The following is a 121,896-nucleotide window of genomic DNA, read 5'->3' as shown; positions in this document are numbered from 1 at the left end:
TACACAGCTGATATAACAATACTATTAGACATTAAATAGTGAGTCAGTGAAGTTACCTCTATGTGTTTATTGCATTATTAGTCACTGTACGTCTGACACACAGATAATATCCTGGCACACAGCTGATATAACAATACTATTATACATTAAATAGTGAGTGAGTGAAGTTATTTCTATGTGTTTATTGCATTATTAGTCACTGTACGTCTGTGACACACAGATAATATCCCGGCACACAGCTGATATAACAATACTATTAGACATTAAATAGTGAGTGAGTGAAGTTATTTCTATGTGTTTATTGCATTATTAGTCACTGTACGTCTGACACACAGATAATATCCCGGCACACAGCTGATATAACAATACTATTAGACATTAAATAGTGAGTCAGTGAAGTTATTTCTATGTGTTTATTGCATTATTAGTCACTGTATGTCTGTGACACACAGATAATATCCCGGCACACAGCTGATATAACAATACTATTAGACAATGAAAGTATACAGTAAAGTTGTTTTCCTAGGAATAATTAGTCAGTTTATGTTACAGTCTCAACCTGTTTACTGACCCTTTAGTCAGATCTAGCTTTGTGCTGTCTTGTTGTGAATCCTTGTTTAATGAAGATAACATTGTGACAAATCTAACAAGATATTGATTATCTAGAATACAATTTTTAAATATTTTATTTTTGACATGTCAATCATTTGCATAATACTTACAATGATAGTAATCCTAGAATACAATTTTTATTAATTTCTCTGTTATTAATTAAAAGGATATGAAGGTGCAAATGATGCTCTTATATGTTAGATCAGTTTATTATTGTACCACAGATTGTATATCACTATGAATTTAAAGGGACAGTCTACACCTTAGTCATTTTAAAGTCTTACCTTAGATTAAGCTACAAATAGCCTCCTGCACTTTTTCTATATCATGTAGCAGGAACAGTAAAAAAAAATTATTGTAAAATGACAATTATCAGATGATTGTAATAGAGCATACAAAGAACACAAGATTGCTTTACTCTGTGTGAGGAATAATACACTACTGCTTACATTAAACAATCAGAAGATTATATTACATAGTAATAATCCCATTCATACTAAATCATTATTTATATGTGTTTCACTCATACATACAATGTGGCTATATTTAAAAACACTTAAACCAGGATGGTTGGACAATATACGATTATCACAAATAAATGATTAGACAGCAGCAGCAGAGAGAAAACTATCAGCTAAGCCCCTATTTAATATTACACTACAAATCTGCACTGCTGAGAGTCAATAATATAATAATTTTGTGTGGATTAAATTATCCGGTTTAGCAAGTTAAAAAGAGGGAGATACAGAGCTTCTCCTGGTTACCCCTGATGCACGTTTTACAAGAACGCTTCCTCAAAAAGGGGTTCAGCACAACTGTAGAGGGGTGCACATGTAGACAGAGGACACTGCTGAATTCCCAAAACATCAACAGGATAAAAGGAAGTCCACAGCACTCCAAAATATCTTATGGCAATTTATTAGTGAGAAAAAATATCAACATTTTGGGGTCACGTCGCTGTTTTTTCTCACTAATAAATTGCCATAAGATATTTTGGAGTACTGTGGACTTCCTTTTATCCTGATTATATACTCAACCGCAGCATTAAATGATATATGCACACAATGGTGTAAATATACCCAACACTTGTGCTCTTGATACATAGGGATTTATCAGATATATAATGTCCCCTTTAGTTATAGTAGCCATTTAAATTAAACTGATTGTGATCACGTATGTTACTGTTATTGTGTCTCATGTAGTAAAATCAGTTTCCCATCAGTAATTCCTCTGGTATATAACATGTACAATGCTAAGCATCTATTGCTATAAGAAAAGGTTTATCCATCTGATGTGCACAATAAATATATCTCCCAGATGTCAATCATTAATACATATATAATTATATAATTCTCTAACACTCTATTCATATAAAGACTCTTTATTCTGTAAATATAATTGTTTTCATTACAACATTGGCATATTAATAAACAAGGAATATACACATTTTTCCTGTACAATATTAATAAACACTTGGGTGCTTTGGTGGTGAATGGTTGTGTAAACTGGTCAGTATGAGGACAGATCTGTAAATTCCTGTTTGGTGTTTGGATTCTATCACATTTATCTAAGAGAAACTGAGGTGCACATATAAAGATGAACAAAGGACAGCAAAAGAGCTCTTCTAATCTGGGGCTTTTATAACTGGGATTAAGAAAGTATTATTTATAATAGGATCATTTTTATGCTTCTATTTAGAGAGTTTGTACTCTTTAGGATAATTGTAAAGAGGTTTGTACACTGTGTATATAAAATGTATTTGTGTGTAAATATTTGGTGTTTTGTGATACCTGACTTCAATAAAAATCTTTTTGCCACTTTCTAAACATGTGAAAGGTTTCTTCCCTTGTGAATACTTTCATGTTTTCTCAGATTACCCTTATCAGTAAAACTTTTTCCACACTCTGTACATGTGAAAGGCTTTTCTCCTGTGTGACTCCTTTCATGATATTTCAGACTATTTATTTGTGCAAAACTTTTTCCACACTCTGTGCATGTGAAAGGCTTTTCTCCTGTGTGACTTCTTTTATGAGTTTTCAGATTACTCATATATGTAAAACTTTTTCCACATTCTGTACATGTAAAAGGCTTTTTCCCTGTGTGACTCCTTTCATGATATTTCAGATTATTTATTTGTGTAAAACTTTTTCCACACTCTGTACATGTGAAAGGTTTTTCTCCTGTGTGAATCATTTCATGAGTTTTCAGATTATTTATTTGTGTAAAACTTTTTCCACACTCTGTACATGTGAACGGCTTTTCTCCTGTGTGAATCCTTTCATGAGTTTTCAGATTACTCATATATGTAAAACGTTTTCCACACTCTGTACATGTGAAAGGCTTTTTCCCTGTGTGACTCCTTTCATGATATTTCAGACTACTCTTTTGTGTAAAACATTTTCCAAACTCTGTACATGTGAAAGGCTTTTCTCCTGTGTGAATCCTTTCATGCTTTTTCAGACTACTATTTTGTGTAAAACTTTTTCCACACTCTGTACATGTGCAAGGCTTTACTCCTGTGTGAATCCTTTCATGAGTTTTCAGACTACTCTTTAGTGTAAAACTTTTTTCACACTCTGTACAGTTAAATGGTTTCTCCCCTGTGTGGGTCCTTTCATGAGCTATAAGTTTTGTCATTTGTGTAAAACCTTTTCCACACTCAGGACATGTGTTTGGCTTCTCAACTGTGTGAATTTTGTGGTGTTCTAGGAGAGAAGAGTTACATCTAAAGCTTTTCTCACACTAGGAGTTTTTAAACAAAATGCACAACCAGATTATTATGGAACAATTTAATTTAAGAGACTATAGCGACAAGTCAATCCAAAGATTTTTTCTTAAATGGGAAAAAGTAATAATAACCTTCCCTTTAGATGCACAATTGCAGTTAATAGCCCCACTAAGGGAATCTTGCTGGTTTGTTCAGCACTTGGAACTTGGCTTATTTCCATCTAATTGGAAAATATAAAAAATTTTGTTTTTTCCTTTTTTGCCTCCGCCTCTTTAAGAGATTTTGCCGTCTATGTAATTAAGGAGCTTTTTTTTTTTTTTCTTTTTTTATCTTTTTTTGCTGTTCGCCATACCGCCTTTAGTGTCCCCCCTCGTCACCCTGGGTGTCGGCTGATTGTCCACTCCAGGAGGTTCTATGGAGTTAGCCAGTAAGATTAATTTTTATTGACAACAAGATCTAAATGTCATTGTTTGTTGTGTAAAGGACCATAAGCATAAAGTGTATTGGAGTTTAAGTTAATATGCTAATGTAGAATTGGTATGTTTCCCTCATTTTGTAACTGATGTGTTAATAATTGATTTTCCTTGTCTTATTTCTGTACCCTCGAATGATATTTCAATAAAAACTTATTAAAAAATAAATAAAAAAAAATAAAAAATAAATAAAGCTTTTCTCACATTCTGTACATTTGAAAGGTTTCTCCTTTGTATGAATCATTTGGTTAGACTGTAGACTTTTCTCTTCTTTCAAATTTTTTGAAAGCTTGTTAAATGTTTGTGGTTTATCCTCTGGGATAATCATTTCACTAGATAAGGCATAAATATTGTCCTCTTGTTTGATGACTAAATTACTCTCTGTACATAATGATTGCTGCCCAGTTCCTGAGAATTCACCATCTTCTTTAAATATCTGCTGTGATTTCCCAAATATTTGTGAATAGTCATTAGTGTCTAAAAATGATGGAGTCTGTGGTATCTTTCTGATACTTCCTGTAGTGAAGGATGCAGCTGAACTTTTAACATGTTTCTCTACATAAAAAAGAAATGAAATAAAGACAAATAACAATATTCATTCTTTATAATACTGTATAATCCATCTTAATACAAAATCATATTATTCTTTTATACGCAACAAAATGTCTTCTGTTTTGTGTTCATTTTTAAATTTATTTACGTGTAAATCACAAATTAAAGAATGACGACAAAGAATGTTGCATAATTTTCTCAGCCAGGGAACAAGTACATCTGTATTCTGGGCATCCACCATCCTCATTTAACATTGCACAGGCAACTGCACATACTGCCCTGCCCGACTCATGCTCAACAAGTTGGGTGAGAATATGATGTCTTAATTATCACAGACTAATAATCAGTTTGAGATGTTTTGAGAGGGTAAGAAGCAGTGATTTTACAATACTTTTAAGCTTTCAGCTGTGGTTGTTTAATTTATATAAACAGCCAAAAACTTTATTAGTTTAATAATATTTACTGCAAATTTAAGCACACAAATCAGGGGTGGCTCTGGGGTGGGGAACACTCACTGGGAACAAGGTAGTCATTAAAGTGCAGTTATGGGTGTTCCATGAGCGAGGTCAGGGCAGGGGGAGTTGGAGTTGCAGGTGTACTGAGTACAGAAGTCTGGGGGTGAGGTTAGGCAGTTAGACATGATCTGTCTAAAAGGACAGAGGGGGAGTTATATTTTTTACCCTCCTTCTTATCCCAATGGGAGTTGCTCCTTCTTTATAACGGTCACTGACACAAATGTTCTCAAAAGATGCAGATACAAATATAATAGTTTATATTTGTTTAATGAGTGATCTATTTTATTTTTCTAGTAATTAAAGTCAGCATAATATCTATTTTACTCACCTAACACATATGAGTTCATGCTGATAACAGGCTCCAATGTCTGTGCTCAGGAAGAAGGTTCCCTTATTCACTCCAGTTACATTAATACCTGATATCTCTCAGTGCTCTGGCCGTGTCTGTAAAAAGTATATTAAATGGTTTAGACAGATAATAATAAATAATGGTTCTGATTAACTGTACGTATGGTATAATTAAAGGCACACATAACAATTCATGTGATACAGATCAGCTGTTTAGGTTATTACATATGTGCTATTGATTCAGCACACGCATTTAGTACAGTTAACACTGTGTGGGTTATAATTGCCACTTAAAGGAATATTAAAGTCCAAATTAATCTTCATGATTCAGATAGGGCATGTAATATTAAACAACTTTCTCATTTACTTTTATCATCAAATTTGCTTTGTTCTCTTGGTAATCTTAGTTGAAAGCTAATCCTAGGAGGCTCCTATGCCAATTTCTAAGCCCTAGAAGGCTGCCTCTTATCTAAATGCATTTGACATTTTTTCACTGCTAGAGGGTTTTGGTTTATGTGTTTCATATAAATAACATTGTGCTCATGCATGTGGAGTTATTTAAGAGTCAGCACTAATTGCCTGAAATGCCAGTTTGTCAAAAGATCTAAAATACGGAGGCAGTCTGCAGAAGATTAGATACAAGGTAATTACAGAGGTAAAAAGTATATTTCTATAACAGATAAGGAGCCAGCCTGCAGAAGCTTAGATACAGGGTAATTACAGAGGTAAAAAGTATATTTCTATAACAGATAAGGAGGCAGTCTGCAGAAGCTTAGATACAGGGTAATTACAGAGGTAAAAAGTATATTTCTATAAAAGTGTTGGTTATGCAAAACTGGAGAATGGTAAATAAAGTGATTATCTATCTTTTTAAATAACATTTTGGGTGTTTACTATCACTTTAAATATGAATCTTGCCAGATCTATACAACATAATGGTAGAAAAACTATTTATGAGAGGGGCCATATCATAACTTTACAAATATATTATAATCTTTATTTTCTATCGTTTATATGAAACAATATTTTATCCTGAAATAAATATTAAATATCATTTTTTAAATATAAGGACATTGGATACTGCAGTATTGGTATTGTACCCTTACTAATTCTCACTGTCAGACATTTTGTCATGTGCTCCACCCCAGTCCTTTAACTTCTCTTGGTCAATACTGAGTTGTCTTAAATCACAATGCAATGGAGTATGAGACAGATAGGCACTAAAATGTTAATTTCAAATGCTATCTTAGATATAGAAAAGAAAAGGAAGAATTTGTGTTTACATAGAGTGATAACATAATGAGATGTTTTTTCGACAAGTTCAGTCCATATAAAAGGACTATAACACATGGAATTAAAAAATTAACAGGTGCATAATAAAAATACAATGCAATAAAACTTACTATGAATTTAAAAGAGCAGTAGATTGCTTTCTGATAAATGTAGTTCTGCCTCTGTACCATGTGACAGCTATCAGCCAATAACAGACTCCTGTACCATGTGACAGCGATCAGCCAATAACAGACTCATATTTTTATATAATGTGATCTCCTGCATATGCTAAGTAGGAGCCGGAGCCTCAGGTCATTTAAAAGGCTGTGTACAATTTAATAATGAAAATAAATTACAAACAGCAAACAGTTATTTTATATAAAAATAAAGCTAAAGGAGACATTTCCCATACACTTTATACTATTTTATACACCGGTAAAACAAGTCATTAGAAACACATTAAACGGACAGCAAAGTCACAATTAAACTTTATTATTCAAATTTAAACACCTTTCCCATTTCCTTCTATTATCAAATCTGCTTTATTCCCTTGGGGACCTTTGTAACAAAGCATATAATGCCCTATGGTGCGCTAGCTGCTGATTAGTGGCACATACAAGCCTCTTGTCATTGGCTCACCTTATGTGCTCAGCTAGCTCCCAGTATCGTATTGCTGCTACTTCAATAAAGGATATCTAGAGAATGCAGCAAATATAATAAAAGTAAATTGGAAAGTTGTTGAAAATTAAATGTTCTATTTAAATAATGAAAAAAATAATTTATGTAAGAACTTACCTGATAAATTAATTTCTTTCATATTGGCAAGAGTCCATGAGCTAGTGACGTATGGGATATACATTCCTACCAGGAGGGGCAAAGTTTCCCAAACCTCAAAATGCCTATAAATACACCCCCCACCACGCCCACAATTCAGTTTAACGAATAGCCAAGAAGTGGGGTGATAAGAAGGAGCGAAAGCATCAATAAGGAATTGGAATAATTGTGCTTTATACAAAAAAATCATAACCACCACAAAAAAAAGTGTGGGCCTCATGGACTCTTGCCAATATGAAAGAAATGAATTTATCAGGTAAGTTCTTACATCAATTATGTTTTCTTTCATGTAATTGGCAAGAGTCCATGAGCTAGTGACGTATGGGATAGCAAATACCCAAGATGTGGAACTCCATGCAAGAGTCACTAGAGAGGGAGGGATAAAAATAAAGACAGCCAATTCCACTGAAAAAATAATCCACAACCCAAATCAAAAGTTTTAATCGTTATAATGAAAAAAACTGAAAATATAAGCAGAAGAATCAAACTGAAACAGCTGCCTGAAGTACTTTTCGACCAAAAACTGCTTCTGAAGAAGAAAAAACATCAAAATGGTAGAATTTAGTAAAAGTATGCAAAGAAGACCAAGTTGCTGCTTTGCAAATCTGATCAACAGAAGCTTCATTCTTAAAAGCCCAGGAAGTAGAAACTGACCTAGTAGAATGAGCCGTAATCCTCTGAGGCGGGGATTTACCCGACTCTACATAAGCATGATGAATCAAACATTTTAATCAAGAAGCCAAAGAAATAGCAGAAGCTTTCTGACCTTTCTTAGGACCAGAAAAGATAACAAATAGACTAGAAGTCTTTCTGAAATCTTTAGTAGCTTCCACATAATATTTCAAAGCTCTAACCACATCCAAAGAATGCAAAGATTTTTCCAAAGAATTCTTAGGATTAGGACACAACGAAGGGACAACAATTTCTCTACTAATGTTGTTGGAATTCACAACCTTAGGCAAAAATTCGAATGAAGTCCGCAAAACCGCCTTATCCTGATGAAAAATCAGAAAAGGAGACTCACAAGAAAGAGCAGATAATTCAGAAACTCTTCTAGCAGAAGAGATAGCCAAAAGAAACAATACTTTCCAAGAAAGTAACTTAATATCCAGAGAATGCATAGGCTCAAACGGAGGAGCCTGTAAAGCTCTCAAAACCAAATTAAGACTCCAAGGAGGAGAGATTGACTTAATGACAGGCTTGATATGAACCAAAGCCTGTACAAAACAACGAATGTCAGGAAGATTAGCAATTTTTCTGTGAAACAGAACAGAAAGAGCAGAGATTTGTCCTTTCAAGGAACTTGCAGACAAACCCTTATCCAAACCATCCTGAAGAAACTGTAAAATTCTAGGAATTCTAAAAGAATGCCAAGAGAAATTATGAGAGGAACACCATGAAATTTAAGTCTTCCAAACCCGGTAATAAATCTTTATAGACACAGATTTACGAGCCTGCAACATAGTATTGATCACTGAGTCAGAGAAACCTCTATGACTAAGCATTAAGCGTTCAATCTCCATATCTTCAAATTTAATGATTTGAGATCCTGATGGAAAAACGGACCTTGAGATAGAAGGTCTGACCTTAACGGAAGTGGCTAAGGTTGGCAACTGGACATCCGAACAAGAGCCGCATACCAAAACCTGTGTGGCCATGCTGAAGCCACCAGCAGAACAAACGAATGTTCCATTAGGATTTTGGAAATCACTCTTGGAAGAAGAACTAGAGGCGGAAAGATATAAGCAGGTTGATAATTCCAAGGAAGTGACAACGCATCCACTGCTTCTGCCTGAGGATCCCTGGATCTGGACAGATACCTGGGAAGTTTCCTGTTTAGATGAGAAGCCATCAGATCTATTTCTGGAAGCCCCCACATCTGAACAATCTGAAGAAACACATCTGGGTGAAGAGACCATTCTCCCGGATGTAAAGTCTGGCGACTGAGATAATCCGCTTCCCAATTGTCTACACCTGGGATATGAACCGCAGAGATTAGACAGGAGCTGGATTCCGCCCATGCAAGTATCCGAGATACTTCTTTCATAGCCTGAGGACTGTGAGTCCCACCTTGATGATTGACATATGCCACGGTTGTGACATTGTCTGTCTGAAAACAAATAAATGATTCTCTCTTCAGAAGAGGCCAGAACTGAAGAGCTCTGAAAATCGCACGGAGTTCCAAAATATTGATTGGTAATCTCGCCTCTTGAGATTTCCAAACCCCCTGCACTGTCAGAGATCCCCAGACAGTTCCCCAACCTGAAAGACTCGCATCTGTTGAAATCACAGTCCAGGTTGGATGAAGAAAAGAGGCCCCTTGAACTAAACGGTGGTGATTTAACCACCAAGTCAGAGATAGTCGAGTATTGGGATTTAAGGATATCAATTGTGATATCTTTGTATAATCCCTGCACCAAAGGTTCAGCATACAAAGCTGAAGAGGTCTCATGTGAAAACGAGCAAAGGGGATCGCGTCCGATGCTGCAGTCATGAGACCTAAAACTTCCATGCACATAGCTACTGAAGGGAATGATTGAGACTGAAGGTTCCGACAAGCTGAAACCAATTTCAGACGTCTTTTGTCTGTTAGATGGATACTGAATCTATTTGGAATCCCAAAAATGTTACCCTTGTCTGAGGAATCAAGGAACTTTTTGGTAAATTGATCCTCCAACCATGTTTTTGAAGAAACAACAACACAAGTTGATTCATGTGAGATTCTGCAGAATGTAAAGACTGAGCAAGTACCAAGATATCGTCAAAATAAGGAAACATCGCAATACCCCGCTCTCTGATTACAGAGAGAAGGACACCGAGAACCTTTGAGACGATCCTTGGAGCTGTTGCAAGGCCAAAAGGAAGAGCAACAAATTGGTAATGCTTGTCTAGAAAAGAGAATCTCAGGAACTGATAGTGATCTGGATGATTTGGAATATGAAGATAAGCATCCTGTAAGTCTATTGTGGACATATAATGCCCTTGCAGAACAAAAGGCAAAATAGTCCTTATAGTCACCATCTTGAACGTTGGTATTCTTACATAACGATTCAAAATGTTTAGATCCAGAACTGGTCTGAAAGAATTCTCTTTCTTTGGTACAATGAACAGATTTGAATAAAGTGTTTAAAAGTATGCAAGGAGCATACAATAGGGTGAGCTGAAAGGATGATGGTCAACTAATATAAGAAAAGCGCGTGTGCTATAATAGAAAATTGAAACTTAATCAGTGATATGAAAGTTAAAACTAGATCAGTGTGAGTGGGTAACGAAAAAATGTTCAACATAAAAATGTGTTAGAACCGGAAAGGGCTAATGGTATTGTGTAAGTGCACTAGGAGTTGCTTGTGTAGTAAACGTGAAATGTATCTGGTGAATAAAATAATTAGATTACTAGGTGTTGGCAGAAGCTGTGTCTAATCTATACAAGTGTGTGATGGTATACCAAAAAAAAAATCGTAATAGAACCAGAATGTGCAAATAATACTGTATAGATGCCCTAATATCACTGGTAATATAAAAATCAAATATATCAAGTGAATACAGTGTAAAAACCACAATGTGTTGGCTAAAAACGTATCTAGTCTGTATAAGTGTGTGATAATAAGTTCTCTCAATAAGCAACAAATTACTCAAACTACGGTAAAATAGGATTCAAATATAACCATATGGGCACAAAAAAAGAAGTTAATAAAACAAAATGGCAAATGTAATATAAAAAGCAATTCAGAAAAGTGTCTAAAAAATAAAAATAAAAATAAATGTAATATCAACAGTTCGAAAGGAAGTCTTAATGAAAATGTAAAAATTCCCTTGCACAGACCGTTCTTTTAAATAGTTGTCGGTTTGGTCAACGTTATGAAGACTGTTATCGGATAAAACTGACACTGAACCAATCCATATAAGTTAGAGGCTGCTTCTCTCCAAAACCAGTGGTGAATCGGATAATCTGGAAAGTGGAGACAGGAGAGAGCGCCTAATAGTGCAATATTGTACTAGCGAATCAGGAACAAGAACAATGACAGTAACATTGGAAAAGTACTCACAAAAGAGTTGGCACTCACAAGTAGTGCATACGGGCAGGCTGACCTTTTACAGCAGTCAGTACGCTGGGGGATCTATCCTGTACAAGATCCACCTCGGATAGGTATTGTGAATGCTGAAGTAAAAAAGGATTTCTTTGTACACAGGATGTGTGTATTGTAGGTACGTCAGCGGTCCCAATCAAAAGCTGCGGTAAAGGGAATTCCTCTGCACACAGAATGTGTGTGTTGTAGATACATCTGCAGTCCCAATTAGTCAGCTTAGCAGGTGTTGGGAATCTCCAAACACAAAGCGTGTGTTGAAGCGGTACAGTGTTTTAACAGACAGTCCGTATGACTTAGAAAAAAAACCAATGTTTGTGAAAAGAGGGGTGATAGCTTAAAAGCACTCACAGCAAAGTCAGATGTATTGGAATAAAAAATAGAACATTCATTTTAAGAGCAAACAACGCGTTTCTCGGCCGTTAAGCTCTCTGGCCGTTTCATCAGGTAATATGACAGGTATAGCCAAAAGCCAGGCTTTAAAAATACTCTAAACAAACGTGATTGGATATAACAACCACCAATGAACAACCACCAATGTTAGATGTATTGTGTTAGTTCATTGGTGGTTGTTATATCCAATCAGCCTGCCCGTATACACTACTTGTGAGTGCCAACTCTTTTGTGAGTACTTTTCCAATGTTACTGTCATTGTTCTTGTTCCTGATTCGCTAGTACAATATTGCACTATTAGGCGCTCTCTCTTTCCTGTCTCCACATTCCAGATTTGAATAAAACCCCAGACCCCGTTCCAGATATGGAACTGGCACAATTACCCCAGATGACTCCAGGTCTGAAACACATTTCAGGAAAGCCTGATACTTTACTGGGTTCACTGGAATACGTGAGAGAAAGAACCTTCTCGCAGGCGGTCTTACCTTGAAACCTATTCTGTACCCTTGAGAAACAATGTTCTGAATCCAATGATTTTGAATTTAATTGATCCAAACATCTTTGAAAAATCATAATCTGCCCCCTACCAGCTGTGCTGGAATGAGGGCTGCACCTTCATGCTGACTTGGGGGCTGGTTTTGATTTTCTAAAAGGCTTGGATTTATTCCAGACTGGAGAAGGCTTCCAATTGGAAGCCGTTCCTTTAGGGGAAGGGTCAGGCTTCTGTTCCTTATTCTGACGAAAGGAACGAAAACGGTTAGCAGCCCTAAATTTACCCTTAGATTTTTAATCCTGAGGCAAAAAATATCCCTTCCCCCCAGTGACAGTTGAAATTATAGAATCCAACTGAGAACCAAATAATTTATTACCTTGGAAAGAAAGAGATAGCAACGTTGACTTAGAAGTCATATCTGCATTCCAAGATTTAAGCCATAAAGCTCTTCTAGCTAAAATAGCTAAAGACATATACCTAACATCAATTCTAATAATATCAAAAATGGCATCACAAATGAAATTATTAGCATGCTGAAGAAGCTTAACAATGCTAAGGACCAACATAATGGGGAGCCAGTTTATTGGAAGGCACATGAAGGTTCAAGTTGCGGGAGGACAGCCAAACTCTCTCAACAACCTGGTAGGGAGGCGCAGGCAGATGCCTACGATCAGCCTGGAACTTTTGGCGCTGCATAGAACGATGAAGGCTATCCTGAATCTGCACCCACGTGGAACGGAGTTGCCAGAGATGCTCCTCCAAAGTCGGAATACCCTGAGACATGAATGAATCAGGCAACAAGGATGGTTGAAACCCATAATTCGCTATGAACCATGATAACTTGGAGGAAGCATTAATAGCACTATTACAAGCAAACTCTGCCCAAGGTAACTGTTCAGACCAATTATTGTGGTAATCTGAGACATAGCAATGGAGGAACTGTTCCAGAGCTTGATTAGACCGTTCCGCAGCCCCATTAGATTGAGGGTGATATGCAGAGAAGGAAAGCACAAAAGGAACACCAAAATCTGGAGACAAACTGGCTACCCCAGTCCGACACTATCTCCTTGGGTAACCCATGTAAACGGAAGACCTCCTGGGCAAAAACTGAAGCAAGCTCCTGAGCGGTAGGCAACCTCTTCAAGGGAATGCAATGTGACATTTTAGAAAAAACGGTCAACCACCATAAGGATAACAGTATTGCCATTGGAAACAGGGAGCTCGACAATGAAGTCCATGGAAAGATGTGTCCAAGGACACTCACCATTAGCAATAGGATGAAGAAGACCCACAGGAAGACATCGAGGAGTCTTATTCTGTGCACAAACTGAGCAGGAGGCAACATAAGCAAGAAATATCAGAATGAAGACCTGGCCACCAGAATTGTCAAGTGACAGACCAAATCATTTGGTTCTTGCCTGGGTGACCTGCGGCTTTAGGATAGTGGTAAGTGTGCAAAAGTTTAGTTCGAAGATTCTCAGGAACAAAACACTTACCACTAGGTTTCTCAGGAGATGCATTGGTTTGTGCAGCCAGGATCTCCTCCCCCAAGGGAGAAGTCAAATTAGTACGTATGGTAGCAAACATATGGTCAGGAGGTATAACTGGAGTAGGTACAGACTCCTCCTTGGACAGAGGTGAAAATTGTCGAGAGAGGGCATCAGCCCTAACATTCTTACTACCAGGCAGGTAGGAGACCACATAATTAAATCAAGGCCAAAATAGCACCCATCTGACCTGTCGGGGCGACAAACATTTCGCTTCAGATAGATCAGTTAAATTCTTGTGGTCAGTAAGAATGAGCACTGTTACGCTAGTACCCTCGAGAAGATGCCTCCATTCCTTGAGTGCCAAAATTATGGCCAGTAATTCCCTGTCACCAATTTCATAATTGCACTCTGCTGGAGACAATTTCTTAGAGAAGAAACCACACAGATGCAAGGAACAGTCAGGGGTAGGACGTTGAGACAAGAGGGCACCTACTCCAGTCTCAGACGCATCGACCTCAAGAACAAAAGGCAGGACAGGGTTAGGATGAGCCAGAACTGGAGCAGCAGCAAAGGCAGTCTTAAGACTATCAAAGGCCTTAATGGCAGCAGGTGACCAATGGAGTGGATCATTCTCTTAATGGGTCATGTGTGATAGGTTTGACCAAGGAAGAAAAGTTTTTAATAAACTTTCTATAGTAATTGGCGAACCCCAAAAAATGTTGAATAGACCGAAGACCAACTGGGCGAGGCCACTGCAAAACTGCAGATAACTTGTCAGGATCCATAGAGAACCCTGCAACAGAGATAACATAACCTAGAAAGGTTACTTGAGTCTGATGGAACTCACATTTCTCGAGTTTACAAAACAGGCCATTTTCACGTAGTCTCTGAAGAACCCATGTAACATCAAAACGATGAGCCTCAAGTGTGGGTGAGTGAATGAGGATGTCGTCTAAGTACACCACAACACACTGTTGCAACATATCTTGTAGGACATCATTAATAAATTCCTGGAAAACAGCAGAAGCATTACATAGGCCAAAGGGCATTACAAGATACTCATAATGCCCGCTCCTGGTGTTAAATGCCGTTTTCCATTCGTGGCCCTCCTTGATCCTAACAAGATTGTCCGCTCCTCTCAAATCGAGTTTAGTAAAGACCGTAGCTCCCTTGAGGCGGTCAAAGAGTTCTGTAATGAGCATAATAAGGTAAGCATTCTTAATGGTAAGAGGATTAAGACCCCTATAATTGATGCATGGTCTTAACTCGCCACCCTTTTTCTTCACAAAGAAGAAGCCAGCCCCTGCAGGAGAGAAGGATTTGCAGATGATCCCCCACGACAGAGCATCGGCAACATACTCATCCATAGCACAATTCTCCACAACAGACAGAGGGTAAACCCGGCCCTGAGGAGGAATGGCTCTGGGTTGCAGGTCTATGGCACAATCATGGCATAGTAATGACACGCACCTTGTCAAAAATTTCTAGGAGCTCTCGGTACTCCTCTGGTAATTTAGATACCGAAGAAGTGCACAAGACTTTAACTGGTTTCTGAAGACAAGTGGAAATAGATTGCGGAGACCACGACAAAATTTCTGACCTGTGCCAGTCGAGACTGGGATTGTGCTTTTGGAGTCAGGGATAACCCAGAACAACCGGAAAATGCACAGAGTTTATCACCTGGAACTGGAGGGTTTCAAATGGAAAGCCCCAACAGCCATGGATAACAGAGCAGTTTTGCGAGTAATGAGTGCAGGGCCTGCCATCAATGGCCTCAATAGCAAGTGGGACAGACCGAGGCAAAACAGGAATGGAGTTCTTTGATACAAAAGCACTGTCAATGAAATAGCCCGGAGCACCGGAGTCAACCAGAGCCTGGGTGACTATGGAGGAGTCCCTCTTTTCATATCAATCACGAAATCTTTATACAGAAATGGCATGAGATACTAACAAGGTGTTCTTTGGATTTGATGCAATTTGATGCAATTAACTAGACTATGAAAAAAGACAATACAAACAGCTAACAAAATTTGTTGAAGATGCTAAGGTACAAACAAATTTATTTTGCATAAAGAATTTGACACACTAGACCAAAAATTAAAATATCACATTGATAAACTAAAAGAAGAATTGAGTGACACTAAGAAAAGAAAGTTACAGAGAGAGACTGGTGGTCAGACCACCAAAAAGGCAGCATATACAAAATAAACTATATGAGGAGAAATCCAAGATTTGTACAAGATAAAAATGAGAAAAAAGAAAGAACTAATACCTCAGATAAGTTTTTTTACAGATACAGATACATCTGAAGAAGAACATACACAAATAGTGACAGTACCTGCAACAATGCCAGTCAATGAACTGTCCATTACTAGGATTTTTTTAGAGAAGGACCTGTTCCCTCCAAGGAGGGGAATCAGAACAAGACAGCAATACAGGGGTCGACCACCAAACAGACAGAGATACTAAATGACAGTTTACAAATAATTAATTTATCAAATATGACTTTAACAAAAGAACATCCCTCACTGTTAGAAAAGGGTTTATCTTTTATACCGACCCCCAAATATGACAATTTTGAAAGGGTAAACGATACACACTTATTCACAAGAAAATTGGCTTTACACAATTATAATAAGACAATGAATAAGAATGCACTGCCAGATATGGGTATTGTGGAAAACGATAATGAAGTGTTTAACCCAAAGATGAGTCTACTAAGTGATAATGAGGACTTGGTAGAAGACAACACAATGTACGGTGAAAAATAAAAGTACATTCATGCCAAATATATCCACATACCCTGCTATAGATACATTTGTATCTCTAGTAACTACAGAACTAGAAAATATCAACCCTGTAAGTAAGATCAAGAAAAATCTAACATTTAAGGAAAGGACTGCCTTAAATTAATTAAGAAATAATACCAACATTACGACCAAGAATGCGGATAAAGGTGGGAACACAGTCATAATGAATAATGATGAATATGTGAACATGTGTTTAAACATTCTAAATGATACAAACAACTATAGTATCATCCCATACGATCCAACTGAAAGATTCACTAAAAAACTGATTTCCCTTCTGGATGAAGGTTTCAATGAAAGACTAATTACTAAAAATGAATATCACTTTATGTGCAATAAAGTTGCAAGAGTTGCAACATTTTACATCTACCGAAAATACATAAAGACAAACTAAACCCACCGGGGAGACCAATTGTCTCAGGTAATGATTGTCTCACTGAGAAAGTGAGTATTTTTACTGATTAAAAATTAAGACACTTTGTCCACACATTAACATCTTTTGTACAGGACACTAAGGATGTACTTAAAAGTCTTGAAAATCTGACAGTAGAGAAAGAGACTTTCCTAGCCAGCATTGACGTGGAAAGCCTGTATTCAAATATACAACATGAACTTGGAACAAAAGCTATTCAATACTTCCTAAAAACTGTAAATCCAAGAGGAAGTACACAAGATGCTTTTAAAGTAGAGCTTTTGGAATTCACTCTAAAACATAACTATTTTCTCTTTAATAACAAATGTATTTACAGAAAAGGGGCACAGCTATGGACACATGCTGTGCACCAACATATGCCAACCTTTTTCTGGGATGGATAGAAAATACAAGTATTTTGAATGCAGAAGTAAACCCACTTACGAAGTACATTGATTTATATATTAGGTATATTGATGATGTACTAATCCTGTGGTCAGGGTCTAAAAAGGACTTCGGTGAGTTCATGACATTGATGAATGAGAATGAGCATGGTATGAAATATACACACGAAATAAAAGAAACAAGTATCTCTTTTCTTGATCTCCTAATTACAAAAGAAATGGATTGCAGTTTGAACACCAAACTCTTTAGAAAAAGCACGGCTACAAATAGCCTATTACAATGGAAAAACTACCATCCAAAGAATCAAATATTGGGAATTCCAACAGGCCAATATTTAAGAGCAAGAAGAAATTGCAGTACGGATGAGGCATTCGAGAAAGAGGCCAAAGAACTGCAAAATAGATTCAGAGAAAGTGGATATAAGAATAGATGTCTAAAAAGGGCCTATCAAAAGGCAAAAGAGATCAGTAGACCAACTCTACTGGAAGAAAAAAAGATCACCAAAAAAGATATTGATATGAATAATGTGGTAAGAATCATCGGCACTTTTGATGATAAACACGATCAAGTAAGACAAATTTTCCAAAAACATTGGCATGTCTTACAAAATGATCCTGACCTTAAGGATGTAATCAATATTACACCTACAATTACAAACAGAAGATCAAGAAATCTAAAAGACTTGGTAATAAACAGCCATTCAAACCCTCAACAATGTGGCTGAGAAGCACAAAAGGCTTCTTCAAATGTGGTAGATGTAAGGCTTGCAAGAATATGAGACCAACGAAGATATTTCAAAATCCAAATACAGGAAAAACATATGAAATAAAAACCTTTATGAACTGCCGCTCTGAGAAAGTAATATATGTCGCAATGTGCAGTTGTCCCAAAATTTACGTCAGAGAAAGGACAAGAGTGTTAAGAACAAGGGTCCTTGAACATATAGGATACATCAAATGGAACAGGTCAGTCCCAGTAGCCCAGCACATCAATAGTTATCATAGAGATAAGAAGTATGACATACAATTCTGTGCTATAGAACAGGTCAATCTAAGGGGACGTAAGGGTGACGTTAATAAGATACTCCTACAAAAGGAATGTCGCTGGATACATGACTTAAAGTCTGCCTCGCCAAATGGCCTGAATGAAGCAATATCCTATAAATGCTTCCTATAATTTCCTGACTTGGACAAAAAGACTGTCTACAGTTCAAAAAGGGATTCAAACTTTTGAGACAGTAACGTACAGTATAATTAAGGGACAATATTAAGTACACAAATTAACCGTGTAACAGACAAGGGTCTGTTCTTTGAATGATGCATAGTATTCTTGACCGGAGTTCACTTAGATCTATCCAGATGTCTCTCCATACAAAGAGAATGACAGGTGGTGTAATTCAGGGTCATTAGTAAATAACAATGATGTGAATTTTAAGATGCTCTTAATGCAACCATCAGTATGATAATATATCAGAATAATGCTTTTAGCTAACTCTGGGTAGAATTTTGTGTAATGTGAGATAATACTCTCCCCCTACAAAAGAACTGATCCCTAATGTTACCAAAACAGGTACATAAAATACAAATATGACACAAGAATTCAGACTAATCTACTTGAACAAAATTTATGAGATACTCGTATAAAAATAATACTAGTTAAATCTAAAGGAACTGTTTTGAAGTCCTATAAATGTTCCCTAGAATCTCCTGACTAGGACAAAAAGATGGTTTACTTTTTAAAAAAGGAATAGAAACATTTGGGATTTTGAGATAGTAACGTATAATACAATTATGGGATAAGATTGAGTATACAAATGAATCATGCAACAGACAAGGGTCTGTACTTTGAATGATATATGGTATTCTTGACCGGAGATTACAGAAATATTTCCAGATATCTCTATATGTAAAAAGAATGATAGATTGCCCAATTCATGGCTAGTATTAAATATATAAGTAACACTGACAATGATGTGAACTTTAAGATGCTCTTAACACAATCATTAGTGTATGATAATAAATCAGAGATCGTTGAGATACCCTTGACATTAATGTAGTATCGCTCGAGAGAAAATTCAAGTTCACAATTTGACATTCTCTAATGATTCACAGATTTAACCATCTTGAGAAAGATATGTGGGCATTATTTACCTAACATTGGGAATCCGCTAAAAAAATTAAACGCCATATTGGTAACACTTCCGTCACAAGACCAATAAAAGAATTGAGTTGGGCTGAGCTGCCCCTAAAGCCCTGAATAAGTCACGTTAGTGATGAAACGCGTTGGTGGGCGGGGCTAATGTGTTAACCACGAGTCTGTCTGTTTGCATGTCGAAGTGCCGTAATGCTAGATTACATTAACTAAGGATAGCGGTGTGTTGTAGGCTGGTAATTTTGTGAAAATACTTAGAAGCTTTGAAAATAGAATATCGGTCCTGTGTTTTTGTACAGGCAAGGTTACTTACTGAACTAATATACAAATACCGGCTTCGTAACCGCTTAATAATTAACTATCATTAGAGATGTTGCGAATTGTTCGCCGGCGAATAGTTCCCGACAAACATAGCATGTTCGCGTTCGCCGCGGCGGGCGAACATATGCGATGTTTGATCCGCCCCCTATTCGTCATCATTGAGTAATACTTTGACCCTGTACCTCACAGTCACCAGGCACATTCCAGCCAATCAGCAGCAGACCCTCCCTCCCAGACCCTCCTACCTCCATTTTAGATTCATTCGGAAGCTGCATTCTTAGTGAGAGGAGGGACAGTATAGTTGCTGCTGATTTAGTAGGGAAATCTATAGCTAGGCTAGTGTATTCAGTGTCCACTACAGTCCTGAAGGACTCATCTGATCTCTGCTGTAAGGACAGCACCACAAAAAGCCCTTTTTTATGGCTGCTTTTTTTTTCTGTGTAATCTAATTGCAGTTGCCTGCCTGCCAGCGTGTTTGTCAGGCTCACAGCGTATACTGTGCCCACTTGCTCAGTGCCACCACCACTCATATCTGGTGTAACAGTAGTGTAATTTAAAAAAAAAAACTTTTTTGACTGTGAAACATCAGTCTGCTTGCGTAATCTAATTGCAGTGAACTGAAAAAAACAAAGACAGCGCATCCCATCTAAGAGTAAAAGTTTATTTAAACAATGTTAGCGCTTGCTAAAAACACACTTACAAAATAGAGATGATGATCAAGCATTCAAATGTATACAACCGCTCTGAGCCGTGCTGCAAGCATATTACCAAACCGGACTAGGAGATAGATGTTAAGGCCTCAAACGAGGTAGGCGCCAAAATCACTCGTGGGCTCTCCTGTCAGGATGGAACAGTTCGTATGCATACGTGACGTGCGTGACGTCAGAGCGTTGATGACCTCAACGCGTTTCGTCCTATAACGATAGGACTTTCTCAAGAGGATGTCTAGTGGGAGTTGCTGGGGGCACGCACATATAGTTGGAGATTGCGCCTGATTGGCTACTGATGTGATTCTCTCTTTACTTCATGTTACGGTATTCTCCGCTGTATGTGAATGCGCCCGGACAAGTCCAAGTCGTACTAATATTAGACAAAGAATTGGGCACAAATATATGCACACATGTTCTCTAAGAGATCTACGTGGAATTGGTAATTGTAGTCAAAAAGCCATAATAAGTTAATAGAAGACAAATCAAATACATATATCACATGGATACGAAGGATAAAAAACATAACTAACATTCAATGTTTACAGATGTAAAGGCTAAAAAAAGAAATAAACGTATCATAGTATTGGGACTATAAAATCTAAAACACATGGAAAACAATTTACAATTCTAAATTCGGATATAAAGGAAAATATACAAAGAGTAAAATAATTTCCTAAAAATGTTTTAATACGGTTCTTAGGTGTATTTAGAAAAATATGTTTTTACTTAGATGCAATAAAAAATAGTTTTAAAATATATATAAATAGTTACTTATAAGAGATGTTTTTATATGAAAGCATTCAAATCTAGGTCTATGTTTAATCCATTAGGTGTGAGTGTGTTTAGTTCATGAATCCAGAAAGTCTCTCTTTGACGGAGAGTTCTGAGTCTATTAACATGTTTACTTGGTGGTACCCCCTCAATAATTTTTACTTTGAGGCTTTCTGGATTGGACCTGTGGTGAGTTTTAAAATGATGGGATATGCTATGTGTCTCAAGCTCATGTGTAATATTGTATTTATGTTCACTGAACCTTTTTCTCATAGTTCTTTTAGTACTCCCAATATAGATTAAATTACAGTTACAGCTAAGCATATACAATAACTTATTTCTTCTCATTATTAGAATCCTGGAAATGGTCCTGTATACAGATATGGGAACACATTCCACATCTGGCTACTCCGCATCTTCTAGTACCTTTAAAGTTGCCTAGACAATTGCTACCCATATTGTTATTTGTTGGTTTCTGGGTGATAGGTCTAAGTTTTGAAGGTGCTAGGATATTTTTAAGGTCCCTATTTTTCTTATAGGTGAAGATGGGTCTATTTGGAAGGGAAATGCCTAAAATGGGGTCAGTTTTAGGATATCCCAATGGGAATTGATTATTTTCTCTATTGCTTTACTACCTTGATTGAATGTGGTGATAAATCTAATATTATCATCCTTATTTTTGTTTCTTATTACTGGTTCAAGCATTTTCAATCTATCCATATTTTCTACTTTTATTTTGTTGCCTGCCTGCCAGTGTGCGTGTCAGGCTCACAGCGTATACTGTGCCCACTTGCTCAGTGCCACCACCACTCATATCTGGTGTAACAGTAGTGTAAATTAAAAAAACACATAATTTATGTAAGAACTTACCTGATAAATTCATTTCTTTCATATTGGCAAGAGTCCATGAGCTAGTGATATATGGGATATACATTCTTACCAGGAGGGGCAAAGTTTCCCAAACCTCAAAATGCATATAAATACACCCCCCACCACACCCACAATTCAGTTTAATGAATAGCCAAAAAGTGGGGTGATAAGAAAGGAGCGAAAGCATCAACAAGGAATTGGAATAATTGTGCTTTATACAAAAAAATCATAACCACCATAAAAAGGGTGGGCCTCATGGACTCTTGCCAATATGAAAGAAATGAATTTATCAAGTAAGTTCTTACATAAATTATGTTTTCTTTCATGTAATTAGCAAGAGTCCATGAGCTAGTGACGTATGGGATAGCAAATACCCAAGATGAGGAATTCCACGCAAGAGTCACTAGAGAGGGAGGGATAAAAATAAAGACAGCCAATTCCGCTGAAAAATTAATCCACAACCCAAATCAAAAGTTTTAATCTTATAATGAAAAAAACTGAAATTATAAGCAGAAGAATCAAACTGAAACTGCTGCCTGAAGTACTTTTCTAACAAAAACTGCTTCTGAAGAGGAGAAAACATCAAAATAGTAGAATTTAGTAAAAGTATGCAAAGAAGACCAAGTCGCTGCTTTGCAAATCTGATCAATAGAAGCTTCATTCTTAAAAGCCCAGGAAGTAGAAACTGACCTAGTAGAATGAGCCGTAATCCTTTGAGGCGGAGATTTACCCGACTCCAAATAAGCATGATGAATTAAAAGCTTTAACCAAGATGCCAAAGAAATGGCAGAAGCTTTCTGACCTTTCCTAGAACCAGAAAAGATAACAAATAGACTAGAAGTCTTTCTGAAATCTTTAGTAGCTTCAACATAAAATTTTAAAGCTCTTACCACATCCAAAGAATGTAAAGATCTCTCCAGAGAATTCTTAGGATTAGGACACAACGAAGGGACAACAATTTCTCTACTAATGTTGTTGGAATTCACAACCTTAGGTAAAAATTTAAATGAAGTCCGCAAAACTGCCTTATCCTGATAAAAAAATCAGAAAAGGAGACTCACAAGAAAGAGCAGATAATTCAGAAACTCTTCTAGCAGAAGAGATAGCCAAAAGAAACAAAACTTTCCAAGAAAGTAACTTAATATCCAGAGAATGCATAGGCTCAAACGGAGGAGCCTGTAAAGCTCTCAAAACCAAATTAAGACTCCAAGGAGGAGAGATTGACTTAATAACAGGCTTGATACGAACCAAAGCCTGAACAAAACAATGTATGTCAGGAAGATTAGAACTTGCAGACAAACCCTTATCCAAACCATCCTGAAAAAACTGTAAAATTCTAGGAATTCTAAAAGAATGCTAAGAGAACTTATGAGAGGAACACCATGAAATGTAAGTCTTCCAAACGCGGTAATAAATCTTCCTAGACACAGATTTACGAGCCTGCAACATAGTATTGATCACTGAGTCAGAGAAACCTCTATGACTAAGCACTAAGCGTTCAATCTCCATACCTTCAAATTTAATGATTTGAGATCCTGATGGAAAAACGGACCTTGAGATAGAAGGTCTGACCTTAACGGAAGTGGCCAAGGTTGGCAACTGGACATCTGAACAAGATCCGCATACCAAAACCTGTGTGGCCATGCTGGAGCCACCAGCAGTACAAATGAACGTTCCATTATGATTTTAGAAATAACTCTTGGAAGAAGAACTAGAGGTGGAAAGATATAAGCAGGTTGATAATTCCAAGGAAGTGACAACGCATCCACTGCTTCCGCCTGAGGATCCCTGGATCTGGACAGATACCTGGGACGTTTCCTGTTTAGATGAGAAGCCATCAGATCTATTTCTGGAAGCCCCCATACCTGAACAATCTGAAGAAACACATCTGGGTGAAGAGACCATTCTCCCGGATGAAAAGTCTGGTGACTGAGATAATCCGCTTCCCAATTGTCTATACCTGGGATATGAACCACAGAGATTAGACAGGAGCTGGATTCCGCCCATGCAAGTATCCGAGATACTTCTTTCATAGCCCGAGGAATGTGAGCCCCACCTTGATGATTGACATATGCTACTGTTGTGACATTGTCTGTCTTAAAACAAAGAAACGATTCTCTCTTCAGAAGAGGCCAGAACTGAAGAGCTCTGAAAATCGCACAGAGTTCCAAAATATTGATTGGTAATCTCGCTTCTTGAGATTTCCAAACCCCCTGCGCTGTCAGAGATCCCCAGACAGCTCCCCAAGCTGAAAGACTTGCATCTGTTGAGATCACAGTCCAGGTTGGACGAACAAAAGAGGCCCCTTGAACTAAACAGTGGAGATTTAACCACCAAGTCAGAGATAGTCGAGTATTGGGATTTAAGGATATCAATTGTGATATTTTTGTAAAATCCCTGCACCAAAGTTTCAGCATACAAAGCTGAAGAGGTCTCATGTGAAAATGAGCAAAGGGGATCGCGTCCGATGCTGCAGTCATGAGACCTAAAACTTCCATGCACAAAGCTACTGAAGGGAATAACTGGGACTGAAGGTTCCGACAAGCTGAAACGAATTTCAGACGTCTTTTGTCTGTTAGAGACAAAGTCATGGATACTGAATCTATTTGGAATCCTAAAAAGGTAACCCTTGTCTGAGGAATCAAGGAACTTTTTGGTAAATTGATCCTCCAACCATGTTCTTGAAGAAACAACACAAGTTGATTTGTGTGAGATTCTGCAGAATGTAAAGACTGAGCAAGTACCAAGATATTGTCCAAATAAGGAAACACCGCAATACCCCGCTCTTTGATTACAGAGAGAAGGGCACTGAGAACCTTTGAGAAGATCCTTGGAGCTGTTGCTAGGCCAAAAGGAAGAGCAACAAATTGGTAATGCTTGTCTAGAAAAGAGAATCTCAGAAACTGATGGTGATCTGGATGACTCAGAATATGAAGATAAGCATCCTGTAAGTCTATTGTGGACATATAATGCCCTTGCTGAACAAAAGGCAGAATAGCCCTTATAGTCACCATTTTGAATGTTGGTATTCTTACATAATGATTCAAAAATTTTAGATCCAGAACTGGTCTGAAAGAATTCTCCTTCTTTGGTACAATGAATAGATTTGAATAAAACCCCAGACCCCGTTCCAGATATGGAACTGGCACTATTACCCTAGATGACTCCAGGTCTGAAACACATTTCAGGAAAGCCTGAGCCTTTACTGGGTTCACTGGAATGCGTGAGAGAAAGAACCTTCTCACAGGCGGTCTTACCTTGAAACCTATTCTGTACCCTTGAGAAACAATGTTCTGAATCCAATGATTTTGAATCGAATTGATCCAAACATCTTTGAAAAATCGTAATCTGCCCCCTACTAGCTGTGCTAGAATGAGGGCCGCACCTTCCTGCGGACTTGGGGGCTGGTTTTGATTTTCTAAAAGGCTTGGATTTATTCCAGACTGGAGAAGGCTTCCAATTGGAAACCGTTCCTTTAGGGGAAGGGTTAGGCTTCTGTTCCTTAATCTGACGAAAGGAACGAAAACGATTAGCAGCCCTAAATTTACCCTTAGATTTTTTATCCTGAGGCAAAAAAGCGCCCTTCCCCCCAGTGACAGTTGAAATTATAGAATCCAACTGAGAACCAAATAATTTATTACCTTGGAAAGAAAGAGATAGCAACGTTGACTTAGAAGTCATATCAGCATTAGTGATGTCACAAACTTAAAAATTTCGGTTCGCGAACGGCGGACTCGAACTGTTGCTATTGTTCACGAACTGGTGAACCGTGAGAACCACCATTGACTTCAATAGGCAGGCGAACTTTAAAACCCACAAGGACTCTTTCTGGCCACAATAGTGATGGAAAAGTTGTTTCAAGGGGACTAACACCTGGACTGTGGCATGCTGGAGGGGGATCCATGTCAAAACTCCCATGGAAAATTACATAGTTGATGCAGAGTCTGCTTTTATTCTTAGCACTTTCATCCCTGTAACTCCTCCTATCGGGGGAGGTCTATATGGCCTGCATGATTACCATGACAAAGTATAACAACAAGACACGGGGTCTGGGACCCATGGTAACTAGGTTGTGTTAAGTAGTACTATTCTTAGCACTTTCATCCCTGTAACTCCTCCTATCGGGGGAGGTCTATATGGCCTGCATGATTACCATGACAAAGTATAACAACAAGACACGCGGTCTGGGACCCATAGTAACTAGGTTGTGTTAAGTAGTACTATTCTTAGCACTTTCATCCCTGTAACTCCTCCTATCGGGGGAGGTCTATATGGCCTGCATGATTACCATGACAAAGTATAACAACAAGACACGGGTCTGGGACCCATGGTAACTAGGTTGTGTTAAGTAGTACTATTCTTAGCACTTTCATCCCTGTTACTCCCCCTATCAAAGGAGGTCTATATGGCCTGCATGATTACCATGACAAAGCATAACAAGACACGCGGTCTGGGACCCATGGTAACTAGGTTGTGTTAAGTGGTACTTTTCTTAGCACTTTAATCCCTGTTACTTCCCCTATCGGGGGAGGTCTATATGGCCTGCATGATTACCTTACCAAAATATAACAATAAGACATGCGGTCTGGGAACCAGTGTTAACTAGGTTGTGTTAAATTGTACTATTCTTAGCACTTTAATCCCTGTTACTCCCCCTATCAAGGGAGGTCTATATGGCATGCATGATTACCCTGACAAAGTATAACAACCAAACATGTGGTCTGGGACCCATGGTGGTACTGGTATAACTAGGTTTTCTTAAGTATTACTATTCTTAGCAGTTTAATCCCTGTGATTGGTCTGTCCTCCTTCAAATTTGTTAAAAACACAAGTGGCTGTCTCAAAACAGTCCGGACACAAGATAGAAAAATAGGATAGATAGATATACATAGATTGATAGATAGAATCGATAGAAGATAAATAGATAGATTTGTTAGATATATAATTACCCTGACAAAGTATGATAATATATGATTAAACATGCGGTGTGGGACCCACGGTAACTAGGTTGTGTTAAATAATACTATTCTTAGCACTTTAATCCCTGTTACTCCCCCTATCAAGGGAGGTCTATATGGCCTGCATGATTACCCTTACAAAATATAATAATAAAACATATGCTCTGGGACCCATGGTAAGGTTGTGTTAAGTAGTACTGTTCTTAGCATTTTAATACCTGTTACTCACCCTATCGGGGGAGGTCTATATGGTCTGCATGATTACCCTTACAAAATATAATAATAAAACATATGCTCTGGGACCCATGGTAAGGTTGTGTTAAGTAGTACTGTTCTTATTAGTTTAATACCTGTTACAACCCCTAATGGTGGGAGGTCTATATGGCCTGCATGATTAGCCGCACCAAACAAAAAAACAAGACATGCGGTCTTGGACTGGGACCCATGGCTAACTTGGTTGTGTAAAGTAGTACTATTCTTAGCACTTTCATCCCTGTTACTTCCAGACCTCTCGGGGGAGGTCTACATGGCCATCATGATTAGCCTAACAATGCACAACAATAAAATCTGGGCTCTTGAAACCATGGTAAGTAGGTTTATTTCGGTAGTACTGTTCTTATTAGTTTAATACCTGTTACAACCCCTAATGGTAGGAGGTCTATATGGGCTGCATGATTAGCCACACCAAACAAAACAATAAGACATGCGGTCTTGGACCTGTACCCATGGCTAACTTGGTTGGGTAAAGTAGTACTATTCTTAGCACTTTCATCCCTGTTACTCCCACCTCTCGGGGGAGGTCTACATGGCCATCACGATAACCTTAACAAAATATAACAATAAGACATGCGGTCTGGGACCCATGGTAACTAGGTTGTGTTAAGTAGTACTGTTCTTATTAGTTTAATACCTGTTACAACCCCTAATGGTGGGAGGTCTATATGGGCTGCATGATTAGCCGCACCAAACAAAACAACAAGACATGCGGTCTTGGACTGGGACCCATGGCTAACTCGGTTGTGTAAAGTAGTACTATTCTTAGCACTTTCATCCCTGTTACTTCCAGACCTCTCGGGGGAGGTCTACATGGTCATCATGATTAGCCTAACAAAGTACAACAATAAAACCTCGACTCTTGAAACTATGGTAAGTAGGTTTATTTCGGTAGTACTGTTCTTATTAGTTTAATACCTGTTACAACCCCTAATGGTGGGAGGTCTATATGGGCTGCATGATTAGCCGCACCAAACAAAACAACAAGACATGCGATCTTGGACCAGTACCCATGGCTAACTTGGTTGTGTAAAGTAGTACCATTCTTAGCACATTCATCCCTGTTACTGCCACCTCTCGGGGGAGGTCTACATGGCCATCATGATTACCTTAACAAAATATAACAATAAGACATGCGGTCTGGGACCCATGGTAACTAGGTTGTGTTAAGTAGTACTGTTCTTTTTAGTTTAATACCTGTTACAACCCCTAATGGTGGGAGGTCTATATGGGCTGCATGATTAGCCGCACCAAACAAAACAACAAGACATGCGGTCTTGGACTGGGACCCATGGCTAACTCGGTTGTGTAAAGTAGTACTATTCTTAGCACTTTCATCCCTGTTACTTCCAGACCTCTCGGGGGAGGTCTACATGGCCATCATGATTAGCCTAACAAAGTACAACAATAAAACCTAGGCTCTTGAAACCATGGTAAGTAGGTTTATTTCGGTAGTACTGTTCTTATTAGTTTAATACCTGTTACAACCCCTAGTGGTGGGAGGTCTATATGGCCTGCATGGTTAGTCGCACCAAATAAAACAACAAGACATGCGTTCTTGGACCTGTACCCATGGCTAACTTGGTTGTGTAAAGTAGTACTATTCTTAGCACTTTCATCCTTGTTACTGCCACCTCTCGGGGGAGGTCTACAAGGCCATCATGATTACCCTCACCAAAATATAACAACAAGACGTGCGGTCAGGGAACCATGGTAAGGTTACTTCCTTTTGCACAATCGAGTATACCAGTTGCAGGCAGAGGTTCTGACCCTGCATTATGGCTGCACCTCTCCCTAAAAGAGGCATCCGTTACAGAGTCTGTGGGCATGTATGCAAATGGAGCTGGCCTGCCTAAAAGGAGCAGCAAGGCAGTACAGGTCGTTCTCCTTCAGCCGTTTTATACAATGGCCCATGGCCCTCAACAGCCAAAACAGCATGAAACACCACATATGCCATCCTTTTGCACAATAGAGTACAGGTATGGCATAGATTTGCGGAACCCAGAGAAAATTTAGAGGAACCGGGAAATTTAAAAAGAAACATGATTGGACACCCAGTACACTTCGTTCTCCTTCAGCCTTTTTATAAGAGGGTCCAGGACCCTCAACAGAAACAACAGCAGGAAAGAGCACATATGCCATCCTTTAGAACAATAGAGTACAGGTACGGCATTGATTTTAGAAACCCGGAGATAATTTTTAGGAACCGGGAAATTGAACAAAAAAAAATATTGGACACCCAGTACACTTCGTTCTCCTTCAGCCTTTTTTTAAGAGGGTCCAGGACCCTCAACAGAAACAACAGCAGGAAACACCACATATGCCATCCTTTAAAAAAATAGAGTACAGGTATGGCATTGATTTTAGAAACCCGGAGATAATTTTTAGGAACCGGGAGATGGAAAAAGATGCTTGGACAACCAGTACATGTCGCTCTCCTTCAGCCTTTTTAGACGAGGGTCCCGGAACCTCAACAGAAACAACAGCAGGAAACACCACAGATGCCATCCTTTTGCACAATAGATTACAGATATGGCATTGATTTGAGGAACCCAGAGATAATTTAGAGGAACCTGGAATATTGATCAAAAAACGTGCTTGGACACCCAGTACTGGTCGTTCTCCTTCAGCCTTTTTATACGATGGGCCACAACCCTCAACAGGCACAACAGCATGAAACACCACATATGCCACCCTTTTGCACAATCGAGTACAGGTATGGCATTGATTTGAGGAACCCGGAGATAATTTAGAGGAACCGGGATTATTGAACAAAAAACGTGCTTGCACACCCAGTACAGGTCGTTCTCCTTCAGCCTTTTTATAAGATGGCCCACGACCCTCAACAGGCACAACAGCATGAAACACGACATATGGCATCCTTTTGCACAATAGAGTACAGGTATGGCATAGATGGAACCCGGAGATAATTGATGTTTGTAAAACAGTTAGAAAGTGCCCTAAAACCTTGCGGCTTGAACACTAGTTGTTGGCGGATAAGTCACACAAGTCATCCTGCATTATAAGAAAAAGCCAGCGTGTGTACCATTTGTATCCCAAGCCAGCTCATTATCAGGCCTTTTTTACTCAAATGTATCGCCCAATGTCAGTCCCTTCGGGATCCATCCCTCATTCATTTTAATAAATGTGAGATAGTCAAGACTTTTTTGACCTAGCCGACTTCTCTTCTCAGTGACAAAACCTCCTGCTGCACTGAAGGTCCTTTTGGACAGGACACTTGAAGCGGGGCAGGCCAGAAGTTCAATTGCAAATTGGGATAGCTCAGGCCACAGGTCAAGCCTGCACACCCAGTAGTCAAGGGGTCCATCGCTCCTCAGAGTGTCGAGATCCGCAGTTAATGCTAGGTAGTCTGCTACCTGTCAGTTGAGTCTTTCTCTGAGGCTGGATCCCGAAAGGCTCTGGCGATGCATAGGAGTTAAAAAGGTACGCATGTCCTCCATAAACAAGACGTCAGGAAAGCGTCCTGTCCTTGCCGCCATGGTCGTAGGAGGAGGAGGAGGATTACTTTCATCTCTTCCCCTGTTAGATTCCCGTTGTGCTGTGACATCACCCTTATACGCTGTGTAAAGCATACTTTTTAATTTATTTTTAAAATGCTCCATCCTTTCCGACTTGCGGGAATTTGGTAACATTTCAGGCACTTTATGCTTATACCGGGGGTCTAGAATCGTGAACAACCAGTACAGGTCGTTCTCCTTCAGCTTTTTTATACGAGGGTCCCTCAACAGGCACGACAGCATGAAAGACCCCATTTGCACAAGGTTGGATGCCGAGCTAATCATGTCCCATTCCTCGTCCTCATTGATGTCACTGAGGGTATCTTCTTCCCCCCAGCCACGTACAACACCACGGGTACCAGAGAGGTGACAACAACGAGCACCCTGGGATGCCTATTGTGCTTGGTCTTCCTCCTCCTCAAAGCCACATTCCTCCTCTGACTCCTCTTCCTCACAATCCTCTTCCTGCGTTGCCGCAGGTCCAGCAAGCAATGCTGATAAGGCTGTTTCTGGTGGTGATGGACACCACAACTCTTCCTCTTTATGCTCATCTACAGCCTGATCCAGCACTCTTCGCAGGGCACGCTCCAGGAAGAAAACAAATGGTATGATGTCGCTGATGGTGCCTTCGGTGCGACTGACAAGGTTTGTCACCTCCTCAAAAGGACGCATAAGCCTACAGGCATTGCGCATGAGCGTCCAGTAATTGGGCAAAAAAATCCCCAGCTCCCCAGAGGCTGTCCTAGCACCCCGGTCATACAAATACTCATTAACAGCTTTTTCTTGTTGGAGCAGGCGGTCGAACATTAGGAGTGTTGAATGCCACTGTGTCGGGCTGTCGCAAATCAAGCGCCTCCCTGGCAGGTTATTTCGACGCTGGATATCGGACAAGTGCATCATGGCCGTGTAGGAACGCCTGAAATGGCCACACACCTTCCTCGCCTGCTTCAGGACGTCCTATAAGCCTGGGTATTTATGCACAAAGCGTTGTACAATCAGATTACACACATGTGCCATGCACGGCACATGTGTCAACTTGCCCAATTTCAATGCCGCCACCAAATTACTTCCATTGTCAGAAACAACCTTGCGAATCTCCAGTTGGTGTGGAGTCAGCCACTGATCCACCACTCTCCGCTTTCAGGCAAGTCAACCCCAAGACGGCGTGACACTGCCGTATCCGGGATGTTGAATAGTATCTGGGGAGCTCGGGGGGTGCCGTTGATGTGCAGCTTGACGCAGAAGCAGAAGAGGACTCAGCCGAGGAAGAGGTTATGGAAGAGGATGGAGTAGGAGGAGTAGAAGAGGTAGCAGCAGGCCTGCCTGCAAGTCGTGGCGGTGTCACCAACTCTTCTGCAGAGCCATGCATTCCATGCTTGTCAGACGTCAGCAGGTTTAACCAATGCGCAGTGTAGGTGATATGCCTGCCCTGACCATGCTTTGCAGACCTGCTATCCGTGGTCATATGGACCCTTGCCCCAACGCTGTGTGCCAGACATGCCATTACTTCCTTTTGCACAATAGAGTACAGGTTTGGGATTTCCTTTTGTGAAAAGAAATTTCTGCCAGGTACCTTCCACTGCGGTGTCCCAATAGATACAAATTTTTTGAAAGCATCAGACTCCACCAGCTTGTATGGTAAAAGCTGGCGGGCTAAGAGTTCAGACAAGCCAGCTGTCAGACGCCGGGCAAGGGGGTGACTTTGAGAAATTGGCTTCTTACGCTCAAACATTTCCTTGACAGACACCTGACTGTGGGCAGATGACCAGGAACTGCTACGTAAGAGAGACTCAGTGGAGGATGGTTGAGAGGGGGCAAGGAGGATAGCAGTGGTTGATGTGGCTGAAGATGCTGGAGCAGGAGGAGGAGGGCGGCTTTGAGTTTGTGTGCTGCTTCTACTCATGTGTTCTTCCCATCGGCGTTTGTGATGTGAGACCATGTGCCTTCGCAAAGCAGTTGTACCTAGGTGGGTGTTGGACTTCCCACGACTCAGTTTCCTTTGGCACAGGTTGCAAATGGCATCACTGTTGTCAGAGGCAGACACACAAAAAAAATGCCACACTGCTGAGCTCTGCGATGACGGCATTCTGGTGGTGGCAACAGCATGTGTTGATGGTCGTTGGCGTGCTGTCTGGCTGACCCCGGGTGCCGATGCATGCTGTCTGACTGTGCCACTAGCTCCTTGAGACGACCTCCCCCTGCTTCCAACTCATCTCCTCCTCCTCCTCTCTGTCTCCCCATCTGAACTTTCCCCCTCTTCTTCTTCTCTTCTAGCAGGCACCCACGTGACATCCACCGACACATCATCATCAACCGCTTCACTTGTATCTGACACATCAAGAAAGGAAGCAGCAGCGGGTACAATATTAGCAGCAGCAGCAGCATCACACCGTACCTCCATTCCTGTAATGCTGCCTGACTGAGACATATCACTGTTATCTACATCCTCTGTCAATGATGGTTGCGCATCACTCATTTCTTCCAACTGATGTGCCAATAACTCCTGTGACAGATCAAGTGAAGCGGCTGTGGTGCTAGTGTTGGTGGTGGCGACAGGCGGGCGAGTGGCACTGGTCACTTGAGAGGTGCCCAAAGCACAGCTGGACGTAGATGGTGCGTCAAGGTTAGGAGGACTAGGAGCGGAAGCTGTAGAAGATTGGGTGTCCTGCGTTAGCCATTCCACTAGGTCCTCCTCAGAACTTTTCGCGTCCCCCCTGGCACCCGGCGTCTGAACAATGTGCATATTTGTAGGGTCTAAAGGAATCACAGCACCACGACCACAGAACCTGCGGGGTGGCCTGCCTCTGCCTGTCAATTTTTTTTTAATGTACACTTACAATACTATTAAACAAATTATGAGTGGTGGCACTGGGCAAGTGGGCACAGTATACGCTGTGAGCAGGAAACAAAAAAGCAGACTGATGTTTCACAATCCAAAAAGTTTATTTTTTTTTAATGTATACTTACACTACTATTAAACAAGAAGATATGAGTGGTGGCACAGAGGAATTAATCACAGTATATGCTTGCTGTGGGCCTGGCACACAGGCCTGATGGAAAATGAAATTAGATTAAACTTGCAATTAGCAAACTAATGTAAAAGTTTTTTTTATTTTTTTTAAATAATGTTAAACCAACAAGTATGAGTGGTTGCACAGAGCAATTAGTCACAGTATATGCTTGCGGTGGGCCTGGCACACAGGCCTGATGGTAAATGAAATTAGATTAAACTTGCAATTAGCAAACTAATGTAAAAGTTTTTTTTATTTTAATTTAAAATAATGTTAAAACAACAAGTATTTGTGGTTGCACAGAGCAATTAATAACAGTATATGCTTGCTGTAGGCCTGGCACACAGGCCTGATGGAAAATGAAATTAGATTAAACTTGCAATTAGCAAACTAATGTAAAAGTTTTTTTTATTTTTTTAAATAATGTTAAACCAACAGGTATGAGTGGTTGCACAGAGCAATTAATCACAGTATATGCTTGCTGTTGGCCTGGAACACAGGCCTGATGGAAAATGAAATTAGATTAAACTTGCAATTAGCAAACTAATGTAAAAGTTTTTTTTATTTTTTTAAATAATGTTAAACCAACAGGTATGAGTGGTTGCACAGAGCAATTAATCACAGTAAATGCTTGCTGTTGGCCTGGCACACAGGCCTGATGGTAAATGAAATTAGTTTGCTAATTGCAAGTTTAATCTAATTTCATTTACCATCAGGCCTGTGTGCCAGGCCTACAGCAAGCATATACTGTTATTAATTGCTCTGTGCAACCACCAATACTTGTTGTTTTAACATTATTTTAAATTCAAATAAAAAAACTTTAACATTAGTTTGCTAATTGCAAGTTTAATCTAATGTTAAAGTTTTTTTTATTTGAATTTAAAATAATGTTAAAACAACAAGTATTGGTGGTTGCACAGAGCAATTAATAACAGTATATGCTTGCTGTAGGCCTGGCACACAGGCCTGATGGAAAATAAAATTAGATTAAACTTGCAATTAGCAAACTAATGTAAAAGTTTTTTTTTTTTTTTTAAATAATCTTAAACCAACAGGTATGAGTGGTTGCACAGAGCAATTAATCACAGTATATGCTTGCTGTTGGCCTTGCACACAGGCCTGATGTTAAATGGAATTAGATTAAACTTGCAATTAGCAAACTAATGTTAAAGTTTTTTTTTTTTTTTAATTTAAAATAATGTTAAAACAACAAGTATTAGTGGTTGCACAGAGCTATTAATAACAGTATATGCTTGCTGTAGGCCTGGCACACAGGCCTGATGGAAAATAAAATTAGATTAAACTTGCAATTAGCAAACTAAGTTTTTTTTTTTTAAATTTAAAATAATGTTAAAGCACCAGATATGAGTGGTGGCAGTGAGCAAGTTGGCACAATATATGCTGTGAGACTCACACACAGGCTGGTGGCAGGCAGGCAAATGCAAAAAAAAAAAAAAACGACTGGAGTTCTAGCCCTATGCAAAAAAAAAAAATTAGCCCTGAAAAGGGCTTTTTGGGGTGCTGTCCTTACAGCAGAGATCCAATGAGTCCTTCAGGACTTTAGTGGAGACTGAATAGACTAGCCTAGCTATCAATTTCCCAATAAAATCAGGAGCTGCAACAATAAACCTCCTCTCTCTTCAAAAGCTGCATCACAATGATTCTAAAATGGCTGCTGCCCGGAACCTGGGAGGGTCTGGAAGGGAGTGTCTGCTGCTGATTGGCTGTAATGTGTCTGCAGACTGTGAGATACAGGGTCAAAGTTTACTCAATGATGACGAATAGGGGGCGGATCGAACATCGCATATGTTCGCCTGCGGCGGCAAACGCGAACAAGCTATGATCGCAGGGAACCGTTCGCGGGCGAACAGTTCGGGACATCACTAATCAGCATTCCAAGATTTAAGCCATAAAGCTCTTCTAGCTAAAATAGCTAAAGACATATACCTAACATCAATTCTAATGATATCAAAAATGGCATCACAAATGAAATTATTAGCATGTTGAAGAAGCTTAACAATGCTATACACATTATGATCTGGTACTTGTTGCGCTAAAGCCTCCAACCAAAAAGTTGAAGCTGCAGCAACATCAGCCAAAGAAATAGCAGGCCTAAGTAGATTACCTGAACATAAGTAAGCCTTCCTTAGAAAGGATTCAAGCTTCCTATCTAAAGGATCTTTAAAAGAAGTACTATCTACCGTAGGAATAGTGGTACGTTTAGCAAGAGTGGAGATAGCCCCATCAATTTTGGGGATTTTTTCCCAAAACTCCAATCTATCAGCCGGCAAAGGGTGCAGTCTTTTAAACCTTAAAGAATGAGTAAATGAAGTACCCAAATTATTCCATTCCCTAGAAATTACATCTGAAATAGCATCAGGAACTGGAAAAATCTCTGGAATAACTACAGGAGGTTTAAAAAATGAATTTAGACGTTTACTGGTTTTAATATCAAGAGGACTAGACTCCTCCATATCTAATGCAATCAACACCTCTTTTAGTAAAGAACAAATAAACTCCATCTTAAATAAATATGAAGATTTGTCGGTGTCCATATCTGAGGCAGAATCTTCTGAACCAGATAGATCCTCATCAGAGATAGATAAATCAGAATGTTGGCGGTCATCTAAGAATTCATCTGAAATATGAGAAGTTTTAAAAGACCTTTTACGTTTATTAGAAGGTGGTATAACAGACAGGGCCGTCTGAATAGAATTAGAAACAAATTCTCTTACATTAACAGGAATATCCTAAACATTAGATGTTGAAGGAACAACAACAGGTAATGAACTATTACTAATGGAAATATTATCTGCTTTTAAAAGTTTATCGTGACAAATAACACAAACTACAGCCGGAGGTACAGTAACCATAAGTTTACAACAAATGCACTTAGCTTTGGTAGAACCGACATCATGCAGCAGCTTTCCAGAAGTAGATTCTGATACAGGGTCAGATTTTGACATCTTGCAATATGCAATAGAAAAAAACAACATATAAAGCAAAATTATCTAATTCCTTAAAGGGACAGTCTACACCAGAATTTTTCTTGTTTTAAAAGATAGATAATCCCTTTATTACCCATTTCCCAGTTTTGCAATAACTAACACATTTATAATAATATACTTTAAACCTCTGTGATTATCTTGTATCTAAGCCTCTGCAAACTGTCCCTTTTTTCAGCTCTTTTGACAGACTTGCAGTCTAGCCAATCAGTGCCTGCTCCCAGATAACTTCTCGTGCACGAGCACAGTGTTATCTATATGAAATACGTGAACTAACACCCTCTAGTGGTGAAAAACTGTTAAAATGCAATCTGAAAGAGGTGGGCTTCAAGGTCTAAAAAATTAGCATATGAACCTCCTAGGTTACGCTTTCAGCTAAGAATACCAAGAGAACAAAGCAAAATTGGTGATAAAAGTAAATTGGAAAATTGTTTAAAATGACATGCTCTATCTGAATCATGAAAGTTTCAGGAATGGAAAAAATGCAAACAGAATAAGCCTCTGGAAACCAGAAGCAAAAAGAAAAAGAGACTTAAATAATGTCAAAAAAACTGGTGCCAAAAATGACGCCCACAATTGACAAAAAAAATTTTGGCGCCAAAAACGCCTGCAACAAACATGAGCGTCATAGATGACGCAATTACATGAAAACTCTCGGCGTCAACTACGTTACATTACAATTTACTTCCATAATTTATTTTGCTTCATTTTTTTAAATAACATACGCCTAGATTTAGAGTTTTGCGGCCAAAGGGGTGCGTTAGCTACGCGTGCTTTTTTCCCCCGCACCTTTTAAATACCGCTGGTATTTAGAGTTCACAGAATGGCTTGGTTTTCAGTGCGTTAGGCTCCAAAAAGGGAGCGTAGAGCATAATTTAACGCCACTACAACTCTAGATACCAGCGGTGCTTACGGACGCGGCCAGCCTCAAAAACGTGCTCGTGCACGATTCCCCCATAGGAAACAATGGGGCTGTTTAAGCTGAAAAAAAACCTAACACCTGCAAAAAAGCCGCGTTCAGCTCCTAACGCAGCCCCATTGTTTCCTATGGGGAAACATTTCCTACGTCTGCACCTAACACCCTAACATGTACCCCGAGTCTAAACACCCCTAACCTTACACTTATTAACCCAAAATCTGCCGCCCCGCTATCGCTGACCCCTGCATATTATTTTTAACCCCTAATCTGCCGTTCCGTACACCGCCGCAACCTACGTTATCCCTATGTACCCCTAATCTGCTGCCCCTAACATCGCCGACCCCTATATTATATTTATTAACCCCTAATCTGCCTCCCCCAATGTCGCCTCCACCTAACTACACTTATTAACCCCTAATCTGCCGACCGGACCTGAGCGCTACTATAATAAATGTATTAACCCCTAATCCGCCTCACTCCCGCCTCAATAACCCTATAAGAAATAGTATTAACCCCTAATCTGCCCTCCCTAACATTGCCGACACCTAACTTCAAGTATTAACCCCTAATCTGCCGATCGGTGCTCACCGCTACTCTAATAAATTTTTGATCCCCTAAAGCTAATTCTAACCCTAACACCCCCCTAAATTAAATATAATTTTATTCTAACGAAATAAATTAACTCTTATTAAATAACTTATTCCTATTTAAAGCTAAATACTTACCTGTAAAATAAACCCTAATATAGCTACAATATAAATTATTTTAGGATTAATATTTATTTTACAGGCAACTTTGTAATTATTTTAACCAGGTACAATAGCTATTAAATAGTTAATAACTATTTAATAGTTACCTAGTTAAAATAATTACAAAATTACCTGTAAAATAAATCCTAACCTAAGTTACAATTAAACCTAACACTACACTATCAATAAATAAATTAAATAAAATACCTCCAATTACCTACAATTAAACCTAACACTACACTATCAATACATTAATTAAATACAATACCTACAAATAACTACAATTAAATAAACTAACTAAAGTACAACAAATAAAAAAGAACTAAGTTACAAAAAATAAAAAAATATTTACAAACATTAGAAAAATATTACAACAATTTTAAACTAATTACACCTACTCTAAGCCCCCTAATAAAATAACAAAGCCCCCCAAAATAAAAAAATGCCCTACCCTATTCTAAATTAATAAAGTTCAAAGCTCTTTTACCTTACCAGCCCTTAAAAGGACCTTTTGTGGGGCATGCCCCAAAGAATTCAGCTCTTTTGCCTGTAAAAAAAAACATACAATACCCCCCCAACATTACAACCCACCACCCACATACCCCTAATCTAACCCAAACCCCCCTTAAATAAACCTAACACTAAGCCCCTGAAGATCTTCCTACCTTATCTTCACCTCGCCGGGTATCACCGATCGGTCCTGGCTCCGAAATCTTCATCCAACCCAAGCGGGGGCTGGCGATCCATAATCCTGCGGCTGAAGAGGTCCAGAAGAGGCTCCAAAGTCTTCATCCTATCCGGGAAGAAGAGGCGATCCAGACCGGCAACCATCTTGATCCAAGCGGCATCTTCTATCTTCATCCGATGAGGAACGGCTCCATCGTGAAGACCTCCAGCGCGGATCAATCTTCTTCCTCCAATGTCCAACTGAAGAATGACGGTTCCTTTAAGGGACGTCATCCAAGATGGCGTCCCTCGAATTCCGATTGGCTGATAGGATTCTATCAGCCAATCGGAATTAAGGTAGGAAAATTCTGATTGGCTGATGGAATCAGCCAATCAGAATCAAGTTCAATCCGATTGGCTGATCCGATCAGCCAATCAGATTGAGCTCGCATTCTATTGGCTGATCGGAACAGCCAATAGAATGCGAGCTCAATCTGATTGGATCAGCCAATCGGATTGAACTTGATTCTGATTGGCTGATTCCATCAGCCAATCAGAATAGTACTACCTTAATTCCGATTGGCTGATAGAATCCTATCAGCCAATCGGAATTCGAGGGACGCCATCTTGGATGACGTCCCTTAAAGGAACCGTCATTCTTCAGTTGGACGTCGGAGGAAGAAGATTGATCCGCGCTGGAGGTCTTCACGATGGAGCCGTTCCTCATCGGATGAAGATAGAAGATGCCGCTTGGATCAAGATGGTTGCCGGTCTGGATCGCCTCTTCTTCCCGGATAGGATCAAGACTTTGGAGCCTCTTCTAGACCTCTTCAGCCGCAGGATTATGGATCGCCAGCCCCCGCTTGGGTTGGATGAAGATTTCGGAGCCAGGACCGATCGGTGATACCCGGCGAGGTGAAGATAAGGTAGGAAGATCTTCAGGGGCTTAGTGTTAGGTTTATTTAAGGGGGGTTTGGGTTAGATTAGGGGTATGTGGGTTGTAATGTTGGGGGGGTATTGTATGTTTTTTTTACAGGCAAAAGAGCTGAATTCTTTGGGGCATGCCCCACAAAAGGTCCTTTTAAGGGCTGGTAAGGTAAAAGAGCTTTGAACTTTTTACATTTAGAATAGGGTAGGGCATTTTTTTATTTTGGGGGGCTTTGTTATTTTATTAGGGGGCTTAGAGTAGGTGTAATTAGTTTAAAATTGTTGTAATATTTTTCTAATGTTTGTAAATATTTTTTTATTTTTTGTAGCTTAGTTCTTTTTTATTTTTTGTACTTTAGTTAGTTTATTTAATTGTAGTTATTTGTAGGTATTGTATTTAATTAATGTATTGATAGTGTAGTGTTAGGTTTAATTGTAGGTAATTGGAGGTATTTTATTTAATTTATTTATTGATAGTGTAGTGTTAGGTTTAATTGTAACTTAGGTTAGGATTTATTTTACAGGTAATTTTGTAATTATTTTAACTAGGTAACTATTAAATAGTTATTAACTATTTAATAGCTATTGTACCTGGTTAAAATAATTACAAAGTTGCCTGTAAAATAAATATTAATCCTAAAATAGCTACAATATAATTATAATTTATATTGTAGCTATATTAGGGTTTATTTTACAGGTAAGTATTTAGCTTTAAATAGGAATAAGTTATTTAATAAGAGTTAATTTATTTCGTTAGAATAAAATTATATTTAACTTAGGGGGGTGTTAGGGTTAGAATTAGCTTTAGGGGTTAAAAAATTTATTAGAGTAGCGGTGAGCTCCGATCGGCAGATTAGGGGTTAATACTATTTATTATAGGGTTATTGAGGCGGGAGTGAGGTGGATTAGGGGTTAATAAGTGTAGGCAGGTGGAGGCGACGTTGAGGGGGGCAGATTAGGGGTTAATAAATATAATATAGGGGTCGGCGGTGTTAGGGGCAGCAGATTAGGGGTACATAAGGATAACGTAGGTGGCGGTCGGCAGATTAGGGGTTAAAAAAATTAATAGAGTGGCGGCGATGTGGGGGGACCTCGGTTTAGGGGTACATAGATAGTTTATGGGTGTTAGTGTACTGTAGAGCACAGTAGTTAAGAGCTTTATAAACCGGCGTTAGCCCAGAAAGCTCTTAACTACTGACTTTTTTCTGCGGCTGGAGTTTGGGCGTTAGATTTCTAACGCTCACTTCAGCCATGACTCTAAATACCGGCGTTAGAAAGATCCCATTGAAAAGATAGGATACGCAATTGACGTAAGGGGATCTGCGGTATGGAAAAGTCGCGGCTGGAAAGTGAGCGTTAGACCCTTTAATGACTGACTCCAAATACCATAGGGCGGTAAAAACCAGCGTTAGGAGCCTCTAACGCTGGTTTTCATGGCTACCGCCCAACTCTAAATCTAGGCCATAATTTATGTAAGAACTTACCTGAAAAATTAATTTCTTTCATATTAGCAAGAGTCCATGAGCTAGTGACGTATGGGATATACATTCCTACCAGGAGGGGCAAAGTTTCCCAAACCTTAAAATGCCTATAAATACACCCCTCACCACACCCACAATTCAGTTTAACGAATAGCCAAGAAGTGGAGTGATAAGAAAGGAGCGAAAGCATCAAAAAATAAGGAATTGGAATAATTGTGCTTTATACAAAAAAATCATAACCACCACAAAAAAGGGTGGGCCTCATGGACTCTTGCTAATATGAAAGAAATGAATTTATCAGGTAAGTTCTTACATAAATTATGTTTTCTTTCTTGTAATTAGCAAGAGTCCATGAGCTAGTGACGTATGGGATAGCAGATACCCAAGATGTGGAACTTCCACGCAAGAGTTACTAGAGAGGGAGGGATAAAATAAAGACAGCCAATTCCGCTGAAAAATGAATCCACTACCCAAATCAAAAAAGTTTCAATTTTTATAATGAAAAAAAACTGAAATTATAAGCAGAAGAATCAAAGTGAAACAGCTGCCTGAAGTACCATTCTACCAAAACTGCTTCTAAAGAAGAGAAAACATCAAAATGGTAGAACATAGTAAAAGTATGCAAAGAAGACCAAGTCATTGCTTTGCAAATCTGATCAACAGAAGCTTCATTCTTAAAAAGCCCAGGAAGTAGAAACTTACCTAGTAGAATGAGCCGTAATCCTCCGAGGCGGGAATCCACCCGACTCCAAATAAGCATGATGAATCAAAAGTTTAAGCAAGATGCCAAATAAATGGCAGAAGCCTTTTGACCTTCCTAAAACCAGAAAAGATAAAAATAGGCTAGAAGTCTATCTGAAATTTGAATAGCTTCAACATAGAATTTCAAAAACTCTTACCATATCCAAAGAAAGTAAGAATCTCACCAAAGAAGTCTTAGGAAAACAATAATTCCTCCCTAATGTTGTTAGAATTTACAAATTTAGGTAAGAATTGAAATGAGGACAGCAAAAACCACCTTATCCTGATGAAAAAATCAGAAAAAAGAGATTCACAAGAAAAAACAGATAATACAAAAACTGTTCTAGCTGAAGAGATGTCCAAAAAGAACAATACTTTCCATGAAAGTAATTAATGTCCAGAGCAAGCATATGCTCAAATAGAAGAGCCTGAAAAGCCTTCAGAACCAAATTAAGACTCCAAGGAGGAGAAATTGGCTTAATGACAGGTTTGATACGAATCAAAACCTGAACAAAATGATGAATATCAGGAAGTAACACTGCCTTATCCTGATGAAAAATCAGAAAAGGATATTCACAAAAAAGAGCAGATAACTCAAAAACTCTTCTAGCAGAAGAAATAACCAAAAGGAACAATACTTTTCCAAGAAAGTAATTTAATGTTCAGAGAATGCATAGTTTCAAACGGAGGAGCCTGTAAAGCCCTCAGCACCAAATTGAGACTTGAAAGAGGAGAGATTGAATTAATGACAGGCTTGATACGGACCAAAGCCTGTACAAAACAATGAATATCAGGATGATTAGCAATCTTTCTGTGAAAAAAAGAACAGAAAGAGTAGAGATTTGTAGAACTGAAGACAAAACCTTATCCAAACCAACCTGAAAAAATAATAAAATTCTATGAATTTTAAAAGAATGGCAAGAAAAGTAGGTCTTCCAGACTCAATAATAAATCTTTCTAGAGACAGATTTACGAGCCTGAAACATAGTATTAATCAATGAGTCAGAGAAACCTCTATGACTAAAAATCAAGCGTTCAATCTCCATCCCTTCAAATTTAATGATTTGAGATCCTGATGGAAAAAAATGGGCCTTGAGAAAGAAGGCCTGGTTTAAACAGAAGTGTCCAAGGTTGGCAACTGGCCAACCGAATGAGATCCGCATACCAAAACCTGAGAGGCCATGCTGGAGCCACCAGCAGAACAAACAAATACTCCATAAGAATTTTGGAAATCACTTTGGAAGAAGAACTAGAGGCGGAAAGAAATAGGCAAAAAGATAATTCCAAAGAAATGTCAATACATACACTACTTCCGCCTGAGGATCCCCGGACCTGAATAGGCCCCTGGGAAGTTCTTTATTCAGATGAGATGCCAACAGATCTATTTCTAGAAATGCTCACATCTGAAAAATTGAAAAACATATCTGGGTATGAGAGACCATTCTCCCGGATGTAAAGCTTGATTAACAGAGATAATCCGCTTCCCAAATATCTATACCTGGGGAAAAAAAACCACAGAATTTAGATAGGAGCTGGATTTAGCCCAAGCTAATATCCGAGACACTTCTGTCACAGCCTAAGGACTGATAGTCCTACCCTGATGATTGACATACACCATAGTTGTGATATTGTCTGAAAAACAAACGTCTCTTCTTCAAAAAGAAACTAACTGAAAAACTCTGAGAATGCACAGAGTTCTAAAATATCAAATGGTAATCTCGCCTCCTGAGATTTCCAAACCCCTTGTGCTGACAGAGATCCTCAGACAGCCTCCCAACCAAAAAGACTCACATCTGTAGAGATCATGGTCCAGGTTGAAAGAAAGGACCTGTAGAACTAAATGATGGTGATATTAACCACCAAATCAAGAGAGATAAATATTAGGATTCAAAGATTTAAATGTGAAATCCTAGAATCCCTGCACCATAATTCAGCATAAAAAACTGGAAAGGTTCTTTCTATTGAAAATGAGCAAAGGGAATTGAATCCAATGCTGTGGCCATAAGACCTAAAACTTCTATGCATATATAGCAACTGAAGGAAATAATAGAGACTAAAGGTACCGACAGACGGAACCCAATAAAATTGTCCCTTGTCTGATAGAGACAAAGACCGTGACACAAACTATCTGGAAACCTAAAAAAGGTGACCCTTGTGTGAGGAATCAAGAGCTTTTGAAAAAAAGATCCTCTAACTATGTCCTGGAAGAACAAAGTGAATCATATGAGATTCCGCATCCTCAGAAAATAATCTGAATGAAAACAGAAAAATGAAAATATGCATTTATTGTATCTAATGAAAACAAATAATGCTATCACTGACCAAAAAAAGGCAGAATAGTTTGAATAAGACTCCAAAACCCAGTTCCTAAAAATGGAAATGGAAGAAATACCCCAGAAGATTCCAGGTCTGAGCAGCGCTTGAACCCCACGGGTGATCAGCCAGGCTTCAACAGTACCCAAAATATATAGGACCGAAACACACTTAAAGAAAGTGTTAGTCTTACTGGAATAGCTGGAATATAATAGAGAAAAAAGACTTCTCACAGACGGTTTATTCTGAACTTATTCTGTACCCAAAATCAAAGAAATTTGGACCGAATAGAACTAAATAAATTTCAAAAAAGTCTTAACCTGCCCCTTACCTGGAATACGGCACGTACATCGCAATTTTAGGGAGCTGATTTTGAACTGAAAAATTTCCAATTAAAAACATGTTACTTGGGAAAGAATTCAGGAATTCGTTCCTTAATAAGAACAACCAAACTAATATAAGCTTTAAGTTTTAGTCTTAGAACTCAATCTTGAAGCCCAGAGTAACAGTTTATTATCTTAGAACAAAAGAAATATGGATTTTTAGAAATCACAAAATTCTTCTAACTAAAAACAGCTAAAGACATAGATTAAACCTCATTTGCGAAAATATTCAATAAAATGAAGACACAAATGAAATTATTAGCATGATAGTCCAGTTAAAGGACCAGTCAATACACTGGACTTGCATAATCAATAAATGCAAAACAACAAGACAAATGCAACAGCAACTAGTCTAGTAAATTTTGTCCCTTTAACAATGCTAAAATAAATCATAATCTGATACTTGATCTTAAAGTAAACAGAAATAATGAAGCAATTGCAACATCATCCAAATAAATCACAGGTCCAAGAAAAGTACCTGAAACTAAATAATTTTCCATAAATAAGATACAACCATCTAAAGGAAAATAAATACTATTTTGCTATAGAAACAATAGCATAATTAGTAGGAGTAGAGATAGCCCCAATAAATTGGAGAACCCTCCAAATTGAATTTAACTGCTGGCAAAGAATATAGTTTAAAACCTTTGAAGAAGGAATAAAAGAAAATTCTCAGCCTATTCCATTCACTAGTATGAGGAACTGGAAAAAAACCTCTGAAAACACAGAAGAATAAATAAACAGAAATAAAATGTTAGCTAGTCTTGAAAAAGAACTAGTTACCTTAGTATCCAAAATAATCAACACCTTTTCAACAAAGAACAAATGTACTTTAATAAAAAAATAAAAAAGTAGATTTGTTAGTGTCAATATCTGATGAAGAAAATTCTGAATGACAAAAAAAACATCATCAGAGAAGGATAAATTAGTATGTTGTTGGTCATTTGAAACTTCAATAATTAAAAAAGAAGTTTGAAAAAGACCTAAAATTTTTTATTAGAAGGCACGAAGTCAGACAAAGCCTTTTAAAATAGAATCAGAAAAATATTCTTATAAATCTTCTAAGTATTTCTTGTACATAAGATGTAAAAAGAATAGCAATATATAAAGCATGAATACTAATGGATTCTGCATATAAAAGTTTAACATGAAACTTATAACAAACCATAGCTAAAGATAAACATTCATAACATTGAAAATAAATGAACTTAGCTTTGGAAGGACTGAACTCAGTCAACGGAATCCCTTAGTACGTTTTGAAACAGGAACAGTGAAATCTTGCAATATGTAATAGAAAAAAACAAAATTTAAAGCAAAATTATCAAATTCCTTAAATGACAGTTTCAGGAATGGGAAAGAATGCAAAATAATAAGCTTCTAGAAACCAGAAGCAATAAAAAAGTGAGGTTTAAATAATGTGAGGAAAAAAGTGGAACAAAAAAGATGCCCACATTTTTTGGCGCCAAATACGACGCCCACATTATTGGCGCCAAATATGACGCCACATCCTCTGACGCCGAAACCGACGCCCACATTTTTTGGCGCACAAAAATGTCTGAATACGCATGCGTCAAAAAATGACGTTAACAGAATACAACTTCCGGCATCAACTACGGCGCCGGAAATGACAAATTTTTGCGCCAAAAAAGTCAGCACCAAAAATGACGCAATAAAAAGAAACATTTTCTGCCCCCGCGAGCCTAACAGCACGCAGGAAAAAAGGGTCAATTGAAAATTTTCAAGGTAAAGAAAAAATAATTTGAAATGCATTATCCCAAATAATGAAACTGACAGTCTGAATTTTAAAGGAATACTGATTATCCTGAATCAAGGCAAATATAAGTTTATAGACAAATATTTAGAACTTTACATATAAAGTGCCCAACCATAGCTTAGAGTGTCACAAAAAATAAGACTTACTTACCCCAGGACACTCCTCAACATTTAGTAGATAGCCAAACCAGTACTGAAACGAGAATCAGTAGAGGTAATGGTATATAAGAGTATATCGTCAATCTGAAAAGGGAGGTAGGAGAAGAAATCTCTACGACCGATAACAGAGAACCTATGAAAAAGATTCCCTAGAGGAAGACCATTGAATTCAAATAGGCAATACTCTCTTCACATCCCTCTGACATTCACTGCACTCTGAGAGGAAAACCGGGCTTCAGCCTGCTGCGAAGCGCATATCAACGAAGAATCTTAAGCACAAACTTACTTCACCACCTCCATGGGAGGCAAAGTTTGTAAAACTGAATTGTGGGTGTGGTGAGGGGTGTATTTATAGGCATTTTAAGGTTTGGGAAACTTTGCCCCTCCTGGTAGGAATGTATATCCCATACGTCACTAGCTCATGGACTCTTGCTAATTACATGAAAGAAATCCTTATTTGAATAAAAAGCAATGTACATGGTGAGCCAATCACATGATGCTTCTATGTGCAGCAACCAATCAGCAGCTAGTGAGCATATCTAGATAAGCTTTTCCTCAAAGAATATCAAGAGAATAAAACAAATTAGATAATAGAAGTAAATTAGAAAGATGTTTAACATTGCATTCTCTTTCAAAATCATAAAAGAAAAAATGTGGGTGGCATGTCCCTTTAATGTCAACAAACATAATTCTCGCACCAAAAATGTCTTGTGCCAAAAATGACGCAATAAATTCTAGCATTTTTTGTACCCGCGAGCCTAACAGCCCGCAATTTAAAAGAAAAGTCAATTTGAAAAATTTCAGGTAAGAAAAAATGTATTCATATGCATTTCCCAAAAAATGAAACTGACAGTCTGTAAGAAGGAAATATACTGATAAACCTGAATCATGGCAAATATAAGTATAAAACATATATTTAGAACTTTACATAAAAAGTGCCAAACCATAGCTGAGAGTGTCATAATAAAATAAGACATACTTACCAACAAGACACTCATCTACATATAGTAGATAGCCAAACCAGTACTGAAACGAGAATCAGCAGAGGTAATGATCTGAAAAGGGAGGTAGGAGAAGAGATCTCTACGACCGATAACAGAGAACCTATGAAATAGATCCCCGATAGGATGACCATAGCATTCAATAGGTAATACTCCCTTCACATCCCTCTGTCATTCACTGCACTCTGAGAGGAAAACCGGGCTTCAGCATGCTGCGAAGCGCATATCAACGTAGAAATCTAGCACAAACTTACTTCCATAGGAGGCAAAGTTTGTAAAACTGAATTGTGGGTGTGGTGGGGGGTGTATTTATAGGCATTTTGAGGTTTGGGAAACTTTGCCCCTCCTGGTAGGAATGTATATCCCATACGTCACTAGCTCATGGACTCTTGCCAATTACATGAAAGAAAAAACTTTTTTGACTGTGAAATATCAGTCTGCTTGTGTAATCTAATTGCAGTTACCTGCCTGCCAGCGTGTGTTTCAAGCTCACAGCGTAGACTGTGCCCACTTGCTCAGTACCACCACCACTCATATCTGGTGTAACAGTAGTGTAAATTTAAAAAAACTTTTTTGACTGTGAAACATCAGTCTGCTTGTGTAATCTAATTGCAGTTGCCTGCCTGCCAGCGTGTGTGTCAGGCTCACAGCGTATACTGTGCCCACTTGCTCAGTGCCACCACCACTCATATCTGGTGTAACAGTAGTGTAAATTTAAAAAAAAACAACCTTTTTTGACTGTGAAACATCAGTCTGCTTGTGTAATCTAATTGCAGTTGCCTGCCTGCCAGCGTGTGTGCCAGGCTCACAGCATATACTGTGCCCACTTTCCCAGTGCCATCCACTCATATCTGGTGTAACAGTAGTGCAAATTAAAAAAAAAAACTTTGACTGTGAAACATCAGTCTGCTTGTGTAATGTAATTGCAGTTGCCTGCCAGCGTGTGTGCCAAGCTCACAGCGTATACTGTGCCCACTTGCTCAGTGCCACCACTCATATCTTGTGTAACAGTAGTGTAAATTTAAAAAAAACCATAATTTATGCTTACCTGATAAATTTATTTCTCTTGTGGTGTATCCAGTCCACGGATCATCCATTACTTGTGGGATATTCTCCTTCCCAACAGGAAGTTGCAAGAGGATCACCCACAGCAGAGCTGTCTATATAGCTCCTCCCCTAACTGCCATATCCAGTCATTCGACCGAAGACAAGCAAGAGAAAGGAGAAACCATAGGGTGCAGTGGTGACTGTAGTTTAAAGTTAAAATATACCTGCCTTAAAATGACAGGGCAGGCCGTGGACTGGTTACACCACAAGAGAAATAAATTTATCAGGTAAGCATAAATTATGTTTTCTCTTGTAAGGTGTATCCAGTCCACGGATCATCCATTACTTGTGGGATACCAATACCAAAGCTAAAGTACACGGATGAAGGGAGGGACAAGGCAGGTACTTAAATGGAAGGTACCACTGCCTGTTAATCCTTTCTCCCAAAAATAGCCTCCAAAGAAGCAAAAGTATCAAATTTATAAAATTTTGAAAAAGTATGAAGCGAAGACCAAATCTGTTCAACAGAAGCCTCATTTTTAAAGGCCCATGTGGAAGCCACAGCTCTAGTAGAATGAGCTGTAATCCTTTCAGGAGGCTGCTGGCCAGCAGTCTCATAAGCTAAGCGTATTATACTTCTTAGCCAAAGCGAAAGAGAAGTTGCCGAAGCCTTTTGGCCTCTCCTCTGTCCAGAGTAGACAACAAACAAAGCAGATGTTTGACGAAAATCTTTAGTAGCTTGTAAATAATACTTTAAAGCACGAACCACGTCAAGATTGTGTAATAGACGTTCCTTCTTTGAAGAAGGATTAGGACACAATGATGGAACAACAATCTCCTGATTGATCTTATTAGAAACCACCTTAGGTAAAAACCCAGGTTTGGTACGCAAAACTATCTTATCTGTATGGAAGATCAGATAAGGGGAATCACATTGTAAGGCAGATAACTTGGAAACTCTACGAGCCGAGGAAATAGCTACCAAAAATAGAACTTTCCAAGATAAAACCTTGATATCTGTGGAATGAAGAGGTTCAAACGGAACCCCTTGAAGAACTTTAAGAACCAAATTTAAACTCCATGGCGGAGCAACAGGTTTAAACACAGGCTTGATTCTAACTAAAGCCTGACAAAATGCCTGAATGTCTGGAACATCCGCCAGACGCTTGTGCAAAAGAATAGACAGAGCAGAAATCTGTCCCTTTAAAGAACTAGCTGACAATCCTTTTTCCAATCCTTCTTGGAGAATAGCTAATATCCTGGGAATCCTGACTTTACTCCACGAGTAACCCTTGGATTCACACCAATAAAGATATTTACGCCATATCTTATGATAGATTTTCCTAGTGACAGGCTTTCGTGCCTGAATTAAGGTATCAATGACTGACTCGGAGAAGCCACGCTTTGATAAAATCAAGCGTTCAATCTCCAGGCAGTCAGTCTCAGAGAAATTAGATTTGGATGGTTGAAAGGACCCTGAAGTAGAAGGTCCTGTCTCAGAGGCAGAGTCCATGGTGGAAAGGATGACATGTCCACCAGATCTGCATACCAAGTCCTGCGTGGCCACGCAGGCGCTATCAAGATCACCGATGCTTTCTCCTGCTTGATTTTGGCAATCAGACGAGGGAGCAGAGGAAACGGTGGAAACACATAAGCCAGGTTGAAGGACCAAGGTGCTGCTAGAGCATCTATCAGCGTCACCTTGGGATCCCTGGACCTGGATCCATAACAAGGAAGTTTGGCGATGAATCAATTGTGCAAACACCTCCGGATGGAGTTCCCACTCCCCCGGATGAAAAGTCTGACGACTTAGAAATCCTCCTCCCAGTTCTCTACACCTGGGATATGGATAGCTGATAGGTGGCAAGAGGGAATCTCTGCCCAGCGAATTATCTTTGAGACTTCCAACATCGCTAGGGAACTCCTTGTTCCCCCTTAATGGTTGATGTAAGCCACAGTCGTGATGTTGTCCGACTGAAATCTGATGAACCTCATTGTCGCTAGCTGAGGCCAAGCCTGAAGAGCATTGAATATTGCTCTTAGTTCCAGAATGTTAATCGGAAGGAGTGTCTCCTCCTGAGTCCATGATCCCTGAGCCTTCAGGGAGTTCCAGACTGCCCCCCAGCCTAGAAGGCTGGCATCTGTCGTTACAATTGTCCAATCTGGCCTGCGAAAGGTCATACCTTTGGACAGATGGACCCGAGATAGCCACCAGAGAAGAGAATCCCTGGTCTCTTGATCCAGATTTAGTAGAGGGGACAAATCTGTGTAATCCCCATTCCACTGACTGAGCATGCAGAGTTGCAGCGGTCTGAGATGTAGGCGGGCAAACGGCACTATGTCCATTGCCGCTACCATTAAGCCGATTACTTCCATACACTGAGCCACCGAAGGGCAGGAAGTGGAATAAAGAACACGGCAGGAATTTAGAAGTTTTGATAACCTGGACTCTGTCAGGTAAATCCTCATTTCTACAGAATCAGAGTTCCCAGAAAGGAGATTCTTGTGAGAGGAGATAGAGAACTTTTTTCTTCGTTCACTTTCCACCCATGCGACCTCAGAAATGCCAGAACTATGTCTGTATGAGACTTGGCAATTTGGAAATTTGACGCCTGTATCAGAAGGTCATCTAAATAAGGGGCCACTGCTATGCCCCACGGCCTTAGGACCGCCAGAAGTGACCCCAGAACCTTTGTAAAGATTCTTGGGGCTGTAGCTAACCCAAAGGGAAGAGCTACAAACTGGTAATGCCTGTCTAGGAAGGCAAACCTGAGAAACCGATGATGATCTTTGTGTATCGGGATATGAAGATAAGCATCCTTTAAATCCACTGTAGTCATGTATTGACCCTCCTGGATCATAGGAAGGATGGTACGAATAGTCTCCATCTTGAATGATGGGACCCTGAGGAATTTGTTTAAGATCTTGAGATCTAAGATTGGTCTGAAGGTTCCCTTTTTTTTGGGAACCACAAACAGATTTGAATAAAATCCCTGTCCCTGTTCCTCCTTTGGAACTGGATGGATCACTCCCATAACTAGGAGGTCTTGAACACAGTGTAAAAATGCCTCTCTCTTTATCTGGTTTGCAGATAATTGTGAAACGTGAAATCTCCCTTTTGGAGGAGAAGCTCTGAAGTCCAGAAGATATCCCTGGGATACAATTTCCAACGCCCAGGGATCCTGGACATCTCTTGCCCAAGCCTGGGCGAAGAGCGAAAGTCTGCCCCCTACTAGATCCGTTACCGGATAGGGGGCCAATCCTTCATGCTGTCTTAGAGGCAGCAGCAGGCTTTTTGGCCTGCTTACCTTTGTTCCAGGTCTGGTTAGGTCTCCAGACCAACTTGGACTGGGCAAAAGTTCCCTCTTGTTTTGTATTAGAGAAAGTTGATGCCGCACTCGCCTTGAAGTTTCGAAAGGCACGAAAATTAGTCTGTTTGGCCCTTGATTTGGACCTATCCTGAGGAAGGGCATGACCTTTTCCTCCAGTGATATCAGAAATTATCTCCTTCAAACCAGGCCCGAATAGGGTTTGCCCCTTGAAGGGAATATTAAGCAGCTTAGACTTTGAATTAACGTCAGCTGACCATGATTTAATCCATAGCGCCCTACACGCCTGAATAGCAAAACCAGAATTCTTAGCAGTTAGTTTAGTCAAATGAACAATGGCATCAGAAACAAAAGAATTGGCTACCTTAAGTGCTCTAAGCTTGTCAAGTATATCATCCAATGGCGTCTCTACCTGTAAAGCCTCTTCCAGAGACTCAAACCAGAAAGCCGTAGCAGCAGTGACAGGGGCAATGCATGCAAGGGGCTGTAGAATAAAACCTTGTTGAATAAACATTTTCTTAAGGTAACCCTCTAACTTTATATCCATTGGATCTGAGAAAGCACAACTGTCCTCGACAGGGATAGTAGTATGCTTAGCTAGGGTAGAAACTGCTCCCTCCACCTTAGGGACCGTTTGCCATAAGTCCCGTGTGGTGGCATCTATTGGAACATTTTCTTAAAAATAGGAGGGGGAGAGAACGGCACACCTGGTCTATCCCATTCCTTAGTAATAATTTCTGTAAACCTTTTAGGTATTGGAAAAACATCAGTGCACACCGGCACTGCATAGTATTTATCCAATCTACACAATTTCTCTGGCACTGCAATTGTATCACAGTCATTCAGAGCAGCTAAAACCTCCCTGAGCAACACACGGAGGTGTTCAAGCATAAATTTAAATGTTGACATATCAGAATCAGGTTGAATCCTCTTCCCTGAGTCAGAAAAAATCACCCCTTAGAAAGAAGCTCTCCTTCCTCAGCTTCTGCATATTGTGAGGGGGTATCAGACATAGCTACTAAAGCATCAGTATGCTCTGTATTTCTTCTAACTCCAGAGCTGTCTCGCTTTCCTCATAACCCAGGTAGTCTGGATAATAATACAGTGTATTATCCATGACTGCCGCCATGTCATGTAAAGTAAACGCCATGGGCGCACTAGATGTACTTGGCGCCACTTGAGCGTGAGTCCCTTGAGCGGGATTCAAAGGTTCTGACACGTGGGGCGAGTTAGTCGGCATAACTTCCCCCTCGTCAGATTCCTCTGGTGATAATTTTTTTAAAAGACAGAATATGATCTTTATTACTTAAAGTGAAATCAGTACATTTGGTACACATTCTAAGAGGGGGTTCCACCATGGCTTCTAAACATAATGAACAAGGAGTTTCCTCTATGTCAGACATGTTTAAACAGACTAGCAATGAGACCAGCAAGCTTGGAAAACACTTTAAAGCAAGTTAACAAGCAAAAAATAAAAACGGTACCGTGCCTTTAAGAAAAATAAAGGTCAGAATTAGAAAAACAGTGAAAAAAAGCAGTAAATCAAACGAAATTTTACAGTGTGTATAATAAGCTAACAGAGCATTGCACCCACTTGCAAATGGATGATTAACACCTTAGTTCAAAAAACGGATCAAAAAAACGATAGACATTTTTTAACAGTCACAACAAACTGCCACAGCTCTGCTGTTGCCCTACCTTGCCATACAAACGACTTTGGAAAGCCTAAAAACCCTTCAGAGAGGTCCTATAGCATTCAGGGAACTCCTTCAGGAAAGCTGGATGTCTCAGTCTGTAAAAGTTACTGCACAATTAAGCGCTAAATTAGGCCCCTCCCACTCATGTCTACACAGTGGGAGGCCTAAGAAAACTGTTTCTAGGCAAATTTAAGCCAACCATGTGGAAAAAAAACTAGGCCCCAATAAAGTTTTATCACCAAAACATATATAAAAATGTTTAAACATTCCCAGCAAACGTTTTATATGACAGGAATTGAAAATTCATAAGAGTATTACCTCTGACAGTAAGCATAATACCAGTCGCTATTAAATCACTGTAATCAGGCTTACCTTAAATAAATCTGGTATCAGCAGCATTTTCTAGCATTTACATCCTCTAGAAAAAAATTTAACTGCACATACCTCATAGCAGGTTAACCTGCACGCCATTCCCCAGCTGAAGTTACCTCTCTCTTCAGTTATGTGTGAGAACAGCAATGGATCTTAGTTACAACCTGCTAAGATCATTAGAGACCACAGGCAGATTCTTCTTCTATTTTCTGCCTGGGACAAAAATAGTACAACTCCGGTACCATTTAAAAATAACAAACTTTTGATTGAAGAAAAAAACAACTACGTTTCCCCACATCTCTCTTACTGCTTCCATGCTTGTCGAGAGTTGTAAGAGAATGACTGGATATGGCAGTTAGGGGAGGAGCTATATAGACAGCTCTGCTGTGGGTGATCCTCTTGCAACTTCCTGTTGGGAAGGAGAATATCCCACAAGTAATGGATGATCCGTGGACTGGATACACCTTACAAGAGAAAAACTTTTTTGACTGTGAAACATCAGTCTGCTTGTCTAATCTAATTGCAGTTGCCTGCCTGCCAGCGTGTGTGCCAGGCTCACAGCGTATACTGTGCCCACTTTCCCAGTGCCATCCACTCATATCTGGTGTAACAGTAGTGTAAATTAAAAAAAAAAAAACTTTTTTGACTGTGAAACATCAGTCTGCTTGTGTAATCTAATTGCAGTTGCCTGCCTGTCAGCGTGTGTGTTAGGCTCACAGCGTATACTGTGCCCACTTGCTCAGTGCCACCACCACTCATATCTGGTGTAACAGTAGTGTAAATTTAAAAAAAAAAAACTTTTTTGACTGTGAAACATCAGTCTGCTTGTGTAATCTAATTGCAGTTGCCTGCCTGCCAGCGTGTGTGCCAGGCTCACAGCGTATACTGTGCCCACTTTTCCAGTGCCATCAACTCATATCTGGTGTAACAGTAGTGTAAATTTAAAAAAAAAATTGACTGTGAAGCATCAGTCTGCTTGTGTAATCTAATTGCAGTTGCCTGCCTGCCAGCGTGTGTGCCAGGCTCACAGCGTATACTGTGCCCACTTGCTCAGTGCCACCACTCATATCTGGTGTAACAGTAGTGTAAATTTAAAAAACAAAAACTTTTTTGATTGTGAAACATCAGTCTGCTTGTGTAATCTAATTGAAGTTGCCTGCCTGTCTGCCAGCATGTGTGTCAGGCTCACAGCGTATACTGTGCCCACTTGCTCAGTGCCACCACCACTCATATCTGGTGTAACAGTAGTGTAAATTTAAAAAAAAAAACTTTTTTGACTGTAAAACATCAGTCTGCTTGTGTAATCTAATTGCAGTTGCCTGCCTGCCAGCGTGTGTGCCAGGCTCACAGCGTATACTGTGCCCACTTTCCCAGTGCCATCCACTCATATCTGGTGTAACGGTAGTGTAAATTTAAAAAAAAAAACTTTTTTGACTGTGAAACATCAGTCTGCTTGTGTAATCTAATTGTAATTGCCTGACTGCCAGCGTGTGTGACAGGCTCACAACGTATACTGTGCCCACTTTCCCAGTGCCATCCACTCATATCTGGTGTAACGGTAGTGTAAATTTAAAAAAAAATTTTTTGACTGTGAAACATCAGTTTGCTTGTGTAATCTAATTGCAGTTGCCTGCCAGCGTGTGTGCCAAGCTCACAGCGTATACTGTGCCCACTTGCTCAGTGCCACCACTCATATCTGGTGTAACAGTAGTGAAAATTAAAAAAAAAAAAAACTTTTTTGACTGTGAAACATCAGTCTGCTTGTGTAATCTAATTGTAGTTGCCTGCCTGCCAGCGTGTGTGCCAGGCTCACAGCGTATACTGTGCCCACTTTCTCAGTGCCATACACTCATATCTGGTGTAACAGTAGTGTAAATTTAAAAAAAAAACTTTTTTGACTGTGAAACATCAGTCTGCTTGTGTAATCTAATTGTAGTTGCCTGCCTGCCAGCATGTGTGCCAGGCTCACAGCGTATACTGTGCCCACTTTCTCAGTGCCATACACTCATATCTGGTGTAACAGTAGTGTAAATTAAAAAAAAAAAAATTTGACTGTGAAACATCAGTCTGCTTGTGTAATCTAATTGCAGTTGCCTGCCAGCGTGTGTGCCAGGCTCACAGCGTATACTGTGCCCACTTGCTCAGTGCCACCACCACTCATATCTGGTGTAACAGTAGTGTAAATTTAAAAAAAAAACTTTTTTGACTGTGAAACATCAGTCTGCTTGTGTAATCTAATTGCAGTTGCCTGCCTGCCAGCGTGTGTGCCAGGCTCACAGCGTATACTGTGCCCACTTTCCCAGTGCCATACACTCATATCTGGTGTAACGGTAGTGTAAATTAAAAAAAAAAAAAACTTTTTTGACTGTGAAACATCAGTCTGCTTGTGTAATCTAATTGTAATTGCCTGACTGCCAGTGTGTGTGCCAGGCTCACAGCGTATACTGTGCCCACTTTCCCAGTGCCATCCACTCATATCTGGTGTAACGGTAGTGTAAATTTAAAAAAAAAAATTTTTGACTGTGAAACATCAGTCTGCTTGTGTAATCTAATTGCAGTTGCCTGCCAGCGTGTGTGCCAAGCTCACAGCGTATACTGTGCCCACTTGCTCAGTGCCACCACTCATATCTTGTGTAACAGTAGTGTAAATTTAAAAAAAAAAACTTTTTTGACTGTGAAACATCAGTCTGCTTGTGTAATCTAATTGTAGTTGCCTGCCTGCCAGCGTGTGTGTCAGACTCACAGCTTATACTGTGCCTACTTGCTCAGTGCCACCACCACTCATATCTGGTGTAACAGTAGTGTAAATTTAAAAAAAAAAAAACTTTTTTGACTGTGAAACATCAGTCTGCTTGTGAAATCTAATTGCAGTTGCCTGCCAGCGTGTGTGCCAGGCTCACAGCGTATACTGTGCCCACTTGCTCAGTGCCACCACTCATATTTGGTGTAACAGTAGTGTAAATTTAAAAAAAAAAACTTTTTTGATTGTGAAACATCAGTCTGCTTGTGTAATCTATTTGCAGTTGCCTGCCTGCCAGCGTGTTTCAGGCTCACAGCGTATACTGTGCCCACTTGCTCAATGCCACCACCACTCCTATCTGGTGTAACAGTAGTGTAAATTAAAAAAAAAAAAAAAATTTTGACCGCAAAACATCAGTCTGCTTGTCTAATCTAATTGCAGTTGCCTGCCTGCCTGCCAGCGTGTGTGCCAGGCTCACAGTATACAGGGAGTGCAGAATTATTAGGCAAATGAGTATTTTGACCACATCATCCTCTTTATGCATGTTGTCTTACTCCAAGCTGTATAGGCTCGAAAGCCTACTACCAATTAAGCATATTAGGTGATGTGCATCTCTGTAATGAGAAGGGGTGTGGTCTAATGATATCAACACCCTATATCAGGTGTGCATAATTATTAGGCAACTTCCTTTCCTTTGGCAAAATGGGTCAAAAGAAGGACTTGACAGGCTCAGAAAAGTCAAAAATAGTGAGATATCTTGCAGAGGGATGCAGCACTCTTAAAATTGCAAAGCTTCTGAAGCGCGATCATCGAACAATCAAGCGTTTCATTCAAAATAGTCAACAGGGTCGCAAGAAGAGTGTGGAAAAACCAAGGCGCAAAATAACTGCCCATGAACTGAGAAAAGTCAAGCGTGCAGCTGCCAAGATGCCAATTGCCACCAGTATGGCCATATTTCAGAGCTGCAACATCACTGGAGTGCCCAAAAGCACAAGGTGTGCAATACTCAGAGACATGGCCAAGGTAAGAAAGGCTGAAAGACAACCACCACTGAACAAGACACACAAGCTGAAACGTCAAGACTGGGCCAAGAAATATCTCAAGACTGATTTTTCTAAGGTTTTATGGACTGATGAAATGAGAGTGAGTCTTGATGGGCCAGATGGATGGGCCCGTGGCTGTATTGGTAAAGGGCAGAGAGCTCCAGTCCGACTCAGACGCCAGCAAGGTGGAGGTGGAGTACTGGTTTGGGCTGGTATCATCAAAGATGAGCTTGTGGGGCCTTTTCGGGTTGAGGATGGAGTCAAGCTCAACTCCCAGTCCTACTGCCAGTTTCTGGAAGACACCTTCTTCAAGCAGTGGTACAGGAAGAAGTCTGCATCCTTCAAGAAAAACATGATTTTCATGCAGGACAATGCTCCATCACACGCATCCAAGTACTCCACAGCGTGGCTGGCAAGAAAGGGTATAAAAGAAGAAAATCTAATGACATGGCCTCCTTGTTCACCTGATCTGAACCCCATTGAGAACCTGTGGTCCATCATCAAATGTGAGATTTACAAGGAGGGAAAACAGTACACCTCTCTGAACAGTGTCTGGGAGGCTGTGGTTGCTGCTGCACGCAATGTTGATGGTGAACAGATCAAAACACTGACAGAATCCATGGATGGCAGGCTTTTGAGTGTCCTTGCAAAGAAAGGTGGCTATATTGGTCACTGATTTGTTTTTGAATGTCAGAAATGTATATTTGTGAATGTTGAGATGTTATATTGGTTTCACTGGTAAAAATAAATAATTGAAATGGGTATATATTTGTTTTTTGTTAAGTTGCCTAATAATTATGCACAGTAATAGTCACCTGCACACACAGATATCCCCCTAAAATAGCTATAACTAAAAACAAACTAAAAACTAATTCCAAAACTATTCAGCTTTGATATTAATGAGTTTTTTGGGTTCATTGAGAACATGGTTGTTGTTCAATAATAAAATTAATCCTCAAAAATACAACTTGCCTAATAATTCTGCACTCCCTGTATACTGTGCCCACTTTCCCAGTGCCATCCACTCATATCTGGTGTAACAGTAGTGTAAATTTAAAAAAAAAAAACTTTTGACTGTGAAACATCAGTCTGCTTGTGTAATCTAATTGCAGTTGCCTGCCTGCCAGCGTGTGTGTCAGGCTCACAGCATATACTGTGCCCACTTTCCCAGTGCCATCCACTCATATCTGGTGTAACAGTAGTATAAATTAAAAAAATAAACTTTTTTGACTGTGAAACATTAGTCTGCTTGTCTAATCTAATTGCAGTTGCCTGCCAGCGTGTGTGTCAGGCTCACAGCGTATACTGTGTCCACTTGCTCAGTGCCACCACCACTCATATCTGGTGTAACAGTAGTGTAAATTTAAAAAAAAACAAAAAAACTTTTTTGACTGTGAAACATCAGTCTGCTTGTGTAAAATAATGCAGTTGCCTGCTTGCCAGCGTGTGTGCCAAGCTCACAGCGTATACTGTGCCCACTTGCTCAGTGCCACCACTCATATCTGGTGTAACAGTAGTGTAAATTTAAAAAAAATAACTTTTTTGACTGTGAAACATCAGTCTGCTTGTGTAATCTAATTGCAGTTGCCTGCCTGCCAGCATGTGTGTCAGGCTCACAGCGTATACTGTGCCCACTTGCTCAGTGCCACCACCACTCATATCTGGTGTAACAGTAGTGTAAATTTAAAAAAAAAAAACTTTTTTGACTGTGAAACATCAGTCTGCTTGTGTAATCTAATTGCAGTTGCCTGCCTGCCAATGTGTGTGCCAGGCTCACAGCGTATACTGTGCCCACTTGCCCAGTGCCACCACTTATATCTTGTTTAATAGTAGTGTAAGTGTACATTTAAAAAAAAATGACAGGCAGAGGCAGGCCACCCTGCAGGTGCCGTCGTGGTCGTGGTGCTGTGATTCCCTTTGACCCTAGAATAATGCCCAGTGTTCAGAGGCCACGTACCATGAACTCGAAAAGTTCTGAGGAGGACCTAGTTGACTGGCTAACACAGGACACCCAATCTTCTACAGCTTCCGCTCGGAACCTTGACGCACCATCCTCCTCCAGCTTAGCTTCGGGCACCTCTCAAGTTACCACTCGCCCGCCTGCCCCAACCACTAACACTAGCACCACAACCGCTTCACTTGATCTGTCAGAGGAGTTATTTACACATCAGTTGGAAGAAATGAGTGATGCACAACCATCATTGACAGAAGATGTAGATAACAGTGATATGTCTCAGTCAGGCAGCATTACAGACATGGACGTACGGTGTGCTGATGATGATGTTGTACCCGCTGCTGCTTCCTTTGTTGAGTTGTCAAATACAAATGAAGTGGTTGATGATGACGATGCGTCCGTGGATGTCACGTGGGTGCCCGCTAGAAGAGAAGAACAGGGGGAAAGTTCAGATGGGGAGACAGAGAGGAGGAGGAGGAGACGAGTTGGAAGCAGGGGGAGGTCGTCGCAAGGAGCCAGTGGCAAAGTCAGAAAGCATGCATCGGCACCCGGGGTCAGCCAGACAGCACGCCAATCAACGCATGCTGTTGCCACCACCAGAATGCCGTCATCGCAGAGCTCAGCAGTGTGGCTTTTTTTGTGTGTGTCTGCCTCTGACAACAGTGATGCCATTTGCAACCTGTGCCAAAAGAAACTGAGTCGTGGGAAGTCCAACACCCACCTAGGTACAAGCAGTACACAAACTCAAAGTCGCCATCCTCCTCCTGGTCCAGCATCTTCAGCCACGTCAACCACTGCTGTCCTCCTTGCCCCCTCTCAACCATCTGCCACTCCGTCTCTCGCCTTGAGCAGTTCCTGCTCATCAGCCCACAGTCAGGTGTCTATCAAGGACATGTTTGAGCGTAAGAAGCCAATGTCACAAAGTCACCCCTGGCTTGTCTGAACTCTTAGCCCACCAGCTTTTACCATACAAGCTGGTGGAGTCTGAGGCCTTCCAAAAATTTGTAGCTATTGGGACACCGCAGTGGAAGGTACCCGGCCGAAATTTCTTTGCACAAAAGGCAATCCCCAACCTGTACTCGATTGTGCGAAAGGAAGTAATGGCATGTCTGGCACACAGTGTTGGGGCAAGAGTCCATCTGACCACTGATACCTGGTCTGCAAAGCATGGTCAGGGCAGGTATATCACCTACACTGTGCATTGGGTAAACCTGCCGACGGCTGCCAAGCATGAAATGCATGGCTCTGCAGAGGAGTTGGTGACACCGCCACGACTTGCAGGCAGGCCTGCTGCCACCTGCTCTACTCCTCCTACTCCATCCTCTTCCATAACCTCCTCGGCTGAGTCCTCTTCTGCTGCTGCGTCTTGCTCCACATCAACGGCACCCCCCCAGCTCCCCAGGTACTATTCCACATCCCGGATACGGCAGTGTCACGCCGTCTTGGGGTTGACTTGCCTGAAAGCAGAGAGTCACACCGGACCAGCACTCCTGTCCGCCCTGAACACACAGGTGGATCAGTGGCTGACTCCGCACCAACTGGAGATCGGCAAAGTGGTTTCTGACAACAGAAGTAATTTGGTGGCGGCATTGAAATTGGGCAAGTTGACACATGTGCCGTGCATGGAACATGTGTGTAATCTAATCGTACAATGCTTTGTGCATAAGTACCCAGGCTTACAGGACGTCTTGAAGCAGGCCAGGAAGGTGTGTGGCCATTTCAGGCGTTCCTACACGGCCATGGCACACTTTTCAGATATCCAGCGGCGAAACATGCCAGTGAGGCGCTTGATTTCCGACAGCCCGACACATTGGAATTCAATACTCCTAATGTTCAACCACCTGATCCAACAAGAAAAAGCCGTTAATGACTATTTGTATGACCGGGGTGCTAGGACAGACTCTGCAGAGCTGGGAATTTTTTTGCCACGTTACTGGGCACTCATGCGCAATGCCTGTAGGCTCATGCATCCATTTGAGGTGACAAACCTAGTCAGTCGCACCGAAGGCACCATCAGCGACATCATACCATTTGTTTTCTTCCTGGAGCGTGCCCTGCGAAGAGTGCTGGATCAGGCCGTAGATGAGCGTGAAGAGGAAGAGTTGTGGTCACCATCACCACCAGAAACAGCCTTATCAGCATCGCTTGCTGGACCAGTGGCAACGCTGGAAGAGGATTGTGAGGAAGAGGAGTCAGAGGAGGAATGTGGCTTTGAGGAGGAGGAGGAGGAAGACCAACCACAACAGACATCCCAGGGTGCTCGTTGTCACCTATCTGGTACCCGTGGTGTTGTTCGTGGCTGGGGGGAAGAAGATACCTTCAGTGAGATCACTGAGGATGAGGAACAGGACATGAGTAGCTCGGCATCCAACCTTGTGCAAATGGGGTCTTTCATGCTGTCGTGCCTGTTGAGGGACCCTCGTATAAAAAAGCTGAAGGAGAACGACCTGTACTGGGTGTCCACGCTACTAGACCCCCGGTATAAGCATAAAGTGCCTGAAATGTTACCGAATTACCGCAAGGCGAAAAGGATGCAGCAGTTCCAAAATAAATTAAAAAGTATGCTTTACACAGCGTATAAGGGTGATGTCACAGCACAACGGGAATCTAACAGGGGAAGAGGTGAAAGTAATCCTCTGACTCCCACGACCACGCCGGCAAGGACAGGATGCTTTACAGACATGTTGTTGATGGAGGACATGCAGAGTTTTTTAAGTCCTATGCATCGCCACAGCCCTTCGGGGTCCACCCTCAGAGAACGACTCGTCCGACAGGTAGCAGACTACCTCGCGTTAACTGCAGATCTCGACACTCTGAGGAGCGATGAACCCCTTGACTACTGGGTGTGCAGGCTTGACCTGTTACCTGAGCTATCCCAATTTGCAATAGAACTTCTGGCCTGCCCCGCTTCAAGTGTCCTGTCAGAAAGGACCTTCAGTGCAGCAGGAGGTATTCTCACTGAGAAGAGAAGTCGACTAGGTCAAAAAAGTCTAGATTACCTCACCTTTATTAAGATGAATGAGGGATGGATCCCGAAGGGACTGACATTGGGCGATACATTCAAGTAAAAAAGGCCTGATGAGATGAGCTGCCTTGGGCTAAAAATGGTCCACACGCTGCTGTATTTTATCTTCAGAGAAGAGATCTACAGTTGGAGATAAGAAGGCGCCAATTTATCTCCAACTGTAGATCTCCTCTCTGTTCCTGAACATATCGGAAGAGCTGCCACGACTATTTTACTCCTCATTTCCTTCCTTGAGTGCACCTCATCAGGGGGTATCAAATCCTGGATTTGTATTTTATCTTCGATTGCTGGATGACTTGCGTGACTTATCCGCCACCAACTAGGGTTCAAGCCGCAATGTTTTAGGGCACTTTCTGCCTGGAAAACAAACATCAATTTTTCTGGCCGCTGCTACAGCAGCAGCTGCAACAATACCTAATTATTCAGGCATGTGTACATGCCAAATTTTTCTGGACTCTGGTGCTGCATTGTGGCTTCAATAACCAAACCAAACAAAAGGCATGTAACAGAGATTAAACTGATCAGAATAGTACTACTTGACACACCACTCATATCTGGTGGCACAGTAGATTGCACGTGCAGTGCCCCAAATTTGAAGTAGGAGGACCGACCAAGCATCTTTTTCCATCTCCCGGTTCCTAAAATCCATGCCATACACACATCCCCTGATAGGGGACGTAACAGGGATTAAACTGATCAGAATAGTACTACTTAACACACCACTCATATCTGGTGGCACAGTAGATTGCATGCGCAGTGCCCCAAATTTGAAGTAGGAGGACCGACCAAGCATCTTTTTCCATCTCCCGGTTCCTAAAATCCATGCCATATACACATTTCCTGATAGGGGACGTAACAGGGATTAAACTGATAGGAATAGTACTACTTAACACACCTTATAATAACGCAGAGAGAGTAGTCTGAAGAAGAGGAGTCAGAGGAGGAAGGTGGCTTTGAGGAGGTGGAAGACCAAACACAGCAGGCGTCCCAGGGGGCTTGTTGTCACCTTTCGGGGACCCTTGGTGTTGTACGTGGCTGGGTGGAGGAAGAGACCTTCAATGACATCAATGAGGACAAGGAATGGGACATGGCTAGCTTGGTATCCAACTTTGCAAATGGGGAGTTTGCGGTTGTGCAAATGGACTGTTTGCGGTTGTTTGTGGTGCGTTAAAGGGACAGTCTAGGCCAAAATAAACATTCTTGATTCAGATAGAGCATGTAATTTTAAATAATTTTCCAATTTACTTTTATCACCAATTTTGCTTTGTTCTCTTGCTATTCTTAGTTGAAAGCTTAACCTAGGAGATCCATATGCTAATTTCTTAGACCCTGAAGCCCACCTCTTTCAGATTGCATTTTAACAGTTTTTCACCACTACAGGGTGTTAGTTCACGTATTTCATATAGATAACACTGTGCTCATGCACGAGAAGTTATCTGGGAGCAGGCACTGATTGGCTAGACTGCAAGTCTGTCAAAAGAACTGAAAAAAGGGGCAGTTTGCAGAGGCTTAGATACAAGATAATCACAGAGGTTAAAAGTATATTATTATAAATGTGATAGTTATGCAAAACTGGGAAATGGGTAATAAAGGTATTATCTATCTTTTAAAACAATAACAATTCTGGTGTAGACTGTCCCTTTAAATGGGGAGTTTGGTCTGTCACTGTGAAGCAGGCGTAACCCTTACACTAGCTGATCGATACAACATCATACCTGATGTTTTAATGCACGTTATTCCAAACAATTTAGGAATGTTAGGTGATTTATGCCCTTTATGGCTTAAAACCAGACTCTGAATCAACTATGTAATTTTCCATGGGAGTTTTGCCATGGATCTCCCTCCGGCATGCCACAGTCCAGGTGTTAGTCCCCTTGAAACAACTTTTCCATCACTATTGTGGCCAGAAAGTCCCTGTGGGTTTTAAAATTCGCCTGCCTATTCAAGTCAATGGCGGTTTGCCCGTTCGCGAACAGTTGCGGAAATTCGCGTCCACCGTTCGCGAACGCAACATTTTAGGTTCGCAACATCACTAACTATCATATGTACAAGGTGGTGGAGTTGAAAGCTGCAACATTGTATTAGAGGGAATGAATGATTATTTGATACAAGATATGGAATAGCATAACAATATAGTTAAGTAAACTACTGATAGTAACTCTGATAAGAGGTATGATTTGAGAGATGAACAACGATTAATCACAATAGAGGAAATCTGTGGATATAAATTTGGTTACTAAGTAAATTTCAGTTAAGGACACACTATTAAATGTGGAAATAAAGGGATATAAGTTTAACATTTAACATAGTTAATACTAGAACCATTTAGGTTTGAAATAGATTTACTGTACACTTCAGCATATGGAGATATAGTGTTACTCACTGAACAAGCTAAGTCTTTATAGACCGTATAGACTTATCTCTATAACGTAACTGAAGGTGATTACTGTTCACACTCCAACTATTAAGCAGCATATGTATCACACACAGATTGATGGTCTCCTTATTAAAAGATGGAGATTACTAAAGAAATGAGATACTGTGTTATCTAAAACATTACACTGCTGAATATCTAGTGACTATTTATGCCTATTACCACTCCATTTCAACCGATACACTAAAAGATAGCATTACTTAGAAGCACTGGTACATGACAACTATACATGATTAAAGTATAGGTTCATCATAATAAATATCCTTTAAATACGGAATCAATAGTGGATAAGAAATTACCTTACTTTATACTGATATAGACTCACTGTGTATATACAATTAGCCCTATGGCCCCTTTTTAAATTGTGTATTTTGTTTTTAACTATTTGGTGGATGAACGAAATGGAATAAAATTTGTAGTGGAAGTGATATGCCCACACATGATAGTCTCCACCAGAAGTATATGTATTGTTTTGTCTTTTTGAGCATAAATGTTTAATATAGTGTTAGAATTTTAAAACAAATTTCAGTATGGAGGAGTCCACCCAGGAAAGGACAACCGTGACCAAAGGTTTCTCCTTTAGCGGTTCTGGGGATGAGGATAAACCACCCAAGGTCTACCCCGACAGGACCTTAGGTGTGAGCGTTTCCCGGCCGTGTAGGACAAGACTTCAAAAGGTGGCCCTGTAACCCACAATAGAGGCAGAGCCCCTCCCTCCTCCTAAAGGCCCTCTCCGCCACGGAGAGATGCGTGAATCCCAACTGCATTGGCTCAGCAGTACCTGGTGACTCGGGACCAGGAGGCATGGGAGGAGAGGGAGACATGGGTGGGAACGAACACATAGGAGACAACGGAAAAGGAGGCTTCCGCAAGCGCTCCTTGAAAGAGGGCCTCTCTCTGAGTCTGATGTCAATTAGAATAAAAAAAAGACACCAATGCCTCGAGATCCTCTGGTAAATCTCTGGCAGCAACTTCGTCTTTAATTGCATCAGAGAGCCCATGAAAGGCGACGGCAACAAGGGCTTCATTGTTCCAACCTACCTCTGTGGCAAGCGTACGGAACTCAATAGCATACTGAGCAACAGATCTTGTACCTTGCTGAATGGACAGGATTGTTTAGCAGCAGAGGAGGAGCAAGCCGGAAAATCAAATACCCTTTGAAAGGAGGCCACAAATTCAGGGTAATTTGAAATCACAGGTTTATTAGTCTCCCACAAGGGATTAGCCCAGGCAAGAGCTGAGTCAGAGAGTAACGAGATGAGAAATCCCACCTTAGCTCTGTCAGAGGGAAACGCCTGAGGTAACATTTCAAAGTAAATGCCCACCTGATTAAAAAACCCTCTGCACTGATTAGGATTGCCTCCATATCGCTGAGGTAGAGGTGCAGAACTGGACATGCTCCTGGTAGGATAAGGTGCAGCAGCGGAAACAGGAGCAGCAATAACTTGTGGGACACTTTGGTCCAAATGTGCAGTGCGAGTCAGCAGGGTTTGCAGGGCTAGTGCAAATTGATCCAAGCGGTGATCCTGTTCATCCATCCTGGAAATTATGGCAGGTAAAGGTGGATTATTAGCACCATCACGATTCATGGCCCTTGCGTAATGTCAGGATGCCACGAATCAGACTGAGACAAGAAGTACAAAAATAATCACACCTTTATTTGTAGCAAAAAATAATAAAAAGTCCACAAGTCAAATAACAAGCCAGGAATCAAAACCAGAGCTGGTAGTCAGACAAGCCGAGTCAGGAACCAAAGCGAATAGTCAGACGAGCCGAGTCAGGAGCCAAAGCGAATAGTCAGACGAGCCGAGTCAGGAGCCAAAGCAAATAGTCAGACGAGCCGAGTCAGGAGCCAAAGGGAGTAGTCAGATGAGCCGGAATCAGAAAACAACAGAGTCAGGAACAAACCAGTGATCAGGAACCAGGAGGGACATCTGACAGCCAGATAATATAAAGGAGCTCTCACAAACAGGTCTGAGACAACGCAAGGGCAAAGTATACTGAACAGAGGCCCTTTAAATAATAAGTGATAACATCACAATTCTGAGACTTCATTCTGTCTCACACGGATGATGTACACAAGTCTGGCCATAAAAGGAAGTGCAGGAAATGAGCAGCGTTACACAGTATGCACCAGAGTCAGCAAGAGAGGTGAGTAAAATGGCTGCCAGCAGCACATGGCAAACAAAACAGGGAAAAACCCTGACACTTCCCCCAACACGGGCTGAGGTGCAGAAAGATTATGCTCAAGATGGGGGGCATACCCAGGGAAATAATTATTCCCAAAAATGGCGAAAATACTATCAGGGTAACCAGACACCCCAAGCAAATAGTGCTCCCCAAAATACTAATGCTGAACAAGTTGAACCCCAAAGACAACCATGTCAAAATAGGAGAAATAGCTATGATTCTGAGGGATTCCAAGGATCCAGGAATCAGTACCCTGGGACATCTAAAAATCGGTCCATGGGTAAAAACAGCTTGTCCGTTGTGGGCCAACTCAGTACACAAGTTAGTCAATTATGTACACTATTTACCAATATGAGTCAAGCTTTTACGAGTAAGCAACCTAATAATCCTTTTTTAGGGGTACAGCCATTGGCCAGCAGTGGGCCACAGGCACAATCATAAATACTACAAGGGAACCTATATTCATTGGCAGCAAATCCGGAGGCAGGTGCGTAGGTGCACTGCCTTTAAAAAGAGCATTTGAACAATCAAGCAATATACGAAGCCCGGAAGAAGCCAACACAGGTGAAACGTACGTCAGCAATCTCAGTTTGTATCTGAGTTTCAGGAGGCACGCATCTTCACAACCAGTGCAGGAGGATAGCCTGGTATTCGGAGCCTAAAAGACTCAGCGGCAGTGTGAGTGTGTAGAAGGAGGCGTGTTGGGACATTGACACGGTATCCCTCCATGGTCATTTTGCACTGAGATTACCTGGTGGCTGGCCGCGTAGAAGTCGAGCTCCTTCCAGGATCACCTCCACCATTTTCTTTTGAATCAGCGGTAACGCTGGAAAGTTTGGCAGCTGAAGCTGTTTATGTAAAGGCATCAGCCACAGTTTGGATTACAACTTACATCTTTTCCTCTGCCGGATGGTTTGTGTTCAATCTACAGAATTCACAGAACTTTGAGACATATGCTGAAGCATGATTGGACAGTACGATAAGTATTAGTTGTCAGATAATGGCAATATTTAGCATCTATACTTGCAGTATATCGTCAGTTTCTGTAGTTTGTTAGTTGCAAAACCTCCTTTTCCTTTGGTGTGTGTTTTAGTGGGTATCTTTATATTCCACATTATGTACTTTATATTTTGTCTATGTACACTGTGCACAGTATGATTGTTTTTTTGTGTTTATGCGCAACAATCTAAGTAAAATAATGATGTGACTAAGAGTGCTGATATAAGGTATCTTTATTTCTTTGTCTAGTTTAAGAAATAATTAGTTGCCTGTAAGTAAAACTTTAAGGCACGGACTACGTCCAGGTTATGCAACAGATGCTCCTTCTTAGAAGAAGGATTAGGACACAATGAAGGAACAACAATTTCCTGATTAATATTCTTATTAGAAACAACCTTTGGAAGAAACCCAGGTTTAGTACGTAAAACCACCTTATCAGAATGAAATATGAGATAAGGCGAATCACACTGTAACGCTGAAAGCTCAGAAACTCTTTGAGCAGAAGAAAAAGCAACCAAAAACAGAACTTTCCAAGATAATAATTTAATATCTATGGAATGCAAAGGTTCAAACGGAACCCCTTGAAGAACTCGAAGAACTAAATTCAAACTCCAGGGAGGAGTAATTGGTCTAAATACAGGCTTAATTCTGGTTAGAGCCTGACAAAAAGACTGAACATCTGGCACATCTGCCAAACGTTTGTGAAACAAAATTGACAACGCAGAAGTTTGTCCCTTTAAGGAACTTGCTGATAAGCCTTTCTCCAATCATCTTGGAGAAAAGACAGAATCCTAGGAATCCTAACTTTACTCCATGAGTAACCCTTGGATTCACACCAATAAAGATATTTACGCCATATCTTATGATAGATTTTTCTAGTGACAGTCTTTCTAGCCAGTATCAAAGTACTGATAACCGTCAGCTGCAGAGAAATTAGATTTGGATGTTGGAAAGGACCTTGAATGAGAAGGTCCTGTCTCAAAGGAAGTTTCCACGGTGGTAAAGAGGACATGTCCATTAGATCCGCATACCAAGTCCTGCGTGGCCACGCAGGCACTATCAGGATCACTGATGCTCTCTCCTGTTTGATTCAAGCAATCACGCGTGGAAGGAGAGGAAACGGTGGAAACACATAAACTAGGCTGAACAACCAAGGCACTGCCAAGGCATCTATCAGTTCGGCCTGAGGATCCCTCGACCTGGATCCGTATCTTGGAAGCTTGGCATTCTGTCAAGATGCCATCAGATCCAATTCTGGTCTGCCCCATCGGAGAGTCAATGAGGCAAATACCTCTGGGTGGAGTTCCGACTCCCCCGGATGAAAAGTCTGTCGACTTAGAAAATCCGCTTCCCAGTTCTCTACTCCTGGGATGTAGATTGCTGACAGATGACAAGAGTGGGCCTCCGCCCAATGGATTATCTTGGATACCTCTCTCATCGCTAAGGAACTCCTTTTTCCCCCATGATGATTGATATAGGCCACAGTCGTGATGTTGTCAGACTGGAATCGGATGAATTTGGCCGAAGCCAACTGAGGCCATGCCTGAAGCGCATTGAATATTGCTCTCAGTTCCAGAATATTGATTGGAAGTAGAGACTCCACCTGAGTCCAAACACCCTGAGCCTTCAGGGAATTCCAGACTGCACCCCAGCCCAGAAGGCTGGCATCCGTTGTCACTATCACCCACGAGGGTCTGCGGAAACAAGTCCCCTGGGACAGATGATCCAGCGACAACCACCAAAGAAGAGAGTCTCTGGTTTCTTGATCTAGATTTATCTGAGGAGATAAATCTGTCCGAGCATGCACAGCTGTACCGGTCTGAGATGAAAGCGAGCAAACAGAATGATGTCCATTGCTGCTACCATTAACCCAATTACCTCCATACACTGAGCCACTGATGGCCGAGGAATGGACTGAAGTGCTCGGCAAGTATTTAGAATCTTTGATGTTCTGACCTCCGTCAGAAATATTTTCATGGCTACCGAGTCTATCAGAGTTCCCAAGAAAGGAACCCTTGTCTGTAGAACAAGTGAACTTTTCTCTATGTTCACCTTCCAACCGTGAGTTCTCAGAAAAGACAACACTGTATCCATGTGAGATTTTGTCAGTTGATATGTTGATGCCTCGATCAGAATATCGTCCAGATAAGGCGCCACTGCTATGCCTCACGGTCTGAGAACCGCCAAAAGAGACCCTAGAACCTTTGTGAAGATTCTGGGTGCTGTGGCCAACCTGAAGGGAAGAGTTACAAACTGATAATGTTTGTCCAGGAAGGCAAACCTTAGAAACTGATGATGATCCTTGTGGATAGGAATATGAAGGTAAGCATCCTTCAAGCCCACGGTAGTCATATATTGACCCTCCTGGATCATTGGTAAAATTGTTCGTATAGTCTCCATCTTGAATGATGGGGCTCTGAGAAACTTGTTTAGACACTTGAGGTCTAAGATGGGTCTGAAAGTTCCCTCTTTTTTGGGAACCACAAATAGATTTGAGTAGAACCCCTGTCCCTGTTCCAATTTTGGAACTGGACAAATTACTGCCATGGTAAAAAGGTCTTTTACACAGCGTAAGAACGCCTCTCTATCTGGTTTGCAGATAATCTTGAAAGATGATATCTCCCTCTTGGGAGAAAGTCCTTGAATTCCAATTGATAACCGTGGGTCACTATTTCTAGTGCCCAGGGGTCCTGAACATCTCTTGCCCAAGCCTGGGCAAAGAAAGAGAGTCTGCCACCTACTAGATCTGGTCCCGGATCGGAGGCCGCCCCTTCATGCTGTCTTAGTAGCAGCAGCGGGCTTTTTGGATTGTTTACCTTTATTCCAGTTCTGGTTGGGTCTCCAGACTTAGATTAGGTAAAATTCCCTTCCTGCTTTGTGGAAGAAGAGGGAGCGGGGGTCCTCCTTTAAAGTTCCGAAAGGAACGAAAATTATTTTGTTTACCCCTCATCTTTACAGACTTATCCTGAGGTAGGGCATGGCCTTTACCTCCTGTAATGTCAGAAATTATTTCTTTCAATTCAGGCCCAAAAAAAGGTCTTACCTTTAAAAGGAATAGCTAAAAGCTTAGTTTTTTATGAGACATCAGCAGACCAAGATTTGAGCCACAATGCTCTACGCGCTAGGATAGCAAATCCTGCATTTTTCGCAGCTAATTTAGCAATTTGAAAAGCGGCATCAGTAATAAAAGAATTAGCTAGCTTGAGAGCATTAATTCTATCCAAAATTTCATCTAATGGGGTCTCAACCTTAAGAGACCCTTCTAGAGCCTCAAACCAAAAAGCTGTTGCAGTAGTTACTGGAACAATGCAAGCCGTAGGTTGTAAAAGAAAACCCTGATTAATAAATAATTTCTTTAGAAAACCCTCTAATTTTTTGTCCATAGGGTTTTTGAAAGCACAACTGTCCTCAATAGGTATAGTTGTCCGCTTAGCCAGGGTAGATATTGCTCCCTCTATCTTAGGGACCGTTTGCCACGAGTCCCGAATGGTGTCTGATATGGGAAACATTTTCTTAAAATTAGGAGGGGGAGAAAATGGTATACCTGGTCTATCCCATTCCTTTTCTATCATTTCCAAAATTCTTTTAGGAACCGGAAAAACATCAGTGTAAGTGGGTACTTCTAGATATTTATCCATCTTACACAACTTCTCTGGTGGTATTACAATAGGGTCACAATCATCCAGAGTCGCTAAAACCTCCCGAAGTAACAGGCGGAGGTGTTCAAGCTTAAATTTAAAGGACATAGTGTCCGAATCTGTCTGAGATAATACATTCCCTGAGTCTGAAATATCTCCCTCAGACAGCAATTCCCTGAACCCCAACTCAGAACACTATGAGGGTACATCGGAAATAGCTAATAAAGCATCAGAGGATTCAGTATTTATATTAATACCTGACCTACTGCGTTTTCCCTGCAACACTGGTAATTTAGATAATACCTCTGTAAGGGTAGTTGACATAACTGCAGCCATCTCCTGCAGAGTAAAAGAATTAGACGCACTAGAGGTACTTGGCATCGCTTGTGTGGGCGTTAAAGGTTGCGACACTTGGGGAGAATTGGATGGCATATCCTGATTCTCTTCAGACTGAGAATCATCCTTAGAAACACTTTCTTGACCTAAAATATGGTCTTTAGGCTCTTTCAGTACAAGAGGTACACAATGTTAAAGGGGGTTCCACAATAGCTTCTAAACACATAGAACAATGAGATTCCTCAATGTCAGACATGTTGAACAGACTAGTAATAACCACATAAGTCGTTTAAACACTTTATTTAATGCTTAAATAAACTTTTTGAAAAACGTGTACTGCGCCTTTAAGAAAATAAAAAGTTAACAATTTTTCCAAAACTGCCTAAATAACATTAAATTGACTCAAAATTTAACTAAAACTCGTTGGTTTATCCAAAAATTAATGCACCCCAGTAGTAAGGGGAGAATAAGGCACTAAAGTAACTTAGAAAAGCAAAAACGTCAGTTCACATCAAAAATACCCCCTGCACCTCGCCACAGCTCTGCTGTTGCGCCTACCTGCCCCCAGGGTACTTCAAAATGAGTTGCCAACCCTCCGGACCAGAGATACACTGTCCAGGAGCAACCGGAGTTACTGCTTGCTGCAGCCTAGTCAGAAGGAAGTGCGCATCTGAGCGCGCAAAAATAAGCCCCGTCCCTTGAGGCCGATGCCGGAGTAGGACCAAACACAACCGCATGGAGAAGCAGTTTTACACCATGTGGAATCACATATACACCCCAAAACACATCCCAGTAAATCATACTGGTTATAAATATGAAACTCTTATAAAACGTTTTTCTTTTGTGTCTCTACGTTTTTCTTTTTTATTAAAAAGAAATAAAAAACAGGGAACTCCAGTAACACCCCTCTGTATAACAGGTCTACTGCTTACCCCATTCCCATACAGGGAAATAAATGCCAGCCAATTCTGATATATCAAGTCTCTTCAGAAATAAAAGGCTGCACATACCTGAATGCTGCTTGTAGCATGGAACCGGTCTCCACACTGAAGATGTCTCATGTGTTACCTTCAGAAGTCTTGCAGGGACCAGCGTGGATCTTAGTTACAACTGCTAAGATCATCAACCTCAGGGCAGAAATCTTCTTCCATAACCCCCTGAGGAAAATAGTACACACCGGTACCATTTAAAATAAAAAACTTCTAGATTGAAGAAAATAAAACTAACACCACACTTTACCTCTTCCTAGTATAACACAGGCAAAGAGAATGACTGGAGGTGGAGGGGAAGAGCTATATATACAGCTCTGCTGTGGTGCTCTTTGCAACTTCCTGTTAGCAGGAGGATAATATCCAACAAGTAAGGATGAAATCCGTGGACTCGTCGTATCTTGTAGAAGAAATATATGTTGTATTGTGACTTTGACATTCATTGAAAGTACAACTTGTATAAATATGAACAGATAAATATGGGAGATTGTCTAATATTAGATGGGTATCAGCTAAACTTGATAGGTGGCTATTTTGGTTGGCCTAAAATGTTTAACTGTGTCAAAATAATAACCTCTGTCTCTCTTTATTTTTCAGACATATAGTAACAAGATGCCCTATGAATGTGGGTCATAAACAAGATTAAACAAAATTCATGCATTAAAAATTTATTAGAAATATTAAATATACTGTATACATATTAAGATACAATACAATACCAGGATATTGAATGCTATGATTCCGTGAAGAAAAATAATTAACAGTATAAATTGCTATTAATATGATTACTGAAAATATACTTATGTCTAGTATTGAAATTATTAGAGAAATGAGCACTATATGGTCCTATGAATATTAGACACATAGTTTATAAATATCAAATTATAATGTATATATTAAAAATATACAAGAATCTGTATTTTCAGTTAGCAGTATTGAAAATGAAATTGTTTGTTTTTGTCATGTTGCCCCTGTTGTTGCGAAGCGACAATTACAGTCAAAAGATTTGACTGTTAACATAGATGTGTTTCCCTAGTAACCATGCATTACCAGTGAACCAATGGAGGGACAAGCTTTCGTTAAGGGCCTAGACAATTCACCAATGATGGAACAGAATAAAAAGGGGTGGGGTTACATCACATGATTTAATCCCATGCATGGAGATAGTGTGGGCGGTCTTTTCTGCAAAGCTGGTGACTGATAATTGCTGCCTGGAACACGGTCACTATAAGTGAAATTGGGCTACCTTTTCTTATCCCCATTGCAAAATACTTATTTTGTTTGCGGAGGTGAATTGGACTTATTGAGAAATTCTGGAAGCTGGAATATTCATTTGTTATCTGGTAAAGTACAAGAGGTTGCTAAATATAGGTAATATTTAAAACAAATAGATTAATTATTGCTATAATCAAACTACAGTTAACAGATTTAAAAAGGTACTTTGTATTTTAGCTGCATTCATAATTCTGTGTGGCTTAAAACTAATTCTTTGTATGTTAAGTAATTTATTTTTGTATATATATATATATATATATATATATATATATATTAGAATTTACTTTATTTCTGCTAAAGAATTTATTTCATCTCAGATAACAGCATAGATATTGACTGGCAAAGTGTATTGTTCTATTGTTTAACTAAGCACTGTTAAAGTTAGTGGCTCATATCTTGGTATCTCATTGTGGTATTTTAATGAAATTCAACTGTGAATAAGGTTAATAAATAAGGTAACTTTTGTGATCTTTGCATAGCATATTATAATAGTTTAAATGTGTATAGTTTGATTCAGGTCTGGCTTTCTACAAATATATTTCAATGTGTCTATACATTTTAACTAACATAAAGAATTTAGGAAATTACATTAATTTTATTGTTTTGTATATGCATTTTTATTGGAGGTTTATTTTAAAGGATAATTATTAAATATATTGTATTATAACCCTGCCATATACTAACATTAATAAACAAGGAAAATACTATTTTTTCCTGTACAATATTAATAAACAACACTGGGGGTGCTTTGGTGGTGAATGGTTGTGTAAACTGGTCAGTATGAGGATGGATCTGTATATTCCTGTGTGGTGTTTGGATTCTATCACATATGTAAGAGAAACTGAGGTGCACATATATAGAGGAACAAAGGACAGCAGGAGAGCTCTTCAAATCTGGGGCTTTTATAAATGGGATTTAGAAAGTATTATTTACAATAGGATCCTTTTTGATGCTTCTATTTAGAGTTTGTCCTCTTTAGAATAATTGTAAAAAAGTTTGTACACTGTGTAAATAAAATGTATCTGTGTGTAAATATTTGGTGTTTTGTGATACCCGACTTCAATAAAAAAAATATTTTTTCCACTTTCTAAACATGTTAAAGGTTTCTTCCCTTGTGAATACTTTCATGTTTTCTCAGATTACCCTCATCTGTAAAACATTTTCCACACTCTGTACATGTGAAAGGCTTTTCCCCTGTGTGAATCCTTTCATGTTTTTTCAGATGACTCTTTTGTGTAAAACTTTTTCCACACTCTGTACATGTGAACATCTTTTCTCCTGTGTGACTCCTTTCATGAGATTTCAGATTACTCATATATGTAAAACATTTTCCACACTCTGTACATGTGAAAGGCTTTTCCCCTGTGTGAATCCTTTCATGTTTTTTCAGATGACTCTTTTGTGTAAAACTTTTTCCACACTCTGTACATGTGAACATCTTTTCTCCTGTGTGACCCGTTTCATGATATTTCAGACTATTTATTTGTGTAAAACTTTTTCCACACTCTGTACATGTGAAAGGCTTTTCTCCTGTGTGAATCCTTTCATGCTTTTTCAGATCACTCTTTTGTGTAAAACTATTTCCACACTCTGTACATGTGAACATCTTTTCTCCTGTGTGAATCCTTTCATGTTTTTTCAGATTATTCTTTTGTGTAAAACTTTTTCCACACTCTGTACATGTGAAAGGCTTTTCTCCTGTGTGAATCCTTTCATGATTTTTTAGATAAATCATATGTGTAAAACTTTTTCCACACTCTGTACATGTGAAAGGCTTTTTTCCTGTGTGAATACTTTCATGAGTTTTCAGACTACTTATTTGTGTAAAACATTTTCCACACTCTGTACATTTGAAAGGCTTTACTCCTGTGTGATTCCTTTCATGATATTTCAGACTACTTATTTGTGTAAAACTTTTTCCACACTCTGTACATGTGAAAGGCTTTTCTCCTGTGTGACTCCTTTCATGAGTTTTCAGACTATTTATTTGTGTAAAACATTTTCCACACTCTGTACATGTGAAAGGCTTTTCTCCTGTGTGAATCCTCTCATGAGTTTTCAGATTACTCTTTTCTGTAAAAAAAATTCCACACTCTGTACATGTGAAAGGCTTTTCTCCTGTGTGAATCCTTTCATGAGATTTCAGATGATCCAATCGTGTAAAACTTTTCCCACACTCTGTACATGTGAAAGGCTTTTTCCCTGTGTGACTCCTTTCATGATATTTCAGATTACTTATTTGTGTAAAATTTTTTCCACACTCTGTACATGTGAAAGGCTTTTCTCCTGTGTGACTCCTTTCATGAGTTTTCAGATTACTCATATATGTAAAACTTTTTCCACACTCTGTACATGTGAAAGGCATTTCTCCTGTATGAATCATTTCATGTTTTTTCAGACTACTCTTTCGTGTAAAACTTTTTCCACACTCTGTACATGTGAAAGGTTTTTCTCCTGTGTGACTCCTTTCATGTTTTTTCAGACTACTCTTTCGTGTAAAACTTTTTCCACACTCTGTACATGTGAAAGGCTTTTCTCCCGTGTGAATATTTTCATGCTTTTTCAGATCACTCTTTTGTGTAAAACATTTTCCGCACTCAGGATATGTGTTTGGCTTCTCACCTGTGTGAATTTTGTGGTGTTCTAGGAGACGAGACTTCCATCTAAAGCTTTTCTCACATTCTGTACATTTGAAAGGTTTCTCCTTTGTATGAATCATTTGGTTAGACTGTACACTTTTCTCTTCTTTAAATTTTTTTGAAAGCTTGGTAAATGTTTGTGGTTTATCCTCTGGGATAATCATTTCACTAGATAAGGCATAAATCCTGTCCTCTTGTTTGATGACTAAATTACTCTCTGTACATAATGATTGCTGCCCAGTTCCTGACAATTCATCAACTTCTTTAAATATCTGCTGTGATTTCCCAAATGTTTGTGAATAGTCTAAAAATGTTGGAGTCTGTGGTATAATTGTGATGCTTCCTGTAGTGAAGAATGAAGATGAATTTTTCACGTGTTTGTCTACATAAAAATAAATGAAATAAAGACAAATAATATTTATTCTTTATAATATAATCCATCTTAATAAAAAATCATATTATTCTTTTATACGCAACAAAATGTCTTCTGTTTTGCGTTTATTTTTAAATTTATTTACATGTAAATCACAAATTAAAGAAAGACCACAAAGAATATTGCATAATTTTCTCAGCCAGGGAACAAGTACATCTGTATTCTGGTCAAGAGAGGTGGCATCCACCATCCTCATTTAACATTAAACAAGCAACTGCACAAACAGTCCTGCACGGTTCATGCTTAACAAGTTGGGTGAGAATATGATGTCTTAATTATCACAGACTAATAATCAGTTTGAGATGTTTTGAGAGGGTAAGAAGCAGTAAATTTACAATACTTTTAAGCTTTCAGCAGTGGTTGTTTAATTTATATAAACAGCCAAAAACTGTATTAGTTTAATAATATTTACTGCAAAATTAAGCACACAAATCAGGGGCGGTTCTGGGGTGGGGAACACTCACTGGGAACAAGGTAGTCATTTAAGTGTAGATATGGGTGTTCCATGAGCGAGGTCAGGGCAGGGGAAGTTGGAGTTGCAGGTGTTCTGAGTACAGAAGTCTGGGGGTGAGGTTAGGCAGTTAGACATGATCTGTCTAAAAGGACATAGGGGGAGTTGTATTTTTTACCCTCCTTCTTATCCCAATGGGAGTTGCTCCTTCTTTATAACGGTCACTGACCAAAAGGTGCAGATATAAATATAATAGTTTATATTTGTTTAATGAGTGATCTATTCTATTTTCCAGTAATTAAAGTCAGCATAAAATCTATATTTTACTCACCTAACCCATATGAGTTCATGCTGATAACAGGCTCCAATGTCTGTGCTCAGGAAGAAGGTTCCTTTATTCACTTCAGTTACATCAATACCTGATATCTCTCAGTGCTCTGGCCGTGTCTGTAAAAAGTATATTAAATGGTTTAGACAGATAATAATAAATAATGGTTCTGATTAACTGTACGCATGGTATAATTAAAGGCACACATAACAATTGATGTAATACACATCAGCTGTTTAGGTTATTACATATGTGCTATTGATTCAGCACAAGAATTTAGTACAATTAACACTGTGTGGGTTATAATTGCCCCTTAAAGGGATATTAAAGTCAAAATTAATCTTTCATGATTCAGATAGAGCATGCAATTTTACACAACTTTCTAATTTACTTTTATCATCAAATTTGCTTTGTTCTCTTGGTAATCTTAGTTGAACGCTAATCCTAGGAGGCTCCTATGCCAATTTCTAAGCCCTAGAAGGCTGCCTCTTATCTAAATGCATTTGACATATTTTTACAGCTAGAGGGTGTTAGTTCATGTGTTTCATATAAATAACATTGTGCTCATGCGTGTGGAGTTATTTAAGAGTCAACATTAATTGCCTGAAATGCCAGTTTGTCAAAAGATCTAAAATATGGAGGCAGTCTGCAGAAGATTAGATACAAGGTAATTACAGAGGTAAAAAGTATAATTCTATAACAGTGTTGGTTATGCAAAACTGGAGAATGGTAAAGGGATTATCTATCTTTTGAAACAATAACATTTTGGGTGTGTACTATCACTTTAAATATGAATCTTCCCAGATCTATACAACATAATGGTAGAAAATCTATGTATGAGAGGGGCCATATCATAAATATTATAGAATGGTAAAAAGATACTTCAATGTGCTAATATCTGATGCAGCACTCTCTCAGTAGCTTAATAACCAGCAACGATAAATGCACAGAACAGTGATTACTGCAAAAAACAAAGAACCGGCTGACTTACGATACTATACTTAATCACAGCTTTGTTGCAAACATAAATATAGAACCAGCTAATTTATGATACTATACTTAATCACAGTGTTTGTTGCAAACATAAATATAGAACCAGCTAATTTATGATACTATGCTTAATCAGTAATTGATAATAGATTCTTACCACACTTTTGTATTATAAATCTTATAAATATGTGAAGTAAATATCTCTATGATTCAAAATCTTAAAACACATTTCGGAGGCAGTTTAACAAACAGCAGTGGCAACTATACGACAATATAATAATATATTGAACTTAATATTCATTTGTTTTATAAGGATGGGTGGTTGAGTTAAATAATGTAAATACTTTGTGGCCATTTCCTGGTAAAACCGCAAGCAATTATAATATCAACTGTTGGTCCAAAATCTTAGCTAAAACTCATACATACATATCTTTCTTACAAATGGGAAAACTGTGCATTTAACAAATGAATTATTAAAAATGATGAATGAGATAACTTGCTAACTAAAGTGTAATAATATAAAAAAACAGCAGGCAATCATTTTGGATACAAAAATGATTTAATCACATACAACATTGTTAATGTGCAATATTATATTACTGGAAATAAAAAAACTGCAGTGGACAAATTACTACTGGAAGAAAGCTTTATTACCTTTTATATAAATAGAACATCATATATTTATACATTACAAGGCCAAACTTTGCACATTAAAATTATTCAACTAAACATAAGGCACTATTCGTGCAATACTATATCGACGGTAGCTGTATGCTTGCATACTATTAACCATCATCAAGTGCAATACCAGACTACCAAACACAGTGGATTATAAGCTGTTGATAAAACACCAAACAAGCATACTGTCACTATATCATAAAAATACAATTGATGTTTAATCTATGATCAACAACATTATGATAATCGATTTACAGCTATCTAAATAGCCTGTTTAACAAACAATGACCAACTATGTGATATTTAACAAACGATAATCTGATGCCTAACAAACGTCTATCAATAATTACACAATATACTAATAATCAACCAACGATCAATAGCTCCGTAATATTTGTTGCATAGCCACCAAAACATTACTATTTGATGTTTAACAAACGACTATCAATTATCAGATGTTCAACAAACGACAATTTGATATTTAACCTCTATACCTTGCTGGAGCACAAAAACACTACTATTTGATTTTTAACAAATGACTATCAACTATCAGATGTTTAACAAACAACAGTTTGATATTTAACCTTTATATCTTGCTGCATAGTGCTTATTGTTAAATAACACTGATACATCTCCAAAACACTATCTGCCTATATATCAGTGCCCAATCAAATAAAAAGCAGGCACATATATATCAGTATCAAACCTAATATAAAATAGAATCATAATATTTGATACTGATCCAATATCATTATATTGATACAAGATTAACCTTCTAGCTACCCAACACTTGTACTCCATTCACTTTATTTTCCTATACAGTGTATTACGTAATTTAATATACTTCCAGAACGAGCAGCCCAAGTATTACTTGTGTTTTTAATGTAATTTCTTTCCCGAACATTTTAAGTAGTGTTATTAATTAAAAGTTAAGTTTTACTATTAGATTTTTTGACACTTATGAGTTCTGTACACCTATTAATAACCAAGTCTTCTTAACTAGTTAAAATCATACTCAAACATAGCTCTTGAGTGTTTCAGATGAACTCTTTCAGTGATTCTTTTTTGAGCCACTAACAACCCTTCAATTCCAAAATAGTACATAGCACCTATTTCTCCTAATCTCAACCTACTACGGTTACTAACGTAGATTAATGGTTATACATAGAGATGTTTAGAGCAATTACAATACACAATTTGTAGTGCCATTGGTCCTTTTCCCCTTTTTTTGTAAGTTCTAATGAGGGATCCAGCTGCTTGAAAAGTTGCAGCTTGTATCCCAATAGGGTATCCTGGGTAATTTCTTCTGGAATGCCGCGTATCTGCAGGTTACTGCGACCGCTGCGGTTGTCAAGATCTTCAACATTGATCTGTAAGGATTGAATAATGGAGTCTTGACAATTCAGGTGTTGCGTATCATCACTAACCATGGTTTCCAAGCTTTCCTGTCCCTCTTCGAGGTATTCAATTCTTGAATTCATATTGCTCATATCTTTTCTCAGGGAGGAGATTTTATTTTTAATAAATGATTTCAGATCAGCTATATCGCTTTTTGATGCAAGAGATGCTATAGTTTGCTGAATCTGTGACAGCTGGTCTTCTGGGAGTGAGGGAGTATCTGCTGGCATTTTTGACTCCATAGTTTGTACTTGTTTATGTGGACTTTGCTTGTAGGTTGTTGCTTTCTCTTTTGGTCTAAAGAAGGAGCTGACCGAGGCAAGGTTTGAGCTAGTTAGATTTTTGCCAGACCTGGATGAGCTTCTTGTTGCCATGAGCTAGTGATGAGGGTTGTGGGAAATTCCAGTGTCTGGATATAGCTGGTGAAGGGGGCGTGCCGTATAATAAGAATTCGCCTTTGTGTGTAAATTGTTGAATGTCTGTTTGCACCCCGTTAAAACCTTGCTATGATAAGGGTATTTATAGTCCCATATTTATATGCAGCATTTATCTGACTCCTTTAAGTTTAGTAAAGTCCCCAAGTATGATTTGGCAGTTGGCTGAATAAAACAAATGGGGCATTCGTAGTGAGTGCGTTTGTTAACCATGTCTGCTATTTCTGAACAAAGGGGATCCCAGAGAAGCTTTTACAACCATTTGGGCCATGATTGCACAAGCTGTATGTAAATAATTTCAGTGAGAAACCCAAAGTTTGTGAAAAAGTTAATTATTTTTTTATTTGATCACATTTGGTGGTGAAATGGTGGCATGAAATATACCAAAATGGACCTAGATCAATACTTTGGAATGTAAATATATAGTTTTGACAGGTAAATCTTCTGTCATTTAAACTAAGAAAGGGAAGGTGTAAACCTGCACAATATACACGGCACTACACAACAGTCTGAATGCTGCTGTAAACACAATATAGTAACACATTTGTCTATGCTTAAAGGGACAGTCTACTCCAGAATTGTTATTGTTTAAAAGATAGATGATCCCTTTATTACCCATTCCCCAGTTTTGCATAACCAACAAGGTTATATTAATATACTTTTGACCTCTGTGATTACCTTGTAGCTAAGCCACTGCAGATTGCCCCCTTATTTCAGTTATTTTGACAGACTTGTATTTTACAGAGATGATAAAGCAAAAAGAGGGTGCCTCATAGTGTAGTGTATCCCAAGTGGGTCTATAAACATACATGGTAAATGAGCTTACCAGAATCAGATGCACCGTGCTGTGACTGGTGTCAGCAGGCAGGCTAGCACTAAACAGTGGCTAGTACACAGGTCAGGAAATCCCCAAAGTATTTGGCAACTGGATATCAGCACTACGCAAATCCCGGAAAGGTTGTGGGCACTCTCTCCGTTTCCCGCTGAGGTCAGTGGAATAATAAAAGCAAGAGTACAACTTCCAAACGTTTAGCTTTCAACAAAGAATACCAAGAGAACAAGGCAGATTTGATGATAAAAGTAAATTTGAAAGTTGTTTAAAATTGCTGTCCTATCTGAATCATAAAAGATTAATTTGAACTTTCCTGTCCTTTAAACTCTGAAAATTGTAGGTTTTCCAATCATCTACAGTATACAATAATTTTTTAACGCGTCTGTCACCGTCGTCAGCTGTGCGCACAGCCAAAACAATGTAGGCTGCGTGCGCAGCCAAGCGTAGCGTTAACAAAAATACTCCTAACCGCTCGCACAAAATATTAACAAAATATGTTATGCAGCACTTAATCATAGGATAGCTCCCCACCTGTGCAGTGCACCTTTTAAGGGTGTCCCAACCAATCACAATATAATATAATATAATATTTAAAAAGTTTGACACACCCTCAAGAGTAAATCCATGGGTATAGGATGTGCACTGCAAAGGAGTGAAGAATCGTGTATAAAATACAATTAAAAACAAACAATATGTGAAATGAAAAAAAACATATTGATACAAACTCTCAATATTATAAGCGAATAGATAAAAATAAAGATAGAATATAAATAAATTTATCATATAAATTTATCAACAATAGAGAGTTTCACTACACAATTCTAAAATTAGCCTCAAACATATACTGGACCAATGTTAATATTGTAACAAACAATTTATCATTAATTTATCATTTAATTAATTTATTGATATATTAAGTTAAAGGACCATTATTTCTATCTCAATAAAATGATGTACAATTAGTATAAATGCTCACACAGTACTAATTCAATGTGCAACACATGATATCTTCTCGGTGTAAATAAAACTTACTATAGGAAGATTAATTCATACACCAAAAACTAGACCATTGAGAGAATACACTAAGCACTCCAGTAAAAACAGGTATATCATAATATATAACAAATACACAAATATTATGTTATTGTGAAAACATAAACACACATAAATGTAACTGTAAATATAAAATTATACCAATATTGATATTATTATTAATACTGGGGTTTAAATGAGCTTATAAATAAACTAGAGTAATGACTTGCATGTCAAGGTAAGAAATGATAAGTGACGTTAGCCTTAAAAAAAACTCTCGCCAAACACTATTAAAATTATTCCACAAAATAGCTAATATCCCATTCCTTGTTGAGACCATGGGGTACCCTCGTGTTAAGTTTCCATATCCAGTACAATTCTTTCTTGGAAAGTATGGAATAAATATTTCCACCTCGAATGGGTCTCTTCGCTAGATCTATTACTTTGACAGTGAACCTAGGTGGGTCTGTAAAATGTAAACAATTAAAGTGTCTAGCTACACTGGAATCTTTATTGTAGTTTTTAATATCTCTTCTATGTTCCCCTATTCTAGATCTTAAGGCACGTGAGGTCTGACCCAAATACTGTTCAAAACATAGGGTACATTTAATGAGATAGACTACAAAAGACGTACCACAATTTGCATACTGATTAATCTTAAAGTTTTCGTTAGTTGAATGGCTAGTAAAATCCATTCCCATCGATATCTGTTGGCATGTAAGGCAATTTCTTGATAAACATTTGAAAGTCCCTTTCTTATTAAGCCATTGAGTCCCTGTTTCTCTTATATTGCTGTTAATCATGCTTGGGGAAAGCTTTTTAGCAAGTGTAGGTGCCATTTTAGACACAAATTTGACTTTGTCAACGACATCTGCTAAAGCATCATCACCTTTAAGTATTGGTAGATTCGTTCTGATGATATTACATAGGTCATTGTATTGCAAAGAGAATTCAGTGGAAAAGACCACTGTATCTTTGTCAAACGTCTTTTTCTTTGCACGATTATTATCTTTTCCACGCAAAGAATTATAATTCTCTTTGACATCGTCCAATGACCGCTGCAATAGATCCGGGTCATAACCCCTGGCACTCAATCTATCCTTCAATTTACTTGCTTGAAAATTAAATAGGTCCTCTGAATTGGAGTTTCTGCGAAGCCTGAGAAACTGGCTCTTGGGAATTGATTTTATTAAATGTTTTGGATGAGAATATGTTGCGTGTAAAATTGTATTACCAGATGTCGGTTTTCTGTATGTATCTGTGATGACCCCATTTAATTCAACTGAACCATTTAAAGTGAGGTCCAAAAAATGGACTTCTTTGTCTTGGACCTCTCCTGTAAACTTGAAATGCAAATCGTTGCCGTTCACAAAATCAAGGAAATTTTCAAAGACAAAGTCACCTTTAACCATAAAAATGAGATCATCAATGTATCTCATATACATACAGATATTTTCAAAGAATGGATTGTTACTGCTGTAGAGACTGCCGAGTTCCCACCATTCCACAAATAAGTTGGCGAATGAGGGCACAAACTTCGCCCCCATCGCAGTACCACATACTTGTAAGAAATATTCTCCATTAAATGGACAGTCAACACCAGAATTTTTGTTGTTTAAAAAGAAAGATAATCCCTTTATTACCCATTCCCCAGTTTTGCACAACCAACACAGTTATATTAATATACTTTTTACCTCTGTAATTATCTTGTATCTAAGCTTCTGCTGACTGCCCCTTATTTCAGTTCTTTTGACAGACATGCAGTTTAGCCAATCAGTGCTCAGTCCTAGGTCACTTTACGTGCATGAGCTCAATGTTATCTATATGAAACATGTGAACTAATGCCCTCTAGTGGTCAAATTGTATTCAGATTAGAGGCAGTCTTCAAGGTCTAAGAAATTAGCATATGAACCTCCTAGTTTTAGCTTTCAACTAAGAATACCAAGAGAACAAAGCAAAATTGGTGATAAAAGTAAATTGGGAAGTTGTTTAAAATTGCATGCCCTATTTAAATCATGAAAGTTTTTTTTGGACTTGACTGTCCCTTTAAACATGAAGTAGTTGTGGGATAGTAGGAACTCAACAGTCTCACAGAAAAACAATTTGAACTCACTCGAATAATTAGTGTAATTGTCCAAAAAGAAACAAATGGCCTGTATGCCCAAGGTGTGAGGTATGCACGAATACAATGACACTGCGTCAATGACCACCCACCTATAGTCTTCTTTCCATTTGATTTTGTCTATAATTGTTAAACAATGGGAAGAATCCCTTAGGTAGCTGCTTAAACCCTGGACCAAGGGTGCAAAACCGAGTCAACCCACTCAGATAATGGCTCAAATAATGAACCAATCCCAGATATTATTGGGCGACCTGGTGAGTTGACTGGATTCTTATGTAGTTTAGATAGGTGGTGAAAGACTGGTGTCACAGGATGTTGTGGTATTAACGATGCATGATCTTCTTTAGTTATGAAGCCTAATGCAAGTGCATCCTCAAGTAATTTATCAAGCTTTTTGGAAAATTCTCTCTCAGGATTAGAGGATAACTTCCTGTATGTAATGCCATTGTTTAATTGCCTATAGGCTTCCTCAATATATTGTGTTTTGTTCATCACAACAACATTCCCACCTTTGTCAGATGTACGAATAACCAAATCTTGTTGATTTTCAAGTTGTTTAATGGCGGCTTTTTGTCTATTTGTAAGATTGCCACTATAATTGATTTGTGTCATTTGGTTACCCAATTCAACAATTTCTCTCTCAACTTGTTTTTGGAACAAGTTAATATGTGTACCCCTCGATTGAGTGGGGTAAAAGTTTGATCTAATTCTTTTTGGTTTTGGAATATGTGAATCATCAATCCCATCACTATTTGTTTCCAACATTCTTAATTGTTCCAAGATACATGTATCATTGAAATCAAGATTTAAATCTGAATTTGAATTTATATCTGACAAAATAATGTTGGGATCAGATAAATTGACATTATCCTCAGTGACCTCATTTAATACATCATCATTGACATCACTCACTTCAGTAGTATTATAAAAGTGCTTATGCAATGTGAGCTTCCTTACAAATTTATTGACATCTAGTAAAGTGTTAAATACTGAGAAGGTATGTGTGGGAGCAAAGCCTAGGCCCTTAGATAAAACACTGATGTGATCCATAGTAAGTTGAAAGTCAGATAAATTAATCACACTAAGCACTAGTTCTTCTTTGATGCCCTCTTTGAGATTCTTCTTCTCTCATCTGAAGATACTTCGTCTTGATCAGAGGTGTCTAATTCAGTTGATGAAAACACTACTTTTTTTGTTTTTGCTCTTATGCTTCTTCTTCAAAATAGATTTTGGTTCCATTATTGGTGTTGATGCACTGGCCGCATACGTCTTATTCTTATGTTTGTTCTTACTCTTGTTTTTATTTTTGATCTTGTTAAAGTTTAGGCTCTCTCCATCTCCATCTGTGTTTGCACTTGAATCATTGTCCCTTTGTTGGCTTGTAGAGAATCTGCGAGGTCCACTAATGAATATGGACCAGTCATATACTTTGTTTTTCAAATAGTCCTCTTGATCCTTGTTGAATTTCCTGCCCTTAAGTGAGGCCAGTTAACTATCAGATTTTCATATTCTCTTCTTCATATTGGATTTCAAGTCAGAATACTCCTCCTCTTGTTTATGCATCTTTAATTCCTGCTTGATGTTGTGGATTTGTCCCTTTAAGGAATCTCTTTCAGAATTTTTGCTTCTTATAAGAATGTCCATAATTGTTAATGAGCAGGTGGTGAGGGCATCTTTCCACTCAGTTGTCAAATCATCATCATTTAGATCAAAGGAAGGAAACTTTTTTATCCTTAATCCCCTAGGGATTCTTTTTGATTGGACATAATGCTCAAAGGCTACAACATCCCACATTAAACGTAAGTCCATCATAAGTAATCTTTCAAGCTGGTTAAATAAACTTTTTATATCCTTGTCAATAAATTATTTTTCTCCCAATGAGAATACAGATTGGAAGTAGGTTTTTCTGCTTTGTACATCAAAAATTGATTTGTTGAGGCAAATTGCCTCCCCCTCCATAGTTATGCCAAGTGCTGTACAAAAAAAATGATTTAACGCCAAAGTGCACTTGTTGAGGTCATTCAAAGATGTGTGTTAAAATAAATAAATAAATGTCAACCAGTAACTCAATTGAAATGTGGACTGCTTTATTTCTGAACTGTTAACATTGCATTATCAGGTGCATCAGGACATGCCCAGATTAACTTGAAAGCCCCTTTCAAAATAATACTTTTAAATTCCACAAAGAGCACAGCTTAACCGTACACAGCTGATCCTAAATACCCGGTTTCAAAGTTGTACAGCTGATCCTGAACAAACAAATCAAAGCATACCCGGTTTGGCTTGAAATCTCTTTTCAAAACTATACTGGCAAATATCACACTTTCAAATTTCACAGGAGGTGCGGTTTTACCGCAAACATCTTATCCTGTTAAGCCAAAACACTGAGTAGCTGATTCCTTGTTATTACGATAGTGAAATAGACTTGTAAGTTCAAAAACACTTCCATGTGTATATAAAAGTTTACAATTCAGCAAGTCCCATAAACTCAACAGTTGTGAGATTATAAAGAAGAAAAACACACTTACTAGCAGCTTCCTTTGAATCTTCCTAGGCGAGCAGCGTCGGAGGCTCAAGCAGAGACAGTGTGGAGGAGGTGACGTAGCTACAGCCCATGGAGGTGTGTGAGCTGCTGACCAATCAAAGCCTTTGAAAATCGGCAAAGTAGAAAAGCACTAATGGCGGGGTGCCAGCTTGAAAAGGAGTCGAGCCAACTTCATGAAACAAGGATAGAAAGAAGCAGCACTCCAAAATCGTGAGATAAAATCCAAAAACGTTATTCTTTCACTTAAAAACAAAATATATGCAGCGCAGCACAGCACAGGACAATGCAAGTGTCACAAATGGAGAGGGGAGCGGAGTCCTAACATGTTTCGTGCTATGCAGCACTTAATCATAGGATAGCCCCTTTTCTTTTTGGACAATTACACTAATTATTTAAGTGAGTTCAAATTGTTTTTCTGTGAGACTGTTGAGTTCCTACTATCCCACAACTACTTCAAGTATGTGGTAATGCAATGGGGGCGAAGTTTGCGCCCTCATTCGCCAACTTATTTGTGGGATGGTGGGAACTCGGCAGTCTCTACAGCAGTAACAATCCATTAAAGGTGACTTTGTCTTTGAAAATTTTCTTGATTTTGTGAACAGCAACGATTTGCATTTGAAGTTTACAGGAGCGGTCCAAGACAAAGAAGTCCATTTTTTGGACCTCACTTTAAATGGTTCAGTTGAACTAAATGGGGTCATCACAGATACATACAGAAAACCGACATCTGGTAATACAATTTTAAACGCAACATCTTATCATCCAAAACAATTAATAAAATCAATTCCCAAGAGCCAGTTTCTCAGGCTTTGCAGAAACTCCAATTCAGAGGACCTATTTAATTTTCAAGCAAGTAAATTGAAGGATAGATTGGGTGGCAGGGGTTATGACCCGGATCTATTGCAGCTGTCATTGGACGATGTCAAAGAGAATTATAATTCTTTGCGTGGAAAAGATAATAATCGTGCAAAGAAAAAGACGTTTGACAAAGATACAGTGGTCTTTTCCACTGAATTCTCTTTGCAATACAATGACCTATGTAATATCATCAGAAAGAATCTACCAATACTTAAAGGTGATGATGCTTTAGCAGATGTCATTGACAAAGTCAAATTTGTGTCTAAAATGGCACCTACACTTGCTAAAAAGCTTTCCCCAAGCATGATTAACAGCAATATAAGAGAAACAGGGACTCAATGGCTTAATAAGAAAGGGACTTTCAAATGTTTATCAAGAAATTGCCTTACATGCCAACAGATATCGATGGGAATGGATTTTACTAGCCATTCAACTAACGAAAACTTTAAGATTAATCAGTATGCAAATTGTGGTACGTCTTTTGTAGTCTATCTCATTAAATGTACCCTATGTTTTGAACAGTATTTGGGTCAGACCTCACGTGCCTTAAGATCTAGAATAGGGGAACATAGAAGAGATATTAAAAACTACAATAAAGATTCCAGTGTAGCTAGATACTTTAATTGTTTACATTTTACAGATCCACCTAGGTTCACTGTCAAAGTAATAGATCTAGCGAAGAGACCCATTCGAGGTGGAAATATTTATTCCATACTTTCCAAGAAAGAATTGCACTGGATATGGAAACTTAACACGAGGGTACCCCATGGTCTCAACAAGGAATGGGATATTATCTATTTTGTGGAATAATTTTAATAGTGTTTGGCGAGAGTTTTTTGTAAGGCTAACGTCACTTATCATTTCTTACCTTGACATGCAAGTCATTACTCTAGTTTATTTATAAGCTCATTTAAACCCCAGTATTAATAATAATATCAATATTGGTATAATTTTATATTTACAGTTACATTTATGTGTGCATATGTTTTCACATTAACATAATATTTATGTATTTGTTATATATTATGATATACACTACCTGTTTTTACTGGAGTGCTTAGTGTATTCTCTCAATGGTCTAGTTTTTGGTGTATGAATTAATCTTCCTATAGTAAGTTTTATTTACACCGAGAAGATATCATGTGTTGCACATTTAATTAGTACTGTGTGAGCATTTATACTAATTGTACATCATTTTATTGAGATAGAAATAATGGTCCTTTAAATTAATATATCAATAAATTAATTAAATGATAAATTAATGATAAATTGTTTATGTTACAATATTAACATTGGTCCAGTATGTGTTTGAGGCTAATTTTAGAATTGTAGATTAATTGTAGAATGTGTGTAAATGCGCTGTGCAGCAATGGGGATTTTCCAGGTTTATCAGACCAAAGGAAACAGAGGATTGCTGAGGATACGAAGTGGGACTACTTTCAAAAGCTAAACACTCTGCGCAGAGTTGAAGAGTAAGGATATCGGACGGATCTACTTTGTCTAAAACCCAGGACGTTGCGTGTGATGTCACCAACTAGCCGCGAGCTGTAGAGACACTTGTGCTACCGGAGGAACATTTGAGAAGTGCTGATCAAAGAGCAGGTAAGCACCCGAAAGTGTATCAGCTCGGCAGTGTGGTTAGAAATACACGGTACACAACAAAGACTATTCATATTGTCTATCCAAAAAACAACATAATATAATTTTCAATAACGGAGTTTATGAACTGGGATAAAAAGGAGAAAAAAAGTTTAAACAGTTACAATAAACACTAACAGAAGATTGCTCAGTCTAGATTTACTTCAGTATATGCCTTCTCAGTCTATTTTTAATACTTAGGAAGATACAAGGATTGTTTTTTCTTTGAACTATTCCCTACCGTGGAAAATACCTATAAGGTTTTAAAAAATCCAAACGCACAGTTTTAACAAAATCTTCTAAGACTTTTTATATACATTTATTCTGAAAAGTGACCGGTCACATTTATCATCTGATTCATTTATTTGTTTGTTTTTAGATTATATTGTCAGATGAAATAAATTGTGTTATTATATCAGTTGTTATATTGCATCCATTTACTTCTACTTTTTATATCATTTTTATATGCAATTTTATGTTTATCGTTTTGAGTGTACCAAGCAATATTTCTAACCCCCTATTAAGGGAAAGGTGCAATAAATATAAAAATATATTCATACATAGTATGTAACTCTTCATCAATTTTTAGATATCACCAAGCACTATTTTTAACCCCCTATTAAGGGAAAGGTGTAATAAATATATTCATACATAGTATGTAACTCTTCAGCAATTTCTAGATATCCCCATTGCTGCACAGCGCATTTACACACATTCTACAATTAATCTGCCTTTTTTACACTGTATTTGGGAACAGAGTAGTGTATATGCAGGGGTAGGACTTGCGCACCAAAATCTTTCTCTTTTTCTTCTAATTTTAGAATTGTGTAGTGAAACTCTCTATTGTTGATAAATTTATTTATATTCTATCTTTATTTTTTATCTATTCGCTTATAATATTGAGAGTTTGTATCAATATGTTTTTTTCATTTCACATATTGTTTGTTTTTAATTGTATTTTATACACGATTCTTCACTCCTTTGCAGTGCACATCCTATACCCATGGATTTACTCTTGAGGGTGTGTCAAACTTTTTAAATATTATATTATATTGTGATTGGTTGGGACAACCTTAAAAGGTGCACTGCACAGGTGGGGCGCTATCCTATGATTAAGTGCTGCATAGCACGAAACATGTTAGGACTCCGCTCCCCTCTCCATTTGTGACACTCGCATCGTGCTGTGCTGTGCTGTGCTGCATATATCCTGTTGTTAAGTGAAAGAATAAAGTTTTTGGATTTTATCTCATGATTTTGGAGTGCTGCTTCTTTCTATCCTTGTTTCATTAAGTTGGCTCGACTCCTTTTCAAGCTGGCACCCCGCCATTAGTGCTTTTCTACTTTGCCAAATTCAAAGGCTTTGATTGGTCAGCAGCTCACACACCTCCATGGGCTGTAGCTACATCCCCTCCTCCACACTATTAACAAAAAACACGTAACCACCCGCATGAAATATTAAGAAAAAAACTCCTAAGCACCCGCAAGAAATATTAACAAACACCTAACGCATGCACAAAATGTACCTCTAAACTGCCAACCCCCACATTGCAAAATAATGAAGTAATTAACCCCTAATCCGCAAATTAAACAACAATGCAAATAACATAATTAAAATATTAACCCTTAAACAGCCAAACCCCACAACACAAACTAATTACACTATTAACCCCTAAACTGCAAAAAAAAACACAACGCCAACTACCTAATTACACTATTAACTCCTAAACCGCCAACCCCCACAACGCAAAGAATTAATCTAATCACTAAGCCCCCTAACCTAACACCCCCTAAGTTAACCCCAATTATATAAAATATTTTTTTACAAAATTTTTAATTAAAAAAAATAATAATGTTACAAAAATGAAAAAATCTAACATAGCAAAAACAAATACTAAAATGACTAAAAATAAAAAATCTCAAATTACAGAAAAAAAATAAAACTTAATTATCCAAAATAAAAAATGTAAACCTAAACTAATACCCCTATAAAAAGCCCCCCCAAAATAAAAACAACCCTTAATCTAACACTAAACTACCAATAGCTCTTAATAGGGCAGTTTGTAGGACATTTTTCCTAATGGAAGTGGAGGGCCCTCTAGTGGGCCTGTAGCAAAATTAAGGGATAACTGAGTTGAAGTCTGGAGGGTACTAGGTCAGCTACATTGTTGCAAGTGTGGGGGCGGGTATTTCTGCTTACATTTATAGGTCCTTGTTGCAGTGGTTCCGGTCCTCTTTGTTCCTGGTTCCAGACTTCAAAGGAGCTTTCCTGTGTGTTCGTGTTCAGTGATCCAGTGATGAAGCGCTCCAGGAGGAAGTCGGTGCCACCTAAGCGGTATCGGGAGATCGTGCAGGAGGTGCCGGGCATGCAGGGATCTGCGAGGAGAAGCGGAGCATCAGACAATGAGGATGTGGTACCCTCTACCCCCACGGCTAGGCCCCGGGCAGCCCCCCTGCTAGCATCCAGGAGTACTGTGAGGAGGGGGCTGGGCCTTCAGGACCTGCCAGCAGGCCCTGGACCCCAGTCTCCTATCATGGACTTCTCCTCTAGTCATGCCCCAGGTGCTCTAGGGGTCTCCTTGTTTGAACATACAAGCACTGGCCGGATGGCTGGGGATCATGCTGCCTTGGTCCCTGCGACCTAGTCTGAGCATGTCCCAAGTGTGTCTAGCCTTTTACAGCCTGCTATTGGGGCCTCTATACTGCCTGCTAACTTGATTAGTCCTGCAGCTGCTGCCGGTGTAACCGCATTTCAGCAGCTGCAGGCCTTGCCCCCTGAGGTCTCCCAATCGGTCCTGGCACAAGCGCTCATGGGGACCTTGTCCCCGGCGGGTCTGGCCAGTTCTGAGGGTCTGAGGTCTGTTTTGGTGGATAGCGTGGGCTCCGAGGCCTCCGGTGCTTCTAGGCCTCTTCCGGTCGACGCAGGCGCACTTCCTACCTGGATGAGTCATCCAGTGAGGAGGAACGTGCCAGTCGACATCGGGTATGCAGCAGGAGTCGGTCGGAACAGAGAGCTCTCCCTAGTAAGTCGGGGAGGCTCTGCTCAGGTGACCAGGCTCCTAGGGGTGGGGGAGGGAGAGGTAGAGGGCTTGGAGGAAAGGCCACACGCAAGACTCCTGGTGGGAGGAGGGCCACATTGGTGGATGAGGTTTCGCATGTGGGCAATCCAGGGAGGGGTGACCGCATGGCTATAAATGTGGCAGAACAAGAGGGCTTGCCGGTTAGGGATGCACATATAGGGACTGGCAGTTGTGGTGTTAGCAATCATGGCATAACAAGTCGCATGGGAATAAATGCGCAAAAGCAAGGAATGTCTGTTCCAGAAGTATCAGGGGTGCCAGGCACTGTGGGTACTAGGATGCATGATGTGAGGTCTGCTGGGGCCCTTGGGCCCGCTGTGGGTGTGATTGGAGGACACTGTGTGACAGAGGAGGTGATTTGCAGGGCAGTAGCGTCTGTTCTGGGGATGTGTGGGGTTGGAGAGCATGAGAGGTCAACAGGGGCCCCCGCGGGGGTCCGTTCAGCTGCGCAGAGTTGTCCCCATTTTGTTTTGTCTTCACAGGACGTCACAGTGGAACCAACTGTCGCCACTATGGCATCAGCATCAAGACAGGATACAGCAGCAACGGATTCGGTTCAGCCCACCTTGGCTGCCTCCACATCGCAACCATCGCCAGCAGGAGCTGCTCCGCCACTGGCCCCCAGCGGTGAGTACCTACTACACACAGCACCACACGCAGAGCAGGGCGCATCTACTAGTGAGTTAGGCTCAGAGAGTGAGGGTGATTTGGGTTTAGTAGGGAAGGGGCAGAAGGAGATGTTTAAAATGATAAAATAAAAAGTTGGTTGCGGCCCAGGTTAAGGGTAAGGTTCCTTCACCAGGGGGTATGGAGGTGGTTCCGTTCACTCAGGGCGTTAACATAGCTAGCGCGGGTGTGGGGCCTGTGGCGGTGTCAAGGAAAGTGGCCTCACATGGGGACACCTACCCATGTTTGGTTCACTCCTTGTACGGGCATCTGAAGGGTAAAGTGGTGAAGAAAATTCAAGATGGACGTTATGTCAACATCTTTGAACTCTTTTTAGGGCTAGGGAAAGGGCTGCGGATGGTACCGGCCCTAAGAAAGTGCAAAGGCCTGAAACTTACGAAGAGTGGCAGTGCTGCTTTCGTGTGCTGGCAACTTGTTATGTGGACAAGTGGAAGTCACAGGGTCATAACCTGTTTAAATACGAGGATACCATATACAATATCCACTCATGGTTTAAGGAAGGGGCATGGCGTGAGTACAACATGGCCTTCCGTAGGAAGATGGTGGGTAACCCTCTTCTGCATTTTGGGACTCAGGATCTCTACCTGTGGTCTAAATTGGGGTTGGAGGGCACGGCAAGCGTCCCGCAGGCGCCGCGCCAGGGAGTTAGCCGCCCTCCTCCACGGCAGAAAAAGCGGGGTAGGGAGTGCTGGAAATTCCAGGACAAACAATGTGACAGGGGGGCAAGCTGCTCCTTTCCTCACATCTGCAAATTTTGCAGTGGCCCACACCCTGGGGTGGAATGTAGTAGGAGGAGGGAGCCTGGCACAGAGAAGCCGGCTTCAAAAGGGGGTCTTGGCAACAAGGGCCCCAACGCCCCTTAATCCGTCAGCCATGGGTCCGTGGCTGGTGAATTACCCCGATCAAGAGTCTGCTCAGCTGATCGGGGTGGGGTTGGATGGAGGGATTTAGAATTGCTGTAGGTGGGCGTGTGGTGGGGTCCACAGTTCACCGTAACCTTAAGTCAGCCTACGAATACCCGCAGGTAGTAAGGGACAAGCTGGGAAAGGAGGTGGAATTGGGAAAGGGTGGCAGGCCCCTTTTGGGACCTTGCTTTGCCCAACCTGGTGGTGTCCCCATTAGGCATAGTACCCAAGAAGGATGCTGGCAAGTATAGGCTTATACACCACCTGTCCTTTACTAAAGGGGTGTCAGTGAATGATGCCATTGACCAGGTAATGAACTCAGTACATTATCAGTCTTTTGACGATGCTTTGGCGATCGTCAGGGGCAAAGGGAAGGGGGCACGGATGGCAAAGCTAGACATAGAGTCTGCATTCTGGCTTTTCCCCCTGCACCCATCCGCATTCAGGCTCATGGGCATAAAGATGGATGGGACATTCTATGTGGATAAATGTCTTCCCATGGGATGCTCGCTATCATGCACGCTTTTCGAAAGCTTCAGCTCGTTCTTACACTGGGTAGTACAAAAGGCGTCCGGGGGTGGGGCCGTGGCCCATTACCTGGACGACTTTCTGCTGGTGGGAGCGGCTGATTCGGACGAATGCTCCCGCTTGATGGCTATCATGCAGGATATGATGGGGAGATTTGGGGTTCCTTTGGCGAGTGACAAGACGGAGGGACCCTGTACTTGCTTGACTTTCCTTGGGATTGAGATAGATACGTGGGCGGCTGAGTGCAGGCTTCCTAGGGACAAGGTTGACCTCCTGCTGCAGGTGGTTTCGTCCATGGCGACCACTGACTCTATTTCCACCAAGGAACTGCAGTCCCTGCTGGGGTTACTGAATTTTGCAGGGTGAGATATCCCGATGGGTAGAATCTTTAATAGGCGGCTGGAGAGACAGCTTCAGGGTCCTAGGGGGCAGAGATCTAGGATCAGGGTGTCTACGGAGATGAAGGAGGATCTCAAGGTCTGGGAAGACTTCTTGAAGAACTTCAATTGTGTCTGCATATGGCAGAAAGCCCCTATTTCAAACCAAACGCTGCACCTCTTCACAGACGCAGCGGTGGGTTTTGGGTATGGGGCTTATCTAAACGGCGAATGGAGTGCGGCTCCTTGGCCGGACGATTGGGCTAGGGAGGGTCTGGTTAAGAACCTGACCCTTTTGGAGCTTTTCCCTATCGTAGTTGCAATAGCGTTATGGGGTCAAAAGTTGACTAATCGGTCGGTCATTTTCTGGTCAAATAATATGAGTGTGGTTTATGCTATAAACCGCTTGTTGGCCTAATCACCGAGGGTGGTCACATATTTGAGGCATCTAGTGTTGAGATGCTTACAATTGAATGTGAGCTTTACGGCTCGTCATGTCCCTGGGGTGAAGAATGTAGTGGCGGACGCCCTATCAAGGTTTAACTGAAAGCAGTTTAGGAGGCCGGTGCTGGGGGCTAACTTGCCACACATTTCTTTGGCAGATGTCGTGGGCTGGGAAAGTGTCATTCCCCTAGAGAGGGCTTCTTTGGCGCCTAAAACGTGGAGTACGTATGAAAAACACTGGAAGGCTGGGTCTGGGTTTCCGGGTCCAAGCGGCTACACAGGTACATGTGCTTGATGCTTGCGTAGGCAGGGAATGTCTAGGTTGGGAACTCAGAGCAGGTTATCTGCTATTTCTTTCTTTAACAAGACATTAGGGATCACTGACTACCTTTCTGGTAAGACAGGTGTTGAAGGTGTGGGGACGGCTGTGTTACGTTTGCGGGAGCTGGTAGGGGCGCTGCAGTCGGTGTGCTCATCCAGGTACGAGGCCTTGCTCTTTCAGACGGCTTTTGCATTTGCTCTGGCGGGGGCTTTGAGAGTGGGCGAATTGGTTGCATCATCCAGGGTGGGCTCAGTAGGGGGCATCAAATGGGGAGCATGTTCGGCCTACCGACGGTGGTTTGTTACTGCTGGTTCCTAGGTCAAAAAATTATACCGAGGGGAAGGGGGCCTGGCTCTCGTTGCATAGGCATGAATTCCTGGAATGTTGCCCGGTGAGGAGTTTCAAGGAGTTTTGCCAGGTGAGACCGCAGGGTCCACGGCAGTTCCTTGTGCATGAAGACGGTTCGTCGCTGTCTATTTTTCAATTCAGGAAGGTGCTTTCCAAGCCAGCCTCCGCAGAGGGTCTGGACCCTTCCAGAATCGCGTCCCACTCTTTTAGGATTGGGGCTGCTACGAGCGCAGCTAGCGGTGGGTCTTGTGAGGCGGATACTAAGAGATTAGGGTGGTGGAAATCAGGCAGATTTAAGTTGTATATATGTCCATTGGGGGACACACTTCACTAGGGATGCTTTGAATTTAAGGGGCACAGAGGGCTCACGGTGGTTATGATTTGAGGGGTTGTTAACTTCTCAGCCTATTATCATGTGCTTGCAGGCAGGAATCATTCCCCGACGCGAGTATGGATAGTGGGACACTCATTTGTGCATTGGGCGTCCATCAGGGCTCTGCGTTTGCCAGACGGGCAGCAGTTAGGATTCTACTCATCCAGGGCTAACATTCGGTGGCTGGGCCGCCGGGGTTTAACAAGGGAGTTGTCTGCCCTGCTTCAAGATGCTCGCAGGAGGTGGGGGCAACCTCAGATTATTGTTCTGCACCTGGGAGGGAATGACATGGGGTCTATGCCGGTGCTAGACCCGATTAGGAGAATGGCTTCAGAATTACGCTGGGTGTGCGCATGGCTCAAGGATGTAAGGATTGGATGGTCCAACGTGGTTGCACGGCTGCGTTGGAGGTATATTGTTACTCAGAGGGCAACGTACAATGTCAGGAAGAAGCTAAACAGGGAAATGGGGAGAACGGTCACGGCGTTAGGGGATTTTGCCATAAGGCATGAAACTTTGACGGCTGACAACAAGGCTCTTTATCGCCCTGACGGTGTCCATCTCACGGATGTGGGACTTGATATTCTCCTTGGGGATATTCGCAAAGCTCTTCTTTCGCTTGTATATAAAAAAGAAAAATATATATAAAAAAAAACAATATTTGGGAATCTGGACTTTTATAAAATTGTTGTGATTGTTCAGGAGTTTGTCAGTTATGTGGCGGCAAATGGCAGCTGACTCTTGTGGAAGGCGGTCAGGGCCCAGAGAGCGGGCAGGGAGAGAAAAGAGTGATGCCCTAGGATGGAGGAGGTGACGCCCCCTCGGTGCCGACCTAAGGATTACTCCCCCCTAAGAATCGTAGGCCAAACAACTCTACAAGCTTACAGCTTTCTCTCTCCGCCAATTGGGCACGCGCAATCCGTGCTGTGCTGCGAACACCGTGTTGGCCCTGGCCGTCTGTCAGTGGGGGTTAGACTAGCTAGTTAGTTGCCGCCACCAGTGTTAAGAACTTTATACAGTTGTTCTTATTATTATGAATAAGTTGCCTAAAATGGCATATTTAAATATCCTAATTTAAGAGGTTTATAGTTATAAATAAACGTGACCGGTCTTTAGCCCAAACCTGGTGTTGTGTGTTTATTGGTTAATAACTCTAGGGTACATAAGACGTAATACGATGCTTATTTCTTATGGTAGTGGAGGGCCCTCTGGTGAGCATGTAGCAAAATTAAGGGATAACTGAGTCTGGAGGGTACTAGGTCAGCTACATTGTTGTGTGGGGGCGGGTATTTCTGCTTACCTTTATAGTTCCTTGTTGCAGTAGATCCGGCCCTCTTTGTTCCTGGTTCCAGACTTCAAAGGAGCTTTCCCCTCCCTCCCGTCCCTGGAACAAGAGGTGGTGGCTCATAGTGGTAATGGTTAGGGTTCCACCTGGCGTGGGTAGGTTTATGTGAACTAGCCTTCTAAGTCCAGGTTTTAAATTTAGCCTTCCACCTGCTGGAAGTACACTAGCACAGAGAGCTATAGTGTCAACACAGTACATTTGCATAATCAACAAATGCAAGATAACAAGACAATACAATAGCATTTACTCTGAATTTCAAATAAGTAGTAGATTTTTTTCTAACAAATTTCAAAGTTATGTATATTTCCACTCCCCCTGTACCATGTGATAGCAATCTGCCAATCACAAATGCATATACGTATAGTCAATGAATTCTTGCACATGCTCAGTAGGAGCTGGTGACTCAAAAAGTGTAAATATAAAAGAATGTGCACATTTTTTTTAATAGAAATAAAATTGGAAACTTGTTTAAAATTACATGCTCTATCTGAATCATGAAAATTTAATTTGACATGAGTGTCCCTTTAACACACAGAGCAGCACAGTGTGTATTAACCCTTCACTAGCACAGAGAGCAACACAGTGTGTATTAACCCTTCACTAGCACAGAGAGCAGCACAGTGTGTATTAACCCTTCACTAGCACAAAGAGCAGAACAGTGTGTATTAACCCTTCACTAGCACAGAGAGCAACACAGTGTGTATTAACCCTTCACTAGCACAGAGAGCAGCACAGTGTGTATTAACCCTTCACTAGCACAGAGAGCAGCACAGTGTGTATTAACCCTTCACTAGCACAGAGAGCAGCACAGTGTGTATTAACCCTTCACTAGCACAGAGAGCAGCACAGTGTGTATTAACCCTTCACTAGCACAGAGAGCAGCACAGTGTGTATTAACCCCTTCACTAGCACAGAGAGCTGCACAGTGTGTATTAACCCTTCGCTAGCACAGAGAGCTGCACAGTGAGTATTAACCCTTCGCTAGCACAGAGAGCTGTAGTGTGTATTAACCCTTCACTAGCACAGAGAGCAGTACAGTGTGTATTAACCCTTCACTAGCACAGAGAGCAGCACAGTGTGTATTAACCCTTCACTAGCACAGAGAGCATCAAAGTGTGTATTAACCCTTCACTAACACAAAGAGTTGAACAGCACTTAGTATCCTATTACCTGGCACAAGCAGATGAATAACAAGATTTATAAAAATTATAAAACTATTTAAAACTAGAAAGTGACTAAAACGTTGCTGCTCTCTGTGCTATAAACATAAAGCTACACAATATATATTTGTACTTTCACTAGCACTGAGAACAGATGCACTTTGTATTAACTCCTTCACTAGCACAGAGAGCAGCACAGTGTATTAACCCTTCACTAGCACAGAGAGCATCACCGTGTGTATTAACCCTTCACTAGCACAGAGAGCAGCACAGTGTGTATTAACCCTTTACTAGCATAGAGTAGCACAGTGTGTATTAACCCTTCACTAACACTGAGAGCAGCACAGTGTGTATTAACCCTTCACTAGCACAGAGAGCAGCACCGTGTGTATTAACCCTTCACTAGCACAGAGAGCAGCACCGTGTGTATTAACCCTTCACTAGCACAGAGAGCAGCACCGTGTGTATTAACCCTTCACTAGCACAGAGAGCAGCACCGTGTGTATTAACCCTTCACTAGCACAGAGAGCAGCACAGTGTGTATTAACCCTTCACTAGCACAGAGAGCAGCACAGTGTGTATTAACCCTTCACTATCACAGAGAGTAGCACAATGCGTATTAACCCTTCACTAGCACAGAGAGCAGCACAGTGTGTATTAACCCTTCACTGGCACAGAGAGCAGCACAGTGTGTATTAACCCTTCATTAGCACAGAGAGCAGCACAGTGTGTATTAACCCTTCATTAGCACAGAGAGCAGCACTGTGTGTATTAACCCTTCACTAGCACAGAGAGCAGCACAGTGTGTATTAACTCTTCACTAGCACAGAGAGCAGCACACTGTGTATTAACCCTTCACTAGCACAGAGAGCAGCACTGTGTGTATTAACCCTTCACTAGCACAGAGAGCAGCACTGTGTGTATTAACCCTTCACTAGCACAGAGAGCAGCACAGTGTGTATTAACCCTTCACTAGCACAGAGCAGCACAGTGTGTATTAACCCTTCACTAGCACAGAGAGCAGAACAGTGTGTATTAACCCTTCACTAGCACAGAGAGCAGCACACTGTGTATTAACCCTTCACTAGCACAGGGAGCAGCACAGTGTGTATTAACCCTTCACTAGCACAGAGCAGCACAGTGTGTATTAACCCTTCACTAGCACAGAGAGCAGCACAGTGAGTATTAACCCTTCACTAGCACAGAGAGCAGCACAGTGTGTATTAACCCTTCACTAGCACAGAGAGCAGCACAGTGTGTATTAACCCTTCACTAGCACAGAGAGCAGCACAGTGTGTATTAACCCTTCACTAGCACAAAGAGTTGAACAGCACTTAGTATCCCATTGCCTGGCACAAGCAGCTGAATAACATGCATTAAAAGAAAAAGATCTATAACAATTATAAAACTATTTAAGAAGACCAGAAAGTGACTAAAACGTTTATCACACAATACACACAGCCTGACTCACTCACCCAGCAGCAGCTGCACAGGAAGTAAATGGGAGGGGAACAAAGGTCAGTTCATTACTGAACTACATCTCCCAGAATACATGCAGAAAAGTCACATGTTAAGCAGCAGCCAATCAGACAAAAGAAAAAATGCAACCACTTCAAAGACAAATTGGATGCTTTTTAACATTGTTTAAATGCTGCAAATTCATAGAATTAGTAACTGAGCCCATTGTCACTGTCATATCCTCTACTAGTGCATTACAGCTGCACTATATACATAAAGCTACACAATATATATTAGCACTTTCACTAGCACTGAGCCCATTGTCACTGTCATATCCTCTACTAGTGCATTACAGCTACACTATATACATAAAGCTACACAATATATATTAGCACTTTCACTAGCACTGAGCACATTGTCACTGTCATATCCTCTACTAGTGCATTACAGCTACACTATATACATAAAGCTACACAATATATATTAGCACTTTCACTAGCACTGAGCCCATTGTCACTGTCATATCCTCTACTAGTGCAATACAGCTACACTATATACATAAAGCTACACTATATATATTAGCACTTTCACTAGCACTGAGCACATTGTCACTGTCATATCCTCTACTAGTGCATTACAGCTACACTATATACATAAAGCTACACAATATATATTAGCACTTTCACTAGCACTGAGCCCATTGTCACTGTCATATCCTCTACTAGTGCATTACAGCTACACTATATACATAAAGCTACACAATATATATTAGCACTTTCACTAGCACTGAGCACATTGTCACTGTCATATCCTCTACTGGTGCATTACAGCTACACTATATACATAAAGCTACACAATATATGTTAGCACTTTCACTAGCACTGAGCCCATTGTCACTGTCATATCCTCTGCTAGTGCATTACAGCTACACTATATACATAAAGCTACACAATATATATTAGCACTTTCACTAGCACTGACCCCATTGTCACTGTCATATCCTCTACTAGTGCATTACAGCTGCACTATATACATAAAGCTACACAATATATATTAGCACTTTCACTAGCACTGAGCCCATTGTCACTGTCATATCCTCTACTAGTGCATTACAGCTGCACTATATACATAAAGCTACACAATATATATTAGCACTTTCACTAGCACTGAGCCCATTGTCACTGTCATATCCTCTGCTAGTGCATTACAGCTACACTATATACATAAAGCTACACAATATATATTAGCACTTTCACTAGCACTGAGCACATTGTCACTGTCATATCCTCTACTAGTGCATTACAGCTACACTATATACATAAAGCTACACAATATATATTAGCACTTTCACTAGCACTGAGCACATTGTCACTGTCATATCCTCTACTAGTGCATTACAGCTACACTATATACATAAAGCTACTCAATATATATTAGCACTTTCACTAGCACTGAGCACATTGTCACTGTCATATCCTCTACTAGTGCATTACAGCTACACTATATACATAAAGCTACACTATATATATCAGCACTTTCACTAGCACTGAGCACATTGTCACTGTCATATACTCTACTAGTGCATTACAGCTACACTATATACATAAAGCTACACACTATATATTAGCACTTTCACTAGCACTGAGCCCATTGTCACTGTCATATCCTCTACTAGTGCATTACAGCTACACTATATACATAAAGCTACTCAATATATATTAGCACTTTCACTAGCACTGAGCACATTGTCACTGTCATATCCTCTACTAGTGCATTACAGCTACACTATATACATAAAGCTACACAATATATATTAGCACTTTCACTAGCACTGAGCACATTGTCACTGTCATATCCTCTACTAGTGCATTACAGCTACACTATATACATAAAGCTACACTATATATATCAGCACTTTCACTAGCACTGAGCACATTGTCACTGTCATATCCTCTACTAGTGCATTACAGCTACACTATATACATAAAGCTACACACTATATATTAGCACTTTCACTAGCACTGAGCACATTGTCACTGTCATACCCTCTACTAGTGCATTACAGCTACACTATATACATAAAGCTACACAATATATATTAGCACTTTCACTAGCACTGAGCACATTGTCACTGTCATATCCTCTACTAGTGCATTACAGCTACACAATATATATTAGCACTTTCACTAGCACTGAGCCCATTGTCACTGTCATATCCTCTACTAGTGCATTACAGCTACACTATATACATAAAGCTACACAATATATATTAGCACTTTCACTAGCACTGAGCACATTGTCACTGTCATATCTTCTACTAGTGCATTACAGCTACACTATATACATAAAGATACACAATATATGTTAGCACTTTCACTAGCACTGAGCACATTGTCACTGTCATATCCTCTACTAGTGCATTACAGCTACACTATATACATAAAGCTACACACTATATATTAGCACTTTCACTAGCACTGAGCCCATTGTCACTGTCATATCCTCTACTAGTGCATTACAGCTACACTATATACATAAAGCTACACAATATATATTAGCACTTTCACTAGCACTGAGCCCATTGTCACTGTCATATCCTCTACTAGTGCATTACAGCTACACTATATACATAAAGCTACACAATATATATTAGCACTTTCACTAGCACTGAGCACATTGTCACTGTCATATCCTCTACTAGTGCATTACAGCTACACTATATACATAAAGCTACACAATATATATTAGCACTTTCACTAGCACTGAGCACATTGTCACTGTCATATCCTCTACTAGTGCATTACAGCTACACTATATACATAAAGCTACACAATATATATTAGCACTTTCACTAGCACTGAGCACATTGTCACTGTCATATCCTCTACTAGTGCATTACAGCTACACTATACATAAAGCTACACAATATATATTAGCACTTTCACTAGCACTGAGCCCATTGTCACTGTCATCTCCTCTACTAGTGCATTACAGCTACACTATATACATAAAGCTACACAATATATATTAGCACTTTCACTAGCACTGAGCACATTGTCACTGTCATATCCTCTACTAGTGCATTACAGCTACACTATATACATAAAGCTACACAATATATATTAGCACTTTCACTAGCACTGAGCACATTGTCACTGTCATATCCTCTACTAGTGCATTACAGCTGCACTATATACATAAAGCTACACAATATATATTAGCACTTTCACTAGCACTGAGCACATTGTCACTGTCATATCCTCTACTAGTGCATTACAGCTGCACTATATACATAAAGCTACACAATATATATTAGCACTTTCACTAGCACTGAGCACATTGTCACTGTCATATCCTCTACTAGTGCATTACAGCTACACTATATACATAAAGCTACACAATATATATTAGCACTTTCACTAGCACTGAGCACATTGTCACTGTCATATCCTCTACTAGTGCATTACAGCTACACTATATACATAAAGCTACACAATATATATTAGCACTTTCACTAGCACTGAGCATATTGTCACTGTCATATCCTCTACTATTGCATTACAGCTACACTATATACATAAAGCTACACAATATATATTAGCACTTTCACTAGCACTGAGCCCATTGTCACTGTCATATCCTCTACTAGTGCATTACAGCTACACTATATCCATAAAGCTACACAATATATATTAGCACTTTCACTAGCACTGAGCACATTGTCACTGTCATATCCTCTACTAGTGCATTACAGCAACACTATATACATAAAGCTACACAATATATATATTAGCACTTTCACTAGCACTGAGCCCATTGTCACTGTCATATCCTCTACTAGTGCATTACAGCTGCACTATATACATAAAGCTACACAATATATATTAGCACTTTCACTAGCACTGAGCCCATTGTCACTGTCATATCCTCTACTAGTGCATTACAGCTACACTATATACATAAAGCTACACAATATATATTAGCACTTTCACTAGCACTGAGCCCAATGTCACTGTCATATCCTCTACTAGTGCATTACAGCTACACTATATACATAAATCTACACTATATATATTAGCACTTTCACTAGCACTGAGCACATTGTCACTGTCATACCCTCTACTAGTGCATTACAGCTACACTATATACATAAAGCTACACAATATATATTAGCACTTTCACTAGCACTGAGCACATTGTCACTGTCATACCCTCTACTAGTGCATTACAGCTACAATATATACATAAAGCTACACAATATATATTAGCACTTTCACTAGCACTGAGCACATTGTCACTGTCATATCCTCTACTAGTGCATTACAGCTACACTATATACATAAAGCTACACTATATATATTAGCACTTTCACTAGCACTGAGCACATTGTCACTGTCATATCCTCTACTAGTGCATTACAGCTACACTATATACATAAAGCTACACAATATATATTAGCACTTTCACTAGCACTGAGCACATTGTCACTGTCATATCCTCTACTAGTGCATTACAGCTACACTATATACATAAAGCTACACAATATATATTAGCACTTTCACTAGCACTGAGCCCATTGTCACTGTCATATCCTCCACTAGTGCATTACAGCTACACTATATACATAAAGCTACACAATATATATTAGCACTTTCACTAGCACTGAGCACATTGTCACTGTCATATCCTCTACTAGTGCATTACAGCTACACTATATACATAAAGCTACACAATATATATTAGCACTTTCACTAGCACTGAGCACATTGTCACTGTCATATCCTCTACTAGTGCATTACAGCTACACTATATACATAAAGCTACACAATATATATTAGCACTTTCACTGGCACTGAGCCCATTGTCACTGTCATATCCTCTACTAGTGCATTACAGCTACACTATATACATAAAGCTACACAATATATATTAGAACTTTCACTAGCACTGAGCCCATTGTCACTGTCATATGCTCTACTAGTGCATTACAGCTACACTATATACATAAAGCTACACAATATATATTAGCACTTTCACTAGCACTGAGCCCATTGTCACTGTCATATCCTCTACTAGTGCATTACAGCTGCACTATATACATAAAGCTACACAATATATATTAGCACTTTCACTAGCACTGAGCACATTGTCACTGTCATATCCTCTACTAGTGCATTACAGCGGCACTATATACATAAAGCTACACAATATATATTAGCACTTTCACTAGCACTGAGCACATTGTCACTGTCATATCCTCTACTAGTGCATTACAGCTACACTATATACATAAAGCTACACTATATATATTAGCACTTTCACTGGCACTGAGCCAATTGTCACTGTTATATCCTCTACTAGTGCATTACAGCTACACTATGTACATAAAGCTACACAATATATATTAGCACTTTCACTAGCACTGAGCCCATTGTCACTGTCATATCCTCTACTAGTGCATTACAGCTACACTATATACATAAAGCTACACAATATATATTAGCACTTTCACTAGCACTGAGAAGAGAGCTGCACTTTGTATTAACCCCTCACTAGCACAGAGAGCAGCACAGTGTGTATTAACCCCTCACTAGCACAGAGAGCAGCACAGTGTGTATTAACCCCTTCACTAGCACAGAGAGCAGCACAGTGTGTATTAACCCTTCACTAGCACAGAGAGCAGCACAGTGTGTATTAACCCTTCACTAGCACAGAGAGCAGCACAGTGTGTATTAACCCTTCGCTAGCACAGAGAGCAGCACAGTGTGTATTAACCCTTCACTAGCACAGAGAGCAGCACAGTGTGTATTAACCCTTCACTAGCACAGAGAGCAGCACAGTGTGTATTAACCCTTCACTAGCACAGAGAGCAGCACAGTGTGTATGTACTGTCCTCATTAACTGATAACTAGACAGCTAGTTAACAAACCAGACAGAAATAGCTTTGTGTTTATTCCAAACTGATTTTACTTCTGAATAGTTATTTTTGTAAAACTGCAATACAATAAGAAAACTTGAAATGACAATATGTAGTTACACGTGGTGCTTGCAATACATACAATAAATAATATATGAGAGCTTACATTTAATCCTTACAGCAAATAGCAATGCAATTCAAATGTACAATGAACTCTTAGCAAACAATAACTTACAGGCATATGTATGTTTAGAGGCAAATATTAAGAGCTGATTTCCATGCTTCTTGAAGCTAAGATAGCTGCTGAGAAACTGAAAGTAACTTTTTATTAACAAACTTTATTAACACTTCCTGTTTTATTCTTGAGAGGAACTAAGCTGTAATTGCAACATGAAACCACCAGATGTCATCAACATGAACATAATAAGCATATAATAGACAGAACACTCCCCGCCTGGTATAAAAATATACCACTATTACATGATCTATAAATTATTATTAAATTCAACCAGATAACTTTTTACTTTGAAAAAGAACAATCAAATCTGACACAGGTCTAAGATATACTTTAGCAGTCTTTTGTTTAATGATTTTGACCTCTACCATCACCACTAGGAATGGCTGTTACAATAAGACTCATTGTCCATCCATTGCGCTTTACTTGAGAGTCTTTCAACAATATGAGATCTCCTTCTTGAACATTTGGTTTCTCCTTCCATTTTCTATATTTCCATGTTTGGATACATTTGATAGTTACGGTTTCAGCTTGCAAGAAATCAAATGAATGGAATAACCCTTTGCAGCAATGCCAGCCTGTACACGACTCCTTTTGAGTGCTGCTGGAAAATGACTTAGCAATGTGAATAAGTGTTGCTATACCTCTCACAAGGGACTTCCACTTTGAGAATCTGAGAAATCTATGTGAGTCTAACTGGCATTCATACACTTCAGTTATTAAAGCTGTCACTTCAGGTCTGATCTCACTGTCAGAATCTGGTTCAATGAGGTCAAATACTTCAGCTTCAGATTGATCTCCTGAATCTGCCTGATGTAAGAAATTTGGGCCTGAGAACCAGTTGGTATGTTTTAGGTGAGCTGCCTGAATTGGTCTAGTACCATGATCTGCTGGATTCTGACTGGTGTTAATATAATGCCACTGATCTGGATTAGTAGATTTTCTAATACAAATTATTCTGTTTGAGACATATACATGAAATCTCCTACAAGTATTGTGAATATAACCTAACACAATTTTGCTATCAGTGTAATATTTAACTGCATAAAGTTCAATGTCCATTTCTTCAGTAATAAGTTCAGCTAGCTCAACTGACAAAACAGCTGCACATAATTCTAGACGTGGCATTGTATGGGCTGGTCTTGGAGCTAGTTTAGATTTGCCCATAATAAAGCCTACATGACATTGACCGCTACTGTCTATGACACTGAGATATGCCACAGCTGCTATCGCTACAGTAGAAGCATCAGAAAAAACACTAACCTACTTTCTTACTGTGGACGATAGTGACACTGGCACATAGGGTCTGGGAATACTGAGATCTTCAAGATGGATCAGGTCTTCTGTCCATGCTCTCCATTGAGCTTCTCTATCTGGTAAGAGTGGGGAATCCCAGTCACATTGGTCTGTTGAGAGTTCTCTGACTAAAGATTTACCTTGCATAGTGATTGGAGATGCAAACCCAAGTGGGTCATAAAGACTGTTTACTGTAGCCAGGATACCTCTCCGTGTGAAAGGTTTGACCTCTTTAGACACTTGAAAAGTGAAACTGTCGGTCTGTAAGTTCCAACTTACTCCTAAGCTCCTTTGGAGGGGTAGAGGATCGACACCTAAAACAAGGTCCTTTAGATCTTTAGCTCTGTCATCTGCAGGAAATGCTTCCATTACTGGACTTCTATTGGATGCCACTTTGTGTAGCTTGAGATTCGATCCTGCGAGCATGTCCTTAGCCCTCTGCAGGAGACTGACTGCTTCAGCAGGCACAGATGCGAGTCCATCATCTACATAGAAATTCCTCAAGATAAACTGTTCTACATCTTCGCCATACTCACTCTTTCCTTGCTTTGCTATTTGTCTTAGACCATAAATGGCTATGGCTGGAGAAGGGCTGTTTCCAAAGACATGTACCTTCATCCTGAACTCTGTAATTTCTTTGTTAAGGTCATTGTCACGAAACCAAAGAAATCTCAAATAGTTACGGTGATCTTCTCTAACCATGAAACAGTAAAACATTTGTTGTACATCAGTGGTAATTGCAACTTGCTCTTTGCGGAAACGTAAAAGGACACCTAGTAGTTTATTATTTAAATCAGGCCCACTGAGGAGTGTGTCATTCAGTGAAATGCCTTCAAACTGAGCACTTGAGTCAAAAACTACTCTGATCTGTCCTGGCTTCTGAGGGTGATAGACACCAAAGATTGGTAGGTACCAACACTCCTCACCTGGTTCCAATGGTGGGGCAGGTTCTGCTTGGTCATGGTCAAAGATCTTTTGCATAAAGTTAACAAAATGTTCTTTCATTTCAGGTTTTTTCACAAAGGAATGCTGTAGAGCAAGGAGTCTTTTCTGGGCTTGCTCTATGTTGTTTGGTAGTCTAAGACGAGATGAGCGAAATGGTAGGGGTGCTACCCAGTAATTTGCTTCATCAATAAACATCTCTTTTTCAACTACATCAAGGAACATACCATCTTGAATAGACATAGCAGGTTTGTCATCGTTTGGAGTAGTAACAAATACATTATCATCTAAACTGCCCACATTGTGAGTTGCAGTTCCTAAATAACACAATGAGGGGGTGTATGACTGTTGTTTACAAGCATTAAAGGTCTCTTTTACCTGTATATAGCTAGTGCATGGGCTAAACAGAGAAGTGCGCCCACTAGGCAACACATTTGTCTTGAAAGAATTCACATCTGCTGGTCTATGAGCTCCTCCTAAGCATACTTCCCCAACTATGGCCCAACCTAAGTCTAAATGTTGTGCATAAGGACTGTTGTGAGGCCCATTAATCTGCTCACGTACTTTGTGCACCTTCAGAATGTCTCTTCCTAACAAGAGAAGTATTTGTGCGTTAGGGTCAAGTGCTGGGATCTTGTCTGTTAAGGATTTCAGATGAGGGAAATGCTGTATAATCTCAGGTGTTGGAATTTCTGACCTGTCATCAGGTATCATGTCACATTCAATGAGTGTGGGGAGTTTTATGTGTGTTTTCCCATCAATAGACTGAACAGTGAAGTTGGATACCCTACGCCCTGTTTTCTCTGTAATGCCTGAGCATGTTCTTAGAGTGTAGGAAAATGTTTCACCACTAATGTTAAACACATCAAAAAACTCTGATTTGGCTAAAGAACGGTTACTTTGATCATCTAACACTGCATACATATTTACAGAACAGTCAGGTTTATTAGAGGGATATACAGTCACTAAACAAATCTTGGAACATGATCTGGGCCTTGTCCCTTTCCCGCATACCTCTGTACACTTGGATACAATAGTGGGTGGAGTAGCTTCCTCTTGCTCCCCGCCTTGCTCTCCCTTTGGTAAAGGAGTCTCTACTGCCCAGGGAGCTGGACCTGGATGCAAAGCTGAAGTATGCTGGTCACTGTTGCATTCCCTGCATCTTATGTTATTTTTGCAGTCTTTGGCAATGTGTCTGGTGGATGCACAACATCTAAAGCAGATAGAATTCTCCTTCAGGTAAGCTTTACGTTCATCAATGTGCTTGCTTCTGAACCCACGACACTTTGACAGTGGGTGTGGTTTATTATGAATTGGACATGGACTGTCTGATTCCATGGATTTCCACGAAGGGCTTTTCACTTGTGGAGTTGCATTATTAGCTGACACTTCTGTCTTTCTTACTGACACCGTTGATCTGTTGCTGTACCTTGTTCCTGTCTTCTCTGTATTTACTGGAAATTGGTTGCTGCATGTTGAGAATATGAAGCTTGGATCATTTCTGATCTTTGCTTGGTTGACAATAAATCTGGTGAAGAAACTGAATGGTGGAAAGGAGACATGATGGTCTTCTTTGTACTTGGAACCTTGAAAAATCCACTTTTCTTGCAGGCTATATGGCAGTTTTTCAATAATTGGTTTGATGCCACGAGCTGTGTCTAGGTATGCCAGTCCTGGCAAAAAGCCTCCTGCCTTAGCTGCATTCACCTCCAACAACCATGTCACCAAGTTCTCTTAACTTTATGTTGTCTTTGTTTGAGATTTTGGGGAAGTTTTCTAGCTTCTTTAACAGTACATTCTCAATAGCTTCAGGGCTGCCATAACCTTCTTCTAGTCTCTGCCATACCATTTTAACTCCATCAATTGGGTTATGAACATGCACTGACCTCAGTCTCTTAGCCTGTTGAGATGACTCTGGTCCAAGCCACTTAGTCAAAAGATCTAGCTCTTCTCTGGCTGTAAGATTAAGATCTCTGGTGACACCTTGGAATTATGTCTTCCATGCCCAGTAGTTCTCTGGTCGATCATCAAATGTTAGTAGCCCTGTACTCACTAACTCTAGACGAATCAGGTGCTTTGTAAGGTCAGTAGTCTCTGAAGTTCCTAATGTACTATTTCTGAGAGGGGATATGTGAGAGTCCATATAATGTGATGGATATTGTGGATCAGCGTAACCTCTGCTTTCTTGAAAGCGCACTCTTGGTGTAGAGACATTTGCAGTGTCAGTCTGGGAAGGAGGGTGCAAGTCAGGAATACTTGGAGTAAACTGTAAATATGTTGAGTCAGGAAACTGTGGCATTATGCTGGACATATGTTGGATAGGAGCATGCTCTGTTTTATCTTGGTCTAGAGCATGGTTCTGTACATACTCACGAGTCCTTTGTGCTGAATCATGGGTAGTTATTTCTGCAAAATCTTGAAGTGGTTCCTCTTCTAGTTCAGCTGCTGCTTCATAGACTGCTGCTTCTGCAGATGCTGCAACTGCTGCCCTTTGAATCTTTAGCACATGCATATTAGCTTCTAACTCTGCCTTGCGTTGCGCTGTTTCAGCTTCACACCTTGCTGTCTCTGCTTTGCGCTTAGCTGCCTCTGCTTCCATATCTGCTTTGTGCCTAGCTGCCTTTGCTTCTAGTGATGCTTTCTGCTTTATCATGTCTGCTTCTTTTTCAGCATAAGAAATTTGTGCCTGGGCTGCTTGCGCTTTAGCACGGGCTCTGAGTCCTGCAGAACTGGCTGATGATCTGCTGGAGCGCATTGAATATTTAGAGCCAGAGGCATAGGATCTGGTCTCTAAAGTTTGCTGCATCATATCAACACTCTTATCTTGGTTCATAGTGATCAGGTTAAAGTAGCACAATATTTTAAATGCAGTTCTTGTGCAAATTATTTTTACTGCCTTTCACTTTAAATTGCAGGTCTTGTATGTTTGCTTGTTATTTACTGCTTTTTACTTTAAAATGCAGCCTTTGTATCTTGCTTGTTATTGCTTCTCACTTTACAATGCAGCTCCTATATCTTCCCTTGATATATCATGCTTTTTACTTTACAATGCAGCTCTGTATCTTCCCCTGATATAGCCTGCCTTTTTACTATACCATGCAGCTCTGTATCTTCCCCTGATATAGCATGCTTTTTACTTTACAATGCAGCTCTGTATCTTCCCTTGATATATCATGCTTTTTACTATACAATGCAGCTCTGTATCTTGCCTTGATATAGCATGCCTTTTTACTATAAAATGCAGCTCTGTATCTTCCCCTGATATAGCATGCCTTTTTACTATACAATGCAGCTCTGTATCTTGCCTTGATATAGCATGCCTTTTTACTTTACAATGCAGCTCTGTATCTTGCCTTGATATAGCATGCTTTTTACTTTACAATGCAGCTCTGTATCTTCCCCTGATATAGCATGCCTTTTTACTATACAATGCAGCTCTGTATCTTCCCCTGATATAGCCTGCCTTTTTACTATACCATGCAGCTCTGTATCTTGCCTTGATATAGCATGCCTTATTACTATACAATGCAGCTCTTGTATCTTGCCTTGATATAGCCTGCCTTATTACTTTACAATGCAGCTCTGTATCTTCCCTTGATATATCATGCTTTTTACTTTACAATGCAGCTCTGTATCTTCCCCTGATATAGCCTGCCTTTTTACTATAAAATGCAGCTCTGTATCTTGCCTTGATATAGCATGCCTTATTACTTTACAATGCAGCTCTGTATCTTCCCCTGATATAGCATGCCTTATTACTTTACAATGCAGCTCTGTATCTTCCCTTGATATATCATGCTTTTTACTTTACAATGCAGCTCTGTATCTTCCCCTGATATAGCCTGCCTTTTTACTATACCATGTAGCTCTATATCTTCCCTTGATATATCATGCTTTTTACTATACAATGCAGCTCTGTATCTTCCCTTGATATATCATGCTTTTTACTATACAATGCAGCTCTGTATCTTGCCTTGATATAGCATGCCTTTTTACTATACCATGCAGCTCTGTATCTTGCCTTGATATAGCATGCCTTTTTACTTTACAATGCAGCTCTGTATCTTCCCCTGATATAGCCTGCCTTTTTACTATACCATGCAGCTCTATATCTTGCCTTGATATAGCATGCCTTTTTACTTTACAATGCAGCTCTGTATCTTCCCCTGATATAGCCTGCCTTTTTACTATACCATGCAGCTCTGTATCTTGCCTTGATATAGCATGCCTTATTACTATACAATGCAGCTCTTGTATCTTGCCTTGATATAGCATGCCTTATTACTTTACAATGCAGCTCTGTATCTTGCCTTGATATAGCCTGCCTTTTTACTATACAATGCAGCTCTGTATCTTGCCTTGATATAGCATGCTTTTTACTTTACAATGCAGCTCTGTATCTTCCCTTGATATAGCCTGCCTTTTTACTATACCATGCAGCTCTGTATCTTGCCTTGATATAGCATGCCTTTTTACTTTACAATGCAGCTCTGTATCTTCCCCTGATATAGCCTGCCTTTTTACTATAAAATGCAGCTCTGTATCTTGCCTCGATATAGCATGCCTTTTTACTGTACTGTCCTCATTAACTGATAACTAGACAGCTAGTTAACAAACCAGACAGAAATAGCTTTGTGTTTATTCCAAACTGATTTTACTTCTGAATAGTTATTTTTGTAAAACTGCAATACAATAAGAAAAGTTGAAATGACAATATGTAGTTACACGTGGTGCTTGCAATACATACAATAAATAATATATGTTTCTAACACAGAGAGCTTACATTTAATCCTTACAGCAAATATCAATGCAATTCAAATGTACAATGAACTCTTAGCAAACAATAACTTACAGGCATATGTATGTTTAGAGGCAAATATTAAGAGCTGATTTCCATGCTTCTTGAAGCTAAGATGGCTGCTGAGAAACTGAAAGTAACTTTTTATTAACAAACTTTATTAACACTACCTGTTTTATTCTTGAGAGGAACTAAGCTGTAATTGCAACATGAAACCACCAGATGTCATCAACATGAACATAATAAGCATATAATAGACAGAACAGTGTATTAACCCTTCACTAGCACAGAGAGCAGCAGTGTGTATTAACTCTTCACTAGCACAGAGAGCAGCACAGTGTGTATTAACCCCTTCACTAGCACAGAGAGCAGCACAGTGTGTATTAACCCTTCACTAGCACAGAGAGCAGCACAGTGTATATTAACCCCTTCACTAGCACAGAGAGCAGCACAGTGTGTATTAACCTTCACTAGCACAGAGAGCAGCGCAGTGTGTATTAACCAACCCCTCACTAGCACAGAGAGCAGCACAGTGTGTATTAACCCTTCACTAGCAGAGAGAGCAGCACAGTGTGTATTAACCCTTCACTAGCACAGAGAACATCACAGTGTGTATTAACCCTTCACTAGCACAGAGAGCCGCACAGTGTGTATTAACCCTTCACTAGCACAGAGAGCAGCACAGTGTGTATTAACCCTTCACTAGCACAGAGAGCAGCACAGTGTGTATTAACTCTTCACTATCACAGAGAGCAGCATAGTGTGTATTAACCCTTCACTAGCACAGAGAGCTGCACAGTGTGTATTAACCCTTCACTAGCACAGAGTAGCACAGTGTGAATTAACCCTTCACTATCACAGAGTTGCACAGTATAGTTATTAACACTTCCTGTTTTATTCTTGAGAGGAACTAAGCTGTAATTGCAACATGAAACCACCAGATGTCATCAACATGAACATAATAAGCATATAATAGACAGAACAGTGTATTAACCCTTCACTAGCACAGAGAGCAGCAGTGTGTATTAACTCTTCACTAGCACAGAGAGCAGCACAGTGTGTATTAACCCCTTCACTAGCACAGAGAGCAGCACAGTGTGTATTAACCCTTCACTAGCACAGAGAGCAGCACAGAGTGTATTAACCCTTCACTAGCACAGAGAGCAGCACAGTGTGTATTAACCCTTCACTAGCACAGAGAGCAGCGCAGTGTGTATTAACCAACCCCTCACTAGCACAGAGAGCAGCACAGTGTGTATTAACCCTTCACTAGCACAGAGAGCAGCACACTGTGTATTAACCCTTCACTAGCACAGAGAGCAGCACAGTGTGTATTAACCCTTCACTAACACCGAGTTGCACAGTGTGTATTAACCATTCACTATCACAGAGTTGCACAGTATGTTTTAACCCTTCACTAGCACAGAGTAGCACAGTGTGAATTAACCATTCACTATCACAGAGTTGCACAGTATGTTTTAACCCTTCATTAGCAAAGAGTGCAGCACAGTTTGTATTATCCCTTCACTAGCACAGAGTGCAGCACAGTGTGCATTAACCCTTCACTAGCACAGAGTAGCACAGTGTGAATTAAACCTTCACTATCACAGAGTTGCACAGTATGTTTTAACCCCTCACTAGCACAGAAAGCAGCAAAGTGTGTGTTAACCCTTCATTAGCAAAGAGAGCAACACAGTGTGTATTAACCCTTCACTAGCACAGAGAGCTGCACAATGTGTATTAACCCTTTACTAGCACAGATAGCTGAACAGTGTGTATTAACCCTTCAATAGCACAGAAAGCAGCACAGTGTGTATTAACCCCTTCACTAGCACAGAAAGCAGCACAGTGTGTATTAACCCCTTCACTAGCACAGAAAGCAGAACAGTATGTATTGACCCTTCCTTAGCACATAGAGCAGAACAGTGTGTATTAACCCTTCACTAGCACAGAGAGCAGCACAGTGTGTATTAACCCCTTCACTATCACAGAGAGCAGCACAGTTTGTATTAATCCCTTCACTATCACAGAGAGTGGCACAGTGTGTATTAACCCCTTCACTAGCACAGATACCAGCACAGTGTGTATTAACCCTTCACTAGCACATAGAGCTGCACAGTGTGTATTAACCCTTCACTAGTACAGAGAGCAACACAGTGTGTATTAACCCTTCACTAGCACAGAGAGCAGCACGGTGTGTATTAACCCTTTACTAGCACAGAGAGCAGCACAGTGTGTAGTAACCCTTCACTAGCACATAGAGCTGCACAGTGTGTATTAACCCTTCACTAGCACAGAGAGCAGCACAGTGTGTATTAACCCTTCACTAGCACAGAAAGCAGCACAGTGTGTATTGACCCTTCACTAGCACAGAGAGCTGTACAGTGTGTATTGACCCTTCACTAGCACAGAGAGCTGTACAGTGTGTATTGACCCTTCACTAGCACAGAGAGCTGTATAGTGTGTATTAACCATTCACTAGCAGAGAGCTGCACAGTGTGTATTAACCCCTTCACTAGCACAGATACCAGCACAGTGTGTAATAACCCTTCACTAGTACATAAAGCAACACAGTGTGTATTAACCCTGCACTAGCACAGAGAGCAGCACAGTGTGTATTAACCCTTCACTAGCACAGAGAGCAGCATAGTGTGTATTAACCTTGCACTAGCACAGAGAGCAGCATAGTGTGTATTAACCCTTCACTAGCACAGAGAGAGCACAGTGTGTATTAACCCTTCACTAGCACAGAGAGCAGCACAGTGTGTATTAACCCTTCACTAGCACAGAGAGCAGCACAGTGTTTAGTAACCCTTCACTAGCACAGAGAGAAGCACGGTGTGTATTAACCCTTCACTAGCACAGAGAGCAGTATAGTGTGTATTAACCCTTCACTAGCACAGAGAGCAGTACAGGGTGCATTAACCCTTCACTAGCACAGAGAGCAGCACAGTGTGTATTAACCCTTCACTAGCACAGAGAGCAGCACAGTGTGTATTAACCCTTCACTAGCACAGAGAGAAGCACAATGTGTATTAACCCTTCACTAGCACAGAGAGCAGCACAGTGTGTATTAACCCTTCACTAGCACAGAGAGCAGCACAGTGTGAATTAACCCTTCACTAGCACAGAGAGCAGCACAGTGTGTATTAACCTTTCACTAGCACAGAGAGCAGCACAGTGTGTATTAACCCTTCACGAGCACAGAGAGCAGCACAGTGTGTATTAACCCATCACGAGCACAGAGAGCAGCACAGTGTGTATTAACCCTTCACGAGCACGGAGAGCAGCACTGTGTGTATTAACCCCTCACTATCACAGAGAGCAGCACAACGTGTATTAACCCTTCACTAGCACAGAGAGCAGCACAGTGTGTATTAACCCTTCACTAGCACAAAGAGCAGCACAGTGTGTATTAACCCTTCACTAGCACAGAGAGCAGCACAGTGTGTATTAACCCTTCACTAGCACAGAGAGCAGCACAGTGTGTATTAACCCTTCACTAGCACAGAGAGCAGCACAGTGTGTATTAACCTTTCACTAGCACAGAGAGCAGAATTATACTCAACACAACCCATAAATCTAGATAAAAAGGAAAAATTCTGGGCTTCACTAACAAATCCTCGTTTGGAGAGCAGTCAGCTAAATGATATTAATAAACCCATTACAGAAATAGAAATAAGTCAGATAATTAAAGCAATGGCGAATAATAAAGCAGCAGGCCCAGATGGCATGCCATCTGAGTTTTATAAAATTTTGAACGATGAAATAACCCCAACGTTAACTATCCTAATGAATAAATTTTGGAATGGTCAGTTAAAACCATTAGCAGACTTCAATGAGTCTACAATAATTGTAATACCTAAACCAGGAAAGGACCCACAGTTGATTGATTCTTATAGGCCCATCTCACTTTTGAACATGGACTATAAGATATTAACCAGTATATTAGCTAAAAGGATACAAGGGTCACTTGATACTATAATACACTCTGATCAAACAGGATTTATGAAGGGAAGATCCTCAAACACTAATTTGAGGAAGGTCTTCTTAACAATTATAGACCATTGGTATAAGAATAAATATAACAAGAAACTAAATAAAGAAGATATTGCAATAATATCACTGGATGCAAGCAAAGCCTTCGATTCAGTTACATGGGACCATCTTGTCACTGCTCTTAAAAAATTTGGGTACGAAGGGGAATGCCTTAACACATTTGAGATGCTGTATAGGGAGTCCAGGGCAGCAATTGTTATAAATAACAATAAAACATCTTATTTCCCTCTTCTAAGAGGGACAAGACAGGGATGCCCCCTGTCCCCCCTAATCTTCAATCTAGCCCTAGAACCTTTACTGATCGCCCTGAGGGATAAGATTCAAGGGATAGAGGTAGGAGGTAAAAATGTGCAATTAGCTGTATATGCTGATGATCTTTTGGTATTTTCTAGAAAGTCTTGTCAGAGCTTCAATCAAATTTGTCAAATCATAGAAAACTTTGGTTCCTTTTCAGGGTATAATATTAATAGAAACAAATCTGAAGTTCTGTGGTTACAAAAAAACCAGACATCAGAAGATAAGATCTTCAGGGAAGTAAGTAAACATATTACCTATCTGGGGATTAAGATCTCCAATAACCCTATGGAATGGTATTCTTTAAATATTTGTAATGGTGCAAGACAATTTTCTGAAACCCTTAAAAGATGGAAATCTCTCCCAAAATAAACCTGTTAAAGATGATTGCACTTCCAAGGCTGCTATATTTGTTTCAGAATATACCCTTCTTAATTAAAAAACAGGAGATTAAGATAATTAATTCTGCGATCAAAGATTACATATGGATGGGTAAGAAACCCAGGATTAGTTATCAAAAACTAGTCCTTAAAAAAGAATATCTAGGCTTAGGACTCCCTAATATTGAAATGTATAACTTAGTGGCAGTTACGAAGATTGCCTTAGACTGGCTCTTGGAGAGTAATCATTTTTCCCTCTTAGACATAGAAAATGGCTTAATAAAACCGTTCTGTTTAAAAAATGTTCTTCACTTAGAAATTAAAAATCTTCCAGACTATGTTAAAAAAATAGATTTCTTCAAAGATACAATAGTGGCTTGGCATAGGACATGTAAATTTCTAGGCCTAAAGCCCTTCGCAACTAAATTTTTGTCTATAGAGGGAAATCCAGGGTTTAAACAGGGTCTTCCTTCGGGGATATCTTCACACGCTGGAGAGAAAAGGGATTATCTAAACCTATACAATTAGTTAAAATTAATCAAGAGGCAATGACGGTTGAAGAATTTGAAGTAATTAAGAATATATATAGTTTGGCAGATAGACACCTCTTCTCATTCCTGCAAATCAGACATTACTGTTTGAAACTAATTCAACTGCAGGGGAATAACTGGGAGCTTACAGCACTAATCCCGGTTATCAATTTAATCAAACAGGGTAAATACTCTATCTCACTTCTCTATAACATAATAAATAATAGAAATCACAAACAATATATTGAATTAGGGGTCGCAAAATGGAGAGATGTATTTTTCAAGAATCTCAGTACACAGATAATGGTGAAAAGTGTAGCGAGGGTAGAAGAGGCATCGCTAGCTATCCCTATGAGGGAGCAACATACTAAGATAATGTGGATGGTATATATTACTCCTGAGAAAATCGCCAAGTGGGGAGGCACCGGAGAGGGAGCATTATGTATAAAATGTAGGCAACCAAGTACAAACTTGCTACATAGTTTCTGGTCATGCCCAAGAATACAAAAATTATGGGGGGAAATAAACTATTGGCTAGGTAACATATATGAGACCCAAATCAGGCTACAAGCAGATCAGGTCATTTTTTTCCACTATAAGAAAGAACATTTAATGTGTAGAACATTTATAACATTAGTGATTTTAATAACAAGGAATCTCATATTAAAAGGGTGGAAGAAAGATAAAACTCCAACCCTAATAGCGATTAAGGAAAATACTCACCACCAATTCTTGATAGAACTTCAAGATACTTTGTTCCATATAGAAACTAATATCGCCCGTTTTTTTGATAAATGGGGAAGGTGGGTTAAAACCCAAGACTTAGAAGAACAGAAGCGAATAATAAAAAAGT

At 39.9% G+C, this 121,896-nt stretch overlaps 1 protein-coding gene across 1 annotated transcript; it reads right to left on the bottom strand.

Moving 5' to 3' along the window:
- Positions 1 to 2,116: 2,116 nt before the first annotated feature.
- On the bottom strand, positions 2,117 to 79,161 carry LOC128659739 (oocyte zinc finger protein XlCOF6-like). The gene is made up of 3 exons (XM_053713319.1): positions 79,045 to 79,161; positions 76,349 to 78,211; positions 2,117 to 3,260 (listed from the first exon to the last, which is right to left on the bottom strand). The coding sequence occupies exons 1-3, from the start codon at positions 79,061 to 79,063 to the stop codon at positions 2,434 to 2,436; spliced, it is 2,709 nt and encodes a 902-aa protein (XP_053569294.1). The 5' UTR covers positions 79,064 to 79,161; the 3' UTR covers positions 2,117 to 2,433.
- Between the last annotated feature and the right edge of the window lie 42,735 nt (positions 79,162 to 121,896).

This window comes from Bombina bombina, chromosome 5, assembly GCF_027579735.1.
Source record: "Bombina bombina isolate aBomBom1 chromosome 5, aBomBom1.pri, whole genome shotgun sequence".
Lineage (NCBI taxonomy): Eukaryota > Metazoa > Chordata > Amphibia > Anura > Bombinatoridae > Bombina > Bombina bombina.
Note: the sequence above shows the minus strand (reverse complement) of the source record. Positions and strands in the feature narration are given on the sequence as shown.

What these genes read in the sequence shown, in the direction of transcription:
- LOC128659739 (XM_053713319.1), bottom strand. An exon ending in ATGTACAGAGTGTGGAAAAT is followed by an intron (nt 3,261 to 76,348) that starts GTTTTACAGATG and finishes AGTGTGGAAAAG; the next exon opens with GTTTTACACAAATGACAAAA.